This window comes from Rhineura floridana, chromosome 1 (assembly GCF_030035675.1).
Source record: "Rhineura floridana isolate rRhiFlo1 chromosome 1, rRhiFlo1.hap2, whole genome shotgun sequence".
Taxonomy (NCBI): domain Eukaryota; kingdom Metazoa; phylum Chordata; class Lepidosauria; order Squamata; family Rhineuridae; genus Rhineura; species Rhineura floridana.
The window spans coordinates 183,368,712-183,490,607 of NC_084480.1; the positions used below are offsets into that span (position 1 = coordinate 183,368,712).

The 121,896-nt window shown below is 41.3% G+C and overlaps 1 protein-coding gene across 3 annotated transcripts; it reads left to right on the forward strand.

Annotated features, from left to right (window-relative positions):
* The first annotated feature begins 29,573 nt into the window (after nucleotides 1-29,573).
* Nucleotides 29,574-121,577, forward strand: LPCAT1 (lysophosphatidylcholine acyltransferase 1). 3 transcript variants are annotated; one of them, XM_061588568.1, is made up of 15 exons: nucleotides 29,574-30,131; nucleotides 65,400-65,542; nucleotides 68,368-68,582; nucleotides 72,469-72,581; nucleotides 78,282-78,342; nucleotides 87,384-87,442; nucleotides 88,267-88,301; nucleotides 89,110-89,164; nucleotides 89,975-90,057; nucleotides 92,290-92,415; nucleotides 93,412-93,565; nucleotides 102,699-102,797; nucleotides 104,852-104,990; nucleotides 106,442-106,629; nucleotides 118,858-121,577. In XM_061588568.1, the coding sequence occupies exons 1-14, from the start codon at nucleotides 30,000-30,002 to the stop codon at nucleotides 106,600-106,602; spliced, it is 1,575 nt and encodes a 524-aa protein (XP_061444552.1). In that variant the 5' UTR covers nucleotides 29,574-29,999; the 3' UTR covers nucleotides 106,603-106,629; nucleotides 118,858-121,577. The 3 variants fall into 3 exon arrangements, with proteins under 3 accessions (XP_061444552.1, XP_061444541.1, XP_061444532.1); XM_061588557.1 differs by lacking the exon at nucleotides 118,858-121,577 and adding an exon at nucleotides 110,935-111,334; XM_061588548.1 differs by lacking the exon at nucleotides 118,858-121,577 and having other exon boundaries at nucleotides 106,442-110,314.
* Nucleotides 121,578-121,896: the final 319 nt, after the last annotated feature.

Consider the following 121,896-nt stretch of genomic DNA (forward strand, 5'->3'; position numbering starts at 1 on the left):
TATCTCTGGAATTTTGTAGCAGATTCATTAAGGCCTGGCTGCTGCAGGAATGAGTCTGGGCTAGGTGCCAGTGATGACAGCAAACTACATTCCCTACTTTCCACTCCAGGTGAGGGGGAGGTCTGCTGAAGCCTTCCTCAGCAGAAATGCTAAAAGGACCACTGGGCACAGGGCTGATGGGGGTCTCAGGAAGTACTTCCTCTGTGGGCTCATCAGTCCCTTCTCCAACATCTGCAACCTCCTCCCAATTCTCCCAGTCTTTCCATATGTTCTCCAGGGGGCCCATAACAGTGGGGCCTCATAGTGTGCTGTGGAGACCAACTACAGTCGGTGCAAAACAGAAAAGAAAAACACTGAACAGTTGAAATATAAGTTATTGGGTGATATCCAGCTAAGTCATACTCATAGTAGATCCATTGAAATCAATGAAGTTAATTAAGTGCATTGATTTCAGGGGGTCCATGATGAAAAAATATGGAATGCTTTAAAAGAAATGGGGGTGCCACAGCATCTGATTGTCCCGATGAGCAACTCTGGACAAGAAGCTACTGTAAGGACAGAATATGGAGAAACTGAATGGTTCCCAATCGGAAAGGGTGTGAGACAGGAATGTTTTTTATCACCTATTTGTTTAATCTATATGCAGAACATATCATACGGAAAGCAGGATTGGACCATGATGAAGGAGGTGTGAAAATTGGAGGGAGAAAGATCAATAATTTAAGATATGCAGATGATCCCATACTACTAGCAGAAGCCAGTAATGATTGGAAACAAATGCTGATGAAAGTTCAAGAGGAAAGCACAAAAGCAGGACTACAGCTGAACGTCAAAAAGACTAAAGTAATGACAACAGAAGATTTATGTAACTTTAAAGTTGACAATGAGGACATTGAACTTGTCAAGGATTATCAATACCTTGGCACAATCATTAACCAAAATGGAGACAATAGTCAAGAAATCAGAAGAAGGCTAGGACTGGGGAGGGCAGCTATGAGAGAACTAGAAAAGGTTCTCAAATGCAAAGATGTATCACTGAACACTAAAGTCAGGATCATTCAGACCATGGTATTCCCGATCTCTATGTGTGGATGCGAAAGTTGGACAGTTTAAAAATGCGGATAAGAGAAAAATCAACTCATTTGAAATGTGGTGTTGGAGAAGAGCTTTGCGCATACCATGGACTGCAAAAAAGACAAATAATTGGGTGTTAGAACAAATTAAACCAGGACTATCACTAGAAGCTAAAATGATGAAACTGAGGTTATCATACTTTGGACACATCATGAGAAGTCATGATTCACTAGAAAAGACAATAATGCTAGGAAAAACAGAAGGGAGTAGAAAAAGAGGAAGTCCAAATGAGATGGACTGATTCCATAAAGGAAGCCACAGACCTGAACTTACAAGATCTGAACAGGGTGGTTCATGACAGATGCTACTGGGGGTCGCTGATTCATAGGGTCACCATAAGTTGTAATCGACTTGAAGGGACATAATAACAACATGACTAAATGTATTACATAATTTGCATTGTTAAATTTGTTGTTTATATAATTCAAAACAACTGCCAGGTGCTTGTCAGTCACTCCTGTGCCTTTCAGTCATTGGCCAACACATAGGAAGATGGGAAAGGGCAACTATCAATGATGAATGTTGGAGATAAGGATCTCCAGGGGCCTACTGAATGCACCTAATTTGGAGCCACCCAGTTGTTAGCCCTTTAGTGGATAAAAAAAACCCTTGAGTAAATATGGGCCTTAATGCTTCCTTCACATAGGGGATCTCCCAAGCAGGTGGAAGTCCTGGCTTCTGTGGGCATTTTAGTTGCTAAATGTATAATTCTCTCCCACTGGAAGAGTAAATTGCACCACAATGTGAAAAATGGGTGGCAAAGATAGCCTTGGAACATTTGGCCTTTGTGAGACTGAGGAATCCACATAAATTAAAAGACATTGAGGTGAGTTTCTGGAGCTATATATGGCTTAGATGCCCTCCAGGTCTTGCTTAGAGAAGCAATGTTCATAAAAGCAAACACTTGAGTACATGCAGGGGTAAGTCACTCATGATATATTCATTCAAATTATTTAGTAACCCCCTTTTATTTTATTTTAATTAATTTGGTAGTAAAACAAATTTTAAAATAAAATTATTTTCTTCCTTTCCCCCCATTTATGGTATCTTACATTGACTGAACATTAAGTGGGAGTAACAGTTAATGACAGTATCATAATATTTCTCACGTCTGATTTTATTATGACGATTACTATGTATTATATAGTTTGTGGTTTACTTTTAAGACTGGACCTAATAATGACTGTGTTTGTGGGTAAGATGGAGGGAGGAGCAGTACAGGGAAATCATAGAATCGTAGAGTTGAAAGGGGACCTATTAGGCCATCGAGTCTAACCCCCTGCTCAATGCAGGAATCCAGCTTAAAGCATACCCAACAGATGGCTATCCAGCTGCCTCTTGAATGTTTCCAGTGTTGGAAAGCCCACACCCCCTAGGTAATTGGTGCCATTGTCGTACTGCTCTAACAGGACGTTTTTCCTGATGTTCAGTCGAAATCTGGCTTCCTGTAACTTGAGACTATTATTCCATGTCCTGCTCTCTGGAATGATCAGGAAGAGATCCCGGCCCTCCTCTGTGTGGCAACCTTTCATGTACTTGAAGAGTGCTATTATATCTCCCCTCAGTCTTCTCTTCTCATGGCTAAACATGCCCAGTTCTTACAGAGCTTTGTTTCCAGTCCCCGAATCATCCTTGTTGCCCTCCTCTGAACCTATTCCAGTTTCCCAGCATCCTTCTTAAAGTGCGATGTCCAGAATTGGATGCAGTACTCAGCATGAAGCAACTATGATTACTCTCTAATTTTGTGTTATGCTACGCCCCGATGGCAGCCATTTAGTGACAGGTGTCCCCAGCACACTCTCAGAATTTGAAATGGTGTATTTGTGTAAAACAAAAAAAAATGTTTTAATAAAATGTTAATAACAAAGTTATAACCATTTTGGTGCATCTGTTACATTCATGAGAGATTTGTGAAATATTAAGCGGCGTAATAATGCTTTTAAATAATAAAAAAGAGACTTGCAGAACTCACTTATTCCAAATGATTTCAGCAGATAACATCTCTCTGTGAGTCCCACTCCTGTAATTCTGGTTTCCCTATTTCTTTGTAACATTTTAACTGGTTCCCAGATTATTTCTGATTTATATATATATATAAGAACAGGTTGCAGCCATATATATTATATATACCGGAGACCTGGGAAACAAGAACCACAGAGATTATAAAATGAGACTGGAATCACTGTGTTTGGTTCTTTTGTGGTCTTTTCTTTACAATCTTTCTTTACCAAGAGGGGAGGGGAAAGGCAGACAGTATTAAGAATGCCTTGGAGCAATAGCAACTAACGGATATTTAAGTAGCCAATCTGTGTTATCTATGGCAACCTCTTTAAAATTTCACTTCTTCAGATAGCTTTCTTGGTTTTTTCTGTTGGGACCAAAGAAAAAGAAGAAGCTTCCAAGTCAACATTTTTCCTGTTTTAATTTATCTAGAAGAATATTTACCTGAGTTGCCAAATTTGCTCTAAGGACAGTTTTAACTTCTCTTAAAATTCAAAAAAGGTCCTCTGGAGGTATCAAAGCAAAGCAAATCTTTTAAGTATCATCACTGTGTTTGCGGGGAGAAGACAGTAATAGCTATTCCACAATGTATATTTTATTGTGGAGAATGCTTGGAACAGGTTTTCATAATAGTCATGGAAAGACTGTCAGGTCTGGTGTCAAAGGGTGGCCAGGCTGGGTCCTGGCCAAGGGCCCCTTTAGCTCCAAGGGGCCCCTGAAGGGGCCTTTGTGATGTTCCTATATTAATGTATATATGGTAAGTGTTGTTGTTTTAGAAGATACATGGTAAGTGGAGTGAAAGAGGAGGGGGAGTGAATGGGCAGTAGAATGCGAGATGATTGGCTGAGTGTTTAAAATGGCTGAATGTATAAAAGGAAGAGTGAGAGTGGAATCAGGGGGGGAGAAGAGAAAGAGTGGATTGCTTGGTGGGGTTTGAGAGAGTTGTTTGCCAGGAGAGAGTAGAGAAGGAGGGAGGTGGAGTTCGGATTAGTATTGAGTAAAACCATATGCTTATGTGCCTTAAGAAGAAATCTTGTTAATCTTGTTAGCTTTGTTATCTGTAATAAATACTTAATTTGGTTTACCAAAGGCCTGATCCTTGACTGGGGTTTCACAGACCAGAAGGGAGGGTAAGGTAATGACCAAGGCTGAAGGGGAACTGTAACAAATGGTGGCAGCGGTGAAGAGAATAACAATACCAGTATTCAGAGTCTCTGGGAATACTAGTATTGGGACGTTACTGGTGGTTGCCTAGCAGGGGAATCTGTTGAGATCTGTGCTAGAGCGGGGAGAGAAACCATAAGAGAGAGCGGTCCAGACTGGTGGAGTCCCTGGTGGTGCCTAGAGACAGGCAGTAACCACGAGCAGGTAGGAACCTGACAGGGAGAGCCAGGGAAGGACGCATCACATGTGGTGTCAGTAGCGGTGGGATACGAACAACAGAGAATCCAGATACAGTGGTGTGGCAAACAGAAATAACAAAACAAGATTTCTTGTGAGAGTGACTGGCAAAGAGTGTGTGGCAAAGAGTGAGTGAACTCAAACACCATGGCTGAATACATAAAAATGAAAAGAGAGGAGCTGGTGGAGAAGTGCATAACATTCAATTTACCTCATGAGGGTAAAGGGGTAGATGAATTGAGGGTAGCACTTATAGGATTTGCAACTGCCCAGCAAAAACAACCTGTCAGAGAAGAGACCCCAGAAGGATATTTAAGCAATCCCGCTTATATAGAGTACTTGAGAGAGAAGTTAAGATGGGAGGCTGAGGAAAAAGACAAGCAGAGGGAGTTGGAAGCTGAGAGATTGAGGATGGAAGCTGAGGAAAAAGATAAACAGCGAGAGTTGGAAGCTGAGAAGTTGAAGATGGAAACTGAGAGAATGAGAATGGGGTTTGAGGAGAGGGAGAAGCAACGAGCAGTGGATGCCGAATTACAAGTAGAAAAGTTAAAATTTGAAAGAGAGAAGTTTCATTCTGATGAAACAAGAAAGGACAGAGATGGAGCAAAAATAAAAATTACCCCAAACGACTTTGCTGTCTATGAGCCTGGTCAAGATCCTCAAATTTACTGAATTCAAAGAAGCAGTGTTTAAAAGATTCAGACTGGGGCCTGATCATTTTAGAAAGCTTTTCAGAAATTGCCAGATACAGACAGGGAGGTCTTTTGTGGAACTGGGAGCAAAGTTGATGGATATATTTGGAAAGTGGATGAGTAGTGCCAAAGCTCAGTCAGTGGAAGAGGTGAAAAGCCTCATGATACTGGATCAATTATACCATCAGTTACCACCAGAAATAAGGCTCCTGGTCAAAGACCGTTCCCCTACATCTGTGCAGGAGGCCGCAGAGATGGCAGATCACTTTGCCTCCAATAGAACTGGCTGGGTGGGGAAAACATCAAGAGAGTTTAAACCCAGACCATATAGTGCTGGCAGAAGGGATGTGGTACCACAGCGAGTGAGTCCTCCATTAAAATCTGAAGGGCACAGGACACCCCAGAGTGGATCTGTGTACCCTAAAAGTGAGGAGAAATTATGCTACAAATGTGGTAGACCAGGGCACCTACGTTTTCAATGTGAGGTTGCCAACCCCAGTAGTAATCCTGCTCAGACAAGGGCAGTGAAAACAGAGCCCAAGGCTTTAGAAACAGCGAAAAAGGTTCAGTTTTGCCAGATAAACTGGACAGAAGTAACAGACCTTGATTCAAGTCTGAGAGAGGAAGTGAGTGTACAAGGGGCAAATTATTGGGCATTGCTTGATACTGGTGCCGCTCAGACATTACTGAGGCCAGATTTAATAAAATCTGAAGAAATATTACCTCAGGAAACAGTGACTATCCAAGGAGTGAGGGGTCAACCAGAAAGTTTGCCTGTGGCCCTGGTGGATATGACTTGGAGAGGCCGAGAGGGCCGATATAAAGTAGGCATTAATGCCCAGCAACAAGAACCAGTAATACTGGGAAGGGATGTAATGGGCGCCCAAGGAAAGATGTATGTAGTGACCAGACAGCAACTTGGCAGAGAAAAAGAAGCCATATTAAGGGGGGCTGAAACAAACAGGGTGGAATCTGTTAACCAGCCTCAGGTCACCATAGCAACCACTAGCAGGCCTGCTGAAGGAGACAAAATGTATCAAGTGGTCTCTGGGGAAGAAGCAGATCAATTCAGGGAAGAGCTGCATCAAGTTATAAGTTTGCAGCAGATAAAGGAACAAGCCCTGACCCAACAGATTCCTTTCACAGACAAACTGAGGAATCAAGTTATGTGTGAAAATGGGATTTTATATAGACTGTGGATGCCTGCTGAGAGAAAGGATGAATGTGAACCAGAGAAGCAATTGATAGTACCTAGCAAATACAGAACCAGATTTAATGGAGTTTTGAAGGGCATGATGGGATGCTTCTTGTTTGCATACAGAGAAGTCCCTCAAGAGTCAACAGGCTTCTCACCCTTTGAACTCATGTTCACTAGAAAAGTGAGGGGACCTTTGGAACTGCTAAAAAATTCATGGGAAGGAACTCTGGGAGAGTACAAAACTTCTGTAGTAGATTTTGTATTGGAATTCCGCAATAAATTAACATCAATGATGGAAGTAGTGAAAGAGAATTTGAGTCATGCACAGGAGAAGCAAAGTTACTGGTATGACAGAACAGCCAGAGAACGTGTGTATGATGTGGGAGATATGGTTATGGCGTTCATACCCAGGAAACATGACAAATTACAGGCTAACTGGGAAGGACCATATTCCATAAGAGAAAGGCTTGACACAGTGACGTATGTAATCATCACAGACCAATTAAACAAAAGCAAAGTGGTTCATGTAAATATGTTAAAGCCTTACCATACCAGGGATGCAAAGGTGTTGCAAGTTACCTTATTCCCTGAGGGAAGTGGGCCTGAACTTCCAGATTTGGTACAGGAAAGCAAAGACAAAGGAGGGGTAGATCAAGTGGAATGGTCAGAGGAGGTGAAGGAGGAAGTAAAAGAAGAGATTCTGAGAGTTTTGAAAACCTATAGGAATCTCTTTAGCAACAAACCTGGCCGAACCAGTATAGTTATACATTCCATTGATACTGAAGATCATGCCCCAATCAGATCTGTTCCGTACCATGTGAATGGGAAAGTTTTGAATGAGATCAAAAAGGAGGTGGAAGATATGCTGGAATTAGGAGTGATCAGGGAATCCATCAGTCCCTGGGCCTCAAATATTGTCCTGGTTCCGAAAAAAGATGGAACGACCAGGTTTTGCATTGATTATCGGCTAATCAATAAAATTACTGTCCCAGATGCGTATCCTATGCCTAGGGTAGACGCAATGTTATAGTTATTGGGGGCAGCAACCATTATCTCTACACTAGATCTCTGTAAAAGATTTTGGCAAATGGAACTAGACGAGCAATCCAGAGCCAAAACTGCCTTCAGTACACCAGATGATATGAGTTTGTGACCTTACCCATGGGACTAAGGAACTCACCAAGTTCATTTCAGAGGCTAATCAATACTGTGTTGCGAGGCATGTCAGATTTTGCAGTGGCCTATATCGATGACGTGGCCATTTTTAGCAAGTCGGTGCCTGAGCATGTCCAACACCTGACAACAGTATTGGAGGCCTTAAGAAAAGCAGGCCTCACAATAAAAGCTAAGAAATGCCAGTTTGGACTAAAGGAAGTAATCTATTTAGGACATAAGGTGGGGAGTGGGAAAATCACCCCCTTATGGAGCAAGGTGGAGGCAATACAAGCGTGGCCGATCCCCTTAACCAAAAAACAAGTAAGGGCATTTCTGGGTGTGGCTGGATTTTATAGGAAGTTTGTGAGAAATTTTGGGGAAATAGCAACCCCCTTGCATGAATTAACAAAGAAGAAGTGTTCTGAGCATGTGGTATGGACGGATGAATGTCAGAAGGCTTTTGATCTACTGAAGCAAGCCTTGTGCCAAGGACCCATATTAATAGCACCAGACTATGAGAAACCATTCATCGTGGCTACAGATGCGTCGGACCTGGCGCTGGGAGTCGTCTTGCTACAGGAGAGAGAAGGCACCAGACATCCAGTGGCGTACCTGAGTCGCAAGCTGACACCGAGGGAGAAAAACTATTCGTCGGTCCAGAAGGAGTGCCTAGCGGTCGTGTGGGGACTGAACAAGTTGCGCCCATACGTGTGGGGATGAAGATTCACAGTGACTACGGATCATCGGGCCTTGTTATGGTTGCAGACTATGAAAAACCATAACACTATGCTGCAGAGGTGGTCCTGGGCCCTACAGGACTATCAGGTGGACTTCCAGTTCATAAAAGGCAAGGACAATGTACTGGCCGATGGACTTTCCAGGCAAGTGGCTGGGACTGCAGTGACGTGACCAGACAGAGGAACAAAGAAAGACATTTTCCCCATAGAGACTTTTATTTGTTAACGCGACGTATAAATCCTGGAACAGGAATAATACTCTGCTGTTGTTTAAGGGGGGGGGAAATGTGATGTTCCTATATTAATGTATATATGGTAAGTGTTGTTGTTTTAGAAGATACATGGTAAGTGGAGTGAAAGAGGAGGGGGAGTGAATGGGCAGTAGAATGCGAGATGATTGGTTGAGTGTTTAAAATGGCTGAATGTATAAAAGGAAGAGTGAGAGTGGAATCAGGGGGGGGGAAAGAGAAAGAGTGGATTGCTTGGTGGGGTTTGAGAGAGTTGTTTGCCAGGAGAGAGTGGAGAAGGAGGGAGGTGGAGTTCGGATTAGTATTGAGTAAAACCATATGCTTATGTGCCTTAAGAAGAAATCTTGTTAATCTTGTTAGCTTTGTTATCTGTAATAAATACTTAATTTGGTTTACCAAAGGCCTGATCCTTGACTGGGGTTTCACAGACCAGAAGGGAGGGTAAGGTAATGACCAAGGCTGAAGGGGAACTGTAACAAATGGTGGCAGTGGTGAAGAGAATAACAATACCAGTATTCAGAGTCTCTGGGAATACTAGTATTGGGACGTTACTGGTGGTTGCCTAGCAGGGAAATCTGTTGAGATCTGTGCTAGAGCGGGGAGAGAAACCATAAGAGAGAGCGGTCCGGACTGGTGGAGTCCCTGGTGGTGCCTAGAGACAGGCAGTAACCACGAGCAGGTAGGAACCTGACAGGGAGAGCCAGGGAAGGACGCCTCACAGCCTTCCTTAAGATGGGAGGGTGGCACTCCCATTCCATGATCTGTGACAGCAACCCAATGCTGCAGCAGATCATGGAATGGGAGCTCCCGGGCAGCCCCCCAACAGGCAGCAAGGGATTCAATAAGTCTGCCTGCATGTCCCATCTACCTCTCCTGTCAGGATGAACGCCATGCATGCCTACCATCACCCAAGACGGCGGCAGGAGCTTCCCTAAGGGTGATGGCAGACATGCTTGCTATGCGCACACAGCATTCACACAATGCAAGAGGTAGGTAAGGCACATGGGTGGGCTTATTAGCCCCACACCACTAGGATTGGGAAGGTAATGTTGGACTATGGCACCATAGGCCTGGTGTAGGCTGGTGCCTGGCACTGGCCCTGAAGACTGTGAACAATGGCCAACTCAACAGAAAACAGAATTCTTCTTAATCACAGAAAGTAAGCAGGTTACCATGGCTATCTTTGCTCTGGTGGCTGTGAAGCAACAGCAAAATTATTCTGATCCACACGTTCATTTGGATATCTTACATACATAAACAGAATCACTGGGAGATACATTTGTAGGTTTTTAGTATCATCACAGTAATAGTAGTTTCATTGTTTAGCTATAAGCCATAACAGAAACAAAAAGGATGTTCAGAATTCAACCATAAATTTAGCTCTTGATTTCCTGACCACCAGCACAAAAAAGGAGACACACAAAGTAAGAGTTTTCATTATCAAAAAGTAATGAAAAAATACAATAAAATACGAACACACTGGGTGTAACAAATTCTTCCTGAGACTAAACTCAAGACAAATATTTTTAGCATCAAAGTGTCCATTTTAAGAGCTGTTTAGTTTTTGAGCTACTATTCTAGAGAACTCAGAAGCTTGCCACTATTTGGTGGTCAACTAGATTTTGGAGGTTTTTCCTTATATCAACAATGCGATCTTTTGCTTTTTATGTTCCTTGGACAATGCTGAATCTAGGCTATGAACACACTAATCGCCAGAGCAAAGCATTTCCATTAGTCACACCTGGAGAGGGAATGGGTTGATCTGGTGACCAGTTGCAAAATCTCTTTGAAGCTGAATTGAAAAACACTCAAGCTGCTTCCATTAGGTCTTACAGAAAAAAGAAGTGGGGTTTTACTAGCATCATGTTTTCAGAAGAGAGAAGTGGAGACACACTGGAACCGGCAGAACAGTGAGTGTGTTTCTACTCCTAGGCATTCTCAATGGAATCTACAATCAGAGGAGGAAGATTTTCTACCATCCCAAAATATGAACTTTGCATTTTGAGGGTTACATTCCCTTCAGTCACTAGACCGTGCTACACAACTTGGTTTCAATTTACTCTTTCACCTATACTGACCACCCAAAATTTATCTCTAGCTTTGCTAACTTGACTGCTGTGTTTCTCCTTATTTCTCCTCCCTGCCTAACCAGGAACCTATACATAGGACAGATCTAGGTAACAGTCAGCCTTTGTGTTTTAAAAAATGGGGGAATGGCCATTGCATCTTTGTTCCAGAATTCTAGGTATGTAACCTGATACCTATAGCACCTAGCAGAGACTTAGGTCTCATCCATACCGCCCCTGTAAATCCACATTTTTCTTATTCGATTTGTCCCCCAAGAATCCATACCCAATTGGTTTGTATCCTTAACAGGTTTGCCAAAATCCAGAGTTTCCACACCCATACTCTTGTGGGTGAGTCATTTTTCCTGGTTAATTTCAGCCTTTTTCTTATTTCCTGCCTCTAGACCCACCCCTCTTTCTCTCATGAAGCAAGCATGTGCAGGTAATGCCTCCTTTTATTTACAAAATTCCCACTTGAGGAAGCACACAAAGTAGAACTTCCTGTTGGCTGCACAGAAAACAAGTTTATCAATTGCAGCAGGGCCAGCTCCAGGCATGCGGGGGCCCTTGGGCATCAGCTTGCCCTGGCCCCCCGGTGGGTGGGTGTGCGTGCACCTGCCCCCCCATGGCCCCTATCTGTCTAGACTTTACCATTTGCCCTTAATGAAGATGGCGGCCGCGGTTTCCCTAAGGGGAATGAAGCCTCTGCCACCATCTTTGCTGATGGCACACGTGCGTGCTATGCACGCACATCCCTGCCATCAACTAAGATGGCGGCAGTGGCTTCATTCCCCTTAGGGAAACCGCGGCCGCCATCTTCATTAAGGGCAATGCTAAACAGCCGGCTGACAGGTTAGTGGGGGGCGTGGGGGGTACAGATTGCAGAAGGGGAGCGGAGGGCCCTGTGATGTTACTATATTAATGTATATATGGTAAGTGTTGGTTGTTTAGAAGATGCATGGTAAGTGGAGTGGAAGAGGAGGGGGAGTGAATGGGCAGTGGAATGCTAGATGATTGGCTGGGTGTTTAAGAATGGCTGAACGTATGAAAGGAGGAGTGAGAGTGGAGTCTGGGGGGAGAAGAGAAAGAGTGGGTTGCTTGGTGGGGTTTGAGAGAGTTGTTTGCCAGGAGAGAGTGGAGAAGGAGGGGGGTGGAGTTTGGATTAGTATTGAGTAAAACCATATGCTTATGTGCCTTAAGAAGAAATCTTGTTAATCTTGTTAGCTTTGTTATCTGTAATAAATACTTAATTTGGTTTACCAAAGGCCTGATCCTTGGCTGGGGTTTCACAGACCAGAAGGGAGGGTAAGGTAATGACCAAGGCTGAAGGGGAACTGTAACAAATGGTGGCAGCGGTGAAGAGAATAACAATACCAGTATTCAGAGTCTCTGGGAATACTAGTATTAGGACGTGACTGGTGGTTGCCTAGCAGGGGGATCTGTTGAGATCTGTGCTAGAGCAGGGAGAGAAAAAATAAAATAAAGGACAGTCCGGACTGGTGGAGTCCCTGGTGGTGCCTAGAGACAGGCAGTAACCACGAGCAGGTAGGAACCTGACAGGGAGAGCCAGGGAAGGGCGTCACACGTGGTGGCAGTAGCGGTGGGATACGAACAACAGAGAATCCAGATACGAATACTAGAGAATCCAGAATAGTGGTGTGGCAAACAGAAATAACAAAACAAGATTTCTTGTGAGAGTGACTGGCAAAGAGTGTGTGGCAAAGAGTGAGTGAACTCAAGCACCATGGCTGAATACATAAAAATGAAAAGAGAGGAGCTGGTGGAGAAGTGCATAACATTCAATTTACCTCACGAGGGTAAAGGGGTACATGAATTGAGGGTAGCACTTATAGGATTTGCAACTGCCCAGCAAAAACAACCTGTCAGGGAAGAGACCCCAGAAGGATATTTAAGCAATCCCGCTTATATAGAGTACTTGAGAGAGAAGTTAAAATGGGAGGCTGAGGAAAAAGACAAGCAGACGGAGTTGGAAGCTGAGAGATTGAGGATGGAAGGTGCAGAGAAGGAAAAACAGAGGGAGTTGGAAATTGAGAGAATGAGATTGGGGTTTGAGGAGAGAGAGAAGCAACAAGCATTGGATGCTGAATTACAAGTAGAAAAGTTAGAATTTGAAAGAGAGAAGTTTCATTCTGATGAAACAAGAAAGGACAGAGATGGAGCAAAAATAAAAATTACTCCAAAGGACTTTGCTGTCTATGAGCCTGGTCAAGATCCTCAAATTTATCTCAGCACCTTTGAAAAGGCAGCTCAGTTGTGGGGGCTACCTGAAGATAAATACATGCAGTATTTATCAAACCTGATCAAAGGAGAATTGGCTGAGGTATACCAATATTTCCCCTCAGACAGGCCCGTCACCTATGCTGAATTCAAAGAAGCAGTGTTTAAAAGATTCAGACTGGGGCCTGATCATTTTAGAAAGCTTTTCAGAAACTGCCAGATACAGACAGGGAGGTCGTTCGTGGAGCTGGGGGCAAAACTGATGGACATATTTGGGAAATGGCTGACAAGTGCAAAAGCTCAGTCTGTGGAGGAGGTGAAAAACCTCATGATATTGGATCAATTATACCATCAGTTACCACCAGAAATAAGGCTCCTGGTCAAAAAACGTTCCCCTACATCGGTGCAGGAGGCTGCAGAGATGGCGGATCACTTTGCCTCCAACAGAACTGGCTGGGTGGGAAAAACATCAAGAGATTTTAAACCCAGACCATATAACGCTGGCAGAAGGGATGTGGTACCACAGCGAGTGAGTCCTCCAGTAAAATCTGAAGGGCACAGGACACCCCAGAGTGGATCTGTGTACCCTAAAAGTGAGGAGAAATTATGCTACAAATGTGGTAGACCAGGGCACCTACGTTTTCAATGTGAGGTTGCCAACCCCATTAGTAATCCTGCTCAGACAAGGGCAGTGAAAACAGAGCCCAAGGCTTTAGAAACAGTGAAAAAGGTTCAGTTCTGCCAGATAAACTGGACAGAAGTAACAGACCTTGATTCAAGTCTGAGAGAGGAAGTGAGTGTACAAGGGGCAAATTATTGGGCATTGCTTGATACTGGTGCCGCTCAGACATTACTGAGGCCAGATTTAATAAAATCTGAGGTAATATTACCTCAGGAAACAGTGACTATCCAAGGAGTGAGGGGTCAACCAGAAAGTTTGCCTGTGGCCCTGGTGGAAATGACTTGGAGAGGCCGAGAGGGCCGATATAAAGTAGGCATTAATGCCCAGCAACAAGAACCAGTAATACTGGGAAGAGATGTAATGGGAGCCCAAGGAAAGATCTAAGTAGTGACCAGACAGCAACTTGGCAGAGAAAAAGAAGCCATATTAAGGGGGGCTGAAACAAACAGGGTGGAATCTGTTAACCAGCCTCAGGTCACCATAGCAACCACTAGCAGGCCTGCTGAAGGAGACAAACTGTATCAAGTGGTCTCTGATAAGAAAAAAGCAGATCAATTCAGGGAAGAGTTGCATAAAGATATAAGTTTGCAGCAGATAAAGGAACAAGCTCTGACCCAACAGATTCCTTTCACTGACAAACTGAGGAATCAAGTTGTGTGTGAGAATGGGATTTTATATAGACTGTGGATGCCTGCTGAGAGAAAGGATGAATGTGAACCAGTGAAGCAATTGATAGTACCTAGCAAATACAGAACCAGATTGCTAGAGGTAGCCCATGATGTCCCATGTGCAGGACATCTGGGAATAAAAAAGACCAAGAGGAGATTGGCGGCACACTATTATTGGCCAAACATCTCCAAAGATGTAAAACAACATTGTCTATCTTGTGGAATATGCCAAAAGGTGGGAAAAAGTGGAGTAAAGACTAAGGCACCCTTAAAGCCCCTTCCTATAATTGGACAACCCTTTTATAGAGTGGGAATAGATTTGGTGGGCCCTTTTTCCAAACCCACAAGGCATGGCAAGAAATATCTAGTGGTGGTGGTGGATTTTGCCACCAGGTACCCAGACGCAGAAGCACTAAGATCTGTAGAAGCCCCTGTAGTGGCAGAGGCTTTATTAAAAATCTTTATGAGGCTGGGTTTCCCTCATGAAGTGCTGATGGATCAAGGCAGTGTATTCATGGGAGAAGTGATGCAATGTATGTGGAAATGTTGTGGTCTAAAACATCTAAAGACCACTACTTACCATCCCGCCACTAATGGGTTAACAGAGAGATTCAATGGCGTTTTGAAGGGCATGATCAGAAGCTATGTTCAAGATCACCCACAAGACTGGGATGAACGGTTGGGATGCTTCTTATTTGCATACAGAGAAGTCCCTCAGGAGTCAACAGGCTTCTCACCCTTTGAACTCATGTTCACTAGAAAAGTGAGGTGACCTTTGGAACTATTAAAAAATTCATGGGAAGGAACCCTGGGAGAGTACAAAACATCTGTAGTAGATTTTGTATTGGAATTCCGCAATAAATTAACATCAATGATGGAAGTGGTGAAAGAGAATCTCAGTCAAGCTCAGCAGAAGCAAAGTTACTGGTATGACAGAACAGCCAGGGAACGTGTGTATGATGTGGGAGATATGGTTATGGCGTTCATACCCAGGAAACATGACAAATTACAGGCTAACTGGGAAGGACCATATTCCATAAGAGAAAGGCTTGACACAGTGACGTATGTAATCATCACAGACCAATTAAACAAAAGCAAAGTGGTTCATGTAAATATGTTGAAGCCTTACCATACCAGGGATGTACAGGTGTTGCAAGTTACCTTATTCCCTGAGGGAAGTGGGCCTGAACTTCCAGATTTGGTACAGGAAAGCAAAGACAAAGGAGGGGTAGATCAAGTGGAATGGTCAGAGGAGGTGAAGAAGGAAGTAAAAGAAGAGATTCTGAGAGTTTTGAAAACCTATAGGAATCTCTTTAGCAACAAACCTGGCCGAACCAGTATAGTTATACATTCCATTGATACTGGAGATCATGCCCCAATCAGATCCGTTCCGTACCGTGTGAATGGAAAAGTTTTGAATGAGATCAAAAAGGAGGTGGAAGATATGCTGGAATTAGGAGTGATCAGGGAATCCATCAGTCCCTGGGCCTCAAATATTGTCCTGGTTCCGAAAAAAGATGGAACGACCAGGTTTTGCATTGATTATCGGCTAATCAATAAAATTACTGTCCCAGATGCGTATCCTATGCCTAGGGTAGACGCAATGTTAGAGTTATTGGGGGCAGCAACCATTATCTCTACACTAGATCTCTGTAAAGGATTTTGGCAAATGGAACTAGACGAGCAATCCAGAGCCAAAACTGCCTTCAGTACACCAGATGGGTTATATGAGTTTGTGACCTTACCCATGGGACTAAGTAATCTATTTAGGACATAAGGTGGGGAGTGGGAAAATCACCCCCTTATGGAGCAAGGTGGAGGCAATACAAGCGTGGCCGATCCCCTTAACCAAAAAACAAGTAAGGGCATTTCTGGGTGTGGCTGGATTTTATAGGAAGTTTGTGAGAAATTTTGGGGAAATAGCAACCCCCTTGCATGAATTAACAAAGAAGAAGTGTTCTGAGCGTGTGGTATGGACGGATGAATGTCAGAAGGCTTTTGATCTACTGAAGCAAGCCTTATGCCAAGGACCCATATTAATAGCACCAGACTATGAGAAACCATTCATCGTGGCTACAGATGCGTCGGACCTGGTGCTGGGAGTCGTCTTGCTACAGGAGAGAGAAGGCACCAGACATCCAGTGGCGTACCTGAGTCGCAAGCTGACGACGAGGGAGAAAAACTATTCGTCGGTCCAGAAGGAGTGCTTAGCGGTCGTGTGAGGACTGAACAAGTTGCGCCCATACGTGTGGGGACGAAGATTCACAGTGACTACGGATCATTGGGCCTTGTTATGGTTGCAGACTATGAAAAACCATAACACTATGCTGCAGAGGTGGTCCTGGGCCCTACAGGACTATCAAGTGGACTTCCAGTTCATAAAAGGCAAGGACAATGTACTGGCCGATGGACTTTCCAGGCAAGTGGCTGGGACTGCAGTGATGTGACCAGACGGAGGAACAAAGAAAGACATTTTCCCCATAGAGACTTTTATTTGTTAACGCGACGTATAAATCCTGGAACAGGAATAATACTCTGCCGTTGTTTTAAGGGGGGGGGGAATGTGATGTTCCTATATTAATGTATATATTGTAAGTGTTGGTTGTTTAGAAGATGCATGGTAAGTGGAGTGGAAGAGGAGGGGGAGTGAATGGGCAGTGGAATGCGAGATGATTGGCTGGGTGTTTAAGAATGGCTGAACGTATGAAAGGAGGAGTGAGAGTGGAGTCTGGGGGGAGAAGAGAAAGAGTGGGTTGCTTGGTGGGGTTTGAGAGAGTTGTTTGCCAGGAGAGATTGGAGAAGGAGGGGGGTGGAGTTTGGATTAGTATTGAGTAAAACCATATGCTTATGTGCCTTAAGAAGAAATCTTGTTAATCTTGTTAGCTTTGTTATCTGTAATAAATACTTAATTTGGTTTACCAAAGGCCTGATCCTTGGCTGGGGTTTCACAGACCAGAAGGGAGGGTAAGGTAATGACCAAGGCTGAAGGGGAACTGTAACAAATGGTGGCAGCGGTGAAGAGAATAACAATACCAGTATTCAGAGTCTCTGGGAATACTAGTATTAGGACGTGACTGGTGGTTGCCTAGCAGGGGGATCTGTTGAGATCTGTGCTAGAGCGGGGAGAGAAAAAATAAAATAAAGGACAGTCCGGACTGGTGGAGTCCCTGGTGGTGCCTAGAGACAGGCAGTAACCACGAGCAGGTAGGAACCTGACAGGGAGAGCCAGGGAAGGGCGTCACAGGCCCCTCAGGGGCTCCTGTAGCTCCGGGGCCCTCGGGCCAGTGCCCAACCTGGCCACCCTTTAGAACCAGCCCTGAATTGCAGAGACATTCACCCTTTTTACATCAAAAATAGGGTACACAGAATTCCTACTGCTGGTGCAAATTCATCTTAACTTGCTGCTCTCTGCCCTTTCCAATCTGCAAGAAATGAATAGACTATATATTCGGGCCCTCAGGCAAAGCAATAAAAATATAAGATGCCTTGTCATTTCCCTCAGAAAGCCATGCATCCCACAATAACAATTTTGTTATGCCACACCTTCACAGCAGCCATTTTGTGACTGGCGCCCTAACCCTTTCCAAAAATTCCAAATGTGTTAATGGGTCCAAACAGTTTGGCAACCATTGCATTATGGTACATAGTTTTTAAAGTGTTGCACTGGAAAGGCCAAGCACACTCACAACGTGTTGTATTAAATTAAGTCCTCAGAGTAAACTCACTGTAATTAATGAACCTAAGTTAGTTATGTCTGTTAATTTCAGTGGGTCTACTCTGAGTTGGATCAGCATTGAATACCACCCAATATCTCAATCAAAGTGGCTCAAAACATTGTTGTCAGGATAACATGGGGAAAGTGTAGGGTGCCCTGCTATCCTTGGAGAAAGATTAAGATAAAAATGGGATTTGTGATAATAAATAATATAGGATTCATGGGGCAATCTAAAATGTATAAAGATTTATAATTTATAAACCACAGATTTGTATCTACTTTATATTTATTTAATTGTGAAAGAATTCTGGAAAGTTAGAGAGTGCTATAAATTCTGTTAGAGAACCTAGGGCTTATCTACATGGGAGCATAACTTCATGCTAAAGATGCTGTTTTTACCTCCGTTTTCTGTTTGCGCTGTCTGCAGTAAGGGCTTAATGCCAGCTGCAAACATGGTGTTTTCTAGTCACACTTGGAGGGAAGATTCAACCATGCAGTTTCCTAAAGGCCACGCCCTCTAATTTAACATTCCCACTCCCTCTCATCACCTGGCAATCGAGCATGCTCAGTGTGTTCTACCAGTAAGTTTTATTTTAAAAAACAACAACCGGAAGTGTGATTATTTGTATTTTCACTGGTACAATACAGCTGAAATACAAATCTTTGTTTGAGCAGTGTTATGCTTTTGTGCACAAGTTAGGGGGGGAAAGAAAATAAAGGCACCATTTGCAGCAACATAAAAAGCATTGCAGAATGGGGGACAGCAGCTGTAAGGTGCAGGAAATAAAATGGAGAAGGGAGTGTGTGTGGAGTAGGGAACGATTGACACACCCACCTAAAAGCATCAGAGCAAAGTGTATGCAAGCCCTAGATACAGAGTGAAGATTTTTTTCCTTTCCTTTTCGGATTATCAGAGGATTGGGTTAGTATGGATTTACAGGGAGGAAACTGTGTGATAGTTTCTGTTTGCCAGTAACATCATGTGAACCATGCGAATTAAAAGGGGATGCAAGTAGCACCAGACACACAGTAAAGCCCTGTGTAGATGAGCCCTAAGTTTCCCTACAGAGAACTACAGTTCAAGATTCCACAGGGAGAAAGAATGTCTATTAAACCATTGTAAGGCTGCAGCGCTAAACACATTTACTAGGGAGTAAATCCCAATAAACAAAGTGGGAATTATTTCTGGGATTACATGTCTAGGATTGCACAATGTTTAGAATGGGTAAGTGCCTTATGGCAATGTAAAAGCAAGTTCCATGGGTAACGTGGAGAGTCTACATTCTTTTCATTTTCCATAATCTGTGAGATTTTCATTCAAGAGTTACAAAATATTTGGAATAATATTTGTCAGAAATCAGGGGAAGGGTGAACTGATGATTGGCATCCCCCGTCTTTCTTTCTCTTTATAAAATGTATGGATTGCTTTTCTGCTTGTCAGGGATCTAATATAGCCTACAACTAATACAAAACTTGGCATTATTGATAATTAGTATACAAAGTGTTTGCCATTCCTATCAAAAACCTCTGTTTGAGATAGGTTATGCTGAACCATCACCTGCTACAAGGAAGTGTTTCTATTACACACAAAGGCGACAGTGTCAAGTATCATCATCTTTGATTTCAAGCACCCACTGTTCTCTATGATAAGTGATACTTTGTTTTTCTGAAGTAGGGTGCTCATATCCAGAAGAATGCACTTTCTGCACGGAAATATTTACTTTGGGCAAGAAAATGGCTCAATATTAAAGTGCCACATACTCCCATCAACTGTTCTTGATTTCCTGAAAAAAATACTTTTCATAATTAATATCTGAATGCACATATGCAATTTCTACAGTTTATGTACATTGCATACACTGTCATAATAATTAGATATGGGAAAAGTCTAAAGATCCATTCCTGTACTGTAATATCAGAAGTACTATTGCCTGACTACCAGTCTTGTGTTAACATCTAGTTAATGGAATTTCCCCCTAAAACTATACTACAATATTTTGAGTCATGGTGTCTTTCAATCTGTTAAATCTGCTACCTTCAGTTCAAACCATATATGGGTGGTCCAACCCTAAGGTTTCATTCAGGAGGTGATCTACACATGCAAAGAAATCACATGGTACTGGAAGGAACTATATTGTTGTTGTTGTTATTGTTATTGTTAATTGAATGTATATTCCTTCTGAAGGAGCCCAGGATGGCAACCATAAAAACCAAACAATTTAACAATAAAAAAGCATTTTAAAGTATTTTAAAATCACAATTAAAACATTTTAAACACAATTACAATTAAAAATATTCTTAACATTCTAAGCATTCTAAAATAACAGTTTAAAATATTTTTTTAAAATAGTTAAAACATTCTTTCACCAGTGATCTTTGAGTTGCCTGGAACGGTCCTCTTCAGCCACCAAATGCCTGAGTAAACAGGAATGTTTTCAAATTCCTTCTGAAAGTCAAAAGTGATGGAGACAGATGCACTTCACTGGGAAGGGCATTCCACAAATGCGGAGCCACCACTGAGGGCTTATCCAAACAGAGTGGGATAATCCATGGTTTCCATATTCGGTTTGTCGTCTGATAGTCCTCACTTTGCCTTTTAGTTCACTCTTTCCCAATTAAAAAAAACGCTTTTTTGCACTCACACACGCAGCGGTAAGACCCCTACGTTTGGGTTGGGCCCAAAGGGCAGTTTAGGGATTCTGCTTGTGTACCGCCCACCCCGCTGCACAGCAGACTCCCTGACCGAGGTGCTTGAGGTTGTCTCGGGCGTGTGGGTGCTCTCCCCCAACCTATTGGTTTTGGGGGACTTCAACCTGCACGCCGAGGCTGCCCTCATAGGAGCTCCTCGGGATTTCATGGAAACCATGACTTCCTGGGAACTGCACCTTAGTAATACTGGGCCCACCCATGTAGCCGGTCATGCTCTTGACCTTGTGTTTGTCTCGGGGGTGGTGGTAGTGCTCTGAAAATGGGGGCTGTTTCTTCGAACCCCGTGTCATGGTCAGACCACTATCTGGTAAATATGGATCTCTCATTGCCACACACCCTCCGCAGGAGGCAGGGACCTATTAGGATGGTCCGCCCCAGGCGCCTGATGGGATTCCTGAATGCACTGGGAGATTTGGAGCTATCTGAAGGACGCCCAGTCAAAACCCTGGTGATGGAGTGGAATAGGGAGATCACCGGGGCAATAGACCGGGTGGCCCCGAAACGTCCTCTCCCCCTGAATAGAACTCAGATTGCACCCTGGTATACACCACGGTTGCGGGGTCTGAGACAGGAGGTGAGACGACTAGAGCGCCGGTGGCAGAAATCTCGCTCCGAAGACGATCGGACACTAGTTAGAGCAGCAATAGCTGCCTACCAAGTGGCAACAAAGGCAACAAAGAGGGATTTCTTTGCTGCCTGTATTGCATCCGCAGAGTGTTGCCCCAGGAGGCTGTTCCAAGTGGTCCAAAGCCTGGTCGGTCCCGTTGCGCAGGAACCTATGGAGCATTCTAAAGCCTTCTGTGACACATTTGCTAAACACTTTGCCGATAAAATTGAGCGCCTGAAGAACGCAATTCCGCACGCCGTGGATACAGGAAGTGAGCCAGAGTCAGCCAGTTGCATTCCGGTCCGGTGGGATCGGTTTCAGCCTCTTCCCTCTGAGGAAGTGGACAAGGTGCTCTCTACTGTGAGGCCAACCACCTGTCTTTTTGATCCTTGCCCCACGTGGCTCATTATGGGCTGCAAGGAGAAACTGGGCGATGGGATCAAGGCAGTGGTGAATGCTTCCTTGGAAGAGGGTGCAATGCCATCAGCCCTCAAGGAGGCAATAATAAAGCCTATCTTGAAAAAGTCCTCCTTGGATCCCCAAGAGTTGAACAACTTTCACCCAGTCTCTAATTTACCATTCTTGGGCAAGGTGATTGAGCGAGTGGTGGCCACACAGTTACAGACACACTTGGATGAAGCAGATTATTTGGATCCATTCCAATCAGGCTTCAGGACTGGACATGGAACTGAAACAGCCTTGGTTGCCCTGGTGGATGATATGAGGAGGGCGTTGGATAGGGGAGAATGTACATTCCTCGTCCTCCTGGATCTCTCAGCGGCTTTCGATACCGTCGACCACGGTATCCTTTTGGATCGCCTGGGGGGAATGGGAATAGGGGGCATTGTCTTACGGTGGTTCCGTTCCTATCTCTCAGACAGGCATCAACGGGTAGCATTGGGAGATGAGGTTTCAGACCCTTGGCCTCTCAATTGTGGAGTGCCACAGGGTTCTATCCTCTCTCCCATGCTATTTAACATCTATGTAAAGCCGCTGGGAGCCATCATGAGGAGATTTGGGCTGCAGTGTCACCAATATGCGGATGACACCCAGCTCTATCTCTCGTTTAAGTCCTCACCAGAGTTGGCTGTGGATACCATTTCCAAGTGCCTGAAGTCTGTAAGTGAATGGATGGGAGGAAATAGGCTGAAGCTGAACCCAGACAAGACCGAGGTGCTGCTCGTGGGAGACAAGAGAAGGTTAGGTGATATAGACCTGGTGTTTAATGGGGTAAGATTGCCCCTGAAGGACCAGGTTCGCAGCCTAGGAGTCATTTTAGACTCCCAGCTGTCCATGGAGGCTCAGGTGGTGGCAGTGAGCCGGGCAGCTTGGTATCAATTACATCTAATACAGAGGCTGCATCCCTACCTTCCTGTCCATCTGCTCCCTCGAGTGGTACATGCCCTGGTCTCCTCTCGCTTAGACTACTGTAATGTGGTCTACGTTGGGTTACCCTTGAAAACGGTCTGGAAACTACAGCTGGTACAGAATGCGGCGGCACGTTTGATTAAGAACAGCCGTCGCTGTGATCATATCACTCCAGTGTTAGGAGATCTACACTGGTTACCAGTTGTTTACCGGGCCCAATTCAAGGTGTTGGTGTTAACCTTTAAAGCCCTATACGGTTTTGGCCCAGTTTATCTGAAGGAGCGCCTCCAGCATCACCAAATATGCCGCCTGACGAGATCAGCCTCACAAGACCTTCTCTCGGTCCCACCAGTTAGAACAGCTAGGCTGGTGCGGACCAGAGAGAGGGCATTTTCGATTGTGGCTCCCACCCTCTGGAATTCCTTGCCCTATGACCTTCGCCATGCCCCCTCCCTGACAAGTTTTCGTCAAGCCTTGAAGACCTGGCTATTCAAGCAGGCCTACAAGATTTCAGGGGCGGACTAGTTTTACTTGTTATAAAAGTGGGTGGTTTTAGATTAATTATAGATTGGGCTTTTGATTTATATGTTGTATTTTACTCTTTTATGTACGTCGCCTAGAGTGGCCGTTAACTCGGCCAGATAGGCGACTCAAAAATAAGATTTTATTATTATTATTATTATTTATTTTTGCTTTTTCCAAGCTCCGCCTCTAAACTCTCCCCCTATCAACCAATTGGTCAGCAAAAAAATTACGTATGCTCCTCTCCCCCTTTGCAACCAAGCACAATATGGCTGTAAAGGAGTTCTGGCCTGGGAAGGAAAGGCTGCTGGTCAGTTTCATGCCTGCCTTCCCAGGAGAATGAAATTGACAAAGCTTTCCGAGCAGGCTTGAAACTGACCAGAAGCCCTTTTCTCTTGCATTTGCCATATTACACTTAAAGGAATGTATGCTTTTCTGATTTGAAGCAAAACCCCCAGCAAGTAGAATGAATTTGACAAGGCTTTCAGAGGCAGGCTGAAACAGACCACCACCACCCCTTTCTTGCTTGCTGTGCATTGCAGATCTCACCCAGAGCGGCCGCCCAGTTTGCAGGCTGGCAAAAAATAAAATGCATCTGTGCAGTAGTTGCAGACACACACCCCCAACACCCCATCATTGCGATGATTGGTTCAATTTTCACGGGCTTATTCTCGCACATGCGCAAAAGTGCAGATACGTGATTGGCTGGAATGAGGAGAAAGGGGGAAACGCCCAAGAACTGCCCATCAGCTGTAAAGTCCGCGGTATTGCATCCTAACTCCTGAAGGCACAGCGGATGATTCCCGATTTTAAACAGCAAATCGCATTTTTGCCGGTATTGCAAGGAGCAGATTTAACCCACGAAAATGCGTAACAGCGCGAGACGTCATTTGGACGACCGAAAGATAATGAACACACATAGTGGGCATGTCACACATTTTGCAATCGTCTGGATGAGCCCTGAGAAAGCCCTGTCATAGGTCAATACCAACTGGACAGTGCTTGGTGGTGGCACCACCAACAAGGCCTCATCTGCCGATCATAGGGTCCAAAATGGTTGATACTGGGGGAGGCACTCTTTTACATACTTGGGTCCCAAGCTATTTAGAGCTTTGTATGCCAACACCTTGAATTGGGATCAGTACCTCACTGGCAGCCAGTGCAGTATTTTTAGGACTGGTGATATATAGTCCCATCGGGCTGCCCCACTTACCAGCCTAGCAGTTGTATTCTGCACTAGCTGCAGCCTCTGGACCATCTTCAAAGGCCCCTACATACAGTGCATTACATTAGTTCAGATAAAAAGTTACCAGAGCATGGACAACTGAAGCCAAGCTATCTCGGTCCAGGAATGGATGTAGCTGGTGAATTTGCCTAAGCTGGGCACAAGTGCTATGCCAAACTGCAATGGCTAGGTGGTATGTTTGACTGCTTGCCCTGACAATGGAAAACTGTCCCCACCCTCAGGATGAATTAGCATAGTCCTCCTAAGAAGTTTCATGTGGTTCCTTTGCATGTGTCAACTGACCCTAAATTGGGGAAGTGTTACACTGCATCACTACATTAATTTCCCTTTCATACAGGTTCTAGAGCTCTCCGTGGCGCAGAGTGGTAAGCGGCGGTAACGCATCCGAAGCTCTGCTCACGGCCAGAGTTCGATTCCAACGGAAGGAGGAAGTCGAATCTCCGGTAAAAGGGGTCAAGGTCCACTCAGCCTTCCATCCATCCGTGGTCAGTAAAATGAGTACCTGGCATATGCTGGGGGGTAAAGAAAGGCTGGGGAACTGGCAATCCCACCCTATATATACGGTTTGCCTAGTAAACGTCGCAAGACGTCACCCTAAGAGTCAGAAACAATTTGCACTATAAGTGCGGGGACACATTTACCTTTTTAATTGCCACATGGGGGATTTTCTTTGGGGTGGCAGATGGGGAGGGAGGGGGAGCAGCAAAGATATTCCAGAAAGAAAAAAGTGGCAGAAAAAAAGGAAGTCCTGCTAGCTCTGGCCCCACCCATGTTTGGCATAAACCCAACCCACACCTGGTGTGCAGTCCCCAAGAGATTATCCCTGAAAGAATGTGGCCCTTGCAATGAAAAAGGTTCCTTGCCTTTGTTCTAGAGCCACTCTGAAAGCTCTCCAAGGACTAACACCCAGTACCAAGTAAAGCCATTGTCCAGCAAAGCTGTGCCATACAAGGCAAGTTGGGGAGCAGCAGCATGATGACTGCTGCTGCTTTTATTCATTTACTTACCCACCCTTCACTATAAGGTCTCAGGTCAGCCTACAGCAATTTAAAATTCAGTATTAAAAAGTTTTAAACAAATTACAGTCACAGGAATACAGCAACTATGGTGTTACTGGGTCCAGGACAGATTTCAATGCCATTGCAAGGGAATAATTGTGGCTTTGCACCAATATCAATGCAATGCCTTCTGAATGTATGAGCTTATAATGCCTGGCCTTAAGGGTTTTTTCCTTAGACTTCAAAGGTTCATGGTTCAAGCACTTATTCTCTAGTGTTCATGAACTTCATTTTCTTCAGTTACTTGTAGATTGCTAAATTGTAACAGAGCAAAAGCACATACATAATGATGCAGAATTATCTTTCCCCTATGCGCCTACCTGCTCACTAAAAACTACCTCAGCAGCTCAGCTGTGCGTACCTGCTCTATTCAAAATAAGCTTGTCACCTGTTCCATATTTCAAGGAACAATTAATTATTAACATTTCATATCAAATAAGATGCTCCTTGAAATAAGGAGTAGATGACAAGCCTAGTCCTAAATTTAATGGGGGGAGGTCATGTTGAGGCTGTTTTAACTATGGTTGCAACACTGTGGAACTCCCCCTCAGACAATGGCATTCCCGCCTTGTGTGGGGGCGTGTTTGCTGCCACCCTCATTTTGGAGAAGACACATGAAGGTTCTCGAAGGTCTCGAATGAGTCAGGTGTTATCCTTCTACCAATCAGGTGAAGGATAGAGCAGGTGTATATAAGACCGCTCCTCCCTTAGAACTTGCCTTTTTTGCCTCGTGGCACCCACCCTCCCTTGTCAGTATGGGCTTTGCTAGTTGCCAAATTGGGGCTGAGTAGGAATTTTTTTTTGGAGATCCTGATTTCAGGATCTCTTTGGTTTTGCCTACTCCATACAGCTTGGTTTGATTCAATTGGCCTGCCGGGATGGGTTGCGGTGATCCTGCTATGGCTGGCATGGAATTCGGGCAGGTGAGGTAATTGGGCTTAAAATTGAGGCGGCTGAGGTATTCTGGTAAAGGGCACTCCCTAGGGAACCATCAGGGCTTAATGTCTGGTGTGGATCTGGGGAGTGTCCTATGTGGGACTGGCTTGCGCATAATGGTGAACGCCTGTACGGCGGGGCCAGGATGCGGAGGCTGTAACCACGTACCTGACTCCAATTGCAAGGAGGGATAATCTTCCCACATCCTTGACAGGGAAGTCGATTTGAATTGAATTTGACTTATGTGTTATATTTTAATAAATATAACATTATTCCATATCTGTGTCATGAGTCTTCTTGGGTGTGGTGGCAATGTGTCTTGTTTCCATGTTTTCTTTTAAGGACTGGGTTGTTCCAGTTTGCATTTGGACTTGTTTAAAGCCTCTGGTGTGATTTTGTATTAAGTGCTGCTATAAATGGCTTTTGTGGCTGCTGATTATTTTGTAGCTGGATTTGTATGTTGGAATTTAATTATGGCTATCCTCCTTCCATTTTTAAATGGAAAGGTGATGTATGTTAAGATATAAAGAAATGCCTTGCGACTGTCAATATGAACTTTCTGTCTGGTATATTATTTTTTAAGCATCTTCAAGCACAACTGTCCACAGATCAAATCCCAAAGATGTTATTATCCTAAATATTTTATTTGAAGGAGTTCTCTCTCATCTTTCCAACGTATGTGCAGTCCTCATGGTGGATTAAAACCATTTAAAAATAACAACATCCAACAGAAATGAAACAATCAAGCACAAGCAATATCAAAAATAATTTTTTTATTATTTATTTATTTAAATGACTTGTACACCTCCACCACCACCCCCAATAAAAACAAAGTCAGGTGCAACAACAGATGAAACCAATCTAAGAGCATGGTGGTTAATAGCCACAAAAGAATCCTCGACCCAGCTGGCCAGATGCTTGCCAGAACAGAAAAGTCTTGATCAGACAGTGAAAAACAAGGAGAGGAAGCCAAAGTGACATCTGGTGGTAGGGACTTCCACAGTAATAAATAAGATCCTCACCTGCATCCCAGCTAGCCATGCCTTGGCCATCACTGGGAAACTGGGGCTGTGGGCACACTAGTTGCTTCAAAAGCAGTGAGAAAGTTTTTCTGGCTGCATTTCAAAGCGACTCTACCTCACCTGGACACATCTCCCTGTCCCACTGCTGATTTCACATCTTTCAAGACTGCCCATAGCAAAGTGTTGGGCCAGTCACTGTCTCTGCCTGAGCCCACAACAAAGTGTTTCCATTGGCCACACCTGGAGGGGAATCAGTTGCAAATCAGTCTGAAGCTGAATTTTAAAAAACTGCATTGGAGATGATCTGACCAGATTTTAGAGTAAAAAGGGATGGAGTTTGACTAGCTTCATGTGCGGTTTTCAGAAAAGAGGAGATGCACTGGAACTGGCACAACAGTAAGTGTGTGTTTACGCTGGGACACAAAGATCCTCCTAAGCAGGGAACACAGTGGAAAAGCTCCCTTAGGTAAAGAGATGACAGAGGAATTGTAATAACCATTCTATGTTTTACTCTTTCGGAAAATATTTCAAATATTGTGCCAGGAAGAATGACATAACTTTTTGTATCTGTGCATTTGAAGAAAAAGAAACAGAAGAGGAAGTGTAGCAACATTGTGCCAAAGGAAGAGACCTGGATATCCAGTCGGTGCCTGGCTGAGCTTTTCATATAATAAAAGAGCTATCAAGTTAGAAGAGTGGAAGTTTCAGGAAGACACTGTAATTATGTAATTCAAGTCCAAAGCAGACAGAATTCACTCAGCCGCTTATGTTGCGTATTTTTGAGTTATCTAATTTGTTGATCAAGCTGTATGTGACAAATTTTTGTATCTGTAAATGCAGGAAAAAGGAAAGCCTACCTTTAAGTATGCACCATATGGCCAAACATTGTATAGGAACTGTGATAATATAAATGGGAGAGGTGCTTAAAATCCACAGAACAATACTCTGCATTACTAATTCATCCATTCAAGAACTGCAATTTCACTATTTTATTTTCTGTGTCTGCTGGGCATCAGCTCAAATCAGGTATCTGTCTTGGTGTGCTGACTATTCTTGAAGGAAAAATCTGTACAAACTGCTTTACACATCAAGTTTTTCTTGGCTTTTAGATACACAATGACCCATGTATGTATGTGAATTGTTCCCCAGACACTTGACATCTCTGCATCAAACTAACAAGTAGTCATAGATAAAAATCCTTGCAATATTATCATCATTGTGACGGGAAGCAAAAACAACAGCAGTGGCTCTGAAAGGTAGTGGTATCATACCTGAAAGCTAGGGTAGGTAACATAAAATGGCGTCCAAATACAGGTAGATCAGGCAGACCTTCAGGCCATCTTTTATGGACCCAGAACTCTGTCACTATCTAAAACAGAATGCTTGTATGCATGAGATTTTGAAATCAACACTGTTGCCCTTCCAAGTGTTGATGACATTTTTCTGCCCACTAAGTGGTTGAGAATAACCACAATTTACACAGATTTACTCCTGTACTTGCCTCTAAATATGATTTAGAAGTCATTAATTAAAATCTCCTCTAAGTCAGGCCTAAGCAGTCAAAATATCTCATCACCTTCCATGGGTTGGTACTTACATGAATTGGGAGTACTGAATATACCCATCATTCAACTGGACCTACAGTATTTCACAAGCCAGCAAAGATTATTAACAGGCATTCTATGGATGCTAACTTGGGAGGGAGTAAACCCAATTTAAATATAAAGGAATTTACTCATGGGTAACTAGTGCCGGATTATGTGCATAACTACAATGCCTATTTTCTGTTTTTATCAGCAGTTGCTGATGATTACCAATTTTTATCCTAATCTATTTCCACAGAGCACTGTCCAGACGTGATTGGAGGAAGGCCAACCTTCTTGTTTTGGCCAAATCTAAAGACCCACAGAAAAAGAGGCGTGGGAGTGAATGGTCGTCATCCACGACGTCCAGGTCAACAAATCTACGCAAGTCCGGTGAATTTTGCTTCGTCTCCTAATAACGGTAACAACTGTGAGGTTTGTTCTTGCTGTTGGTATGAAGCAGGTGTCCTTCGGGGTGAAGGAGGAAAACCGCCTAAGAGACCTCATTGGCCTCACACCCAATAGGCACCACTGGTGGCCCTCACTTTCCCCGCCCCCTTGCCCTAAGAGTTCCAAGCGACAGAGCCAGGAGCTCTCACGCGCGCTTTCCTCTCATCCCCCTCCCCGCTTCATCACTGCGCCCAGCACGCGTGCGCACTCTTGAGGGCGGGGCTGAAGTCGGGAGCCCGGTGGCGGCGGAGGCGTCTGACAGAGCCGCGCATCCTCCTCCTTCCCTCCCTTGCCGGCTCAGGGAGACCAAGCGGTCGAGCGCTGTTCAGACATCCTCCTCCACCATCACCAGCCGCGGCCCGGCTTGGCCTAGTTTATTAACCGCAGCGCCGAAATTTCCTACCCCTTCCTCGCCCGACCTCCCTTTCTTCCCCAGAGGAAAGAAATTTCGCCTCATCCCTTCCTCCTCCTCCTCATTTCTCCGTTATTTCCTCCTCCTCCTCCCTCTTTTATCCAGCGCGCCCATTTTCTCTCTCAGCTTTTCCTTCCTTCGCACCCCCACAATGAGGCTGAAGGGCCGGGGATGCAACGGCGGCAGAGAGGAAGGCGGGGAGGAGGAGCCCGGGCCGGCCCCCCCACCGATGCGGAGCCCATTCGTGCACCACCTGCGCTTCAGCGCCCTGCAGAAAGCCAAGGTGGGTGCGCGCGTTGTGATGTGTGCTTGGATGCGTGAGAGAGAGAGACGAAGGAAACGGCCACGCTTCCCCACCCTCCAAAAATAAATCGCGGCGCTTCCTCCCCCTCCCTTCGCAAAGCGTGTGTGGGCGCGCCAAGGGCAGCGCGCCCGCGAGACGGGAGTTTCTTGTGTGTGCGTAAGACATAACGTGCAAAACGGGGGCTGTATGGTACACCGTGTGAAAAGGCGGTTCTGTGTGCAAGTGAATAAAAGACTCGCACTCCTTGGGAATGGCTCATGTGGCTCATGTCAGTGACGGTGTAATAAAATAGCAGCGGCCAGTAGTTCTAGTTTCATAACCACTATTATAGTTGGCAGAACTCATCCTTTCCGTGAATATGTATGCATTTCAGGATTGGGAGAACAAGTCCCTCTCCCCACCTCTTCTCTTTCTTTCTGCCTTTTAAAATCTTACTCATGCTTTTCTGTAGAATAGGTACTTAAAGGCTAAGGATGCACAATTTTTGTCTGGTCTTCCAAGCAAAGTGAAAGAATTATAACCTACCCCCTCCCAATGCTTCCCTACCCAGTCTTTTCTCAAAGGCAGGTTGGGTTGGGGCTGCTTCTTGAGGGTGCCAAAAGTGCTTTCTTCCAGTAGCATCTAACCAACCCCTGTCTGCCTTAATTGGTCTGGAGCAGGTGGGGATGGGGAGAGGTTTACCTGTGTGGCCATGGCATCTCCCACTTTTGGAGCTGAGGATTTGGGCAGGTATCAAGTTGCCAGGACAGTCGCCCACCTTTGCAGTTTCAAACTTGGGAGGCAGGTTGGTTTTTCGCACTTGCCAGAGGACAGCACCATGCTTGTCATAGTGAGTGTGGCAAGTTGAATTACAGAAGTTTGCTAAAGCCCAGTCCTAACCAAGGTTGCTTAGAAATAAGGCTCATTTATTTTCAGTATGACTGATTCATAAGTGTGCTTAAAATTGCAAAGTAATTCAAAGGCAATCTTAGAACTGGAACTCAAGAGGCTCAAGTGTTCCTCGCATCTCCTGTTCCTTGTTTGTGTGGTGATAAAGACTACCTCGTGCCCTCTCATTTGTGCCTTTTTTTCTCTGTAACAGAGTCCATATGTATTTCTATCCAGCTTCATTGTAGTTCCATTAATTTTCCTGTACTGTTCCAAGTACAGAAACATGGGATTTGATATAGGCTCCCCAATTTATTGAGGAGCCTATATCAGAATCTTCCCAGGACCTTATGCGGCTTTAAGATTAAATATATCTAGCCACTGTAAATCATAGTCACATCACATCTGATTTTGGAAGTTTTTGCCACATTGGGACAGAAGGATTGGCCTTATTTAGATTCTGGTTTAGTGTTCTGTTCTTTCATAATAGGAACTAGCACTAGATGTTCAGAGTATGTGTACAATGAGTCCAGGAGAAGTCACAACATTCTACTGGGCTAGCATCATAGTCAAATGCCATTACTGAAAAGACTGGCCCCATAAAGATAGTACTCAAGCTTATTTTTTCTCGCCTCATAGGATCAATATTTTGGCATGCTCTCAATTGCAAGGCACTTCAAGGACTTGTGAACATGGATTTTTATCAATACTTGTGTTATGCACATTGATTCCCATTTTCTGCTAGCCATAGTGGCTACTGTGTTGATGTTGGCTCATGATTAAGCTGAGTCATTCCCCATGTTGGGAATGGGTTAAAAGCTCAATTAAGTCAAGGACACACAGCTGCAATTGATCTAAGGGGCTGGCTATAAATTGGAAGCCGAGAGAGCCAGGCTGTGTGGGGGGATAGTAGGAGCATGTAATGTTGGTGAATGTGAATGTATTTGTTAACTGCACGTTGATAAAGATTTCTGTTACTGGCACGAAGAAGGACTGTGTCGGAGTTCTTCATTCCTGTTTGCCGCCTTACTGGAACTGTGTTGGCTGTAAACCTCTGTGTCCTGTGCAGCAAGCTAATTCTGCCTTGCCTGTGCAGACTAGAGCTCAACAGTTGATCCATACTCCACATGATAAAGCAAAGTCCATATAGAAGGAAAGTTCTTCAAACTTCCCTGTAACCTGGTATTTTTTCTTAGGCACAGTTTCCCACACTTCTAGTTTAATGATTAAAACTGGTAGAGTGGAAGTTTCCATGGAGAACTCTTTATTAAAGAATTGTTGACCATCACTTCATTCCCAGCTTTTGGTATTTGCATTGCTCTGACCAGAGGATGCACTTTGGAATGTTGATAGCATGCTGCCTCAGGCATCTTCCATAAACATGGCTAATTTTCCATTGAATGTGTATGCTCTCTCTCTTTCTGTTCCAGTGTTATACATTTGGTGGGGCTGCATGGTTGTACATTTAGCCCTGCCCCAAAAGTTGTGCTGCACTTCCCACTCCTGCCATGTTGGGCATAACTACTGAAGTGGGGAGCCTGCTCTGTGTGTGGAGGCTTTCTATGTGATTTACAGCTGTGATTGGCCAGGGTTCTAAACCGTATGGGGAGCCTCCATATGTAGAGTAAACTCCCTGCTTCAGTAGTTCTACTTAACACAGCAGCAGTGGGAGAGCTGTGCTTTTTTGGGGAACAGGACTAATCATGTGACTGTGCGAGCTAATTATGCGACTTCACACTAACACGTAATTTCTTTGCCTCCCTTAACTGGCTTTCAGTTTGCCTAAGTATTCCTTGGTTTATTGTAGGATAGAAAAAAACTTAAGCAACATCCCTGCATTCAGATTTTCCTTGATCCTTTACTATACTTCCACCTTTAATGCTTTTTTAATTTGAAATGTGTTTTAAAAAAAAAAAAAGATGTGCATGAAAGATACAAAATCTTGTCTTTCTGTGTGTCCTTTTCTAGTTGTGCTGGATGCCAACTATCTAGGAATGTGTGTTTTGTATAACACACACACACACGCACACATATATTCATAGGCCCAATTTTCATGTAACTGTATGCTAGTCTGTAACAAGCAGTGTACTGCTGCATGTTGCTCAGTTGTGCCTAGGAATGGGGGGGGGAATCAGATTCAGTTTGCATTTAAAGCTGAATTTATCAAATTTGCACTTTCTGAAATGATATGAGAAATAAAACACAGAAATCCTTCGAAATCCGTAGTTACCCGAATTGTGATGCAGTTCTACAAAAATGAATATATATGGGGAAAGTGTGCATAAAAATTAATATATTAGTGAAAATATCATACAGAAATGCATTATACAGGCATACCCCGCTTAACGTCGTTTCACTTAACGTCGCCTCACTATAACGTACATGCTCCATATGCCTGTATTTGTCTAGAAACAGCGCAGCAGCAGAGGCTTTAGCGCGTGGGGGTGGAAATAGACGGGATCACGCCACCGCAAATCAGCTGGGAGGCGTGATCGCGATCAGCTGGGAGGCGCGGCAGTGCAGCAGCAGAGGCTTTTGAGCGCAGGGTGGAAATAGACGCGATCGCGCCACCGCAAATCAGCTGGGAGGCGCGATTGCGATCAGCTGAGAGGTGCGGCAGTGCAGCAGCAGAGGCTTTAGCGCGGGGCTTTGAGGCTCCGCATGAAGGAGAGGTAAAAAAAAGTTTTAAAAGGTAGTGCTTCACTTTAAGGACATTTTCAGTTTATGTACTCGCTGTGGTCCCATTCAGTATTTTAATGCGAGGTATTACTGTATTAGGGAAAATTGTTTTGCAAAAATGTGTACATTAGTTAAAACTGCCTAGAAGATGGGGAAACTTGCACTAAGATGCTGGAGAGTTTTCATGAGCATTTTAATATGTGTGTGTGTGTGTGTTTGTTTATTTATTGTTTGATTTATATCCCGCCCTTCCTCCCAGCAGGAGCCCAGGGCGGCAAACAGAAACGTTAAAAACACTTTAAAACATCATAAAAAGACCTTAAAATACATTAAAACAAACAAGCAAAACAAATATATAGTAGGGCCCCGCTTACCGGCACTTCACTTCCCGGTGTTCTGCTAATGCGGCGGCTTTCATTCCCCATTTTAAAGCTGCTTTTGTGGCATTTTCGTGCAACATGCCCGATTATACTCAATGGGGTTCCGCTTTACGGCAGGGGTCTGGAACGGAACCTGCCGTATAAGCGGGGCCCGCCTGTATGTATATATTGCAAATTGCTGCAGAAATGTGGAGAACTGAATTTCAGATTGGGAAAATGGGAAACTGAGAGAACCGAAATTGACAGATCCTTTCATAGCTAATTGTGCCTGCTTCACTCCTCCCTTTCCAGAGCTGGGAAGCAAGCCACAGTATGGCTGCTTTAGCATTATGTGCGAACCAGTGCTCATGGTTTGTTCCTCTTGAAGCAAACCATGAGCAGACAAGCCAGGATCTAGAAGCCAACTTCAAACCATGGCTTTATATTCTGACTTGCTTGGATGCTATTAACTGTAGTTTCCCAGTTTAAATCTAAGAAGAAACTCTGGTTAATTGCACTTGTTGGCTTATTTCCCACTCGTTCAAAGGGCATGAAGCTTGTGCATATATTTGCTTATTAAGCCAAGATTGATCAAATTCAACCATGATCTCTTCTGTCCCCTTGCCTAATAGCTGCCACCAACCAAATCAAGCTGTGAATTGGAGAAGGCTTAGAAGAGAAAGAAGAGGAGGAGCTGGAAAAGGGTTGGATACCTTAGTGGAAGGTAGCGGCCAAGGGCAGGCATGGGAAAAATAACTGTAGATGGGATTCAGGCTAAGGTGTGTATGCAGTGGAACTGGTCTAGATATGTAGCTTTTTTGTGTGTGGAATCAAAATACTTAAGATGGTTGGTTATTACAGGTTTCTACACCATACTCCAATTGCCAAATCTTACTCATCTTTAAAAAACATTTTTGCTTTCCTGTGACTGAATCACTTTGGTACATAGCCATCTTGTGATCAAGACCCAAGTACCATATTTCTCATCTGTGGTTTCTAGCTGATGAATCCTCAGCAGACAGGAAAACTAATTATTATTCACTAATAGGCAAAAAACCTTGAGGTTTAAGAATGTACGTATAGCCAACAGATATTTCTATCAATCTTTAAAAAGCAGGGAAATTGGACAGCTATAGTGAATGCACCAAGGAAGCAGGAGACCTGACCTTCTCTCTGAAATATTGTACTGCCCTACGAATTTGTCAAAATGGAAACACAATTTGGGTTGGTCTTTCACAGTCCAATCCACTTCCTGTGTAGCTTGGAAGAATTTGGTAATGTGCTTCTGAGCATATGTGAGTGGTGGCAACACCGCCATCTCCAAAGATAGAGAATTACATTTTTGTACATTTGTAAGTGGTGTTCTTACTTTGCTTCTTTCCCATGTTACTACCGTTTCTACAGAGAATCTAACCTAGAAAATTATATTTCTCTCATTATTCATCCTGGAAATCTGTGTCAAATTTATTTTTATTAATTTCAAAGCCTTTTTATTGGTCAATGTCATATGATGGGGAAGACAGCCTTTTGTGTTTCAAACAGAGAGCTTCGGAAACGCCCAGAGAGCTTCAGCTATGGAGCAGTATACAAATGTAATAAATTATTATTATTATTATTATTGTTGTTGTTATTGTTATTCTATTTTGGGTGCATTAACAGTTGAATATGAAACTGCACTTTGATGCAAAATCAGACTGATTACAATATTTTGCTACTGAAGCAATTAAACTAGCTGTTGGAAAGAACAAACTTCGCCTGCCCAAGATGCATGTTTTCAGCCTGCTATGGTTAAACTGTTGGAAGTGGGGCAATAACAACTCCTGTATTGTTCTTTTGTTTATGTTCCAGAAGGGAGATAGAGCTAGGGTCCTCCAGATGGTTAGGCTTGACTACCTTTACCTGTGATGCTCTGACTGACTTCCTTCCGTCATTAGACCAATAAGCTTAGGAAAGCTTATCTGCCCCTCCTTCTTCTGCCCTTTCCTCTTCTCTTTTTCGACTATCCGAGAGAGAGGAGACACCTTTGTCTCTGCCCTCTCTCCTGAGCCATTAGGGCAACCTGGGCGTTATGCCTCCAACATAGTTAGAACTAGGTATGCCTTTCCTGTCTACTATGTATTTATATAAATAAAGTAGCTTTTCTTATTTTACTAAGTCTTGAGTCTGTGATCTCAATGCAGGGTAAAAGCCTGCTACTTAGGTAAACTCACACACTGGCACACATGCATTTCAAACCGTTGACAATCCCTGCTAATATCTATATAAATTTACACAACAAAGGGTTACACGCCCAGTAAGCTAAGTTGAATTGCAAGTTGTACCTAAAAGCTAAAAAGGCTAAAAAGGCCACTGGTTGCCAGTTGTATACCGGGCCCAATTCAAGGTGTTGGTTTTAACCTTTAAAACTCTATACGGTTCTGGCCCAGTTTATCTGAAGGAGTGCCTCCAGTATCACCAAATATGCCGCCAAACAAGATCAGCCTCACAGGACCTTCTCTCGGTCCCACCAACTAAGACAGCTAGGTTGGTGCGGACCAGGGAGAGGGCTTTTTCGATCGTGGCCCCCACCCTCTGGAACTTACTTCCCTCTGACCTTCGGCATGCCCCCTCCCTGTTGACTTTTCGCCGAGCCTTGAAGACCTGGCTCTTCAGGCAGGCCTATGGGATCTCTGGGGTGGGTTAGGTTTTACACTGTATTAATGTAAGATGGTCTTCAGATGAGATGTTATGTTACTAATAATGTGATGATTATGTATATGAGCAGATTGTATTTTATATTGTACGTCGCCCAGAGTGTCCGTTCAGTCGGACAGATGGGCGTCTGCTAAATAAAATTTTATTATTATTATTATTATAAATACTGTGTGTGATTTACAAAGGGATCAACAAAAGGAGTCTCTAAGTTAAAGAAAGAAAAGCAGAACAAAAGATAGGAAAGGATGGCTGAAGAATCAACACTTAAGAGAAGCATCCCGGGGCTGGAGAAGGACAATTATGCGGTTTGGAGTCTTCGAATGACTGTGCTACTGGAAGAAGAGGATCTGTATGAAATCCTGAACCCTCGGCAGAGGATGAAACTGCTACAGCATCCTGGGGACATAAGCATGCAAAAGTGAAATCTCTTCTTCTTTCTGCATTATCAGATGAAGAATATATGACAGAAAGTCTAAAAATCATGTAATGTTCCTTTGCAAGGAATTATTTACTCTGAAAGAGAGGGAGGGAGACACTGTCAATACACAACTAGAACAATTCACAAAACTGCTCCAAGAACTGGAGAGGTGTGGAAGAAAAATTGATAAGATGCAAGAAGCATTGCTCCTGAGCTGTCTCCATGAATGTCATAAATTAACTGCTTGTGTGCTACAACAGACAGACCAAAATTTGAATCAGATTATATCATATTTGAAGGACCAGGATTTTAAAGACAGACAGGAACAAATTCTGTCTGAGAAGGCAAACCTTACTATGGGCAGGGAAGACAAACAAAGAATAGCGACATGAGTCATTGCCCGAATCCACAGGAGGGCACAAAACACAGAAGGAAACTCTGTTTTAAATGCAAATCTCCAAATCATCTTCAAAGTGATTGTGATAGGTGTCAGACAGGAGCAAAGCCTGACTTTAAACAAAGACAGACAGAAAAAGCAAAAACAAAGGCTTCTAGTTACCATGTATCTGATGAAAGGAAAGATGATGATAAAAACAGATTTTTAATCGATTCAGGGTGTACAACCCACCTAATAAAAGATAAAAAATTGTTTAATATTTTAAAAACTATAAACAGAATGTAAACACCGCCTCTGGAGATATGTTCCTTTCTCAAGAAATAGGCACGGTCCAACTGCTTTGCAAAATGCCAGAAGGCGAAAGACAGCTTGAACTTAAAAACTGCCTGTATGTTCCAGATTTCAAAGACAACTGAATAAGTGCTACTAAGATAATGGAATTGGGGGATGGACTTTATATGAGTGGAGAATTTTGCCACGTTCTAGATGAAGGAGCCGCAGTGCAAAATTGAAAAATGGACTTTTGCATTTAGAATACCTTGAAGCTATGCATGCAAATATGGTCAAGGAAACCTGTAATTCTGAATGTTTGCATATTTGGCATAGAAGAATGGGACATGCTAGCTTAGCCAGAGTAAGTGCTCTAGAGAAAGAGAATTTGGCTAGAGGCATTAAAATGGGACAATGCAAATGCACAGAAAGATGTGAGTGCTGTATGAAGACAAAGAGTGTGAAACCAAAATTTCCTAAGAAAAGTGAGAGGAAAACCAAAAAGCCTGTAGAATTAATTCACACTGATCTTTGTGGTCCAATGAAAGTGCCATCCCAGGGTGGAAATTTATACATGCTGACTTTTATACATGACTACTCAAGGTATATTACAATGTACCTGCTAAAAGAGAAAAGTCAAGTACTTCAAAAATTGAAGGACTATGTCAGAATTGTTGCCAACAAATTTGGCAGAAAGCCACAGATCACAAGATATGAAGCCCCGCTTACCTGCGCAGCATGGATAAGCAGGGCATAGTTGCGAGGAGGGAGCGATGCTGCCGCGGCCATCTTCGTTAAGGGCAACGTCACGCATTGCAGCGTTATGCGTGCATGATGTGCGGCAGGGAGGGGAGGGGCCATGGGCCTATTTAAGGCCAGGCTGCCCCTCCTACCTCTTTCAGCGAGCGATGAGAGGACAATGATGGACATAGCAGAGAGAGCTGCAGGACAGTCGGCGTTGGTTGGGCCTATTAGGCCTAATTGGTTACCCCCAGAGGGGGTTTTGGGAGCCCCAACAGCTGTGGGTGGTAGCGCTGCGGCGTGGCTGCAACTGGGGCAGGCCTCGTAAAGGGGCCTGACCAGCAGGCCTCATAGCGGGGCCTAGCAGCAGCACGTCCAATACCGCCCCATCTAGCAGTTGTGGAGGGGTTGATTGAGGCTTTTTATTGAGCAGCGCCACATTAGTGCTGCTGCTGGTTAAAAGAAAGACACACAGCATACTAAAAGGAAGTTTAAAAATAAATGAGACTATACTGGATATACAAACAAAATTAAATATAGTCATGCTAATACACTGGTTAAAGACAGACTCATGCACGTAAAGGGAAATTAAAAATAAATCAGAATAAAAGGGACGAACAAATAAAATTATATCTAATCCTTCTAGTTTAAGTTCCCTCTCAGCACTCCCCTCCCCAACAGGTTCAGCTTAGCCCCCCCTGATGATATACACAGGTTGGTTCTTTATTATATTATTACAGGGTGGATGCATGATGTGATGGCAGAGCCCTTTTGTGAGGCTTATGACTTCTTGCTAGGCCCAGGCATAGGTACAACTTCTTGCTAGGCCCGGGCATGTATGAGGTTTGAAGTACTTAATTATATGATTATTATACTACATACTAGTATATTGGTGGGGCCTAGTGAGCGTTTTTAGCCTTTGGGCCTTTCATAGTTATATAATAATAAGGGCGGAGATAACAGTTTGCTAGAAAATGTCTAAATCGCTGCAGTGGCGTCACTAGGGTTGGTGTCACCCGGTGCGGCCCTCAGCGCCTTGTCTCCCGAGAGTGTGAGCGTGCGGCCAAACAACAGGGCCCGGGAGCGCGCCGCCGCCTCACTGCCGCCGCCGCCACCTTCTGACAGCCGAGGAAGGCAGCCGGCGCGGCACGCAAAGGCTCTCGTTGGAGCCTAGGCGGTGTCTGGGGGGCCGGCTCTGGGTGTCACCCCATCTGGTGGTGTCACCCGGTGCGGCCCGCACCTGCCACACCACCCCAGTGATGCCCCTGAATCGCTGTATCTTAAGTGAGCGATCCTTTTGCATTCCAAGTGTTAATTTCAGGCTATTTGTTCACTCTGAGACAGAAGAGGCATTTACCTGAATTTAGTTAGGAATGGAAAGTTTAGCAGATGGTAATCATATTGATTGGGGAATAGGAATAAAGAGGAAAGCCCGATTTGCCTAATAGAGATCCCTCATATTACAGGATCTTAGACTCTTATTGACATGGGGCTGCCTTTTAAGGTCCAGGCAGACTCTTACCCCCTTTACTGAGGATTGTGGCACCAACAATGAAACATCATTACTTGAAATTACATTTTAGTTAGGACTTCTGATATCATTACCTGGAATTACATATAGCGTGCAACTGTTGCATTGGCTCATCTATTTTGATATGTGTTGGAAAACCTGCTATAGTGAAGCCACATATTGGTGACAGAAACACATCCTCAGCATCTGCTGCTCTTGGATTTATGATAACATTTACTAGAAAGGGATATAGGATGTTAATTTTGCATTTTGGACATCTATTATGATAGGTGTTTGGAAGCCTACAAGGGGGAGGCCGCTGCAGTGGGCCAAATATGGGTGGCAGCGCCATATCTCCAGTATCTGTGCTTTGGGGAACTGGGTTAGCTGCACTAAAATGGTGGCTGGGAAAGTGTGCTTACTCATAAATGATTTCTTTATGTGAAACAGGGAAATATGAGGCCAGTGGCCCTCACAGCGGTGAGGAGAAGCACCCAGCAGTAGCTGCTCAAGGAAAGTGTTCCTCCCTTGTTAAGCTCGAGGTACTGGGACCTTACTTGCAGACTGCCCAGTTCCTGGGGAGGTTTGTTTTGTTATGGGGTTTTCTTTCAGTTTCTGGATCCCATATTGTAGTCTCGGGGCTTGGCTTAAGGGCCTGCACTCTTAAATTTGTCTTGGGCATAGACGCAATGGCAATCAGTAATGGCTTCCTACCAGTTAGTTAATGCACTGCCTATGGGAAAGTATGACATCTAATCTGTTTTTTCATCTACTGTGGGGATACAAGGGGATTTATAGCTGCTGGGTTTTTGCCTTTTCAGTCAATTCTATGAGATCTGACAATGGAGGAGAATACGTGTCCAGGGCTATGCAAGACTTTCTCTGTGAGGAAGGCATAAAGCACCAGACTACAGTTGTTTACAGTCCGGAACAGAATGGGGTCGCGGAACACATGAACAGGACCCTTGGACAAATGATTTGTTCCTTGTTGGAAGATGCAGTTACCACAAAAGTACTGGGGAGAAGCTGTGGTTACTGCCACCTACCTGCAGAACTGACTTACTGCAACCAACAAAATGCCATTTGAACTATGGCACGATAGGACACCTTTGTGTATTTGGGTGCAAGGCCTTTGTGCACGTCCTGAAACAGAAGAGGTCAAAACTTGAGAACACTGCCAGGGAAGTAATAGTCATTGGATATTCTTCAACGCAGAAGGGATACAGAGTAATAGATTCCCAAACTGGTGAAGTTGGAGTATACATGGAGCTGTCCACATTGATGAAGGAAAGTGTGCACACCAACCAGAAGGGGCGCCACACCAAGCAGACAGCAAAATGGAAGAAGCTGAGTTATTCTTTCACCACAGAAGGTATAACAATAATATACCTGCAGAGGGAGGCGAAGAGTCTGAGCCAGAACAGGCAACAGAGCCAGAAGGGGCAGCCAAAGCACCAGCACCCAGACTCTCTGAACTCACCAACGCACCAGAGAGACTTGCTTACCTCATAAGAGATGAACTTTCAGAGCCAGAGACCTGGAAAGAGATTGAAACCTTACCCAAAGCTGAAGCTGAGAGGGGGAGGCAGCCAGCCAAGGAAGAGCTGGAAGTTCTACACAAAAGTAAAACTTGGACACTGACCAAGCTTCCTCAAGAAAGGAAAGCTGTAGGCTACAAGAGGAAATCCAAAAAGAAGCCAGATGCTACAGGAAATGCTGAGAGATACAAAACAAGCCATCAGAAAACGTCTGTATATCAGTACTGTTACCAGGCCAGATGTGGTGATAACAGTGGGATACCTGTACTGGGGGGGGGAAACCAGCTCGCCAACCAAGAAGGACTGGGAATCAATCAAGGATGCATCAGACTCGTGGAGTCAGAAGGGGTGAGTTCATGAACCAAGCACATAGACGTGAAGCAACATTTCATTAGAGATACCTACCGCAGAGAACTACTCAAAATGGAGTATTGTCCAACAGAAGACATGACTGCAGACGCTCTCATGAAGGTGTTGGGCAAAGCCAGACATTGCAAGCTGCAAGACAAGATAGACCTCGTGGGCTGAACCAAACATTTGTTGAGAAGGGGTGTTGGAAGTGGGGCAAGAGCAACTCCTGTTTTGTTCTTTTATTTATGTTCCAGAAGAGAGATAGAGTCAGGGTCTATAAATAAAGTAGCTTTTCTTATTTTACTAAGTCTTGAGTCTCAGTGATTTCAATGCAGGGTAAAAGTCTGCTACTTAGGTAAACTCACACACTGGCACACATGCATTTCAAACCGTTGACAATCCTTGCTAATATCTATACAAATTTACACAACATAAACCACTCCACTTAAGGAAAGGTGGGCATGGTCAAGTAAAAACATAGAGCTCACCTAGAATATATTTGATCTCCCACTGTGCTATCTTTTGCAAACTGAGACACTCCTCATGTGCTTTGGAAGCTATTCTGCAAAATAGTCAGTGCCATTATTCCACAATTGTTTTTGGAGTTTTTTTAGTGTTGTAAAGTGTTACTGTACTTCACATATGGACAGAAACAGAAGCAAAATAAAATGATTTACTATAGGAAACTTCACTAAAATTGCGAAGTAAATAAAACATATTTAAAGTGACTATCTGAACTATATCAAAACAGTTTTAATATTGTTTCTCCTTCCCTGCTGAAACAAGATGAACACAGCACATGTCTTGTTTCTGTTATTTGGGCTGATTGCAGGTGTTGCCATCACTCACCATATGCTCAGAAGCACATGTTACCGAATTCTTCCAAGCTGCACAGGAAGTGGATTGGACTGTGAAAGACCATCCCAAATTGTGTTTCCATTTTGACAAACTTGTAGGACAGTACAATATCTCAGAGAGAAGGTCAGATCTCCTGCTCCCCTGGTGCATTCACTATAGCTGCCCAATTTCCCTGTTTTTTAAAAGTTTGATAGAAATACCTGTTGGCTATAGGTATGTTCTTAAACCGCAAGGTTTTTTGCCTATTAGTTAATTTCTCTGCTTTTTAATCTCGGAGGTAAGAAATGGGATCCTGTACAAGTTTGCTGAGGAAGGATTGGTCATTTGTATACTTATTGAGTTCAGTGGGATTTACTCCTCTGCAATCATGCTTAGGATAGGTGAAACTGTCCACGGGATGGGGAGGGGAGGAGGAGGGCAGGTTTGATAATTTGCATGCTTATTGAGTTCAATGGGATTTAGTCCCATGCAATCATGCTTGAGATAGGTAAAATTGACCATGGGGGGGGAGGAAGAGGAGAGGGAGGGAGGGAGAGCTGGAGTGGGCAGGGGAGGAGGAAGAAGGAAGGGGGAGGGGAGGAGGAAGGGAGAGGAGAGGGGAATACCTTTATTTCACTTTAAGACAGTCATGACTTCTACCAAAGAATCCTGGGAAGTGTAGTTAGTGAAGGGTGCTGAGAGTCACTAGGAGATGCCCTGTTCCCTTCACAGAGCTTCAGTCAGAGTGACTGACTGTTAAACCACTCTGGCCACTGGAGCTCTGTCAGGGGAATTGGTGTCTTCTCTCAGCACCCTTCACAAACTACACTTCCCAGGATTCTTTGGGGAAAGCGATTACTGTCTAAAGTGAAATAAAGGTCTGGCGTGGGTGTGGCCCTCTGATAAGCCAAGCAGCAGTAAGTCTGGCTTTTAGAACATTGACAGTTGGTTCTTACTGAGGATGCCCGACATTATCCTTGACTGTAATGCTAAATTTCTTAAATTACAGTAGGGCCCCGCTTTTCGGTATTTAGAGTAAGGCCCCACTCATACAGTTGGGTGACATTTTATTGACAGAGTTCTGCTTTTCAGCGGGTTTCGCTTTTAGGCCAGGGTCTGGAACGTAACCCGCCGTATGAGTGGGGCCTTACTGTAATTAAATCTCAACTAGGTATTTTTTTAACTTTTAAACTGCAGAAGATGAAGGTCAGAGTATGAGGCAAGATCAGTAACAGGATTACAGGTACTCTGTGAACATGGCTGATTGCTGATTTTTAATTAATTTCAACAGATTATGAGAACTCCGATAGAAAAAAGTCCAAAAGGGGTCTGGTTTCTCTCTCTTTGTACAATTTAAACTCTGGATTCTCTCTGATTGTTTTGTGTATCGCCATGAAAACTTAAAGGGTTGTTAAGGAAGTGTTTCTGAATTCAGGAGTATAAGTTTTGTAAGGTTTTGTTTTGAAATGAGTTAGGGGAAGCATCAGAATGGCATGGGGGGTATTTTCAATTTAACATTGAGGAATGTGAAAAATCCATGCTGGCTATAGTATACATCCACTCTTGTGGCTGTATAGTTAGCTTCAAAATGCATGTTGGTATTGCTTATGGGGCACTATCCAGCCAGAGTTCAGTATTCCTAAATCCTGTAGATTTCAGTGGAATAGTTGAGCATGTGCGTACCTAAACAAAACTGTTTACTTTGGGTGAAGTGTACTTGATTTTCCCTGAGTCATCTTTACTTCATTATTGAACCCTCTAAAATAGTGGTTGGCAGAGATTAGTCATAAGCTTCTGGCGAACCAGCTAGTACTTGTTGGTTGCTGGAATTTTTGCAAACAATGCTGCAAAGCTGATCCATCTAGGAACATCTTGTGTGCTTAAACAAGACTTGTGTACTGAACACAGTTAATTATGCCTTGGCTAATAAGAGAACCTGAGTACAGTAGGGCCCCACTCATACAGCAGGTTATGTTCCGGACCCCCGCTGTAAAGCGAAAACTGCTGTAAAGCAGAACCCATTGACTAACATTGACCAAAATGGCGCCTCATGGCAAAAAAACACTGTAAAAGCGGGGCCTTTCTGCAATTGACAACCGCTGCATTAGCGGAACGCTGTCAAGCAGGGCCCTACTGTATGCTATCTTGGTTTGTACATTTAGAATACATTAGTGGATAATGATGAGCTACAGTTAGATAGATTTTGGTTGATTATGTCTCGGATTTTGTTACATTCTGTTCTTTTCTTTTTTAATAGTGTTTTGATTTTTATGTTCACCACCCTGGCATTCATGTTTCAGAAATTTTCTAAATAAATAAAATAAAAATAGAAGACTGGAGATTGAATGCTTGCTGGCAGAAGTCATGGCTGGCTGCATCCCTTAACAGGAGTGTTCACGTTGGGAAGGGAGAAACTTCATTGCAGCACTTTGTTACAAGACCCATTTAATTCTCTCTAATAGCAGATTAGACTGGTTGAGGGGGTCACCGAAAAATAAAGTAATAATTTTTTCTTTGCATACTTATGTTCGCAGTGTGGCCATGAGCAGAGTGGTGCTCTTAGATATGTCCCTTTGATGCCTGCCAAGGCCCACTGTCCCTTCCAGTTTCATTTTTATTTTTTTTAAACCATTGAGTTTTTCTGGGTGTTTTTTTTAACCATAGGTGGTGCTGCGCTGGCTGGAAAGGAAAGTGCATGCATTCACCCACCCCATGCTCTTACCTCCTTTTCTCCAGGATGCCTATGGGTCCCATGTTGGGGTTGGTACCTTGTGGTGCCCACAACAATTTTTTAGATTTCCAAATATGATCCCAAGCTTCCAAAAGTTGGGGACACTCACCATGGATACAGAATAGTATTTGAGTTTGTAAATTTTAAAGAGAAATAAATTTGACAACCCACCTACACACAAAAAAAAGAAGGCTAAGAAGGGCATGTGAACCTCTGAAGATGCATGGAATGTTTATAGAAGGCTGGCCCTCCCTGGGTGTGAGACAGGAGGGGAGAGTAGACGGGCCCTGTGTGAAAAAGTTTGAATGGGTATGACTGTTCCCAGTTCTCACAGAGGCCTATTGGAATAATTGGCTCCAGCAGGCTTTGTTGGTAGGCTCATGTTGGGTCCATATTAGGAGTGAGGAAGAGTCTTAGTACGGAGGAACATGGGTGATGCCACCCCAATTTCAGTGATCACGGGTAGAGGGAAATACAGCCATGGGGATGTGGTGAATTATCATAGAAGACGAGGGCAAGGCTATCTGCGCTTTGTTATTTGCTGCCACTCCTTTCATGGATGGGTACCTTGTTGCTCATCGGCTGTGCCCACTGGCCTGTGTGTGTTGTTAATGCCAGATCGGTACACAATAAGACCGCTGTCATCCATGATTTGATTGTGGACAAAGGTGCTGATTTGGTGTGCAATATCGAGTTGATCTGACCCAGCTTTGCCCATCTGGATACTCGGTGCAACACCAGCAAAGGCTGCAGGGACTGGGGGGGAGGAGTTGCTGTGGTCTGCAGAACTTCCATCTCTGTCACCAGGAAACCACTCTGTCTTGGAGCTGACTGTGAGGGCCTGCACCTGGCGTTGGGCCGAGGAGACAGTAAACTAGGGTTGCTGCTGGTGTACCGTCCACCCTGCTGCCAGGCGGTTTCTCTGACCGAGCTGGTGGAGGCCATCTCATCTGTGGTGTTGGAAGAGCCCAGAACGATAGTGCTGGGTGATTTCAATGTCCATGCTGAGGCTGCCTCTAGTGTTCTGGCTCAGGATTTTATGGCCTCCATGACGACCATGGGGTTGTCTCAAGTTGTCACTGGACCAACACATACGGCAGGGCACACCCTCCACTTGGTTTTTGCTCCAGATGGAGGAAGGGGTGGTCTGAAGATAGGGGGGTGGATGTCATCCCATTGTCATGGTCAGATCACTTCCTGCTGAAGTTTAGACTTAAGGCTCCTATCCTTCCCTGCAGGGGTGGTGGACAGATTAAGATGGTCTGCCCCGGAGCCTAATGTAATCCACAGGATTCCTGAATGCCCTGGGGGAGTTCCCAATAGATGGAGCAGGTGACCCTGTTGAAGCCCTTGTCATGCTGTGGAACAATGAGGTGTGTCAGGCTCTTGACACAGTTGCGCCCGAGCACAAGGGCTGTGGAGTCGGAGTCGTGGAGTCAGAGTCGGGAGCAATTTTGGGTGGAGTCGGAGTCGGTAGAAATGTTCCGACTCTTTCATAAATGGCAAATGTATATTAACTAGTAATAACAAATTTACTGTAATAAAATGGTAGCACAAGGCATTTCATCACCACCACATGAATCCAGAGCTTGGAAAAGTTACTTTTTAAACTACAACTCCCATCAGCCCCTGGGATTGGGCTCGTGGGAGTTGTAGTTCAAAAAAGGAACTTTTCCAAGCTCTGGATTCACATGGTGGTGATGAAATGCCTTGTGCTACCATTATTATGTTTTGATGTGTTTTTAGTGCTTTTGTTTGCTGCCCTGGGTTCCTGCTGGGAGGAAGGGCGGGAAATGAATGAATGAATGACATTTGACTGGGGAGGAGAGGAGAGAACTGACCTGCTCAAGGCCATCATGATATATATTATGTATTGTTGAGGAGATTTGCGGTTGGCGGGGGGGAGGAAGGGATGCATTCTTTCAAGTTAAACACTGACCTTCCTGCTTATACAGAGATGTTTCACGTGGAAGAGAAAAATACTGGATGGATGTTGAATACAACCCATGCTGTTTACTTTTCTCAGTCTTCAGAACCCACCCCCTCATTATATAGCTGCAAAATGTAAACTGTAAATTATCAGATTTGGTGCTGGCAACCCAAAACCTAGTCCTGTGGTAGTGTACCGGACAGCAAGGGAAATTCTCAAGGAAGGTGGTTTTCTCTTCCATCCTCTCCAGTCTTGAAGAACACTATGGAACTCCACATGCAGCTGCCTGGAGGCCTGAATGGGAAAGCTGGGGGTATATGCCAGGTTGATAAAAATAAATCATTTTTTATTTTATTTTTAAATCGGATTTTTCATTTAAATCGGATTTTTTAAATTTAAATCAGATTTCAAAATTTTGTTAATGAGCAAAAGAGCCTAGTTCAAAGATATCATCATGAATACTGATTATACAATTTGTAATTATATTCTGTGAATATATTAACAACAATTTATGGAGATGGGAGACAACCTGATCAGTCCTATTCTGCAGGTGGTGTACATGAAATGCACACTCTCTTTCTCTCAAGGCCTTGCTTCTCTCTAAATGCAAAGATAGAGAAGGTCAATGAATAGAGAATTTGGAGAGATGGAGTAGATCTGAACAAGGAGGAGACCACTGAAGAGGTAATCTAGCTCTTAACAGCAGTAGCCTCTTGTGAAGGTGTAGAGAGGTTTTTTCTTCCTTTGGACTAATTAATTCTAAACTGAGAAATCAGTTGGGAACTGAAAAAGCAGGAAAGCTTTTCTTTTACAGACACTGAACAAAGAAGAGAAAGGTGAAGAAGAGTGAGTGAACTGTATTGCCCAATATTTTAAGTTGCTCATGGGTTGAAATTGCCTAAATTTTTATTTTTAAAAAACTTTACATTTATCTAAAAACTGAAATTGTTAACCATTCAAAAATCCATGTGCATGTTTTGTTAATGTTGTTGTTTGATGAAGAGGAAAACTAACCAGGAGAATAAACATTCTTATTTGTACAGTTTAAAAGCCTGTTTGGTAGTGGTGATTCTGTCACATCATGACAAAAATATCATGATTAATTGAACAGTTGGAGCTGGTTCATCTGCTGAATGACTTCACAAGTTTATTCCGCTTTAGTACTAGAATGAACAAATTATCATCCTATTTTTGATGAAAATTAATCTGAAAACTATTCAGAATAATTGCTTAGTGTGTTGTTGTTGTTATGTGCCTTCAAGTCGACTGCAACTTATGGTGACCCTATGAATCAGTGACCTCCAAGAGCATCTGTCACGGACCACCCTGTTCAGATCTTGTAAGTTCAGGTCTGTGGCTTCCTTTATGGAATCAATCCATCTCTTCTTTGGCCTTCCTCTTTTTCTACTCCCTTCTGTTTTTCCCAGCATTGTCTTTTCTAGTGAATCCTGTCTTCTCATGATGTGTCCAAAGTATGATAACCTCAGTTTCATCATTTTAGCTTCTAGTGACAGTTCTGGTTTAATTTCTTCTAACACCCAATTACTTGTCTTTTTTACAGTCCATGGTATGCGCAAAGCGCTCCTCCAACACCACATTTCAAATGAGTTGATTTTTCTCTTATCCGCTTTTTTCACTGTCCAACTTTCACATCCATACATAGAGATCAGGAATACCATGGTCTGAATGATCCTGACTTGGTGTTGAGTGATACATCTTTGCATTTGGGGACCATTTCTAGTTCTCTCACAGCTGCTGTCCCCAGTCCTAGCCTTCTTCTGATTTCTTGACTATGGTCTCCATTTTGGTTAATGACTGTGCCGAGGTATATGTTGACCCTTAGGCAGGACCGTCACTGTTTCCATCAAGCCTGGAAGCAAGGAAGTGCAAAGCAGGGGTTAAGCTGCTTGCAAGGCCTTGCAGAGAGCCTTGGCACGACCATCAAGGCCGTGCACCTGCAGCTGCCAAGGCAACCAGGGAGATAAATGCTGGAGAAGTTCTGCCAGCCTTCTTTGGGGGAATCTGTCCGTTGGGGGTGTTTTGTTTCAGTGTGGAGAGGTTCTTGTTTAGGAGGTGTCGTGGGGGAAAGTGAAACCGTTCGTAAGCTGAATGCCTTAATGTCTGAAGTAAAAGACTCTTAAACCAAGTTCTTTGTCTGTGGATTTCTGGACATCTTGCTCTTCAGTAGTAACGCGCTGGACACGCAAAATTACCGCACACGCCAACAGTATATAATCCTTGACAAGTTCAATGTCCTCTGTGATGTTCCTGCTATATTGTAAATATGGTAAGTGCTGGTTATATAGAAGACATATGGTAAGTGGAGTGAAAGATGAGGGGGAGTACATGAGCAGTAGAATGCTGGATGATTGGTTGAGCGTTTGAATGGCTGGGAGTATAAATGGAAGAATGACAGTTGGATCAGTGAGGTTGTGTTTGGAGGTTTGGTGGTGAATTGAGGTGGTGGCTGTGTGGTGGATGTTGGAGGTTGAGAGAGGTGAAAGAGGTTTTGGTGTTGTTGTTGAGAGTGAGTCGGAGTTCTGAGGCAATTAATGAGAAGTAAAGTACATGTCAGAACATATATGAAACCATAAGCTTGTCAACAAAGTAAGTAATCTTGTTATTTCTAATACTAAATAAATATTTCTTGGTTAAACAAAAGCCTGATTCCTTCAGCTGGGATACACATACCAGGGAGAATAGCAAAGTAACCAAGGCTGAACAGTTGTATCAAATGGTGGCAGCAGCGGATCGGAGGAAAGTGTATCCAGTCCCACAGGGAAACCCAGGGCTGTATGCTTCAGAGTCAAGGGGCTGCAGGGGGGTTTACAAATTATCTATACCCATTGACACAAGGTATCGGAATAGCCAGGCAGAGACTAGGCACAGTCTATTGGCTAAAAGGGTTACAGAGTGTCGGGTGGTGCTGCCTAGCAGTGGGATCTTTTGAGATCGGTGCTAGTGCTGTAAAGGGTAAGAATAAACCTGAAGTTCCTGTCTGCTGGTAGCCACAAAGTGAGAGCTTCACAGGTGGTGCCAGGGAAGGATGTCACATCCTCATTGTCAACTGTGAAGTTACATAAATCTTCTGTTGTCATTACTTTAGTCTTTTTGTCATTCAGCTGTAGTCCTGCTTTTGTGCTTTCCTCTTTAACTTTCATCAGCGTTACTGGTTTCTGCTAGTAGTATGGTATCGTCTGCGTATCTTAAATTATGGATCTTTCTCCTTCCAATTTTCACACCTTCATCTTGGTCCAATCCTGCTTTCTGTATGATATGTTCTGTGTATAGATTAAATAAATAGGGTGATAAAATACACTCCTGTCTCACACCCTTTCCGATGGGGAACCAGTCAGTTTCTCCATATTCCGTCCTTACAGTAGCCTCTTGTGCAGAGTATAGGTTGCGCATCAGGACAATTGGGTGCTGTGGCACCCCCGTTTCTTTTAAAGCATTCCATAGTTTTTCATGATCTACACAGTCAAAGGCTTTGCTGTAATCTATAAAGCACAGGGTGATTTTCTTCTGAAATTCCTTGGTCTGTTCCATTATCCGACGTGTGTTTGCAAGGTGATCTCTGGTGCCTCTTCCCTTTCTAAATGCAGCTTCGACATCTGGCATTTCTCGCTCCATATATGGTAAGAGCCTTTATTGTAGAATCTTGAGCATTACTTTACTTGCATGGGATATTAAGGCAATTGTTTGATAATTACTGCATTCCCTGGGATCCCCTTTCTTTGGAATTGGGATGTATATTAAACGTTTCGTCTGTGGGCCATTGTTTAGTTTTCCATATTTCTTGGATTTTAGTCAAAATTTGAACAGATTCAGTCTCAGTAGCTTGTAGCAACTCTACTGATATGCCATCTGTTCCTGGTGATTTGTTTCTTCCAAGTATGTTAAGAGCAGCTTTCACCTTGCATTCTAAAATTTCTGGTTCTTCATCATACGGTTCCTCCGTGAATGAATCTGTCATCCTGGCATCTCTTTTGTAGAGTTCTTCAGTGTATTGCTTCCATCTTCCTTTTATTTCATCTCAGTCAGTCAGTGTGTTCCCCTGTTGATTATTCAGCATCCCTACTCTTGGTTTAAATTTCCCTTTCATTTCTCTAATCTTTTGGAACAAGGCTCTTGTTCTACTCTTTTTGTTGTCCTCTTCTATTTCTGTACAGTAACTATTGTAATAGTTCTCTTTGTCCCTATGTACTGGTTGCTGTATTGTTGCATTTAGGGTGTTTCTATCTCCTTTTGCTTTCCTTCTCTCTTTAACCATTTTAAGAGTTTCTTCAGTCATCCATTGAGGTCTTTCTCTCTTTTTAACTAGAGGTATTGTCATTTTGCATTCTTCCCTGATAACGTCTTTGACTTCATTCCATAGTTCTTCTGGTTTTTTGTCAACTAAGTTTAAAGCCTCAAACCTGTTCCTTATTTGATCTTCTAACTTTCCCTGGTTCATGCTTCTCACATTCCATGTTCCTATTGTGTGCGTCGTACAACTCCGGACTCTCCTTTCGCATCTGTGCGCATCAGCCTCTGGACTTCCTTTCACCTTTGACCCAGCTGCGTCATTAGTCACAGTGCTACTCGTACTTGTCCTTTGTTCTTCCCCAGTAGCTCGGTGAGTGCCTTCTGACCTGGGGGTCTCATCTTCCAGCGCTATCTCATGTTGCATTTTGGATACTCTGTTCATAGGGTTTTCGTGGTAAGATATATTCAGAGGTGGTTTACCATTGCCTTCCTCTGAGTTTGGATGCATCTTAGTTTGGTGTCTCAGCTTTGACCATTCCGCCTTGGGTGCCCCTGCTGGGAGCCTAGCCTCTTGGTCTAGACTCCTGACGGCATTGCTCTTAGCTTCATCAACACTCTCAAACCCCCTCACCATGGAAACGTACATCTCCAAATATATATTAAGGTTATATGGAACAATAATGTACTTCTACTAAAAATTATGATTAAATAGAATCTTCCTTGCTGGTGATTTAAACTGTGATTTAAATAATTAAAACTGAGACCTTCAGAGAAGCAATTTAAATCATGATTTAAATCAAATCAACCCTGGGTATGTACTGAAATACCTTGTTGCAGGCCCCACTTATATTTATCTAAAATGTAAATCCCATCATGTGTAGATAGATGTCATGCTGATGTACTTACCACTCTTTGGCACACTTGGTTCCTATGTTCTTTGAATCTCCAAATTCATACACTTGCAAAAAATAAAAAACGTGAAAGATAACACCCATGTTCAAGAATAGTACCCTCCAGTCCCCAAAATTTCCTGGCCTGCCCATTGAAATGCAATGGAGTATGAAGTCCACATACATAAAAATAGAAAATGAAAGTGATGTACAGCCTAAACTCTATTTTATACTTATTTAAAAGAATATTTCTAAACCACCAAAACATTAAAAATATTATGGCAGTATACAATAAAAGTATTAAAACACCATGAAATTATAAATTCATTATATATAATTAGAAGTGCTTCTCCAGATGATATGGCCATTGTATAAGGGACAAGGTGATTCTTCAGGCAGCCTGGTCCTAGGCCATTTAGGACTTCAGACATTAACCATAATGCCTTGAACTTAGCTCAGTAATATAATGTAGTGACATCCAGGGCAGGGCTTTCAGCTCCGGTGTAATATGCTCCTGTTAATCGTCATTTTTTATTTATAGTTTTTATTGAATTTTTAAAAGAAATTAACAATGAAAATAAAAATACAGCCAAATAAGACTGCCCTCATAAGATGGGCTTTGCCAAATAGTAAAATTTGTAATATAACAGTATCAGGAGGGCTTTAAAATAAATCCTAAGGGGTAGGGAGGCATAAACTACAAGGCTTACACATTGTAACAGGAACTGAGATAACGGCTCTAATGGGGCCCAGTAATAGTTTTCATAAAAATGTAGGAAGGAAGCCAGACCGTAAATCATATGGTCTTCTGTGTCTGTACATTAATGCCCGGAGTATGGGAAACAAACTGGACAAACTTGAACTCTTGATACTGGAGGCTAAATATGATTTGATAGGTATAACTGAAACTTGGTGGGATGATTCCCATGACTGGAATACAACAGTTGAAGGATAAAACTTGTTCCAAAAGAACAGAAGGACTAGAAAGTGAGGCGAAGTCATACTATATGTTAAATATATATATCCCTGCATAGTAATACAGGAAGATGAGCTTGATAGCCCCACTAAGAGTATCTGGATTAAAATAAACGAGGCAAGGAATAAAAGGAACATGGTGGTTGGAGTCTACTACCGACCATTCAATCAAGGAGCAAATGAGGATGAAACTTTTGAAGAGCAAATTGCCAGTGTTTCGAGGGGGACTTCAGTTACCCTGATATCTGTTGGGAGGCAAATTCTGCCAAACACAGCATCTCCAAGAAATTCCTGACTTGTGTTGGAGATAACATCCTCCTACAGAAAGTGCAGGAAGCAACTAGAGAATCAGCTATCCTTGACTTGATTCTAGCCAACAGAGATGACTTAGTGGATGAAGTGGCAGTTATGGGAACACTGGAGGAAAGTGATCATGTTAAACTTGTGTTCTTGATTTTAGAGGAAGCAAAAGCTGAGAGTAGCCATACACATACCCTGGACTTCAGGAAAGTGGATTTTAATAAACTCAGAACAATGATAACTAAGGTTCCGTGGCAAGCGACCCTAATGAGAAAAGGAGTCCAAGATGGGTGGGAGTTTCTAAAAAAAGGAAATTCTAAAGTCACAATTGCAAACAATTCCAACAAGGAAAAAAGGTGGAAGACCGCAGAAGAAGCCAATGTGGAGTCACAAAAAGCTTTGCGACAATCTGAAAACAAAAAAGGACACATGCAAGAAATGGAGGAAGGCCAGGCCACAAAGGAAGCATATAGAAAGGTAGTACAGAATTGCAGGGATGGCATTAGGAAGGCTAAAGCTGGGAATGAGTTGAGGCTAGCGAGAGATGCTGAAAGCAACAAAAAGCTTCAGGTACATCTATAGTAAAAGACAGAGAAAATGGTGGTACAGCTACTCAATGAGGATGACAAAACAATAACAGATAACAAAGAAAAGGCAGAAGTGCTCAATACTTTGACTCAGACCTCTCCCAAAAGAGAATTGATGAGCCTCTTGACAAATGTAAAGTTCAAGGGCCAGGATTGCATCTTTAGCTTGATAGACAAATGGTCAAAGAATACCTAATCACTTTGAATGAGTTCACATCTCCAGGGCCCAATGAACTGCATCCTAGAGTAAATAAAAGAACTGCTGAAGAATTCTCGGAACCTCTGTCTGTTATCTTTGCAAAATTGTGGAGGATGGGTGAAGTGCCAGATTACTGGAGGACGGCTAATGTCTCTATCTTCAAAAAGGAAGAACTTGGGAAGTACAGACTAGTCAGCCTGACATCAATCCCTGGGAAAATTCTGGAGTGGATTATAAAATGATCAATTTGTAAGCACCTTGAAAACTGCAGTGATTACTAGAAGACAACATGGTTTTATCGAGAACAAATTTTGGCAGACTAATCTTATCTCATTTTTTGATCGGGTAACCTTCCTGGTTCATGGTAGACCGTGGGAACGCTGTGGACATAATATATCTTGACTTCAGCAAAGTTTTTGACACAGTGCCCCATGATATTCTGATTAGCAAGCTAGCTAAATGTGGGCTGGATGCAACCACTATCAGGTGGATTACAGTTTATTACAGAATCGTACTCAAAGAGTATTTTTCAGTGGTTCCTTCTCAAACTGGGGGGAAGTAATGATCGGCATACTGCAGGGTTCAGTGCACCCAGTGCTCTTCAACATTTTTTATTAATAACTTGGATGTGGAGGTGCAGGGAATGCTGGTGATACAAAATTCAGAGGGATAGCTAATATCCTGGAAGATAGAAACAAAACTGAAAGTTGTCATGATAGGCTGGATTATTGAGCTGAAAACAACAAAATAAAATTTAACTGGGATAAGTGCAAAGTTCCACACCTAGGAAAAAGAAACAGTTATAAGATGGGGCTCACTTGGCTCAGCAATAATATACACAAGAAGGAACTTTGAATTGTTGTTGATCACAAGCTGTATATGAGCCAACAGTGCAATCTGGCTGCAAAAAAGGCAAATGCTATTTTAGGCTGCATTAACAGAAGTATAGCTTCCAAAACACATGAAGTACTAGTTCTCCTCTATTCGGCATTGGTCTTGAGTTACTGCATCCAGTTCTGGACACCACGCTTTAAGAAGGATAAAGATAAACTGGACCACGTTCAGAAGATGCAACAAGGATGATCAGGGAACTGAAAACAAAGCCATATGAGGAGAGACTGAAAGAACTGGGCATGTTTAGTCTTGAGAAGAGAAGTCTGAGGGGAGATACGATAGCACTCTTCACGTTTTTGAAAGGTTGTCAGACAGAAGGCCAGGATATCTTCTCGATCGTCCCAGAGTGCAGGACACCAAATAAAGGGCTCAAGTCACAGAAAGTCATATTTCGGCTTAACATCAGGAAGAACATCCTAATTCTTAGGGCAGTATGGCAGTGGAACCAATTACCTTGGGAGGTGGTGGGCACAGCCCCAGTAGCTCCAATTTAGCTTATAGCAATTGTTTGCAATGACAAAGAACAACATTGCTAGAGAAGATTTCATCTAGTCTAGTACCCTGCTTCCAATAGTGGCAGGCCACATGCCACCAGGACACCCACAAGTACGACATTAATGTAACCCCCCACACACGCACACATGTTACTCCCCAACATCTAGTATATAGAGGTATTCAAGATGAATGAGGAAGTTCTATTTAGATAGCTTAGCCAATAGCTATCAATTGTCCTTTGCTTCATACAATTGTTCAGTCCCTTCTGCTACCCAAAGTAGTAGCATAATATAGAATTGGGTACACAGAGCATGGGATGTTGTCTTGTTACTGCACAGTGAAAGCCATTTTTGCCAGCAAAAGTAATTGGTCCTTTTGCTGTGGGAAAACCCCTATTATAGAGAGGAGAAAAGCTAGCTTGAATTATCAAGGGAAAACGTAAATGTGGCCTTCATGATATCCATAAGCTCCAACCCCTGGCTCCCCAATCACTTTTAGTTAAATTATGCTCCCCTAGGTTTCTAAAAATAATAGCAAAGGAGGCCGTCGCGAAACATAAAGGGTCTTGGCCCCTTCTGACTCCTTCCCCTTCAATCACTGGGTCACTTGTACCATTAGTCACTTGTAACAAATTCTGAAGGCGCACCATGATAGCCTTCAGCTCAGAATAATAATTGTGTAGTCCTACACCAGCAAAGACTTTTAATCATAATTCAAGAGAAGCAGAATAAGTCTTTATTACTTGCCCTGCTCAAGATGTTCCTGAAACTGCAGTAACTGTTTAGGATTCTTGCATTTCAACATGAATTTTATGAGCCAGCTTTTTTTTAAAAAAAGAAAGACTGAACATAGTTCCTGTACACTTAGTTTTAAATCCATTAATAATTTCAAGCTCAGTGTCGTATTTACTCATATTTTCCCAACACTTAAACATTATATTCATTAAGTATTTTGTAGTCTCAATCTCCCTGCCAGTTTGAATTTCTTTGTGTTATGCTGTTTAAACCCAGTTCACTCCGGAAGTGAATTCCATGTCTAAAACTGTATTTATTTATTTATTACATGTATATACCCCGTTTCCTCCAAGGAGCTCAAAGTGGTGTACATGTTTCCTCCTCCCAATGTTATCCTTATAACAACCCTGTGAGGTAGATTGGGATCACTGAGAGACAGTGACTGGCCCAGGCTTACCCAGTGAGCTTCATGGCTGAGTGGGGATTCAAACCCTGGTCTCCAACATTCTAACCATTATACCACACTGATCATGGTTAATACATGCATATAATCTATATGAGCAGGTATGAAATCTGAGCAGATTTCAGAATATGAAAGTGGATCAGTATACATGCGTGTAAATCATTCCTTGTTTACGTATTTAGATGTGGGAGCATTTTGCAGGAGCATTCTTCTGATTTTAACTTGTAAAGAAGACTTCTTGAATATAAACAGTTATTTCCCCAATCAGAAGAATGCTTGCCAATGACAGCAAGTAAAAACCAAAAAGCTTGTTTGGGGGCTGAGGGAGAGAGAAGGGAGAACCTGTAAGTTAGGACTTGTATAAAAACTTTAACAGAATAACACTTTGACAATAAACCCTAATCAGCCTCACCTTTTTGAGGAGATAATGATAAAATGGTTTTAAGCAAATTTGCTCTTATAAGGGGGCTTGAGAAGAAGGCCTCCAATATTTCCTTCTCGGTTGTCTTTCTCTCAGTTGGCTGGAATTATTGGTAAAATCTTTTTAATTGCATCATAGCTATCTAGGAAGCTTTACACAATTTGGGTGGGTTTAAACAAAAGTGAAGAAATGTACTTAGAATTTCAGGATTCTCTTTCATAATCAGTGTCAGTAGCACTGAAAAAAGCTGGACTTGTTCCAGTATGAAAGGCTTGGTTTGCCAGTGTGGAAAATCAAGTGTTTGTGTTACGGCATTAGTTACGGTAACTGGGCACAGTGTTGATAGTAATAAAGGTTTGTAGCAGATCCTATATGTCTTAGAGGACATACTTACTGCTTCAGAATGAAGATTGTTGATTTATGAAGTTTGAAACAACTTGATGTAATCATATTTTTCACAACTTCCTATTGCTGCTTAAAATATCTTCAAGATGCCATATTAACTTCAGAGTGTATGCTATACAAATTCTATTTTTTGTTACATTATGTTATGTAGTCTTGACTGCGTGTGCATGGAGAAAATAAAATTGCTAAGCTTTTTTTTTTCTTACCCTTGAAAGTTTATATGCCTTCATCCTTTTGGTGGCTAGTTTTGCATGTTGTTCTATTTAGAAAACTGATCCTTCAAGTAGTTCTCTAGCATAAATATTGAAACAAATGGAGCTTCTTGAGGAACAGATTCCTTGACCTTGTTCATTTCAGGTACAGTAACATGATTCTGAAGACGAATCAGTTCTGAAAACTTAGTCAGATTCTTGTCAATGATCAATGTATCATTCTAAATTCTTTCTCAAGTCTCTGAATAACCACCATTGAATTAAATCAGTCTTAAATTGCAGTACATATGGTTAGAATTGAACTGTTAGTGTACTGTATTTTAAAGCACTCTTGTTTTGAACCAAGTACATCTTACTGGAGCAATTCAGATCAAGGTAATTGCAAGACATAATCCTCATGTGCAGATGTTACTGTTTCCTTGTTCGATGTGCATGTAAGTATACATGCCATTATTTTATTACTATGGTAATTTACCTTTTGCATTTGAGGCCCTTAGCATTTAGCGTTTACCTGTCAATTTCTTTACTTCTGCCCACCAATGTGCCCTTTTCTCCTGCTGTAGAGAGCCGAGAGTAAAATAAGTGAATGGATGTTGTGCCCTCCATTGTAAGAGAATAAAATGCTACACATGTAAGTGTGTTTCTGTCGCTTTGTGTAAGCTTACAGTCTTGAATTTGAGAAGTACATATTAAAATTAATCTTACTATCATTATACAGTTGTAAAGTCATTAAGTTGAATATGCTGCAAAAATAATCTTACGCATGCCAGGAGCTTCAGTCAGCAGTCACCTTCTGTTTCATCCTTAATGCCCCATTGTCTTGGGTATTAACAGTTACACCACTGGAGTGTCCCAACTATTTGGATTCTGTACTCAGGCCCTTTAATACTAGTATTCCTTATTACTGCAAGACACCACAGATTTACTGAGGGAACGGCAGTCCAAAACCATTTTGTCCACCATAGATATAATAGTTCTGCACACTAACATTCTGTACAAATCTGAGCATTGACCTGGTGACAAGGCCTTTTCAGTGGTGGTTCCCATTTGTGTGTCTGTCTCCATTACTATTGACTTTCAGGTGGAATTTGAAAATATCCCTGCCCTCCCAGGAATCTGATGGCTGAAGGAGGCTGTTCCTGACAACCCAGAGAGCACTGGATGAAAATAATGTTTTTATCTGTAACTGTTTTTTTAGAATGCTTTTCTTTTTATTATTCAGTTGTTTTGTTGGGTGCCCTAGGCTCCTTCAGGAGGAAGGGCAGGATATAAATTCAGTTATTTATAAATAATAATACTATAAGCAGGTTCTTTTTCTGAGGATGTCTATGACTAGGTGATAGACATAGGAACACAACCATATACCAACTGATAGCTTTGCTTACCTACATGCTTGCAGCTGCCATCCAGAACATACCACACAATCTGTTGTCTATAGATTCTAGAATCATAGAATAGTAGAAGGGGGCCTACAAGGCCATCAAGTCCAACCCACTGCTAGATGCAGAAATCCATCTTAAAGCATACCTGACGGGTGCCTGTCCAGCTGCCTCTTGAAAGCCTCCAGTGTTGGAGAGTCCACCACTTCCCTAGGTAATTGGTTCCATTGTTGTACTGCCCTAAGAGTTAGAAGGTTTTTCCTGATGTTCAGCTGAATTCTGGCTTCCTGTAACTTGAGCCCATTATTCCGTGTCCTGCACTCTGGAATGATTGAGAAGAGATCCTGGCCCTCCTCTGTGTGACAGCCTTTCAAGTACAGTAATACTTCAGTTAACCAATCCTCCAGGAAGGAAGCTCCTCTTAAAGAAGGTTTTCTGAAGGTGAATCTGACCTGCTTCCCTTTGCTATGGATAAACTTTCAAGCCTGTGCCTTTGCTTTAAAATGAAACTGATAAGCCTGTGTGTTTGCTTTGCATGAAAGAGATCTCTTGCTTTCCCCCAGGGCTGGGGAGGGAAGGAGCCAATGAGATTTGGAGGAGAGGGGGAGGGGGTGAGTGCTGGGTAGGCACCCTTTAAAGCCGCTGTTGAAGCTTTTCCCCATCATCTATGAGCGGATGTAGGAACCTATCCCTATTCTTTCTATGTTATTCCTACTTCTGGTACCAAAGTTTCTGTTAAAGAAGTAATGTCCAGGAACTCATCAATTTTGCTAACTGAGGTATTACTGCACTTGAAGAGTGCTATCATATCTCCCCTCAGACTTCTCTTCTCAAGAATAAACATGCCCAGTTCTTTCAGTCTCTTCTCACAGGGCTTTGTTTCCAGTTCCCTGATCATCTTTGTTGCCCCCCTCTGAACCTGATCCAGTTTATCTTTATCTTTCTTAAAATGTGGTGTCCAGAACTAGATGCAGTACTCAAGATCAGTACCGAATCGAGGAGAATAGTACTTCATGTGTTCTGGAAGCTATACTTCTGTTAATGCTGCCTAAAATAGCATTTGCCTTTTTTGCAGCCAGATTGCACTGTTGGCTCATATACAGCTTGTGATCAACAACAATTCAAAGTTCCTTCTTGTGTATATTATTGCTGAGCCAAGTGAGCCCCATCTTATAACTGTTTCTTTTTGCTAGGTGTAGTACTTTGCACTTATCCCAGTTAAATTTCATTCTGTTGTTTTCAGCTCAAGAATTGAATTGAAACTTTATTTTTACCCTGCCCTTTTTCCAAACTGGAACTCAGGGCGGCTTACAAATAGAACTGCATGTAGTTAAAAACATAGAAAAACATACAATTAAAATACAATTAAACTATGCACAACCTTAAAACCGTGAAAGGCACTTAAAAATCTAAAAACAATTTAAAACAATACAAATAATAATAGAAAACAATAAAACAAGCTTTGTAAAGCCCAATCCTAAACACCTTCTATCCCAAAAGCCTGTCGGAATAAAAAAGTCTTTACTTGCTGACGGAAGGATGGCAAGGAGGGGGCCATTCGTGCCTCCCTAGGAAGGGAGTTCCAGAACCTAGGAGCAGTAATCCAGCCTATCATGATCACTTTCAATTTTGTTTCTGTCTTCCAGGATATTAGCTATCCCTCCGAATTGTGCTTCTTCACCTGCAAATTTGATAAGCATTCCCTGCACCTCCACATCCAAGTCATTAATAAAAAATGTTGAAGAGCACTGGGTACAGCACTGAACCCTGCTGAATCCCGCTTATTACTTCCCCCCAGTTTGAGAAGGAACCATTGATAAGCACTCTTTAAGTATGATGTGTAACCAACTGTGGATCCACCTGATAGCGGTTGCATCCAGCCCACATTTAGCTAGCTTGCTAATCAGAATATCATGGGACACTTTGTCAAAAACTTTGCTGAAGTCAAGATATATTACGTGCACAGTGTTCCCACAGTCTACCATGAAGCTTACCCAATCAAAAAATGATTAGTCTGCCTGGATTTGTTGATAAATCCATGTTGGCTTCTAGTAATCACTGCATTGTTTTCATGGTGCTTACAGATTGACCGCTTTATAATCCACTCCAGAATTTTCCCAGGGATTGATGTCAGGCTGACTGGTCTGTAGTTCCCAGGTTCTTCCTTTTTGAAGATAGGGCAACATTAGCCCTTCTGCCCTAAGATAGATGTCGCCAACCCTTTGGGTACTTGGTAATATTTGGTAATTTTAAACTTTCTATTTCTCAGGAAAAAATGGTAATATCTGAAGCTTCCTCTCCCCCCCCAACAAAACCCATATTGCCCAAAACAAACATAAAACACACAAAAGGCTACTCCCCCCATAAGGCACCCCCAACCACACAACCAAAACAATGGCAGAATTTTTAAAAAAGTTAAAATTAAAAATGGGAAGGAAGTCTTGGCAGGCCAGAAGAGGGATGTTGGAGCATGCCATGGTGCTCATGGTTACCCATGCCCAAGATATAACTGCACTTCCTCAAGTTCATTAGGTAGAGACTTGCAGTATTTACATCAAGTATTCTTGAAACTTTAGTGGTGACTTGGGCTGCTTCACTCCATTAGTGCGGAACTCACCATTCTCCCTATTGACTAGGTGGGTGGAAGGGCTGCTGGTAGGATCCTGCCAGCAGCAGTCTGCAGAAATCCTCAAAGTTGGGTTTCCAAGGAGCCAGCCTGGGATCTGCTAGCTCCCGTGTTGGCCTTGCTACCATCACTTGATAGCATTAGGCCAATCTAGGTGATTTGCCTGCCTTCTGCCCTGGCCAAGCATGAGCAGAAGGGCTTTGGATGCCATGTTTAGCCCTGCTATTCCCTAGCCAGGAATTGGATTGCAATGTTGCCTTCCCACACTGCTTTCTGCGTATTAACATTTAAAATGTCTTAATTGTGTTGTATCTCTTTATTATCTTGCATAGACGCAGTCTGGTTTGGCCTGTTAGAGACTTTTCCTTTATTCATACTGCTAACCGTTTGCAACCTGTCCAAGTGATACTTGTGAAATGCTCAGTGACCCCATATTGTGTCTAGATTTATACCACACAGGCAGTGATGTAACAGCTCTTCCTCAGTACATATATTGCATGATGTGGAAGAGTATATGTTTTTCATTTCCTCATTCTATGCTACTATTTCTCCTTTTAAAATTCTGTTTACTTAATGTGCTGATCCTTCAGCCATGTGAGAGCATTGAAGTAATTAATCTATTTCTGTGCCTAAAGCAGAGCATATATAACACAGTTGTTACTGGTGTAAGATAGTGACAGAGGGGTGATCCTACATTTGTACAAGCAGAAATCAATATAAATTATATTAAGACTCGCTTTTTTGTGTGACTGCATCATGACTTACCATTCATTGCCAAAATTAGCTTACATTCTCAACTACATTTACATCCTGCATTGTTCCAAGTGCTGTGATGTAGATGTAGATATGAAAAACAAAGAAGGGGGTCCCCAAATATAAGTAACAAAAGACAAAGTCACAGGAGCCCAAGTTCACGTGGTCAGTAGAGTTCCTGTGACTTTGTATTTCATTATATAACATGGACAGAGGTGGAAAGCTAAACTGAATTGTAATGGAAAAATAGCCAGCACATTTATATTTGCATTAATTAAATAACTGAATTTTAAAAGATGCCGTGTTTGTGCCATGTTTAGTTATGATCACTCATGCTGTGCTACTGTGCTCTCAGACTGTCAATCTTTTACTCAACTAGAAGGAAATTCAGGCTTCTTCCTGGATAGCAAACAAATGGCTTTCCAGGTCAATGAAACATTAGTTCACTAGTGTTGTGTTTGAGCTTAGGATGCAATTAGATAAAATCATAATGGCATGTTATCAGATTTCTACTGGAGTATGGCTAACAATGGATATCACCCTATATGCTTTTATTGTTAAAGACTTGCTGAAACTTATTGGAGCAGACAGAGAAACATTAGTGCAACTTGATGTGTTTATAATATAGACATGAAAAGCTACAAATACGCTAATATCTAATGTTCTGAAGGATTTTTGGCACAAAATTGAAATCTAAATTTATCCAATGTGAGGGAGGGAGGGTAATTTCATCACTCCACTTGGCCTTTGGATTTCTCTTTTGATTGTAGTTTACAGCAACTTTACCAAAATCTTTGATAACTGTTGACTAGAAAAGTCCTGTTGGATCAGACCAAAAGACCAAATAGGTCGATCATTGCAAACCCCATCCTCTTGAAATTTGACACCTGCATTATACACTTCAGTAGGGTATAATAGATAGAATTTTCCTCCCAGCTTGGCTGTGAGGATAAAAATGAAATAACCTATGGATGCTGCCCTGAGCAACTTGGAAGAGCAGAGAATAAAAAATGTGATCATACAAAATCACTGGGGAGATGACCTTTGCTTTCTCAGCAGCCTTCCCCTATGAGAATAAATGTCAAGGGAAGCACAAATTCTGACTTCCCTAGAATTAATAGGAGATAGGTTTGCAGAATTTTCTAATAATCATTACTGAATATATACACTTTCCCCATATTTCATTTACAGTGAAAACATTAGTCTGTTTAAAATGTTATTTTCTGTTGTTGTCGTCGTCATCATTGTGACCTTTTGATATGAATTGGGATACTTCTGCTGATGGAACTGCCTTGATTGTTTTCTGTTTGTATCTCAAAATTGTAATTCCCTTTTTATGGTTGTAAATCTGCCCAGTGTTCCATCAGGCTAGTATTCCATTAGCTTTAGTAGAATTAGTATTTTATCTCATTAGAAACCATTTTTTTAGGGCTGCTCACCTAAAATTAATGCACAGAGTAACTACATAATCTCCAGAGAATTTAGCTTAACACCCCAATCCTAAAAATGTTTACATTAAGTAAATGTCCAAAACATTTAGTGGGACTATTCTAGTTATGATTGGTAGGCAAGCAACAATGAATATTTCTGATTTCTGCATTTAGATTACTATTGCTAGAAATAAATCTGTAATCTGATATTACTGTATTTTAAGGGCATAATGTTATAATTCAGAATCTACAGAGTCAAGGCTACAAAAGGCTCTTAAAATAAGTCATCTACTGGGATTTCTTCATTCCCAGTTAGGACAGGGATAGTCAGAATATATAGGTGTGTTTCTTACTCTGTGTACTTGTATGTGCTGTGAAAGGTAGGGTATACAAAAGCATGGTTGCAGTACTTACTCAATCTAGCTGCCATTTCAGTGTCTTTCTGCAACTTATTTTTCCCTAAAACCTATGTGAACCACTTAGAATGCGGGTGGGGGATGGGGACAGAGGGCAAGTTCTTGGGTGCTGCTTCCTGCTCACTCTTAATCCACAGCTGGGGAAATGCTTTGGCAAAGTGCTGTATATGTGTTTGGCTGTGTATTCTTCCTAACTAAATCATATCTGGGAATACCACAGGATTTTGCTAAACCAGGGCTGGGAATATATCCAGAACTGTCAATATTTTCTAGCCACTTCCAGTCACTTAAGAAGCATTTTCCTGACTTTGTGAGAGCTTCAACCACTATTTTAAGCAGTGTTCGTATGTTACTGTGTTATCTTCATTATAATATGTTTTTGGGATACATGTTTGTTTTTGTGCGATCACCAGTAAAAAGTAACTATCTTTACAAACATTATTTGGCTTGTATCTTTAGTCCAATCTTAAAAGTAACAAATTCCTTGGATTTTTGCAGATTGCCTTCATGACACTGACCCTGTTCCCCATCCGGCTGTTTTTTGCCGCTTTTATGATGTTGTTGGCCTGGCCTTTTGCATTCATCGCATCAATGGGATCTCCTGAGAGAGGACTAGAAAAGCCCCTCTCTTGGTGGCGAAAGTAAGTCATTGTGTCTGTTTGGTTTGCTACCATCTACCTGGAATATAATGCCTGTAGTGGTATTGGCATGGCTTACTAATTTAATATATTTCTTTTTACACTTGTGAAACAGCTGTTGCAGACTAAAAATACTTAAGTGCTTTCCCCAATGATGAATTAAGACTGCAATCCTCAGCGTGCCTACCTAAAGCTATTAAGCGGAGTGGAATTTTCACCTCAAATAAAAAATGCAAAGTATTGGATTGTTCAACCCCTAAATTTTCTTAAAGCATAACTTTTGGCATTTTAATTTTGAAATGCATTTTTCAAAAACACTGTTTTATTATCTTCCTAAGGGCCACACTACATTTTAACATATACATATGTATATTTAACCCCCAGTGGCAGCTTCTCGTAGCAAAAAGTATATTTGAGAGAGGCTGACATTAATCAGGGAAGGTGGGGGAGAAGGCAGTACTTAACGCTTTTCGTACCCATTGCTTTTCTGCTGCATATCTTCACTCCCTCCCTTGCAGGTTCTGAGCATGTGTTTTTAAGAGTAAACACATTTCTGGAATCTCACAAGGAGAAACTGGTAGGTGGGGTTTTGTAAGAGGAAACGAGTTAACCATGCACTCCTCTCTCACGGCTTGTATGCTGAGATTACCCACTTCTGAAGCTAGTTTTCACTGCAGAAAGCAACAATCAGGATTTAAATATGTGTAATGTGAATGTTGGTCCTAACAACACTTCTTATTTCTCCTGCTTGACATACTTTCAGTGTAGTGTCTGTCCTGATTCTTTTTCACTGTGTTTAACTGCTTTATTCAGTACCAAAAGATGAGTTGCTGAAAGTGTTCTCAAGATCTTGAAGTTACTGCTGCTTCCTGAAGATTTTCTATTTGTTATCTCTACATGCTGTGCTATGCAGTGCTAATCCCAGGATTAATGCCAGGGTACATCTGACTGGGTAGAGAGTTGCTGAGCAATGTTGTCTTTCCTCACCCATGAATACATATGAGAAATAACAATACTGAAAATGTGCCCTACATGGGATACTTTGTCAGGCTTAGAGAAGTACCTTAAAAGGGAAAGGGGCTAGTTAAATGTCTGGACCTGACATGTACCTGCTTAGGCACATCTTTGAGAGGAGAAATCTAGCGCCCTTGGGGAATGCTTCTTCAGCTGTGGTCAAAGAAGTTGTGAGGATGACACAACTTTGCTCCCTTTTCTCTTAACCAAAGCCTTCCTTTGTGGGGCAAAGGAGCTAGAACGTACTGCTGCTTCAAGTTGTGAATAAACTTAACAAGAAGATTATATAACAGCACACTGAATACTAAAACTTATGACTAAGTATAGAAGATTGGCGGGTACTAGAGAGAGGGCATTCTCAGTGGCGGCCCCCACTCTTTGGAACTCCCTCCCACAAGATCTCCAGCACGCCTCTTCCCTAAATGTATTTCGGAAAGCCTTAAAGACCTGGCTCTTTCAACAGGCCTTCGGGGTTTCTGGGGAGGGTTAACTGCTATAACTGTAATGCCTCCTGCCCTCTTTTAATACTGTTGTTGCAGATTTATTGATTTTACACTGTTTTATATTGTATCACTGTATTTTATTAATTGTATTTTAATGATTTTGTACGTCGCCTAGAGTGGCCATTGGCCAGATAGGCGACACAGAAATTAAATTTATTATTATTTATTATTATTAAGGGATATCTCTGCTCCCTTATAGCAAATGTATGGAAACTGTAGGTGAGCAGAAGCAGTAAGGATTTAGATGAATTTTCTTTGGGCAAATTGTTGGAATTAACATTTAAACTTTTAATGAGTTTTTCAGTTTAGGGTGTGATTAGAGGGAGGAAGGGGTCATGTTAAGTGCAGATGCTTTGGGTTGTATCTAATGTTAGTTCAGCTCAGAGTATACCCATTAAAATCAATGGATATTACTAAATTTGGTCCATTTCAGTAGATCCATTTCAGTGGATATATTGTAACTTTGATAAAAACCCCTGGGGTTTATAGGCAACCAGTATTGTCTTCATGGTTGGAGTGTGTAGTCAGGATATTATCAAAAATGATCAGAATAATTATTAATAGCTTAATAAATGTCAAATATGTTACAGTTAGCTAGAGTTAAGGGAATGGGCAGAGAAAAACGCTCATCCAGCTCTTGGCATGATTATTAAATGGGAAATGCAAAGAGGGCAAACTGTGGATATCTGTTCTTTTTGCGTTCTTTGGTCCACAATCTGTGATGTGCACTGATGGAGACAGGCAAAGGACCAGACAAAGGGTGTGCAGGTTGGAAGTGCACTGAGTTGCATATTCAGTCACCTTCAAAACTGCTGCATTGGTGTGCTTTTAATAATAAACCTGGGCTACTTACTCCTGATTCTTCCAGTCCTTTTGTCTGCGTGTGGGATAGTACTAATCCCAGTTGCTGGGCCTAGACAAAGATGTAGGGTACATGCAGCAATTGTAAGATGGCAGCATTGATTTGCAGCCTTCTTTGTCCTGTCTGTAGTAATTAGGCTGACTATCTAAAGAGATAATTGCACCTTTTCTGCACTGATGTACTGCCACCTTCTCCCTTTATGGTAAGCTGTGGTAAAATCTACCATGAGGGCAGTGGGAGATTGGGTTAAACTGGTACTTTTTAACCAAATTTGAACTCCCTAACATAGTAAAACCTAAATTTAAAATGCTTTCAGAAAATGAGAAAGCATAGTACTTTTCAAAACGAAATTATTATTTTCCCATTCACCTGGAAATTGCTTGTGTGGTTATTGTGTAGGACAATGCTGTGCTAACATTTCTGTATCTATGGTATCTAATTATTTTCAGAGTTGTGGATGTCTTGCTCAAGGCAATCATGAGGACAATGTGGCTTGCTGGTGGATTCCATTGGATAAATGTGAAGGGCAGGCAGGCATTGCCTACTGAAGCGGCAATATTGACTCTGGCCCCACATTCCTCATACTTCGATGCTATACCAGTAACAATGACCATGGCCTCCATTGTCATGAAAGCAGAAAGCAAAGATATTCCTGTTTGGGGAAGTAAGTCCAAGAAAACTTTACTTTTCAAATAATATTAACAGCGATAGTGTTTAGTTTTGGTTCTTGAAAATCAATCCTGAGCACAGTACCAAATTAACTGGGAGACAAATGTAGTGGAGGAATTCCACAGGACATTTAATAACACTTTGTTTGTAAAAAAGAGAATAAGAAATTTGTTGAAAGAACCTTGCAAAAAGCAAAGAATTGTTCTTGTGTTTTAAATATTCTGTTGCTGAATTTAGATCACTAACCTGAGTCCCAGAGGCCAAGTCTGATCTGATGAAAATTCTTAGCCAGCTTGCTGGTTGCCAGTCCAAAGGTAGGGGATGTGTAAAATGAGTGTTGGCAAACCTCTTAGAGGATGGAGATCGCATTGGACCACTACCCTCCTCATACTGACAGTAAAAATCTTTTCTACTAGCTTTTAGCTTGAAAGACAAAATATTTTAAGCCTGCTTACAGAAAAAATCCTTTGCAACTTCAGCTGTTTCTGTGAGAAAAGTAGTTGTTGATGAAGGACTTGAGACACCATTTCAGTTGAATTTGGGTTCATGCTGCTGTCTCCATTGCCTACTGAGAAGTAGAAGATCAGATGTAGTAAGTCAGATGTTACAAAGCGTTCCTCAGTAATGCCAGTGCTTATGCAGCATTGTATGTCCCATCACACTGTTCATATGTGTCCTTTCAGTCCCCTGCAGCATGGAAAGATCTTCTCTTTCTAGCATTAGTTCACATTACAGTTGTCACAGACACGCTGCGCTTGTTGACTTAGAGCTCATCAGCTCTTGTTTTACTAATTTGTTTTCTTTTTCTTTTAACGTTCTATAGGGCTGCAGTAATACACATATAACCTCTTAATTCAAACTACAACAAGAGTAGAGACCTCAGGCTGGGGGCAAATGTGGCCCTTGGAATTCTCTTCAGGCTACACCCCTCATCGTGTCCTCAGTGTGTCCTTGAACTCTGATAATGCCTATTGCTCGCCTAGATAGAGAGATATGGGGTGTGCATGTGTAGAAACCTCTATCTTTAGTGTGATTGGAATATAGCCTATTGAATGTAGCCGTATCCACACCATACATATAAAGCACATGGCTTGCTCCAAAGAATCCTGGGAACAGTAGTTTACCCTTCACAGAGCTATAATTCCCAGCACCCAACCTAAGAGTCACATCCGTTACTTCGCTCACTTGTTGCCTCTGGCCTTGCTCACCACTGGCATACACCAGATACCCCTACCACAAAAACTTTGGGCAGGAAACACAGTGTTACCAACTTGTGATGGTGAGAACAGTAGGTTATCAGGGTGTACAGGTCCCCTTATATAATCTCCAAATAACACAGGGGCTGAAACAACTGGAGTCTCTGAATCCAATTTATTTGCAGACGTGTGGACAGATGAGAAACTGATAGAAAACAGCAATCAGAACAGCTACTGCTTTGCCCAGTACATCATCAACAGTGCAGCACAAGCAATTACAACTCCCAAGTTGTTCTTCCATTATATCTTTTTCTTCTGGTAGCTCATCTAACTTCAGGTAGTGGAAGCTCAGCTAAAAGGTATACTTTAGATTAGGAAAGGGACCAACAAATCCAAGATGGAGGCTAATAAACAGAGTCAAGGCAGCTGTAGAAGGCAAAAAGATTTCCTTCAGAAAATTAAAAAAAACAAAACTCTGGCAAACAGTTGTTAAACTGACAATAAAGTATGTAAAAAAAGATTTTAGGACCATGTTACTCAAGAAAATTAAATAATTTTAAATTCAACAGAAGCAGGAAACTTTAAAGAAAATCATGAGAATTAGAAATGATGCACAGTGGGGCAAAAATTCTGAACTTCGCTTATATACTGATGTGGTCTGAACGGGCAATGCTAATGAGAAAAGAGATCTGAGGTAATGCTGGATAGCTCAGTGAAAATGTTAACCCAGTGAAAAATGCAAGTTCTGTGTTAGGGATTACTAGGAAAGAAATTGAAAATAAAACCTCCAGTATTTTTGAATTTTTTTAAATTAAAGGGTTGAGCATGACAGAAGTGTATATAATTTCTGTCTTTGAACCCACATCCTAACTGTGCAGTACAGGTGGGAATCTTAATGCTGCGAGCAACAAAAGTTCCATAGAAAACTTACCCACAGAGTTGTCCTGCACCCTAAACGGAGATGTTAAGGAGCTTTTGTTTCCTCTTTCAACAAGCCTTTTAGGTTGAGACCTATCCCAGTCTGCGTCTGTGTTAGAATTGCTTAATATGTTCTTTAATAATGTTTTTAACTCTTTTTTAAATTTTTTGTTTAAAATGTTTTTAACGCAGTTTTGTTTTAATGTATTTTAAGATCTGTTTTTATGATGTTTTAAAGTGTTTTTGTTTGCTGCCCTGGGCTCCAACTGGGAGGAAGGGCAGGATACAAATTAAATAATAAATAAATAATAGTTTTTTTAACTGGAGCCTTTTAAAAAAAAAAAAAATTATATACTGCCTGTTGTGTTAACATTTCCGGTATTGAACAACAGTAATACAACAATACAAAATACGGTACAGTACAGTTTTAAAACAGCTGTATAACATCCATAGACAAAATCTTACTCTTAACATACCTCTCCAGGCATGACTTTTAAATTGCTGAAACCTCAAATCTATAACTCGTGATAAATACACCTGTTTGTACCATCAGGAGTAATTCTAAATCTGACAGGGACAGAGTTAGGGAATTTCTCCACTTAAAACACAGGGACTTTTCATAGGTCAACTGGCTTTCCTTTGCTGTGTGAGTTGCCCAATACCATATAAGACTTAATGGTGCTAGAAGCAAAAATATAGTCAGATTATTCATACGATTGGGGAAAGAATGATCTCACAACCATGATGTGTATATATGATGATGTGCAGCTTGTCATATGGATTTAAGGTTACGAATGGCATTCACAGTGAGTCCAGGAAAGAGTGAGCTTGAAATACATACTTCCCAGCAGAGTTTATCTAGCAGTTTCAGCTTTGAAAAGATCCCTCCATTATTTCAAGGCTGTCAGTGGTAATCATAGTGATTGTTCCAGGAGATGCCCTAAGTGGATACAGATTTTCCTATAAGGTACAGATATTTGATTGCCTTTGAATGCAGGCCAGAGTGCTTCCAATCTGGCTGTACAAGTTATAAAGGTGATATAGTGGCAATCATGTTCTGCAATAGCATAACTACAAAATTGCATTGCATGGATTTTATTCTTTATGATCCTGTCCTTATAGCTATTTCAGTATTAGATATTCTGACTCTTTCTTTTCTTTAGAACTTTTTGTTTTTTTAAAAAATGTGTGTGTGTGTGTGTGTGTGTGTGTATATATATATATATAAATCATAAGTGTTACCCTTATATCCCACCCTATTCAAAATAAATAATCAATTACTCCATCTACCTTTGAACAGAGTTGAGCTAAATGAGTCAATTATAGAAATAGAAACAGGTTGGAAGATATTTTTAGTTGATATTTTAAAGGGGAACTTTCTATTTAAACTGTCAATAAGCTGGTGAATATGTCTATCAATAAATGCAGGGAAATGTTTTTAAATTTTTTATTGTGTAGCGCTGGTTACTATTTTCCATGTAGAATAAAGGTTTGCAATATTTTGTTATGAAATGTGTTCATAAAACTACCAATTGTTTCTTTATATAGCATGCCATACACCCACTGTTATACTAATCAAAAGAAAAATTAAGGAATATGGACATCTCATTGTTTTGTTTTAATGTATTTTAAAGTCTGTTTTTATGATGTTTTAAAGTGTTCTTAGCGCTTCTGTTTGTTGCCCTCGGCTCCTGCTGGGAGGAAGGGCAGGATATAAATCAAATAATAAATAAAATAGTAAATAAATAAATCTCTGTTTCTTTCCAGCTCTAATCAAATACATTCGGCCCATGTTTGTATCTCGATCAGATCAAGATTCCCGCAGGAAAACTGTTGAGGAGATAAGACGACGTGCTCAGTCTAATGGCAAATGGCCACAGGTACTGGTAGAACATCTTGTGATTTAAAGGTATTTGTTTTCTGTAAAGGAATAGCATCTATTTCCACCTGAAGAGATGCTATTTCTGCTCAAAACTAGCCCCCACCCCCAAGTTTTGGCTTGCATTTGAGTTCTGAATTCCTCGTTGTCCTATTACCATACAATTTTTTCTTTTCCCCTTCCAGCTATTCCTGTTGATTTAACCTTGGAATCACCCACATAAAAGCATGAAAATATGCTTTGTTGGATGATACCTTGGCTCATTTATTTATTTATTATTAAATTTATATCACGTCCTTCCTCACAAAAGGAGCCCAGGGAAACAAACGACAAGTGATAAAACATTAAAAGCATCTTCAAAATAATTCCATTTAATCCAGCATTATATTTCTAGCAGTCAAATGGCCAGCTCCAGACTCTCTTGGATGAGACCGATTATATGGATCCATTTCAGTTGGGTTGCAGGCCTGGTTTTGGCACGGAAACAGCCTTGGTCGCCCTGTATGATGATCTCTGTCGGGAGAGAGACAGAGGGAGCGTGACTCTGTTGACTCTCCTTGATCTCTCGGGGGCTTTTGATACCATCGACCATGGTATCCTTCTGGGATGACTGGCTGTTAGTGGGTGGTCCTTCTGACCGGATGGTGGATGTTCAACCTGTCCTGGATGAGATTGCACTCTCCCTGAAGGAGCAGGTTCGTAGCTTAGGGGTTCTCCTAGAACCATCTCTGTCACTTGAGGCTTAGGTAGCCTCGGTGGCACAGAGTGCCTTCTACCAACTTCGGTTGGTGGCCGAGCTATGCCCCTATCTGGACAGGGATAACCTAGCTTCAGTTGTCCATGCTCTGGTAACCTCCAAGTTAGATTACTGCAATGTGCTCTACTTGTGGCTGCCTTTGAAGACGGTTCTGAAACTGCAGCTTGTGCAAAATGCAGCAGCCAGATTGGTAACAGCGATCAGATGGTTCGAACATATAAAACCAATTCTAGCCCGCCTTCATTGGCTGCCTGTATGTTTCCGAGCTCAATTCAAGGTGCTGGTTTTAGCCTATAAAGCCTTACACGGCTTAGGACCACAATACCTGATGGAACGCCTCTCCCAACACGAGCCCACCTGTACACTATTCTCAACACCAAAGGCCCTCCTCCAGATGCGTACTCCGCAGGAAGCTGGGAGTCTGGCAACAAGGGACAGGGCCTTCTCAGTGGTGGCCTAATGATCTACTTGATGAGGTGCGCCTGGTGCCAACACTGTTATCTTTTTGGCACCAGGTCAAGACTTTCCTCTTCTCCCAGGCATTTAACATGTGTTTATAAATTTGTATATTTGTTTTTAATGTTTTTAATTGTTGTAAACCGCCCATAATAATAATAATAATAATAATAATAATAATAATAATAATAAAATGTGTATGGGTGTTCACAAAGAAGGGCATGTTGGTGAGGACCTTTCCCATTTGCTGGCAGCAGGGATAAAAATCCATGACTTCCTGTTATTTTAATTATGTTTGACACTTCAAACAATCCTTCAAACAACAATTAATCAATACATTAAATGTGCCGTAAAAACAACCCTTTAAAATGTTTGAGGCTGGGTGCTTACAGCATATTACTCTAATAATTTTCAACCTTAATTTACCACCCTGGGTTCCTTTGAAAGAAAGGGGAGAATATAAATTTATTAATAAATAAATGTGTTGACCTATTTGTTTTGGTCTCAATTTAAGATGCTGTTTCCTTTACTTTTAAAGTCCTGAATGGCTAATGACTTGGGAACCTTAAGGACTGCCTTGTCCCATATATTATGGGCACATCAATCAACACCAGAGGTTCTGTTTTGAGAGTGTGTACCTTTTCAGTTGTGGACCCTACGTTAAGGAATGCTCTTCTTCACAGGGATTTAGACATCTTGTCAACATGTGACTTTTTAGGAAGTCCTTTAGAGGAGTACTGTGATAGGGCCACCACATTTGTACTACTGCTTTTCTGTGGGTTGATACTTGTTCTTTGTTTTATAATTTTGTTTCCATTTTTTATTGATTCCGTCTTTTTTTGTTAACAGCTTTGAATTTCTTACTGAAATGTTTGATTAAAAAATTAAAATAAATACAAACAAATAAACTTAAGTTTCCTAATTTAGTAAAAATTAACTGTCTAGCAAATATTCTGTCAAAGCCTGCTTTTCTATGAAATAGAACTATGGCATGGTCTCCCTGAGGAGGTGCGCCTGGCGCCAACACTATCATCTTTTCGGCGCCAGGTTAAAACCTTTCTCTTCTCTGAGGCATTTTAATTCCTGTTAATTCTAAATTATTATATTTTGATTTTAGACTGTACAGTTTTTTGTACAGTTTTGTATTGTGATATACTGTATTGTGTTATTTTTATTGTATTTTTAATGTTCACCGCCCAGAGAGCTGTTGCTAGTCGGGCGGTATATAAGCTTAATAAAATAAATAAATAAATAAATTAGAGGCAAATTTATGCTGATTTTGAGGTCAAGCATTAGAAATATGTTACAGTTGTTTCTGGGTTGGATCCAAACTTGTGCTTAGTGGAGTTCAGCTCATGCTTGAGAAAAGGTGGGAGGAGATTTTTGCCAATTCCTGTTCCCTCCTCCAGCCCTTACATCCACTGAAAATCTGTTCTAGAAGATCAGAGGACCCTGTACAGCAGCATGAGAGTCATTATGGGGAACTACAAGGAGGAGGGGGAATTGGTGAAAATTGCATCTCTCTGTCTTCCTCCAGTAGGAGCTCTTCACTAGATTTCATTCCCAACCAGAAAAAGCCAGCAAATCTGGGTCTAACTCCATGTATTCTGTTCTTTAATTTTTGTCATCAAAACAGCATAGAGACTTTCTATGCCACAGAGAAACATTGTTCTGCCTGAACTTCTAGAGGTGGCAGGTGGTGACTGGGGAAAGGGCCTTTTATATGATAGTGCCATCATTAGGTAATTTTCTCCCCAGGGAAGCTTTTTATCATTTGTACATCTGGCAAATTTTTAATTTTAGAGAATTTTTTAATTACTTCCATTTTATTTGCTGTTTTCATTGCTGTGCTGGATTATATATTACTGTTTTGAGAATATTTTATATTGAAGAGCAGCATATACCTTTATCAAATAAATACATAAAATTACCAGCTGTTACTTCTCTAAAGTTCTACACACTTACAGTGCACATTTATTCTGAAGCAAGAGTTCATTGAGGCTCCCTAGTAAGTTTGTTTCAGATTCCAACCTCAGTAAATAATCTTGCTTAGTGTCTTTCATGGCAACTGTTTGCTTACTTCAGGGTTTTTGAAGTCAAGGAAGTTGGAAATCTGACTTATCAATATGTGGGTTTTTTTAGTGATTTAAATATAAAATCACTCTAATTGTATGTGTTGTTTAGGGTATACGGCCTTTCTACATGGAAGTTCCATTTAGCTATCATTGCTCATAGCCACTGATTTCTCTCTAAAATTAAGAACAAATGAGCCTGTTGGATCAGGCCAGTGGTGCATCTGGTCCAGCGTCCAGCCTGCAAGCAGGACCTGAGCACAAGAGCACTCTCCTCTCCTGCAGTTTCCAGCAACTAGTATTCAGAAACATGCTGCCTCCAACTATAGAGGCAGAGCGTAGTCATTGTGGCTAGTAGTCATTGATAGCCATATCCTCCATGAATTTGTCTAATCCTGTTTTAAAGGCTCCTAGATTGGTGGCCATCACTACCCCATGAGAGCAAATTCCATAGTTTAGCTATATGCTGTGTGAAGGAGGGTTTCTTTCATCTGTCCTGAATCTTCCAATGTTAGCTTAATTGGATGGCCACAGGTTCTAGTTGAAATGGCCTCGAACCATCTTTGTCTCTTGAATGCACTGGATTGAAGATTGTTGTGTACTCCCCTTAGTTCATATCTACACAGACAGTTTATATGACAAACAGTCTCCTGGGCTTCCACGGTTTTTGGCAGCAGTTAGGTGTGGCCAGGCAAATTTAATGGTCGGAGGTCTGATTGAAGAACATACTAAGGCTTAGGGATATCTGGGCATGTTTAGCTTTGAGAAGAGAAGACTAAGGGGACATATGATAGCACTCTTCAAGTACTTGAAAGGTTGTCACACAGAGGAGGGCCAGGATCTCTTCTTTACTGTCCCAGAGTGCAGGACATAGAATAATGGGCTCAAGTTATAGGAAGCCAGATTTCAGCTGAACGTCAGGGAAAACTTCCTGTTATTTCCCCCCTTTTTAGTTTTATTTCTTTAGTCCCGTTTAATACCACTCTCCTATATATCCCAACTGTATTTTATGTATTTTTATCTATTTTAATGTCATGCCATGCATAATTTTATACACTTCTATCATGTCACCTCTTACTTACCTTTTCTCTAAACTAAAAAGCCCCCAAATGCTGCAACCTTTCCTTGTAGGGGAGTCACTTTGCCTTTTCTGAATCTTTTCCAACTCCACAAAACCTGTTCTGAGATGAGGCGACTAGAACGGTACACATTATTCCACATAGTTGTTCCATAGATTTGTATAATGGCATTATAATATTGACAGTCCAGTTGTTTTTAAAGCCATTTAAGCTACTAGCTGCCATCATATTTTGTAATAGGAAATCTCAGTCCTTATCCTAGTGCCAATCAGTGTCATTCTCTAGAAGATTATGAAAGGTGAGAAAAAAGTTTTTGGTCCAGATAATTTTAATTATGTAAACATCAGTCATGTCCCCCTTCATCATCTGTCTTTTTCCCCCTAAACTAAAAAACAAAATAAAAACACTTTAGAAAGATTTAACTCCTTGATCATTTTGTTAGCTGTTTCACCATTTTCCAATTTTGTGATATTACTTTTGAGATGGAACAAACCAGGACTGTACACAATATTGAAATGTGGCCACAGCACAAATCTGTATGACATTTTAATGTTGGGTTCTTTTCCAAATAATTTCTGCTGTGAGCTTGTCTGTTGCATTGCTTAGGAATTTCTTCAGCTGAGCAGTTTTACTCTTACCATGGAGGAAATCATCTTAATCTTCATGTCTTTTTTTTTTTGTCTTTGGGCTCTGTGAAGGAAGGCGAAGTAACTCCCAGTGGCATCCCCTTCTGCCCTTTGCTCCTGTGTATGAGAAATCTAATGCCTTAGTTTAAAAAGAATAGGGTTTACTGCTGCTTATATTGTTCAACTTTTATTGAGCACTAATGGTAAGTATAGTACAGAACATAGAACCGTAGAAGCAATGTAATCCTGGTTTCAGAAGTCTTAGAGCCTACGTTAGATAATAAGAGCGGCAGCGGATTAAGAGGTAGGTCAGTGATTGCTTCATGAGTACTTAAAGGAGAAAAAAGTAATCCTCCTTGAAATGAGATGAGGGGTGGTTGTGGAGTAACCTTTTATTATAACTGCTATCTCGCCTGCTGAGAGGGCTTCTTGCCCTTAGCGTTTTCAACTTCATTCCACATGGGAAAATGCTGTAACCTGGCCCTCATTCCATACATTCTTTCATAGATCATTGTCCATTTGTAAGACACCTTGGGAAGAATCTGGAGGCCTTCTTGAAATCAGAAACCTGTAATAAATACTTTATTTAGCAGCATTTAAAGCAAAGCAAATTTGAATATTTTAAATTCTGATCTTGAAACATGCTTAAAGATGCAGAGGTTGTATAAAAATAACTTGTAATAAAGGTTTTGTTTCTGTTTCTATTTTAAGATAATGATATTCCCAGAAGGAACATGCACTAATCGATCTTGTCTAATTACCTTCAAGCCTGGTAGGTATTATGTACATCCTGCCTTGCCTATGCAATGTCAGTATAACTTCGGATTTTGAAATGTGCAGTTCATTACTCATGATTGCCTAGGGCCACTTCAGATGTTACAAGATGCATGTCTTTGTTTCCACTTTGGGTAGGCTGTGCCTTTCCTACAATATTTGTATGCCCAGAAATATAAGATAAAAATATCCCCATGAACTATTGTTGACCAAGACTCTCTAGCATGTATGCAAAGTGTCTTCAGAAACTCAGGTATCCTTAAAATATTACACAAAGACATGGCCAGCCCACAGCAAAAATACAGGGGTGGTCTTTGTCATATGTGAAGTGACACTTGTGTTTACTTATCAGGGCCTGCACAAGGTTTGGGTAGGCTTCAGTATCCAGCCACTGATTATTCCCCCATGCCTCCAGCATACCCTGCAAGTACCATCACTGCCTTGCAGCGACAGGCTCCTCCTGGTTTACCTGGCAGTGGCAGCACTAACCGAGTGGTCGGGAGTTGAACAGCTGCTCAGCTCTATCGGAGCTGGACGGCCACTGGTTTTTATACCCCATAGTGCCTAGCATCAGGAATTCCACTGTAGGGTATAAAAATGGTCTCTTTCTTGCTCTAGTTAGAGCTAAGCAGCCACACAGGTTCCTTACAATCAATTACAGTGCCGCTGCCAGGTAAACCAGAGGGAGGAAGAGGCTGGAGGTGGCAGTAGTGCTGCCACTGGGGGGAGGTGAAGCACAGCAGGCAGAGTGGTGGCCTTGGTGGGCCCAGGTGGTGGTAGCAGCATTCTGACAGTATACCTAAGCCTGGGACTGTCTTTCTTTGCTAGAATTTTGATTTAACTGTGTAACTTGCAAGCTAAGTACATGCATTCTATACAAGAAAAGAAAAAAAGTGTTGTTGATAGGTCTACAAAGCAAAATACATCATGGTAAAAATCTGCAGACTATCACCTGAAAAATGTAAGATGTCAAATAAAGGTCTTTCCATCTTGCAAACATAGTTATCCCCATTTAGTTCAGGATTAAAATAAAATAAAATAGAGCATTCAGCCATTTCATCGTTCTCTGTATTTTGTATCCAGTCCCTGCTCACTGTCATCTGTTTCAAGTTGAGTATATTGTAAACAAGTTAACAGTCTATTACCAAAATGAGTTAGCGTTCCTTTGGTCTATTATCTGGTCTAAAAAGTTTAAACTTAAAACCTCTCTATAGCAACAATCTTTTTTAGTGCCATTAGCTCAGTTTTCTTACTGTTTCCTACGGAATTCAAAAAATATTTCCCAGTAAGTTCAAGAAGTATTTACTGATAATCCCTTACTGAAAAAAGAAGGTGGAACTCCCATGGTTTTGCACTCTGATTTGGTAGGTGAAAGGACAATGGCAGAATGAGTTGTTCAATTGTTTTGTCTTTCTGCTAATTTAATATTCAGAGTTATCATTAGATTATACCTTTTATGCTCTGATGATCCCCATTTCATAGAGTAGAAATAGTTAATGGAGATTGTTCTGCTATTTGGGTTTATTTTGTTGTTGTAGTGCAAATTATAGAAGATCAAGCTTATCTTACCATGTTTTGCATTCCATAAAGTTTAGCCAACATATTGGATAATGAAAACATCATTATGAAGAGATTAATAGTATTACCTTTTGCTCTTGTCATTCCTGATTAAAAAGGGGTAGTCTGATGCCCCTTTCTACCAGATAAATCTGTTCTGATATTCCTTGGTACAGCTCTTCTGCACTGTCACTTTAATCATCTGCCTTCTAGGATCTGTGTATCTGAATTATCTCTGGTATTCTTATCAGATGGATATTCTGTTATGTATCCAAATAATTTGATATTGATAGCATATGTATGAATCCATGAATATTTGGGTGCTGTCTGCAGTCATAATAAAAGAATCCATGAATGAAGATTTGATCAAATTAATCCTGTTGAAAATATTGCATTCATCCTGGGCTCAAATAATATACTAGCATTTAGTCCTGTTGGTGCTTGGCCGTTTGTTAAATGGAGCTCCTAGTGCTGATCTGATAGAAGCTTCTAGAACAGAGTACATCAAAATGTCAATGTCTAGTCCAATTTTCTGTGACCAGATATGTATTAAATAGTGAATTGACATTTCAGAGATCTTCCCTAGATAACACCTGTTTTTGCCTTTCCCTGATATCAAGACAGAAAGAGCAAAAAATAAATAAAAATGAACCTTGTGGACTTCCATATTGAAAGAAGCCTTGACCTGGCTTTCTGGTTCGACAGGTTTCACAAGACCATGAGTAAGCAATAGTTACTATCATCAGTATCTGTGGGAGACAGGGTTGCTGTTCAGGGCTTTGACCAAAAATCCCAAAGGCCTCTTTCTGTGCAGCTTTGGCAGAATACATCATCGTTCTTAGAGAGGTCCACATTCCAGGCTGAAAAAGCTAGAAAGTACAATTGTTCAACCTTGAGGAAGGGATGAGGTCTAAAACGGAATTTATTTTATTTATTCATTCATTCATTCATTCATTCATTCATTCATTTATTGCATTTGTATACTGCCTCATAGCTGAAGCTCTCTGGGAGATTTACAACAATTAAAAACATTAAAAACAAATATACACATTTAAAAACACATTTTTTAAAAAGCAATTTAAAAACACATGCTAAAATGCCTGGGAGAAGAGGAAAGTCTTGACCTGGTGCCGAAAAGATAACAGTGTTGGCACCAGGCGCACCTCGTCGGATAAATCATTCCATAATTTGGGGGCCACCACTGAGAAGGCCCTCTCCCTTGTTGCCAGACTCCCACCTTTCCGCAGAGTAGGCATCTGGAGGAGGGCCTTTGATGTTGAGCGTAGTGTACAGGTGAGTTCGTGTTGGGAGAGGCGTTCCATCAGGTATTGTGGTCCTAAGCTGTGTAAGGCTTTATAGGCTAAAACCAGCACCTTGAATCGAGCTCGGAAACATACAGGCAGCCAATGAAGGCGGGCCAGAATTGGTTTTATATGTTTGAACCGTCTGGTCGCTGTTACCAATCTGGCTGTTGCATTTTGCACAAGCTGAAGTTTCCAAACCTTCTTCAAAGGCAGCCTCATGTAGAGTGCATTGTAGTAATGTAACTTGGAGGTTACCAGAGCATGGACAACCGAAGCCAGGTTATCCCTGTCCAGATAGGGGCATAGCTGGGCCACCAACTGACATCCACCATCCGGTCAGAAGAACCACCCACTAGCAGCATCTCAGTCTTGTCTGCATTGAGCCTCAGTTTATTAGCCCTTATCCAGTCCATTGTCGCAGCCAGGCACTGGTTCAGCACATTGACAGCCTCACCTGAAGAAGATGAAAAGGAGAAATAGAGGTGCGTGTCATCAGCATACTGATGGCTACGCACTCCAGAGCTTCAGATGACCGCACCCAATGGTTTCATGTAGATGTTGAACAGCATGGGGGACAGAACTGACCCCTGCGGAACCCCATACTGCAGAGTCCAGGGTGCTCAGCAGTGTTCTCCAAGCACCACCTTCTGGGGCTGACCCGCCAAATAGGAGCGAAACCACTGCCATGCAGTCCCTCCTACTCCCAACTAAGCCAGTCTTCCCAGAAGGATACCATGGTCGATGTTATCGAAAGCCGCTGAGAGATCAAGGAGAATCAACAGAGTCACACTCCCTCTGTCTCTCTCCCGGCAGAGGTCATCATACAGGGTGACCAAGGCTGTTTCCGTGCCAAAACCAGGCCTGAAACCCGACTGAAATGGATCCAGATAATCGGTCTCATCCAAGAGTGTCTGGAGCTGGCCTGCCACCACTTGTTCAAGGACCTTGCCCAGGAATGGAACGTTTGCTACCGGCCTATAGTTATTAACATTTTCTGGGTCCAGGGAGGGTCTCTTCAGGAGTGGTCTTACTACCGCCTCTTTCAGACACCCAGGGACCACCCCCTCTCGCGGAGAGGCATTAATCACTTCCCTGGCCTTGCTGGCTGTTCCATCCCTGCTAGCTTTTATTAGCCAAGAAGGGCAAGGATCCAGCACAGAAGTGGTTGCACAAACCTGTCCAAGCACCTTGTCAATGTCCTCAAGCTGTACCAACTGAAACTCATCCAAGAAATCAGAACAAGGCTGTACTCTAGTTACCCCGCTTGATTCACCTGCTATATCAATGGAGTCGTCCTGGCGGATGCTAAAGATTTTATCCTGGAAGTGCCTAGCACATTCATTACAGCGGGCCTCAGATGGTTCTACCATGTCCTTGAGGCCAGCGTGTAATAAGAACATAAGAAGAGCTTGCTGGATCAGGCCAGTGGCCCATCTAGTCCAGCATCCTGTTCTCACAGTGGCCAACTAGGTGCCTGGAGGAAGCCCGCAAGCAGGACCCGAGTGCAAGAACATTCTCCCCTCCTGAGGCTTTTGGCAACTGGTTTTCAGAAGCATGCTGCCTCTGACTAGGGTGGCAGAGCACAGCCATCATGGCTAGTAGCCATTGATAGCCCTGTCCTCCATGATCTTCTTTTAAAGCCATCCAAGCTGGTGGCCATTACTGCGTCTTGTGGGAGCAAATTCCATAGTTTAACTATGTGCTGAGTAAAGAAGTACTTCCTTTTGTCTGTCCTAAATCTTCCAACATTCAGCTTGTTTGAATGTCCACGAGTTCTAGTATTATGAGAGAGGGAGAAAAACTTTTCTCTATCCACTTTCTCAGTGCCATGCATAATTTTATACACTTCTATCATGTCTCCTCTGACCCGCCTTTTCTCTAAACTAAAAAGCCCCAAATGCTGCAACCTTTCCTCGTAAGGGAGTCTCTCCATCCCCTTGATCATTCTGGTTGCCCTCTTCTGAACCTTTTCCAACTCTATAATATCCTTTTTGAGATGAGGCGACCAGAACTGTACACAGTATTCCAAATGCGGCCGCACCATAGATTTATACAACGGCATTATGATATCGGCTGTTTTATTTTCAATACCTTTCCTAATTATCCCTAGCATGGAATTTGCCTTTTTCACAGCTGCCGCACACTGGGTCGACATTTTCATCTGTCCACTACAACCCCAAGGTCTCTCTCCTGGTCGGTCACCACCAGTTCAGACCCCATGAGCGTATATGTGAAATTAAGATTTTTTTGCTCCAATATGCATAATTTTACACTTGTTTATATTAAATTGCATTTGCCATTTTTCCACCCATTCACTCAGTTTGGAGAGGTCTTTTTGGAGCTCTTCGCAATCCCTTTTTGTTTTAACAACCCTGAACAATTTACTGTCATCAGCAAACTTGGCCACTTCACTGCCCACTCCTAATTCTAGGTCATTAATGAACAAGTTGAAAAGTACAGGTCCCAGTACCGATCCTTGAGGGACTCCACTTTCTACAGCCCTCCATTGGGAGAACTGTCCATTTATTCCTACAATCTGGTTTCTGCTTCTTAACCAATTCCTTATCCACAAGAGGACCTCTCCTCTTATTCCATGACTGCTAAGCTTCCTCAGACGTCTTTGATGAGGTACCCTGACAAAAGCTTTTTGAAAGTCTAAGTACACTATGTCCACTGGATCACCTCTATCTACGTGCTTGTTCACACTCTGAAAGAATTCTAATAGGTGACTGAGACAGGACTTTCCCTTGCAGAAGCCATGCTGGCTCTGCTTCAGCAAGGCTTGTTCTTCTGTGTGCTTAGTTAATCTAGCTTTAATAATACTTTCTACCAGTTTTCCAGGGACAGAAGTTAAGCTAACTGGCCTGTAATTTCCTGGATCCTCCCTGGATCCCTTTTTGAAGATTGGCCACTTTCCAGTCCTCAGGCATGGAGGAGGACCCAAGGGACAAGTTACATATTTTAGTTAGCAGATCAGCAATTTCACATTTGAGTTCTTTGAGAACTCTCGGGTGGATGCTATCCGGGCCCAGTGATTTGTCAGTTTTTATATTGTCGATTAAGCCTAGAACTTCCTCTCTCGTTGCCACTATTTGTCTCAGTTCCTTAGAATCCCTTCCTGCAAATGTTAGTTCAGGTTCCGGGATCTACCCTATATCTTCCACTGTGAAGACTGATGCAAAAAATGCATTTAGCTTCTCTGCAATCTTCTTATCGTTCTTTAGTACACCTTTGACTCCCTTATTATCCAAGGGTCCAATCGCCTCCCTAGGTGGTCTCCTGCTTTAAATGTATTTCTAGAATTTTTTGTTGTTGGTTTTTATGTTCTTAGCAATGTGCTCCTCAAATTCTTTTTTAGCATCCCTTATTGTCTTCCTGCATTTCTTTTGCCAGAGTTTGTGTTCTTTTTTATTTTCTTCATTCGGACAAGACTTCCATTTTCTGAAGGAAGACTTTTTGCCTCTAAGAGCTTCCTTGATTTTGCTCATTAACCATGCTGGCATCTTCTTGACCCTGGCGGTACCTTTTCTGATCTGCGGTATGCATTCCAGTTGAGCTTCTAATATAGTGTTTTTAAACAACTTCCAAGCATTTTCGAGTGATGTGACCCTCTGGACTTTGTTTTTCAGCTTTCTTTTTACCAATCCCCTCATTTTTGTGAAGTTTTCTCTTTTGAAGTCAAATGTGACCGTGTTGGATTTTCTTGGCAATTGGCCATTTACATGTATGTTTAATTTAATAGCACTATGGTCACTGCTCCCAGTAGGTTAGACAATAGCACATGGACATTTATGAAGAGCTCTGCTGGGCGGCCGATTGATGATTTGATAATGGCAGCAAAATATTGTTTTTTTGCTGCCCTCACTGCCCCTAAATACAGCTTACTATAGGCACTTACCAGAGTGTAATTGCATCCACCAGGAATTCATCTCCATCTGCACTCAAGCCGTCTCTTATATTGTTTCATTGCTCTCAGCTCTGGGGTATACCATGGAGCCGTACGAGCTCTACACAGGAGAGGGCACTCAGGAGGAATCATGTCAACTGCCCAGGTCATTTCTGTATTCCACAGTTCAACCAGGGTTTCGACAGGAGTGCCAGCCCTATCAGCTGGAAAACTCCCCAGAGCCCTTTGGAAACCATCCGGATCCATTAGTCTCTGGGGGCAGACCAACTTAATAGGTCCCCCACCGTTGCAGAGGGGAAAGGCCACTGTAAGTCTAAACTTGAGCAAGCAGTGATCTGTCCATGACAGATCACCATCTCCATGTCCAGTTGCAAAAACCAAGTCTAGAGTATGTCCTGCTACATGTGTTGGGCCAATGGAAACCATGAAATCCTGAGCTGCCCCAGATAAGGTGGCCTCGGCATGGATGTTGACATCCCCCAGAACCAACAGTCTGGGGGAATCTCAACAGTACACCCGAGACCACCTCCGTCAGCTCAGCTAGGGAGTCTGTTGGGCAGCGGGGTGGGCAGTACACCAACAGAATTTCCAGTCCCGCTGACCCAAAACAAGGTGCAAACACTCCAGACCAGTAGTCACATAGACAGGTTGCTTGCAGAGGGATATGGAGCTCCTATAGACCACAGCAACCTCCCTGACCCTCAGGCCTACCCTGATGCTGAATCAGGTACACTGGCGGACATAGCTGGGAGAGACTGACTCCTCCCTGCTCACCCACCCAGGTCTCGGTTATACATGCCAGATCGGCTGCCTCATCCACAATTAAATCATGAATGAGGGAGATCTTATTAAGCACCAATCTGGTGTTTAGGAGCAGCATCCGGAGGTCTTGAGAGCTGGCTGATAGGGCAACCAACAAACCTGCAGGTGTGGAGAGGACTGGAACAAGGCACAGTCGTTAACTGCCTGGGCCGCATTCCTGTTACCTGGCAAGTCCTCCTCACAATGCCATATCTCCCTCTACCCGTCACTACACTAATTGGGGCCCCCTCAAGTCTCCCCACTTGGCTCTGAGTCCTCTCTCCTAGGCACATGACTCAAGACCCGCAAAAAGGCAGGCAATCTGAATGTTGGTGAAAATAGCAGTGGACTGACCATAGAGTGGGGGAAGAACTGGGTGTTCCAGAAATTTTTTTGATTTATTATTGTTTTCAGTACTAGATGAAACTGCAAAACACAGGAGACTCAAAGTGTTGTTTGGTGCAGTTATGATTTCTTTCTGATTCCCAGTTAGAGATTTGAGTTGATTCTATAGCCTTTTTCCGATTCAGTAGAATTAGCAATAACAATGTAGATTGCTTTTACTCATCTATTGTGGGCTGCTATGTCTTGACTCATAATCTGAAAGAGAGGTTACAAGGCAATTTTTTCCTATTCAGAAAAAAAGTTTGCCTTCATCAGGGAAGGCAGACAAACCTTGTGATGGAACTTTTTCCTATTTCTGTCCTGTCAAATTCCTGCAAATATATAAAAGCACAGTACAAGTTGACAGCCAAGAGATCGTTCCGGTCAGGTACTTATGAATTGCTAGCCATCAGTTCTTCCCATGTCATATTATCTAAAACAAAAGATCCTGCTTATCAAAGAATTAACATTAATTTAGAATGAATCACACTAATGCTTTTGATACCATATGAAGTTGTGTTCCAGGAAGTATTATTTGTTGTCACCAAAACTGTTGGAATGAGCCATAATGGTATTCCCCACTAACAGCAGCTTTCTAAAATATGACAAATTATGTTAACTTGTAGATAGAAGTAGCTACAGGCACACATGTTTCTTTGCAAAGAAAAGTCTTAGGTTGCATTTCATATAAGCCGGATGTAAAACATTGTTTTCAACACAAAGAATGTAAGAAAAAGATGTAGCAGCTGAAGTATTCCTAAGTAACACCAGCTGTATGATCTTTAGCTTTGACCATATTATTCTTCGGGCAAGAAATAGCTGTGTGTATATATATTAAATGCTTAAATACAAAGACTAACTACAGTATGTCTCTGTATATTGTTACTTAAACTTTTAAAAACTGGTTATATTTATATATTTATTGGCCACTTGGCAAGATGGAACTTTGGACCATATCAGATAGAAAAACCAACTGTTATATAACACAGATACAGAAGCAGCACCTTCTCTCGTCACATTGTATTTAAAGCAATAATAGTTTGTAATTAGAAGCATTGTAATATATGTATCCCATATATCTTGTAGGAGCATTTATCCCTGGAGTGCCTGTCCAACCTGTGATTTTACGCTATCCAAACAAATCGGTAAGCTCTACCCTAAAGACATGTTGTACGCCAATACAAATATTAAATAGTTGTCTGAGGTATATTTTCAAATATATTTTTTTAAAAGCAGAACAGTTGTGAATTGGATGAGTAGGTGACTATTGCCCTCTTGCTGTTTTTTTGATGTATGCATTCATTACAAGAGAAATGCAGCATGGGTTGACTCAATTCTTCACCAAGGGGGCTATTTCCCTAAGTAGTTAAGCCACTCTTACGTTCGCTAGAAAGATTTAAATTCAGGCTTTGAAATTTTCCATATAATCCAAGAGCAGTAGTCCAGGATAGAGCAAACAGAACACATGGAGCAGAATATCAGGCTGTGGGAGGTCCTTTTGCCTTTCACACGTATTGTCTCAGTCTGGAGAGGAAGGCAAAAATGTACAATCTATTATTGCAGAATGTGGGTTTCATTTACTAGTATCTCATTGTGTTAATAATCTCAGGGGTTTTTTTATGAGAAAGTACATGTGAAGTTGTGCCCAGTTTTTTCCATAACTGAAATGCTGCTTCTGTATGGCTAGAGGCACTGAAAATTCCCTTGTCAATGCGTTGGAAGAATTCCTGACTATATGTTGTGAACGACAAGAAATTCATTAATCTTTTGCTTAACATTTTTCATCTTCATGATTTGCATATGTACCAAATGCAATAGTAGACAAATTCCTTCCAGGGATAAGGAGATATACATAACCTATTATCACATTTATCACACCAATGCGATTTTTGTGAAATCCATTACAGTGCTGACTGTAGTGCAATGGAAAGACAACTTAAAAATTTGAACATATTTCTTTTGCACATAGGATACAATTACATGGACATGGCAGGGTCCCGGAGCGTAAGTCAGCTATGTATCATTTGAATTACTCGTTCTAATTATTTTGTTTCTTTTCTAAAGACCAGTCTGTTAAATTCCACCAAATAATGGGAAAGAATTAACACATCACATCTTCTGTATCACTAGAGATCATAAACTATTTTTATAATCAAATACGATTTAATAAGTTCTTCATTGCCTGCTTTATGTAAAATAGCAAAAAAATCCCACTGTTCCTAACCTGAATTAGCCTGGCAATAGGGTATCTCAATTTTTATTATATCAGCTGTTCCTCCTTAAACTGTTAAAATCCTCAAATGAAGTTGAGGTAGTAGTTTTGTAGTATTCCCTTTTTGTTTTTCTTTCCATACTATTTCAAATTTGATTATTTAACTATATTAAATAGTATTCTCTATTGTATTTAATGCAAATGTGTTTAATTTTGCTGCACATCAGTTTTCATATTTAATTGTCAAATAGTACTCACTTCTCAGATTTTACAGAATATCTAGAAATAAAGGGTTGCATCCAGTGATGTCCATCTGCTTGTGCCACAGGATTTCTGGTTTTTCTTCTCTCTCCTTTACCTCCCCCCAGGCACCCCCAAAATCTGCTCCAGAGAGTCCCCCAACTTCTTGGAGCACATTTGGGGGGGCACAGGGCTGCAAGGGGAGGAGAGAAGAAGCCCCATTGTTTGAAAAGATGTCTGCTTGCACTATGTTGGATCTCACCCAATGTTAGTTTTCATTTCATTTCCTCAGTATGCATTCTTAATGTTTGTTGCAGAACTGGTAGTCTGGAAAACTGAAGTATTTTTTTTCTCTTTCAGGCTGAAAATTCTGTGGCTTACTTTATGTCAATTTCATAATTTTGTGGAAATAGAGGTTAGTATAAAGTTACCAGAGTTTTAGTCTGCAATCCTATGCATGTATACTTGGCAAAACTAAAAAAAACTACAACCCATTTTAATGGTACCCCCTCCATGTGCATGGATAGTTCAACAGTGGAATAGGGGAGGACGCTGCCTTCAAAGGACTACAACAGTAAATAAAGACTCTATAGTGCATGGGAAAAGGGTAATTTTTCCTATTTCTTCTTCTTTGTAATTAGGAGTAAAATGAGTGCTTCCACATAACTTAACTATTCCACAAAAGAATAATAAAAGTAACCAAAATGTCAGGAAATGGCATGGGTATATTGGGAAGGGGAGTTCATGTCTCTCAGCTCTGATTATGCTGCTGGCCATACGTGGTGGTACCAGTGACATTTGCGCAGCCAAATTTCATACCTGCAATCCTCTCTTTAAAAGGACAAGTGTATTTTTTTCAATTTAAAGTGTTGCTGTTTTGAGTGGTTGGGGAAATAAGATAATTGCTGCAACAGAAGCACAACTTAGAAGAAAGATGTCTAAATCTGTATCTCACACAATTGCTCACTTACTGTACTTTAAAATATCATGTAGTTCCTAAGAATCTAATGAATAAGTGGGAAAAACCCTGGAACCCTAATATGTCATGTTACTGCTTCTAAATGATGTGGGTAAAAAGTTGAAAGTTTTTTGTATTTTCTTTTGAAAGTTAGTCCCTCATAATGTAACGTTCTTAAAAGCAACATGATTAGTATGTGTTTATGTTTCTGTATATGCAATATACTAATGAGGTTGTATTGTAATTGGATACAATTTTTTCTTGTAGTTTCTGCCTGTATATATACCCTCTGAAGAAGAAAAGAAAAACCCGTCTTTATATGCAAATAATGTGAGACGTGTCATGGCAAAGTAAGCAAGCTGGTATTGAGACAGCACCATCGTTATTTTGCTTATTTTGATGTTGGTACCAAATAGTACTACTGATTTTAATGATTCACTGATTTGTATTCTGCATATGTGGAACTTTGCCAAAAAATAGTGTATTTTTTCATACTGTAGCAGCAAAAGTTTATGAAGAAAAAGCTGCTTTTGTTTAATAGTAAACATTTTGAGGAGGGGAATTCAGATGGAAGGCCAATCCTTTTCTCCCCACAGTGCTACTCATCACCACCCCATACATCTCTCAGTCCCAAAGCAAGGAAGCTGATCATATCTTGCCCTCATTCTGCCTCGTTCAAGACAAATGTTAGCAATGAATAGGATAACAAGAAGGTTGAAATGGAGAGTTCTTTTTCTGTCCTCAACAACAGGAAACACAGGCATATTGCTTTTCCAAACTTAGTCCTGCCCATTATTCCAAACTAACCATGGCTTCCAGGCCCAAAGAAGAAAAAAAATTCTGATTCAAGCCAAGAGCCGAGTAGCCAGAGCACAAGTGATCAAAGTTACAATAGTATTTTTTTAACCATGTGTTAACATGGTTATAGTGATAAAGGGTAAAATAATGATGAAAAAATTATAGAGGGGACTCTGGGGGGGAAAAGCAATATGAACAGCCAGCTGAACAAAAGGCCAAATGAAAATGTGTGCTGCATCCTCGTTAGAAGGCCAATAGACAGAGGGAGTTATGAATCTTAGATAGAAGTTCTTTCCACATCTTTGGGGCAATGGATGTAAAGGCTCTGCTTCTTGCGGTGATGGTTTTTGACTCATTTAGAATTGGTACTCGAAGAAAGACCTTAGAAGAGGATAGAAGCTGATGGGAACAATATAAGGAGAGATGCTTCCTGTGTTATTTGGGATCCAAGTGTGAAGATCTTAGAGGTACTCATCAGCATCTTGAGTTGAACTGAGAAGCATATCCAGTAGCCAGTACGAATTGGATCAAAACTGAGTGGATATGCTTGCAATACCTCACATCCATAGGGAGACATGCAGCGGAGTTTGCTATAACTGAAGCTTTTAAGTTGTCTTCAAAGGAAGCCTCACTTAAAGCACATGGCCTTAGGCATCTTAGAAATTACAGAAACATGGATTAGCATTTGTAAGGTTATGGATTAGCCAAGAAGAGGCGGCACCTATACAACAAGCAAGACTGAAAGAAAGCACTTTTGGCTACTACTCAACCATATCACACAGAGCAACCTGGGTGGATCAAAAATAAAAAATGGGATCTGGACCTGTTTTGGTGGAGAAATTACAACCCTATAAATCATAGGAAAATCTGCACCCTCTATAACCTGACGAGACCCACCCTATTTTCTGTGATATTGTTTAGGTTGTTTTTAACTGTTTTAATTACGCGTTTTTAAATTGTTGTAACCTGCCCTGGGACCTCTGTGTTTAAAGGTGGGATAATCATGATCATCATAATACTTGGACTTGTTCAGATTCATTTTCAATCTGTAATCCTTAACCACTTGTCCACAACTTCCAAACACTGATTTTAGGACAAATATAGCAGCTAGATGTTTAGTAAAAATGCCCCACTCCAAAACTGCGGATGATCAGTCCAGTGGCTTCTTATAGATGGTGAACAGGGTTGGATTGGTGCCAGTATTAATTCCTGTGGGGCTGAAACATCATTCCCAAGACCATCCTCTGTATCTGAGCAAGAAAAACTTGCTAGAGAGCCAAACTCATTGCCCCAGCTAAAAACTGAAGCTGATGGGTTATGGTAATAGATTAAGATGCAATAAATTAAAGGGTTTAGATTCTAGTTTCCTGAATACTTCCATCACACTATTCACTAGAGTACATCGGCTGCTAACTCTTGTTACCAAACTTTTTAATTATTTTGGGGGGAGGGGATTTATAATGATTTTAAGATGCATAAATGCAGCACATCAACCATACAGTTGAGAGACATAGTCACAGGAGGGAAGATAGGTTTTAAACATTCAGATGTGCTCTTACATTTTCTTTGTCTCTCCGCCCCCAATTTTTAACATACGAAGACTTGTGAAGTACTCTGATGAAAGCTATTCTGCCTTGAATTACCATACCATGTCTTGAACTTTAGAATAGTGAACATTTATGTTTCAGTTGTGTCAGTCTTAAAAACAACTGTCTGCTTTATAAGCATGATTATATAAACAAAGTATATTCTAGTCATATAAATGCCTACTTTCCTTACTCAAGGGCTTTGGGAGTTTCAGTAACAGATTACACTTTTGAAGACTGCCAGCTAGCTTTGGCTGAAGGACAACTTCGTCTCCCTTCAAACACCTGCCTCTTAGAATTTGCAAAACTTGTGAGAAGCCTTGGGTAAGCAGAGTTATAAACGGGTAAAAATGTATCATTGAACATTCAAAAAGCTTTGTAGCTTTATAAAATCATTTTTTTAAAAAATAAAGCATCTGGGCAGAAGTATCACTCGTAAAGGAACAATAATCTTTTAATATTTTTTATCAAATGTTACAGTGTTACAGTAGGAGACCAAAGTGGTTTCAAAAGCTAAACTATTTCAACATAGTTATGATAGGCATGTTGCCACTTATTTCAGTTGAGCATTCTCAGATTCAGTTGACAGTGGTTCTTATAATTCGGAAAGTCATAAATTTCAGTCCAAGATAAAACCATCATCTTCTAATTTTTGGTAGAGACAGAAAGGAAAAGTCATTCATAAGGTCCCCCCATACCACATATGTTAATTGCAAGGAAGAAGGACCATGGTTTGCAGAAATCACAGTCAGAATTACTTAAATCTATATTGAGTTAACAAAAAGAAAGAAAACACAACCCTTTCACTTTAACATGTTAAGCATTTTCCATGTTTACTTGTACTTCAAAATGCTGGGACATTATACCTGTTAAGGGCCACACCTTTAACAGATGCGTTACTTAGGCCATATTGTTATGCTGAGGTATCCTATCCTGTAGTTAGATCCAGATTCACCACTACCTTGGAGTGTGGCTGTCAGTAATGGATCTAGATCCATCATGATAATTTTTTAAAGGGGGCTTTTACTATAACTGCATATAGGAACTGGGATCAATGTTGCAAGTTTTAGATAACTGCATTAGAACTTTCTACTTCTGAAAATTGAATTTATCAGAATGCTCCCACAGTTTTTTAGAGCCAAACGTACCAATGTAGAAAATCAGCACATGAGGGAGGAGATCTTAGCATTTATTTCCTGTTAGCCTGTGAGAGGGAAGCAAAGAAATTACACACTTCCCAGTTTGTACACCCACAGCCCCATGTGTAAATAAAAGCTATGTATAGAATCGCAGCCTCAGTTGTTTTCCTCTCATGTTTAGGTTAAAGCCAGAGAAGCTTGAAAAAGAGCTTGATGCATATTCAGGAAGTACCAAGAGAATGAAAGACAAAAGGATCAGTCTCAAGGAGTTTGCTGAATATTTGGAAATCCCACTGTGTGACACATTAGAAAACATGTTTGCACTTTTTGATGAGGTAAGAAATACAACAGTTTCAGTCATTCTAAATATCCACTTTTATTATTTGGATTAAGGCCTAGGACATTATCTCATATGATGAATACAATTTTTATTTGTATGATTAATGTAGCTGTAATGTGGGATTGTAGACATTTTCAATTAGGCAACTACAAAATATTTTATGCAGAAAATGAAAAATTAAGAAGAAACTGTTGCTTTAATAGTGAGAAGTGATGTAGCGAAAGCAATTAGTAGCTATAATGCAAGGTTATATCACTGAGTGATATCAGTGAGATTAACGGGAAACCTATTATCATAACCATCATCCAAGTCTATGCTCGAACGGCAAACACAGAAGAAGAGGAATTGGAGAGATTTTACGCACAAGTACAGGAAGAAATTGATCACACACCAAAACAAGATATGCTGATAATCATGGGGGACTGGAATGCAAAAGGAAAGAACTAGAAATTGTAGAAAAATGGGGCTTAGGAGATAGAAATGAAGCAGGAGAAAGACTTATTGAATTCTGTGAAGCCAGTAACTTGTTTCTTGCAAACACATTTTTTGAGCAACCGAAAAGACTGTACATGTGGACATCACCAGATGGTCAATATAGGAATCAAATTGATTATATAATTGGTAGTAGAAGATGGAGAAGTTCCATACATTCTGCAAAAACAAAACCAGAAGCAGACTGCAGTACAGATCATGAAGTGATAATATCAAAAAAAAGAGTAAAGCTAAAGAAGAACAACAAAGCAATCATAATGCCAAAATACAATTTAAATAACATCCCAGAAGAATATAAAGATCAAATAAGGAACAGATTTGAGGCTTTAACCTTAGTTGATAGAGAACCAGAAGAACTATGGATTGAAGTCAGAGACGTTATCAGGGAAGAATGCAAAAAGACAATACCTCTAGTTAAAAACAGAGAAAGACCTCAATGGATGACTGAAGAAACTCTTAAAATGGTTAAAGAGAGAAGGAAAGCAAAAGGCAATAGAAACACAGTCTGAACCTCAAATGCAATAATACAGAGACTAGTACGTAGGGACAAAGAGAACTATTACAATAGTTATTGTATAGAAATAGAAGAGGACAACAAAAAGGGAAGAACAAGAGCCCTATTGCAAAAGATTAGAGAAATTAAAGGAAAATTTAAACCAAGAGTAGGGGTGTTAAATCATCAACAGGGGAACTGACCAAGATAAAATAAAAGGAAGAGTGAAGCAATACACTGAACTATATAAAAGAGATGCAAGGATGACAGATTCATTCATGGAGGACTGGTATGATGAAGAACCAGAAATTTTAGAATGTGACGTGAAAGCTGCTCTTAAAATACTTAGAAGAAACAAATTACCAGGAACAGATGGCATATCAGTAGAGTTGCTGTAAGCTACTGAGACTGAATCTGTCCAAATTTTGATAAAAATTTGTCAATCGTTATGGAAAAGAAAACAATGGCCCACAGACTGGAAGTGTTTAATATACATCCCAATTCCAAAGAAAGGGGATCCCAGGGAATGCAATAATTATCGAACTATTGCCTTAATATCCCATGCATGTAAAGTAATGCTCAAGATGCTACAACAAAGGCTCTTGCCATATATGGAGCGAGAAATGCCAGATGTCCAAGCTGGATTTAGAAAGGGAAGAGGTACCAGACATCATATCACAAACATACGTTGGATAATGGAACAGACCAAGGAATTCCAGAAGGAAATCACCCTGTGCCTTATAGATTACAGCAAAGCCTGTGATTGTGTAGGTCATGAAAAACTATGGAATGCTTTAAAAAAAATGAGGGTGTTACAGCATCTGATTGTCCTGATGTGCAACCTATACTCTGGGCAAAGGCTACTGTAAGGACAGAATATGGAGAAACCAATTAGTTCCCAATCCGAAAGGGTGTGAGACAGGGTTGTATTTTATCACCCTACTTGTTTAATCTATATGCAGAACATAACATATATGGAAAGCGGGAATGGACCAAGATGAAGGAGGTGTGAAAATTGGAGGGAGAAATATCAATAATTTAAGATATGCAGACGATACCATACATCTAGTAGAAAGTAGTAATGATTTGAAACGAATGCTGATGAAAATTAAAGAAGAAAGCACAAAAGCAGGATTACAGCTGAACGTCAAGAAGACTAAAGTAATGACAACAGAAGATTTATGTAATGTTAAAGTTAATGAGGACATTGAACTTGTAATATTTTGGTATATAATCAATATTCAATATTTTGGCACAGTCATTAACCAAAATGGAGACAATAGTCAAGAAATCAGAAGAAGGCTAGGACTGGGCAGGGCAGCTATGAAAGAACTAGAAAAGGTTCTCAAATGCACAGATGTATCACTGAACACCAAAGTCAGGATTATTCAGACCATGGTATTCCCGATCTCTATGTGTGGATGTGAAAGTTGGACAGTGAAAAAAGCGGATAAGAGAAAAATCAACTCCTTTGAAATGTGTTGGAGGAGAGCCTTGCAGATACCATGGACCGCAAAAAAGACAAATAATTGGGTGTTAGAACAAATTGAACCAGAACTATCACTAGAAGCTAAAATGATGAAACGGACCATTGGTCTCACCTGAAGGGTGGTTTTCCTAGGTATCATGCCATCACGTGGGTAATAGCGCCATCTAGCGATCCTCCATGGCGCAGAGTGGTAAGTGGCGGTAACGCAGCCGAAGCTCTGCTCACGGCTGGAGTTCGATTGCAACGAAAGAAGGAAGTCGAATCTCTGGTAAAAGGGGTCGAGGTCCACTCAGCCTTCCATCCATCCATGGTCTGTAAAATGAGTATCCGGCATATGCTGGGGGGTAAAGAAAGGCCGGGGACGGAACTGGCAATCCTAGCCCATATATATGGTCTGCCTAGTAAACGGTGCAAGACGTCACCCTAAGAGTCGGAAACGACTCGCACTGCAAGTGCGGGGGCACCTTTATCTTTAGCATCCGAAGGCAAGAATGTACTGAAGTCAAGACCTGGGGCATCCATGCCCCTCCCATTCCAGTTCATTCGTGACAAGGCCGAAGTGAGATAACTGAAAAGGTACCAAGGGCTAACAGGCCTACCAGGAAGGAAAACAGAAGCACTGCCCCACATAACGCCAAACCACATTCATTCCTTTTTTTTTTCAATTAATTTTTATTCAAATTTTCAAAATCAAGACAATACAAAAAGAAAAACACAAATTAAAACTAATACAACAAAAAGAAAAAAAAAGAAAAAAACTATAGACTTCCGATTTGTCGTAGTTCAGCTATAGGTCTATAATATATAACAAACCTGTCTCTTGATAAATTATAAAATCAGCTTCCTCCAGCAGTTATCTTAGTTGGTATCAAATCTCATTAACATCATATCATTTTATTCTTCTACAAAAAGTCAAAGAGAAGTTTCCAATCCTTGAGATATATGTCCATCATTTTTTTTTCTAGATAGACATGTTAATTAATCCAACCCTTCAAGTCTATTAAATCCAGTAATTTCAAATCGCTCTTCTTCCTTTATCTGTGTTGATTCCATCTTCCATCTTCATGCACCCAATAATCTTGCTGTCATAGTCATATAATAAGAGTCTGATAGGGATTTCCTTCATCACAAATATTTTCTTGCCATCATTTCTGAACGTATCACTGAAGTATTGTTGCAGAACCACATCTCTGTTCCTCTTTTTTACAGAATGTACGAGCACATCTCTTGAAGGGTTTTTCATTGTCACAAAACAGGAATTAATTCTGTAAACTTTCTCCATTTCAAGTTCCATCAAATCCTTCCAGTCCATGAATTTTTTTCGAACCGATGATATCTTTATCTCCAATCTCTTCACCAATTCCTTCAGGGACAGCGCTGAATTCCAAACAGTAATATTTGTCTCCAGGATCCATCACAGCCAGGAAATCCAAATCTTTTTCCAAGACCATATTTAATCCAATCTCTAGGGCTTGAACCTTCCCTTTAATTTTTCTTTCATCCTTTTTTAATTTTCCAAATTTATCTTTGTTCTCCTTTCTCATAGAATCCTGAATTTCTTTCAGCTCCTGTCTCATTTCGCCAAATTCACTTATCACTTGTCTGTTATGTCTGAGTTCTTGTTTTGTTAGCTTAATCTCATTCATTATTTTCTGAAACATATCTAAAGAGAAAGTCCCTTCTTGTACATCCATGATCTCAACCACCTTCTTGATTGTCATTCTTAAAACCAAAAAAACCACAATCCCTTCAATTTCCAATGTCCCAAGCAAAGAGCAGTTTATTTCTTTATCCAGTTACAAAGGAGTTAATCTTTCAAGCCAGCTGACGTCACCCTCTAGACAAGACAAACTGCCTTATCTCTTGTATGTCCAAAAGTGCCAAAACAACTTTAATTCACAGCATCCAAATAATTAGTAGCAGGAAGAATGAGCAGATTCGTCAAAAAAAAAAAAAAAGTAAACCGGAAAAAATAGTCCCAGACATATATTACTCAAAAGTCTTATAAATCAAAAAAAAAAATTCTCTTTAAATTAGAAACCCCTCAGCCGTTTGTAATCTTTATAATGCTGAATTCCATGCCAGCTTTTTGCAATAAAAATAAAGATAAACTATTTATATTTTCTTCCCCTTAGCTCCGTGAATAAAAGAGAAAGCTATGACTCACCCAGGGTTTCTTAATTGCTGGTTTTTTGACAAATCTCTTCAGCTGTATTGATAACAAAATAATGAGAAAAGACAGGAAAATGCTTGCCTGTTAATCCGTTTTTCTTTGAAGAAAAAAAAAAGTCTCACTTAATCAGTTGAGCTGGTTGGAAATCCTAGCTCCGTCCGAGCTGCTGGAAGACCTTCTTTCACAGAATTCCAGCCTCCAACAAACACAACAAAGCTCTGTGGAAAATCTCTACGTTTCTTCCTTATCCGGAAGAAATTTTCCCCAGTCAAAAAGCCCTTCTGACTGTTTTTAAAACTGAAAAAGTTTCCACCAAGACGGGAGCCCGTCCCAGAGGCAGCACAGGCGGAGCGATCCTCCTGGGAAGTCCAAACCACATTCATTCCTAATAGAACCAGAAAGTCTTAACTCAGTCACATGCTTAACGCAGTATAAGTTTAAGAGAAATAATTTGAAAGGTGGTACAAAAGACTAAGGCATCCTCCAACAGGAAGGCCCGTGATGGCACAATACCTGGGAAAACCACCCTTCAAGTGAGACCAATGGTCCGTTTTCCCCAGATAGCATGCCATCATGTGGGTTGTACCAAAGCAGCCCCAACAAGGAGGGACCACCCACTGCTTACACATGAGAAAGGACCTGTTGCAGAACACGCCTCCCAAAAGAGGCATCAGCAGAGGCGTAGTGGTCTGTCTTGTAATGCTTGATAAAAGAATCTGGAGTAGACCATACAGCCGCGCTGCACATATCTGCAAGAGGTGCATTGGTTGCGAATGCAGCCATAGTGGCTGCTTACCTAGTCAAGTGCTCCGTTGTCTTACCAGGCACTGGAAGCTTAAGTGACTCGTAAGCCAGTGCAATGTAGGTGCACAACCAAAAAGGTAAAGTGGATTTAGAAACCTTCCCCCCCGCCGTGTCCGTGGGTGAAAGGATACAAACAGTGAATCTGTTAATCTTATGTCGTGGGTTCGAGACAGGTAGGTCTTGAGGGCCCTCTGAACATCGAAAGAGTGCCAGGCCTTCTCTAGTGGATGGCTAGGCTTAGGACAGAATGAAGGAAGAACAATGTCCTGGTTGCAGAGAAAACTGAATTGACTCTAGGATGAAAGACTGGATCTGGATGCAGCACAACTGAGTCCTTATGGAAGATGCAGAAATGGCGGTCCGATGCCAACACTCCCACCTCTGAAGCTGTTCTCGCTGAGATGATCACCACCAGAAACAGGACCTTGAAGGACAACAGTCGCAAAGGTACTGACCTAAGGGGCTCAACGGAGGTCGCTGCAAGGCTTGGAGGACCTTTGGTAAACTCCAGGAAGGAAAATGGTGACACACTGCTGAAGAAAGGAGAACAGCTGCCTATAAAGAACCTACAATCATCGGATGTGAGCCCCTTTAAGCCCCCGAAGAGTAATCAAGCCAAGCCTGGTGGCACAAGGTGTTAGCTGTCACTCCCATCTTCAGATCTATATGAAGACACTGTCAGACTTGTACCATAGCTCGTGGAAGTGGAAGAGCCCTGGAAGTATACCTGTTGGAGAAGGCGGACCATGCATCTGGTAGATGAGATTTGTTGACAACTGTCTAGATGCCAGCATGGTAGTACCCTTCTGTGAGCCCTGTGTGGATCAGCTGTGTCCGCTCCAATGCCAAGCCATCAAGCTCAACCAGTCGGGATCCGGGTGCCAGATTGAACCATGTAAAGGAAGACCTGATGTCATTGGATCTGATCTCAATGGCAGCCACCAGGATCTGCTATTAAGAAGAAGCCAATCTGAGAATCACAGTCGATGCTGCTGGTACGTATGGTCCTGTAGCGCCAAAACTTCCACAGTGCTGTGCCCGGGGAGGAACCAAATAGGAGACCGTCCAGTCTCTACAGGCCTCTGTGGACTCCATCCCTGTATCTAGGTACCACAAGAAGTACCAGGGAAGGTGAGAATTGTAGCTCAAGCAAACAGTTCCACTGTTAAGTTGTTGAAACTAAGCTGAAGGAGATAAAATGCTGCCAGATGCAATTTCCACTCCCTTGGGATCACATGTTGCCTGCTCAGCCAAACTGCAGTGTCCTTCCGAGCCCCACTGAAGTCATCTCTCTTCAAGGACCGCAGGAGTCCCTCGGCCCAATATAAAGCTAGTGCGATCTCCACCCAAAGAGAAAGAGTCCCAATGCCCCCTTTTCTAGCTTTTATGTAGTTTCACGCAGGAGTTGTCGTGACTAGAAGATGCAGGGGTCAGGTGGATTGCTCTCAGCTCCCAATACACAAGATAAAACACTGTAGTAAGTCTTACTAAACTAAATGTTTAATAAATGTAATATGAAATGTTAAACTGTTATTAGTCACCCGGGGAAGTACTGACAGCGGTCAGGACTTGAGTGGTCAATCCCACCTACCAGGAGAAGTGCACCTTAGGACAGACATGACTATGTAAGTAACCAAGAGTTTAGACTATGTGATTAATCTAGAAGGTATTTATGCAAAGCTAATGCACAGAATCCAGTTCGCTGAACAGCGAAATGAGCCTTAAAAAGGCTGCATGGAATTTGTAATAGTCCGCATCACCCAGGGATCTGATGGTGACTCCGCCTAGCAACCAGGTTCATTATGTTAATTCTGCTAAGTGTCGTTTAGCAAGGATGATTAAAAAGTCCCCCTCCATATGGCAGTCACCGGATAAATTCTACACAGTCCGTTATGAAGGATTGCAAAGGTTCATGCAGAGATAAGGAGGGCTGAAGCCTAAAACTGAAGCCCATGCAATTAATATATCTAAAGCCCCTATAGGGGTCACCAAGTTATGAAGCCTGCCAAGTTTACACCAACGGCCATGAAGGCCAGCAACTGTTTAAAGGGACAGAGAAGAGCTTTGAGCTGTAGCTCGAGAAGCCATTCATATATCTCAGGTACACCAAGGCCCCTTGGAGGGGCCACCACGTTATACCACTGTAGCCTCTGGGAACGGCCTGGTATTTGTTCATGCCTAAGGAAAAAATGGGAAAGCCAATATTGCTTCCAGTGAAAAAGATGGGGCATAATTCCAACAGAGGACTATGCCCTCTCACTAGCCAAAGCTTCTGGAGAAATAGCTGGACCTCTTTTCCCAGTTACTAGATGGAATGACAGGGTTACATCAGCAAGGAGTCTGGGCAGCAAACTAGGCCCTTTCCCCAGGGTTCTGAGTAAAAGGCTAAGCCCTTCCACAGTCACTGGGCACACTGAGAAAGCACCCATTATGTTCCACAAGCAGCATCAACACCTGCAGCGCCAACACCGACCTTGCTGCTCAGATGCAATTACTGAGGAGGAATAATTAGAAGGCCCAGGTTTGGCTGCTATACTTACCGTAGGACCACCTTGCCTACCTTAGGGTCAATGTACACCTTGTGTAGGCCAAGTTGCGTGCAACATTCCTCTCAGCAGAATTCCTTCTGACACAGGCTGTGTGAAACATGGAACGGATGGCTGCTGAAAAGGCTACTGCTGCATATCGCTGATGGCTGCTGAAATGGGTGCTGCTGCCTATCACTGACAGCTTAAGAGAGGACTATCGTTGCCTATCACTGCGCTGTGCCTAAATAACTACATTCAGAAAACCAACACAGGGTGATCCGGCCACAGATAAGTGCACACAGTAGAAGAAAGCGGACCCAGACCATATATCAATACCTGCACAGGGAGAGGAGTGTAGTGGAAAAAGAGGAAGGACAAACAAGAGATGAATTGATTCCATGAAAGAAGCCACAGACCTGAACTTACAAGATCTGAACAGGGTGGTTTATAACAGATGCTCTTGGAGGTCGCTGATTCATGGGGTCGCCATAAGTCGAAATCAACTTGAAGGCACATAACAACAACGTAGAAAGCACTTGTTTATATTATGAAAGATATGATTACTAAATTCAAAAGATCTTGTGTGCATGCCTTTTGCCTGTTATGTGAGCATATGTGGGCTCAATTATGCATCTTTTTGGCTGCAGATCATCATTTTTACCACAGAGAAATATAACACAAGGGCTCTTCTGTTGTAGATAAAATAAAAATGGTGACTGGTATTTTCATACACACTTTTTACAAATCAGACTGCATTTTTCTATATACGTCCTTGTGTATAGGAAGCAGGGTGACATCAAAAAGATAATCAAAAAGGTCATTGAATTTGTTCTTATGGGGGTGTGTATATGGACTACTGGGGGAAAAGGTACAGAATATATTTTTAGTGCATTTTTAATACTGTTCAGTTTTCTGAATTTCCATTCTGTAAAACAACTGGGAAGTATGATATTTTTCAAATGTTCAAAGGAGTTAGTTAACTGAAAATCAATAGTATTCATTTTAATACAAGTCTCTGGAAGTCTTCGTTTAGTCATTTTTATGTAGAAACCTTCAGAATAGCTTTTTATTTGTAAGTTTCAGAATTTTTTTTTCAGTGGGTGCTTTCTATGAAACTAGTAATACCGGTTTGATTCTTTCTTTTTGCAGAAGGAAGATGGTCTGATTGACTTAAGAGAATATGTAATTGCTTTGTCAGTAGTCTGTAGGCCATCCAAAACCTTGCAAACAATACAACTGGCTTTTAAGGCAAGTAACACCTTTTATTAAAATGCTTTATTAAAATTCATTTTTAAAAACAAAGCCTTTTTTTTTGCAAAACAGGTCAATTAATTATATTGACCCAAACACCATAACATCTGTCCATACCTGGTAATTTATATGATATCATCATAAACGTCTGTATAGTGGTCCCTACATACCTGTAGCCATGTTCACTCATGAGCATTTTAGTCTGCAAAATACAGCAGCAAATATATTGTGCCCTGTTTTTGCAAATCGGCAGGAGCATACCACCATGCTAATTTCTACCTCACAGACAAATTGGTAAGTAAGAATTAGTTCACATGTCCATGTTCATCATTTGATGAATGCAGCATCAAGTGGCAACTTGTAAGTGAATGAGCCATCACAGATGTAATGCCACAGAGACATCCTCTCATGCAAATTATATGTTACTGTATATTAAAAGTTTTATTTTGTGAGCCATGGCTAACAAATGGGGGGAAATCACCTCATGGTACCTCAAACAATGCTTCCCCAGAAGGGAATTCAGACAAAACAAATCAAAAACAGTAGGGAAGATTTGGGATTCTAAATAAGGATATAAGCCAGCCAGACTGAAGACCAAGGTGAAAATAGTACTGCTCAAGCCAGGCAGGAAAACAGCTGAGAGGTTAAGGTGAGAGTCCTTTGGAGTGTTAACTCTTTCCTGCCTCAAGCAACAGGAGAGGAAGACAATACCCTCTTGGTGTCCTGGTGCCCACTGGAGAAAGTTCATTCACATTTTCTTCTGTGAGACATTAAGCACTGAGAAATAAGTGATGTAAGTGAAAGCCAAGCTTTGTGTACCTTTTGAAGCTCCAAATTACCTGGGCCCAGAGTATCTGTAGAATCACCTTTTCCTGCATGTATGACCCCTTATGCTAAACACATCTGGGGAGATACTGGCCTGGATTAACTACAGTCTCCATATTGTCCGGGTTTATTTTTATTATAATATATTATAAAATATTTATGACATGCCGTTCTGTCCACCAGAACCCCCAAGGCAGCTAACAACAATATACAATATATCTAGTAAAATGTACAGCCCTCAAAGAATAAAAAGGCAATAAATCAAAAGACTCAAGGGTGAATTAAATTAAATGATCAATGCTCCCAAATGCTCTCTACCCCTCCCCCTTCTCTATTGTTGTATCAAACCTGTAGAATATGTTTAATTGGTCAGTTTCCTCTAGCAGATTTTGAGAGAGTGATATTTTAACTGGTATTTAGTAACATGATTGGCCTTTATATTTTATGTATTGTAATTATTTTTCTTTTTTACATCACCTTGAACACTAAGTGAAAAGACAACTGTGTATTTATTTAGAAACTAATGCTGCACCCTTATTACTATTAATTCAGTTTATATCCTGTCTGTCCTCCCGAAGGAGCACTGCTTTTGCTCGATTCAGAGCAGTTTATAACAACTAAAATGCAATATTTGCATAATAAAGCAACCATATTAAACAAACAAATACAAAAATGAAAACAAGCAGAGCAGATAAAGCCCTAAACAGGATTCATCATATAAAGCATTGTATGTCTGGCACGCCAAAGGTTTGTGAGGGAGAGTTTCCAAATAAAGCTCCTAGGTCAAGATATTGCACAGTCTGGATGTGGCCACTGAGAAGGGCCTTTTTCTTTGTCCAACTGATTATGCCTCTACCACAGGCAGGACAAAAAGAATGGCCGCCAGATCTTAGAGAGTGGGCAGGCTGGTGTAGGAGGAGGTAATCTCTAAGGTACCCAAGTAGATTGCATCAGTAAAAACGGTTCACGCTTGATTTACAAACTTCCTAAATTTTAAATGGAAAAGAAAAGTGTATCAGCATAGCTATTGTCAGGAAAGTGGAAAATTTATTTGACAAGGAGGAAAGCCTCAAACAGGTGTCTTGGGACAGGAAGAGATGTGTGGCTCTGCTCTCCCAACAGCACACATTGATAAATGTTTGGCTTGGGGTCCCATATTTAATGGGAAAACTCGTTTCAATGTTTCTTCGTTGGAACAACAAATCATATTTTTACATTTTTCACAGATGTATCAGTCAGAAATTGGAGCTCTAACAGAAGAAGATTTAACTTGCATTCTAAAGACTGCCATGGGTGTTTCAGACCTTAATGTGTCAAACCTTTTTAGAGCTATAGACTTTGCAGAAAAGAGGGAAATTATATATGGTAAGTCTTATGAAATTTGTTTTATCCGTAGACAAGGGGGACCTTTTGGTTGTGGGTTAGGAATATCCCATGAAGAAGAAGAGGATATGGGCAGCTGCCTGGGATACAGTGACTAGTACTACAGAGCATGGTCTCCTAGCTGTTGTGTCGTTAGGGAAGGGCTGTTGCTCAATGGTAGAACATTTGCTTTGCATGCAGAAGGTCTCAGGTTCAATCCTCAGCTTTTCCAGGTTGGATTGGGAATGTCCTCTGTCTGAAATTCTTGGGAGGCAGTGCCAGTCAGTGAAGACAATGCTAAGCTAGATGGCCTGACTCAATATAAGTCAACTTCTTATGTACATTAACAGGCTTTCTGGAATGACTATATATGGAGCATAATTATTTCTTTATTTATGTGGAAAATTTTCAACATTTATAGACTATTGTCAGTCTCCATCCTCAATTCACGCAGGGTAGTGGTGAAATCTAAAAGGCCTGGTCAGTGCCCCACATTAACTGTGTAGTTCCATAAACCTTCTGCAAATCAGTTTGGATTGTTCCGTGTTGGTTTTACTCAGAGGAGACCCATTGAAATTAATGAACATGACTAACTTGGGTCCATTAATTTCAGTGGACTTTCTCTAAGTAGAACTTAATTGGATACAATCCTTCGGTAAATGCTGTTAAAGATAGAAAATTTAGGATAGGGGACAGATTAATTGTTAATATTGTACTTGGTAGCTTTATTGTCTACGAGTCTTACCATCTTTTTTGGCAAGATTTTATAAGGGAAAATATTTATTTAATTAATTAAATTTATATCCCACCCTTCCTCCCAACAGGAACCCAGGGCAGCAAACAAAAACACTTGCTGCCACTACACTAAAGGTCCGTTTCCTATGTTGTGCGAAACGGACCTCCTGATAAGGTGGTATCTGCAGGAGGCCCTGACCTGCAGAGCACAGTGATTGACTGGGGTATACAAGGGATAAGACGGTCTTTCAGGTATCCTGGTCCCAAGCTGTATAGGGCTTTGTACACCAAAAACCAGAACCTTGAACTTGGCCCGGTAGCTTATAGGCAGCCAGTGCAGTTCTTTCAGTAGTGGGGTGACATGTTGGCAATACCCTCTCCCAGTGAGCAGTCTCACTGCCACATTTTGCACCAGCTGCAGCTTCCGGACCAACGTCAAGAGCAGCCAACATAGAGCTCATTACAGTAATCCAGCCTGGAGGTTACCAGTGCATGGACAAGAGTGGTCAGGCTATCCTGGTCCAGAAATGGCCACAGCTGTGTTACCAGCCAAAGCTGGTCAAAGGCACGCCTAGCCACTGAGGTCATCTGGGCCTCTAGAGACAAAGATGGATCCAGGAGCACCCCCAGACTATGAAGCTGCACTTTCAGAGGGGGTAAGATCCCGTGTCAATTATAAATGGCTTAAAATATACACTCACTTTTTTATTTGTTTCTAGATGATTTCCACAAGTTTGTAGAAATGTATCCAAACTTCGCGGAGGAGTATTTATATCCTGATCAGATGGAAAGTTGTCCTGCCCCTAATGGTTTCTGTACAGACTTCAGCCCAGAAATTACTGAAGACAGAAGAAATTACCTGCAGAAGAAACTGAATTAATATTCACAGTTCCACCATCCTCTTCTGGTGAGAGGAGTATGTCCTGCCTTGGGCTCTTCATAGTCACACAACTATAGAATTTGAAGTATATGAGGGGTGTGTAAGAGAGAGAGGAAAGTGTGTGTGTGTGTGTGTGTGTGTGTGAGAGAGAGAGAGAGAAAGAGAGAGAGAGAGAAGATTTTGCTGCATTAATGGGCATCTTCAGAATTCCTTCTAGGAAGATACTGTTTTTCCATCAGCATCTTTGAAATTAAAGAATGTATATGAACTTTTATTTGTGTACTTAAAAATAAGATGCTTGCATATTTATATTCCATTGTTAGTTCCATGTACAAAGTGTCCTACAGAGTGTGCATGTATAAAGAATACTGTAGCTCCTATAGTGTCAAGTGCACTTCGGTGATTAGTGTTATTCCTGTTTAGGGAATTGTTTGGGGTCAAGTTCTGCTTTCCTTCTTCATGTGAAGAAAGGTCTGTTTACTGGTGATTGTCGTCACTGCTCTTCTGAACAAGGCAGGCTCAACTTAGCCCTTCTGTTTTCATTTCAGTATATAGTTAAAGGAAGAAAAGTATGCAAAAATATTTTTAACTTAAGGATTTTTTTTTATTTTCCTTGTACTTTTTTTGTCTTTCAGTCTATAGTAGTATCAAAAATGGGAAGGGGGTTGTTGTTCCCTGGGTTGTGTGCATTCAGTGCTAACCCCCCCAAAAAATCTCCACCAAATAACAAAAATTCTAAGGAAGCTGAATTCTATATAAATCATGAAAATTAGATGCATTTCCACATTTTATATAGTTCTGCTTTTCCTTAACGTGGGCAATGATGAACTAGGCAGGTGTGAGAAACACTGGGTGCCAGTGTTATCTAGTGGTTAGAGTGTTGGACCTAGACCTGGGAAGACCTGAGTTAAATCCTCTCTCAGTCACAAAACTCACCAGCTGACCTAGGGTTAATCACACACTCTTAGCCACACCTACCTCACAGGGTTGTTGTGAATGTAAAATGTAATGGGAGGAACACTATACACTGCCTTGAGCTCCTTGGAAGAAAGGTGTTATATAAACTGCCCAGACAACTGGAAATTCATATTAATGCTCCCACCCAGTCCCCCTAAAAGCTGCTGAGATTTCATTGCCCACATACTTTCAAGTTTGTCTTCATAGCCATAAGGGTTAGAAACATTCATTTTGAAAAATGAAACCTGAAATTCTCAGGATGCTGAACACTGCCCTAAATTCAATTTTCTCTTCTTCATGGGTATGATCACAGAATACACACAGCCCTGGCCATTTTCCTGTGTTTTCTGTTACTGTTCCATTCAGGTTTTCCTGAGGAGGATAATAAACAAGGTAGATTTATAAACAGCTTCAATGGATATGGCATTTTGCACAGAAACAAAGTAATGCATAATGGAGACTGAACAGGCATAAAATAAACTCTGGCTAACATCAGAAAACCAAAATTTGCTGCCCTGGGCTCCTGCTGTAAGGAAGGGCGGGATATAAATCAAATAATTAATTAAATAAATAAAATACTCCCTCCTGAGCATCTAGACAACACAAGATTTGACTGTACAAATTTTCAGAAAGAACTCGCAGTGATATCTGATGCTGTTTTTCTACTGTCCCATAGCTTTGCAACTCGTTTTCATTGCAAAACACTTTTCAAGTGGTCACTTACATGATTTTACTGATCTAAAATGTGTTCTCCCCATAGTTCATTTTTAAAAATTGATATGGTATAATTTGTTTTCCACTAGCTTTCTAACCCCTTTTTAACATATAGAGAAGTTAAAAAAAGAGAACATCTGCACTTAGAGGTGTTTTATGTATGCATTCGTATGCAGTTGGAATCATGTAACTGAGCAGCTATTTAGGTTGCCATAGCATTTGAAGATAATTTTTTTCTTATATCTCCTAAAGTCCTGAAGTATAGTCTTATAAAATGTTACAAACTGATGGTTTGTTCTCCATACCATCTGTGTGCTTGCATGATAGCATTTCACCTTCCTCTCATTCCCCTGCAACCCCCAAAATCTGCTCTGCGTGGATGAGGCACACTTACCATTATGCCAGTAAATATCCTTGCCATTGATTCGTCCCATTTCCCACAAACGTTTTCACTCTCTGCTCTTGCCTTTCATACACTAGACTTCGCATCCAACTGCCATATACTTCCTTCTTACCCACCTACCCCACTCTAGATGCTTTCATATTAGCATTAACTCTAGAATTGCCACTTTTTGTCCACTCACTTTCTCCTAGCCATCTACATGGTATCGCCAATTTGTTGTACTGCCTTTTCTGTGCTTTCTCCATTTCTTTTTGATAGCTCACCAAATTCACTTTTTTTTTGACAGAACAAAACAGTAAAGCAATCTCTAGGCTTAGAACACCTTAGTGCTACCCTTCCATCAATTTTATGAGCTTTTTTGTCATGTGCAGTGACATTAGCCACCCCACCATCATATCGCTTCGCTATTGCCTTTCCAGTTGCCATTTTTAGCAGTATGTTTTTTTTACTCTTTCATTTTGGTGGTTTTTTAAAAAAAACATTTTAGTGCAAATCTGAAAATAGATGCTCACAGTTGTGGAACATAGCAGGGTACACACACACAAACTGCTACACCCCCTAAAGTGTGCAAAGCTAGTTACAATTCTGCATGTAGCTTAGAATGGAAGAATAGTAACTGAATAACACTAAAAATAAACACTGGCAGTGTGAAGGCATCCTATGTGTCATTTGTCTTTTCATCTAACATCCCACATACACCATAGAATATGAAATAAAATGTTCTTTTATTTTTATTTTTTGAAACAAAAGCTAAACTTCATTCTAAAGAGATCAGACTGCTGGTTTATTTACATGCCTGTTCTATTCAGAGACTAATTTCCTGCTCATTATGGGCAAAGCTAACGGAGCCTAATACCAAACCTGAATATTTGTGCAGATAGTCCTATTGAAACTGGTAGGGTGGTGTGTTTCAACTCTGGGACCAAAGAATCAAGGATACTTCTGTTATTGTTAAGAGCTGTTATGATCACTTCAGCCCTTCTGTTAGTGGGAACAGCTTTTGATAATTTCAGCTTGAGGGATGAATGACTATAATATAGAATTCTACTTGAGTGAGTGTCACAGCATTTTCTTACCGCCTACTGAATTTTTTCCCTAACTTTCTGAAGCATAAGGATTTTTATATGGAGCAATGGCTGGGGATCTTGTGCTATCAAGTTAATTTTTTTGCTGTTGGTCCTCTTCCAAAGAATTGCTTAGGCTCAGCATTCTTGATTTTGCAAAGCATGTGGAGAAGTAGGTAAAAAAAAAAAAAAAAACAACCCTGTAATCCTCCTCATGGAATGCCTTCGGAATTTTCACAGGCAAATTCCATATAGAATCTGAAATGTATAATATCTTTTTTGTTTAAAAATTAAGTAGATAGGATGGGATAGGGAAACAGCAGATGAAGGCTATTTTCAATAGGTTTCCTATGGAATTAGTCCTGGAATGATGCTTATTCTCTCTTTCTCACTTTGCCAAATTTATATATGAAATGACACATGTATCATCATTTGCGTAGATTTATCATAGTATGATTTCAGCCATGTTTTATGTGAGTTTGGATCAAGTGGGCTGTGTTAACCACAACAAAGCATCCATTTATGAATTTGAACCACCCTGGGAATTGTGCTAATTCGTTGCTAACAGCATTTTCCAAGTATTGATCCTTACATAGCCAAAATGGTGCTATCCATACACAAGAGGAGATGTATCAGGAGGCTTGGGGGAACCTCAAGGTTTGCAGAAATACCTATAACAACCTGGGGGGGGGAAACTGAATGGGGGGGCTTAAAACAGCCCAGTGAAGGCTGAACATTCTCAGTGGCCACAAAATGCTGAGTGTCTGTCTTAAACTATAATCTAGCACTTTGTGCATGAGCTAGAAGACACCCAAGTGAAGTTTCAGGCTTGCATGCTTCCCTCTCCTCCTCTCACCTGGCTGGGAGAACAACTTCTGCCCCACTTACTTTCAGTTTCCATGAATCCTGGCTGGTGTATAACCCAAGGATCACAGTTTACAAGAAATTCTAGTTGGTTAAGTCTGGTAGCTTCATAACCCATGGTTTGAAGTTGGCTTGGTTTTAAACCATAATTCCTAGTTCATACATAACAAGCCAGGATCCCTGGAAATAAAGTAAGCATAGCAGAAGTCCTCTTGGTTGAGCAGGAGAGGAGGAGAGCATGCAGTTCAATGTACATAGTGCTAAACTGTGGTTTAGTGTTGCACCTGAACCAGTCCATTCTTAACTGCTAATTCATTTTTTGCTTTTAAGGGGGTATAACAGCTGGAGCCTTGTTTAGGTGGAATAGACTCATGCAGTTTTGACCCCTTCAACCTCGACAGGTGCAAACTTCATAATATAAATAAAGTTCGTTGACTCCTTTTGAGGCAGCAAAAGAGCTTTCAAGTGTGGTGGACATTTAAAAATATACTTCTGCATGCAGAGCTGTAGCGAAATGGTAATACAGATACAATTGATCGTGTTTGTATAGCCTCATTTATTCTCAGAATTGTCAGTATAACATAAAGTGCATGATCACTTCTTTGTGTATCATACATTTACCCCATGATCAATGCCAGATATATCACTACTTAGCATCACAGTAGCATCAGAGACGTACTGTATCTGAAGTACAGAAGTACCCAAATATGGGAGGTCAAGGTGAAATTTTACAATACAGCTGTCTACAGAATTAACATGAAACCTAACTTTGAATTGATGAAACTGCAAATTTGGTCGATCAAATGAATCTCTGTATTCCTCACATTTTCTGCAGTCTCATATTGAAGAGGCAGAGGGCCAATAATTAGATGAATAAGGCAAAATATGTTGCATCAAAGTTTTCTGGTTATCATTTAATTATCTAATTGCAAGGTTACAATGCAAAATTACTCTGGCCTCAACTTCTCAGACATGGCAATATCTATTTTAGTTCTCTATCTAAAGCATCATTGTTGCAAGATAGCTTTGTTTTCAGAACAAATTCATTGTTTTCTAGCCATCTGTATATTTCAGGATCAAATTTATTTTTAGTATGTGACTATTCCATTAGTCTTCTAATGGTGCAGTTTTTCTACATTCCTTTAGGATTAAACTAGCTGTACAAAAAGATCCATAAATGTTAGTAGCTCATAGAAATAATTCCTGGACTGTGCCCATATACCTGTGCTGTGGCCTAAAAGTGAAATAATTAACACGTACCTGCTTTCTGGAACTTTTTAATTTACCACAAATGACAAGGTGAATGGCTATTGACAAGATTGGGTTACAGAGAACTTGTAGCCCCTTATCTTTTGGTCTTCGATTTATCTGGAAAGTGACCTTGAGCATAAGTATTGGTAGTATGTCTTGTCATAATTATTATGGTCTGTAAATTAAGCATTCAGCAGTCCTGAGTAGACATGAACTGGATTGTACTCTTAGTTTCTAATGACCACCCTACTCTGTGATCTTATGCCATGTCAAACCATAAGTAAGCTCTGTTGGGTTCAATGGGACTTACACCCAGATAAGTGTGTATTAGATTGCAGCCTAAGATTGCAATTTACTTGGGAGAAAGTCCAGTTGAACTCATTGGGGCTTCCTTCTGAGGAAATATATAAAAGATTGAGCTTTAATTTGCTCCTTTGGTTTTGATCACCGATTAATTCAATCCACTATGGCCATTAATATTGTTCCTCAATGTAGGCTGCAAGGAAGAAAACCAAGGCATAAAATGAGCATCCACGCCCTTCAAGAACCTATTAAGCGAACTTGCTTTCAAACAACTCTCAAGAAACATCTACCTACGGAACTCCCTGAAAACATTGAGGAACACTGGATTAAACTGAAGACTTCCATTATTGCAGCATGTGAACAAACTATTGGATACCAAACTGAGAAACATCAGGACTGGTTTGATGAGAATGATAGTGAGATTGAACATATAATTGACAAGAAAAGGAAAGCCTTCCAGATATGGCAAAAAGATACTAACTGTGCTGCTAAGAAAAAAAATCTATGCCAGTGCAAAGGCTGAGGTCCAAAGAAGAACTAGAGAACTTAAGAATGCCTGGTGGATAAAGCAAGTTCAAGAAATCCAGCATTTTGCAGATGCTCATGATGCACGCGGCTTTTTTAATGCTACAAAGGCCATCTACGGACCAACAAATTACGGTACAAATCCCTTACGTTCAATGGATGGTACCAAACTTCTAAAGCACAAAGAGTCTATTGCACTGCGTTGGAACGAGCATTACCACAACCTCCTTAATCGTAACTCTACTGTGGCTGACGAGGTCTTCTCGCAAATCCCACAACAACAAATTAGAGATGACCTTGCAGTATCCCCTAATTTGTATTAAGTCAGTAAAGCCATTAATCCAATGAAGAATAACAAAGCTAGTGGACCTGATGGGATTCCTGCTGAAGTCTTTAAAGAAGGTGGGCCTGAATTTACACAACAACTTATTAAGCTCATCGAAAAAATCTGGATGAGGGAGGAGATCCCGGAAGACTTTAGGGATGCCATAATTATCACTCTTTTCAAGAAAGGTGATAGAACAGATTGTGGGAACTACCGAGGCATCTATCTTCTAGCTACCGCAGGTAAAACCCTTGCAAGGATCCTCGCAAATCGCCTCCTACCTATCTCAGAAGACATTCTCCCGGAATCCCAAAATGGTTTCTGCCCTTCCAGGGGGACAGTGGACATGATCTTCACTGCACAACAGCTTCAAGAAAAATGTAGGGAGCAAAACCGACCTCTGTATATGGCGTTTATTGATCTGGTAAGGCCTTTGATACTGTAAATCGAACTGCTCTTTGGACCATCCTTCTGAAAATTGGATGCCCTGATAAATTTGTGAATAGTTTGCGACTCCTCCATGACAACATGACGGCGACAATTTTGGATAACAATGGCTCTCAAAGTGATCCATTCAAAGTGGGATCAGGCATCAAACAGGAATGCGTCATTGCTCCGACCTTATTTGCTATTTTCTTCACCATGATTCTACACCTTGTTGAGGGGAAACTTCCCACTGGCGTGGAAATCACATATCGAACAGATGGAAAGCTTTTAAATCTCAGTAGGCTGAAAGCAAAAAGTAAGGTAATTACAACCTCTATCGTAGAACTTCAATATGCCAATGATAATGTAGTCTCTGCACATTCAGAGGAAGATCTTCAAACTATCTTAAATGTCTTTGCAGAAGCATATGAAAAGCTTGGCCTCTCGCTTAACATCAAAAAAACCAAAGTGCTTCATCAGCAAGTCCGAACCAATCCCTCTGTAGCACCATCAATCCAGCTTAATGGTGCGACGCTGGAGGATGTTGATCACTTTTCTTATCTTGGCAGCCATCTCTCTGTAAAAGTTGACATCGATTCTGAAATTCAGCATTGTCTGAGCTCTGCAAGTGCCGCATTCTCCCGAATAAAGCGTAGAGTGTTTGAAGATCGGGACATTCGCAGGAAGACCAAAATGCTTTTTTACAAAGCCACCCACCTTACTGTGTATGCCTGTGAAACATGGACCATCTATAACGCCATTCCCAACTACTTGAAAGATTGCACCAATGCTGCCTCCGGTAAATTCTGCAAATGACTTGGGAAGATAGGCGGACTAATGTTAGCGTATTAGAAGAAGCAAAGACCACCAGTGTTGAAACAATGATCCTCCAACATCAACTTCGCTGGACCGGCCGTGTTGTTCGAATGCCTGATCACCGTCTTCCAAAGCAGCTACTTTACTCCCATCTTAAGGATGGAAAACAGAATATCGGTGGACAGCAAAAGAGGTTTAAAGATGTTCTCAAAGCTAATCTAAAAAAGTGTAACATGAACATCTAGAACTGGGAAGCCTTGGCCCATGGGCATCCCAATTACAGGTCAGCCATTATCAAAGGTGCTATGGACTTTGAAGAAGCATGAGTACAGGGAGAAAGGGACAAACAAGCTACGTGGAAGGCACATCAAGCAAATCCTCATCGTGACCATCTTTCATCTGGAAACCTATGTCTTCACTGTGGGAGGCTGTGTGGATCCAGAATTGGCCTCCACAGTCACTTACAGACCCACTGTTAAAGACCTTACCCTGGAAGACAATCTTTCTTGGCCACGAGTGATCGTCAATGAATGAATGAATTAATTAATGTTCAGGAATGCACTTGTTCAGTATGAGATGATACTGATTAGTCCCAGAAGGATAATTGATAACAGGCTGCCTTTAATCCAAATCAGACCCACCTTGGTGCTGCCACTGGCCCCCTAATTGCCAATTTCAGAGGGAAAGAGGATTCTAAGCTATCTGAGGTATGTTGCCCTCCAACATAACCTTTTGCTGACCAGGGCTGTAAGAAATGTTCTAGTCCTCCAGTTTACTGCATACCCCTCCTTGCAAGACATCTTCCTCCATATGCTGGTTACAGCCCAGTTGTCTCTTCAGACTTTTTCCTTCTCTAAAAAATAAAGCAAGTCTATGACATGCGCCAATGCTCCCAAACACACCTACCTTCCTTTCTTGGATTGATCCTTCTTTATGTTTTCTACATCCATTCAGAATCTAGAACATTCAAAGTCTGGGGCATAAATTCATGTTGACATATTTAGCTGGAGAGTGACTAACACAGGCCTCCTATTCTTCCTAGGGAAAACTCTTGAGCATTTTATTCTGTGGAAGTTGCTTAACATGCAAAATAGCTGAACATGTCTGAAGGAAGGCAATATTCCTTAGACAGTTTTTTAAACTGTCCTAAGCAAGGAGTGCCTTGTTACTATTACTTTATGAAACTGCATCTGTTCATGTCACAAATTACATGTTACATGATGTTGCTTCCCTACTCAAGCGTCTTGCTACAAAACATTATCAAACCAACTAAGATAAACAAATGTAATGAGGATTATCTCACGAAATAGGATTAAATCTCTTTCACTGCTCTTGCCTTCCTTTTGTTTCATTAGAGGCTTGCTGCTTAAGGTGATAAGTGTCCAGATAAAGCTATCACAGTGACAATTCATGATGGCAACCTTCAATATTTCAGGATAGGGAGAACTAATTGTTTTTCAGCAATCCTAAAAGTGTGAAAACAGTCTGGGATGAATTTCAAAACATGGATTTGACTTACAATGTCCGATTTTAAAGTCAGTTGTTTTTCAGTCACTCAGTAATTGGCTGTGCCTCAGTGGTTTCTCTCACTGTGGTTTCTCATCATTGCCATACTATACAGTATCACTAATCTCTGCAGAGAATTGGTTTCCCATTTTAGAAACATGAGCAGGAATAAAATCCTTAAAATCTTTGTTGACTTATATTCTCAACCTGCCATTTCAGGTCCAAAGTAGAAATGTTCCCCATACTCAAGAAGTCAAAAGAAGGTAAATCTTCCTGTACTTAAAAGAAATATAAATATATTTTTCCATCCACTGATCTCATTACAAATTTCTCATGTATTCTTTCACCTCTTTTTGATGCTGACATTCAAATGTTACCAATCTTATCATGGACTTTTTACAGACTCCTGCTAACTTTTATGGGTTTTAATTTTCTGCTTCCTGAATAATTACTACTGCTTCATTTTGATGTGAGCAGCAATAGTACATGCATGACATGCAAGTCGTTGCACATCAGCATCGCCACTTGAATTGTGAGTGAAAACTAGTTATGTAGCATCCTGGACAAGCCATTCCTTCTCCTAGTTAAGGGTTTCATCATTATGAATGATGATGATGATGATGAAGGGTTTCAAATGCCCTCAATCCAGCAGTTTTCTCATCTTTTAAGGGTTTGACTTCTGGCTTTTTGCATGCTAAAGTTTCTCTAACATCTTTTTTGGGGGGTCACAAGAACTGAACCCTTAACTGATCCTGTGCAAAAGTCTTTGCAAGACAAAGTTCTGGAGGAAAGGTTGTGTAGATATCAGGAATTCTGCCACACAAAGCCACGTCTTGATACCCATACTGTCTCTCAGAAATTCAGAGAAGTGGGAAGAATTTTAATACTTGGCTTACTGCATAGCCATAAATCTTCAGCACTGTTAACAGCATATGCAGTACTTTTTTAAGTAGCTACTACATAGTCCCTGGTCATCTATCTCTAGCCTTTGTTTTCAAAATTAATAATGGACTTGCCAGCGCTTTTGGTAGCAAGGAGACACTATAAACTTCCATACTGTCTCACCTACTTGACTCTAATTGCTCTAGTATCATAGTGCCACAAAAAACCAAGGGCCAAGTCCAGAGGGTGATTAGAAATCTTGAGCTATAACATGGGCTGTAAGGCAGATATGGGAAATACTACCTTGAATCCCAGATTTAGCTTTTATTCCAGGTCTGCCTCCTTTTCTGTAGGCATCTGTATTTTCAGTTTTACTGTAGAAAATGAGGAGGAAAATACCCTAAAATAAAAACACAGAGCTTTATCTTTACGCATGTAAAGCTTAAAAGGCTCAGTCATCTTTAGAAAACTGTTCAGGATCCAAATAATCTCAACTAATTCCATTTATATACAGTAGACCTTTGGACTTGTGTTTCTTAAACTGCAGTTTCTACCTGCCCCCAAGCTCTGACAAATTGCTTTTGAAAGTTAGTTTGTAATATGATATTGGGTAGGGTGTTCTGTATATAGGAAAGAAGGTTAAAAAAAAATCTAAAAGATATATTAAGTCCATGGGTGTGCTTAGATCCCAACCATAATTTCATGTTTCTAAAAGCACCTAAGGTAGGAACAAGCCCAAAATTTAAGCGAACAATTACTATGTTGGCAAACTGCTAGAAAACAAACATCTTAATTTACAAGTCATTTAAAAACCCATGACATGTAAAAACAAAAAGGGAGACTGACATATATCTTTTAATGCTTATCAAACATGAAAATCTCTTTTAGAAGATAGTATAAAAATCTTGAAAGCTCTTAATGCATGCATTTTCCACATATCTCACACCTCTTACTGTGAAAATCAATCTGTACACTTCTTGGAAAGCAGAAGTATGAATAAGCCAGCATTATGTTTAAACTTTCTAATTAAAAAATTGGAAAACAAATATTCTTATATAGGATTTCACAAGTAATATGATACTTTTAAAATGTCAAATTGCTGTAGCTGGTAAAATATTTTTGTGTTCTGTTTACATTGACTACTATTTTTTATGATTACTTTTAGGGGAGTAAAAGCCTTTCAAAGTAATAATTGTTACACTTTCAGAACTTTTAATAAGTAACTAGCTCCTCTTAAACAAGCTCTTTAAGGACCAAGGCTAGGTAACTACATCTGTGGGTCTACACATCTAGCTTTGTATGAAGTACTTTATAAGTTTCAAATTACAGCAGTTTATTGAAACTATCTCCAAGACAGTTGCAGTGGGATCATTTTCTATATCTTTTTGTAATTTCTGGTATCTTCACAGGCATTATTTTGACGGGGGCATTAAAACATTGAACCATTAATTACTGTTTTTCAATCTTTTAAAATTATTGTGAATATAAGATCAAACTGAAGTGGCTTGTTTATATTTTATAGTGTATAATATTACTACACTGATTTTTTTTAAAAAAATAAGCAATTAAGTTTAGAGGAAAATTACGAGTCTCTTGAACAAGCCAGTTTGGACACTGCTTTGCTATTGCTATACCCAATGTGGGTTACTGACTAAAGGCAGAATAAATCTCTAATTGGACCGATAACCTTTGCTGATACGACAATATCTTTATAGTCAGACAGTTTAAGGTCTGATTTGAGATGGATATGGATGTTCCGGACAAAAGCACCACATTTTTCCTGCATGCTACCCATTGCCATTTTAGATGGGAACCACTTCCTCCAGATACATCATGATGACCATCTTGAAAATTCATTTAAGAACCTTATCTACTAATAACTCAGCTCCTAAGGCACTTAAGGGCACAATCTTGATGTCTATATATACATTTTCTGGGTCAAAGAATACAACTATGCCATTTAGAAAAGTGGCAGATGATTATTTGGTCAAAAATAAGCAGATCAATTATTCTGAGAACCCTTCCTTAAATGTCTTCCACCAATTTCTTATCTTTATCAGTGTTCCATACAATTTCATGTATTTGTAGATCAATAACGGCATAATAATTTCTGCTGTGTGGCTTGCACATAGAGATAGTTATATGGAAAATGTATGGCAACTACTTGAAGGGGTCCAGGTGGACCAGTGCACTAACACAAGCAGGCATTGTGTCATCAGGCACCGCCGACTCTTTCCTGAAGACCTCGCATCTCACCAGAACAAGGCATGCTTACCAGGTGACAGCTTTGGCTCTGGCAAAGCTCCAGGACAGTGCTTCGCTGCACACTGAAGGAGCGCACAGTGATGAAGCCAAGGAGGCATGGAGGCAGGAAATGGTGCAAAAGAGGCCAACATTCCAGTACTGGGATACGATTTTTAAAATGGAAATTCTGGGCCTCATCTTCACCAATGAGGGGAATTTTCCTTAATGTGTAGAACGCCTGGAGGCCTTGGTTCCATGGTTCTTTGCTCTTGACCACCACAATTATGAACAATGGATCCCATGACCTTGGTTGCATGGTTCTTCACTCTCAACCGCTACCGTTATGCACAGTGGATCCCAAATACACATCCAAGACATGGAGACTACCAGCACCCATTCTCAAAGAGTTTGAGGAGTACAATCACTGGGTCATCCACAAAACCAACAACATCCCAACTGACCAAGCCCATGAACAAAACAATGAAACAGTCAAGGGTTCAGGGGGGTGCAGTCAGACTGACCAAGAATCCTTCAGTCTTCAGGAAATGGATGGTCTCAGGGCCTGAACGAGCAAAGTTATTGAAGGAGTTTGAAGAGGACTACCTCCAAGTGATGAGTTACTGGCTTTAGACACACAGAATATTTTGATTGAATCTGTGGTGAACAAGGTGCAAACAGTGCATAGTCTAGGAGAAGATTGGGATGACAAATACTTCAAAGAAATGATAACTGTTGACACACAGTCCATTCATGAGCCAATTAAGAAGAATGCCCTTCCTCTCTTAAGTTGACCAAAGCCAGAAGCCAAGAGAAAACAAGCAGGAGAGATCTTATTAAAGAGAGATGTTTCTCTGTTCTCTCATTTGTACAGTGTGATGCAGAACAGGGTGAGTGATACGAGTACATTCATCAGCAATGACGACTATCCTCCCCCCCCCCATCATTATCTGATAGGAAAGAAATCTGATCTGCTGAGCATTCTGGCCAAGAAAACCTAGAATAATCCTCCTGATTCCATTAACGTGAAGCTTTTTGGTGGGGCTGCTGTTGTGAACTTGCTCTCTACCACCAACATTGTGACATTTGATGAGTATGCTTATCAGGTATTTGTTCCACACATCATAAAACAATTAGAAAACTCCAAAAGAGTTGATATGAGACACATATATCCCCAACAGCATCAAATAATCAACTAGAGAAAAGGAAGGAAAGGGTGTTCGGAGAAATGTTGGAGCTGTCTGGTGAGCACTCGACACAGATGTAGTGGTGACCCTCATTGGCATCACTTGATCACTCTATGCCAAGTCTAGGTTGCATATCAGGGTGGAATATGGTGCACCAGTGAGCAAGGAACACTCACCTAATCCAGAATGTTGGGGCTCTCGATGGGGACAGCCAACTAGTCAATGTAGCAGCAATAGTTGAAGTGGATGTGGTGCTAGCTGTGCATGCAAAAAGGCTAGTTGGCAGTCCACAGAACTCTGCCGTCGTCACTGTGAGAAACTGAGCATAAACTGCATGTTTTGTGTGTAATTACTATGTACCATCACATTTACAGTTAATATAATTACAACAGTATTTTCAGTGATTGTTAGATTAACACTATTCCTTCTTATTTTGCTTTTACAACTTTTATGTAGTTTAATTTTTGTATTAATTAAAAAACTGCTTTTCTAAATGGTATAGTTGTATTCTTTGATGCAGAAAATGTATATTTAGACACCAACATTGTGATCCTAAGTGACTTAGAAGCTGACTTATTCGTTGATATGGGTTCTTACATGAATTTTCAAGATGGCCATCGTGATGTATCTGGAGGAAGTGGTTTCTATCAAAAATGGAAAGCTATGGCAATGGGTAGCATGCAGGAAAACGTTGGTGCTTTTGTTTGGAACAACCACATCTATTTGCCAAGCTGTCTGACTATTATCCTACTTGTACTACTCAATGAGGAAATTAATAAGTTTTACTTTAGCAGCAGTTACATAAATTGTATACATTCCACAGCCATCAGTGCTACTGAATCAAGTTTTTCTGTATTTAAAGGGAAAATATAACTCTAGGGAGTTTTCTAATGCTGTATCTGCGTTCTGTTACGCATGATGTATTGTACTGATTAAGCTAAAAATCCTGGAACCAACATTTGTGACACAGAAGTACATTTTTCCACTGAGTTTGTTGTGTACATGTACATAGACAATTGTCTTCATGATAAAATAAATGACATCAGCCATAGTTCATCTAGTTGGATCTGCAGTCAAGACCGCTGACTTGCTATGCCAGCAAATAAACACTTTCAATTAAGACTGTGTACCAGCAGTTACATCAACACAACCTCCCAAGCTATGATGTCATGTAGGCACTGCACTGGATTGGAGTGGAAGTATAAACATTTTACAGTGCTGAAATATTTCATTTCATTGTCTACTGAAATAATCTTTCAAAGAATGTTACTTTTTTGTACAATGTCTCAAGTTTATACAGTCTGACTGTACATGATATCAGTACTATTCACCAATTTCCTAAAGGAAATACCTCACTTTGAGCAAGCCCTTTTTGTAACCGTCAAGTGAGTGGAATTCTGTGTCTTTGTTACTGATTGTAAAGTGCTATAAACTGAACCAAGCCAAGGAACAAAATAATAATGGCTTTTGTGGTTTACGGTTATGAGACATGCTGATTTCCTTAAAATAAATCTGGTGTTTGTTTATAAAATGAGAAAACTGTCTTCATTCAATGTTTTGCCCTATGAAATCATTGCTCATTTTGCCTGGTTGGTTTTTTTTCTTTCTTTTGACTGGCTTTCTGTAAAACAAATTTTCAGTGTGAAGGCAAATTAAAAGGAGGAGGGGAAGGAGAAGCAAAGAATTGGCTATCCTTTGTTTTTTGTTTTTAATGTTGTTGCCTTTTGAAACAAAGCCCACAAAAAACAAGAGAGTGTGTCTGGAGCGATTCCTGGGACTCATTGTTCCACATTAATGATGAAAGGGAACAAAGAATCTCTAGTTAAACCG

What these genes read in the sequence shown, in the direction of transcription:
- LPCAT1 (XM_061588568.1), top strand. Translation starts at nt 30,000, where the DNA reads ATGAGGCTGAAGGGCCGGGGATGCAACGGCGGCAGAGAGGAAGGCGGG. An exon ending in ACATGGCAGGGTCCCGGAGC is followed by an intron (nt 88,302 to 89,109) that starts GTAAGTCAGCTA and finishes TTTCTCTTTCAG; the next exon opens with GCTGAAAATTCTGTGGCTTA. An exon ending in CAATACAACTGGCTTTTAAG is followed by an intron (nt 102,798 to 104,851) that starts GCAAGTAACACC and finishes CATTTTTCACAG; the next exon opens with ATGTATCAGTCAGAAATTGG.